Here is a 112338-nt window from a genome sequence, read left to right as displayed (position 1 = left end):
CCCAGCTAGCGCGCGCCCGCGGCCCAGCGCACGCCAGGCTCAACCGTAGCTGTCCGTTCCAATCGGACGGCCGGGTGGGACTTTTGCCTGGGTCAAAACCACCCCAACGGCCAGAAAACCCTAGCCATTTTTCTTCTTTGCCTCTGGCGGCGGCGGCGGAGGAAGGGCGGCGGCCGGAACCGCCCGCCGGCAAGCGGCTAGCGAGCCGCGCCCCCGCCGGTGACGGCGAGCCCGGTCCCTCCTCTCCCCCATGCCCTTTTCTTTCTCTTTCACCGGAGATGGCGACTGCCACCCCGGTCTCTTCTTTTGCGACAGCGGAGGGAGGGAGCTGTCCGGCCGGAGCCGCCCGCCGGCCTTCTCCTCCCCCCGGCCTCCCTCTTTCTTTCCGGTGGAAGCTTGGAGCCCCTCCGGCATTGTGGCGCCGCCCGTGGCCCCCTTGCCGGCGAGCGCGTGCACTCGACGGTGTGCGTGCCGCCGTCAAGCGGCTCACGGCGGCACCTCTTTCCCGGCGAAGACCACGGCGACGGCCATGGCCTCCGGCGGCTTCTCTTCTCCTTGCCAGGAAAAGCTAGGGTTAGGGTTTCTTTTCATTTGCTTTTCTTCCCTTTTTTTTCTTTTCTGTTTTCTTTCTCTTTTCCGACGGATCTACAAGCCTAGAGATCGGCTCTGATACCAATGTTAGAATACTTTTATCAATTAGGTGTAGATCTCATCGGTAGTAAGAGTTCTGTGAATAAACTTGGTACGGGTAAGGGGATCGAGAGAGAGAGAGAGTAGAACGCGAGGTACCTTCACTTTGGGACGACGAGGAGCTCGACGGGGCGGCCATGTCGACGGCGAGGGAGAGACGACGGCGGTGAGTGACGGCGGAGCTTCCCGTCACGGTCTGCGCAAGCCCTAGATCGGTAGAGTATTTCGGTGGGGCGGACGGCAACGCAGCGAACCTCGTAGTGCGTGCCCCGGCCCCCCACCTCTTTATATATGCGCAGCGCGACAGGGGCCCGCCAACCATATTGGGTTGGGCGCCCCCGATCAGGGCGCGTCAGATCTAGGCCCGATGGGCCGTTGGGCCCACACGATTGGGAGATCAACTCTAACAATGCTATGTTAGTAAACGTGGGAGGGAATCTCAATTATCATGAAACTAATATTGTGGAGTATTTTGGAAATCTGGCAAAACAACTCTAATGAATCATCCTGGGTGGGCTGCTTTGAGTATTTGAGATGTATGCGGCGTCAGGTGCATTTCTATGAGTCGTCTCTCCATGTCTATGGGAGCGTCTGCGTCGCAAATGTGGGATGCCACCCGAGATAACCAGAGGCTGGACTAGTTTTCCTGTTTAGTAGCTTTCAGTACAACCACATGCTAAATGGGCTCTGGCTTGATGGAGTAAGAAATATGAACCTGGATCCGAGGTGACATCGGTTTGTAGCAGTGTAGGTGGGGGCGCGTCCCTCAGGTGGTGTGGGGAATTATGTTCTGAAAATTCTTGTAATCGATGCTGTTGCTACTCTACCCTGAGGACAGCAAGGGATTAACACGTCGATTTCTTGTGGGTAAAGTGAACAACCTCTCGAGAGTGTCAAACTAAGTACTTAGCCGTGTCCCCGGTTACGGACAATAATGAGCAACTAGATTTGAGAGCTGTAAGGAAAGTCTCACTCATTCTAATTTCCTAATAAAGTGAATGGTTCAACCTTGAGTTAGGAGCATTGATGTGTCTACTCAATGTCCATAGTTTAATAGGAGCATCTGTGTGTCTACCCGGTGTCCAATAGTTTAACATTATTGTAACATTCAATTTTGGTAGGGTAAATAATGTTCTGCTTCCACGCAAAAAGCCTGAACTCCACCTTGCCATATGCTGCATGTACATTGTTAGGTCTGTTATAATTACCAGGTGAACTTGGCAATACATCAATGTATTGACCACGTAGTGGCTGCAATTAAATAATGCAGGTGGATCAGACGACAAGTGAGGTTCGTCGTTGTTTTAGGGTTACGAGTTTACATTCCAACATGCTCTCGCCGTGGTGTTGATGTGACTCTCATTCTTCTATTTGCTTTCTGCTGCCAGACTTTAAAGTTATCTGTTTTAAGCTAACCCGAGGGGTTATGCAAGTTGTAAGTACTATGAGTTCTGGATATGACGATGTAATAAATTTACTTGACCTTTGTATCTGGTATTTCATCATGAAACTGTGTGTGCTTGTGAGTCGATCCAAGAACTAGCACTGTAAGCACAGAGATCGTACCCTATAAGGGGATGGTCGCTTCAGCCAGAGGCTCCTCCCGTCCATGAAGAATGCTCAGAACAGCCGCCGTAACTTCATTACCACATAAATCCCAATGCCGCTGAAAAAAGTGCGCCGGAAATCCATCCGGACCGGGCGCCTTGGTTGGGAACATTTGAAATGAAGCGTGCTTCACCTCCTCCGTTGTATAAGTTCTATCCAGGCGCTCATTGATAGCCCCAGTCACCTTCCTCGGCACAGTGCGTAAGACCTCGTCCATGCCAGACACCTTCGGAAGTATAGAGATTTGTGTAAAAGTCCACAGCATGCGTAGTCATTACATGCAGGTCCTGAGTAACAGTACCATCAGGTAACGTGAGCTGTTCAATTCGGTTGTTCTTCCTTCGGCTGCTAGCACGCTGGTGAAAAAACTTTGTATTGCTATCCCCCTTGGCCAACCACTGGACGCGAGACCTCTGTCTCCACATAATTTCTTCCCTTTGATTCCACATTGTCAGTGTGTCAACAATTTGCAATTCCTGCTCAGTTGGGCCGATGCGCCCAGGCAACGCCCTCAAGCGTTCTAATTCGATCAAGAGTTCCTGCGTCTTCTTTCGAACTTGCCCGAAAACTTCATTGTTCCACGATACCAGATCAGCGGACAGGTTTTTCAGTTTGTCATGGAGATCTACCATCGTGAGACTAGGCGTCGACTCGGACCACTTCTGCTTCAAAAATTCCCCAAACTTCTCATGTGTCTCCCACATTCGTTCATATCGAAAGCTTCGTTCAGTTATTTCAGCACTCCCCTGCACAGGTTCCGAAATCTTGAGCAGAACTGGGCAGTGATCAGAGTGTGCAGCCGTGAGGTGAAACACCGCGGCAAAAGGAAATCTGGACCACCAGGATGTTGAAGCGAGCGCCCGATCCAGACGCACCCGCGTATATGTGCCACCCCTGACCCTTTTTTCAAAAGTCCAGATATTCCCATTAAAACCCAGATCACATAAGCCACATAGATCAATTGCTTCGCGGAAGCCCATCCTTTGACCAGTATCCCGCTCACCAACACCAAAGTGCTCGTTCTGGTGCAATACCTCATTGAAATCTCCAATACAGGTCCAGGGTAAGTTGGATTCACTTCGTAAAAAGCGCATAAGTTCCCAGGTCTTGTGTCTCTCCCGTACAGAGGCCTCACCATAAATACAAGTGAGTCGCTATGGCTCTTCATCTCCCTTCCGAACAATCATATGAATGTGATACTGCGAGTAATGAATTAAATTCATTGTATAATCATTATTCCAGTACAAAGCAAGCCCACCACTACGACCTCGACTACTAACAGTAAAACTATTATTAAAACCAAGAGTAAAAGCAAGATTGTGAGCCCTCGTACTACCGACTTGATTTTCCTGAAGACAGAGTACCGAGGGGGCGAACCGCCGCACCAGCGTGCGGAGTTCACGAACTGTCGCGTCGTTGCCAATACCATGATAGTTCCAGCTTAGGATACTCATTGCTCCTGGCGGTCCTCTGCCGAGGAGGCCGCCGATCAATATCCATGTTCAGGCTTTTGCTCACAGAGGAAGATACGTGCTTCTTGTTCTGATCACCAGGTTTAGCCGGACTCGAGGCAGTATCACGCAATTCTTCATCATTGTCTAAATTGGCTTCCTCCGAGGATCTTTTCATCGAGCTCATCCCCCTTCCTCTACCCCCTTGATTTCGGCCACCACCGCGTCTACCAGCAAAGGGCGCCCGCGGAACAAAGGTCATGCTCGTTTGGGCAGAACGCCGAGTTGCAATTATCCACTTGCCATATTGGAAGGTCGAGGGATCATGAACACCGTCTCCACATTCATCCTGAAAGTGACCCAAGATGCCACAAACCTCACAGAAAAATCCCATCTTCTCATATTTGACATCAAGCAGAAGACGCTCACCACGAACCTTCAAAGGTACAAACCGAATAAGTGGCTCGCTGACATCAATACTTGCTCTCACCCGGACATAGTCTCCTTCAAACACCTTCACAGGGTTCATCTCCACGCTCAGCACACGCCCCACCCGACGAGCCAGCTGATCCACCACAGCCTGTGTACGATAGAGCGGCGGGATCTTATGAATTTGGGCCCAAACTGCTACGCGATCCAGAGGAATAGACGCCGGGTCTGCTACTCCATCATAGTCCGCAAAGACCACCATCTTGCCACGAAACAGCCAAGGGCCCTGGAGCATAACTTTTTTCCAATCTCCCAGGCAGAAAAACTTGAACATAAACAAATTGTCAGTAATCTCACGAGGGTCAAAATCAGCACCCAGACCCTAGAAATAGCGCATGGTGTCGTAGAGCGGTGTTATGCTGAAAGGGCTGAGGTGTATTCACCCTGGCCAGAACCATCCATCTCGCCTCCTTCTCCAATTGCTCAACTGCTGCAACCTCGATTAACACATCATCCGATTCACCATCACGGAGCACCAGATTCTTCAAAGAGGATGCCAGATCACCGCCATCCTTTCCCTCCGCCATCGCCTCCGAAGTCGTCGCCATCGAAACTTGTTTGCCAAGAAAAAACTCAATCCGCCGGCTTCGTAGCATGCATGAACTAGTCACTCCCAACTATAAGAACAAATGAGTGGCTGTGAAAATATGATGTAATAACATTTTTTTTCCGAAGCACATATTTTCTCAACTAATTTAAGAAGTCTGTCTGATGGGAAAGTTTGATTCAATCTCAAGCTTTTTTTTTTTTTTGCGGCAGCTCATATCAACCAGTTGGATAACAATCAGCTCACAGGTCAAAGACTTATTATGCGCTTGATTTTTTTCTCCTTACGATCTACTTTCCTTGATAACATTACTTATACATGTACGAGGTGCAGGATGCTAGAGTAGAGCCATCTCCGGCTGGTCGACATTCAGACTTTGAGAGTGAGCCAGCTGAGCAAGGGGTATGTGTCTCAAATATTACTGCTTCCTTTACAATATTTCTTCTTCAATTATTTAACTGCAGCAAATAAGTATTTTAGCTACCGATGTGATCCCAAGTTACTAAATTAGGATATTGAAAGCAACAAACTTATGGGTAATCTGTTGATATGGACGAACTAAAAAAATATCACAACGAAATTGTATCCGAGGTGCATGATTGATGATTACAGTACCAAAAACATACTATTTGAAAGAAACTAAATGTTGAAGTGCAATAAAAAGCTCGCTGACTGTATATAATAGATCTAATTGTTCACTTGGTCATCTCCAAATCGATTCCAAATATGCTGAACTAAGTCTTTCTTCAGAAGGATATGCTTGGACCGATCATGGATAGAATCATTTATGTCTAGTAGACCGGCAAAGCCATTAAGTGGTCCATGGATTGGTACTACTTCTGGTATTGGATCGGGCCCTGATCGTAGTCACAATCATAGTCATAGCGGACACCGTATGAATCTCTCTCATCCTCGACTATAATGTTATGCAGTATAATGCAGGCATACATGAATTTACTAAGAAATGCACGCTGCAATTGTCGTACTGGACCACGTAAAATGCCGAAACGGGCTAGCAGAACTCCAAATGCTCGCTCTACATCTTGTCTTGCTGCTTCTTGTTGGCGAGCAAATAATTTATCCTTGTCATTTTGTGGAAGAGGGATAGTTTTCACAAATGCAGCCCATTCAGGATATATTCCATCCACAAGATAGTACCCCATGTTGTATTGTCTTCCCAAAACTGTAAATTGAATCGGTAGAGCTCACCGTTGCAACACATTGGTGAACAAAGAAGATTGATTCAATATGTTGATGTCGTTGTTTGATCCAGCAACACCAGAAAAGCATGCCAGACCAGCAACACCAAAAAAGCATGCCAGATCCATGGGTCTTGAGATGCCACTGCTTCCAGCATTATAGTAGATACTCCTTGATCACCACGGGTGAATTGACCCTTTCATGCAACTGGACAATTTTTCCATTCATGCAATCAAGGCTTTTCAACATGCCTAGAAAGCCACGAGCCTGACCTATTTGAAGCAGTCGCTCGATGTCTTCAGGTGTTGGACGGTGAAGATACCGTGTCCCAAATATCTTGTTGATGCCTTTAACGAAATACTCCAGGCTCTCTATTGTTGTGATTATCCCAATCCGAAGATATTCATCAACGGAATCTGCAAAGCACCCATAGACCAACAAACACGTAGCTGCTGTGCACTTCTGCAAAGGTGAGAATCCTAGTTTGTTTATGGCATCTCTTCTCTGCTGAAACAATGGTGATCATTCTCCAAGAGCTTTAACGATGCGTAGAAATAGAGGTCTGTGCATTCGGAACATGCGGCGAAACATGGCATCGGTGTATACTTGCGTTCTAGAGAAATAATCTATCATCAAAAGTGCATGCCATGCTTCACGGTTTCTCCCTATGCGTCTCTTCTTCCCGCTGTACTACTACAGAAAGGTTTATCAGTAACGATCGAAAAACAACATTAGTAACGGTCGGGGCCGTCGTTACTAACTTTGTGTTACTGATGATGGGTATCATCAGTAACGGTGTAACGGTCGCTCCGACCGTTACTGATGGACCGTTACTGATGTATATATCATCAGTGGCGGGCGGCCCGACCCGAACGTTACTGATGTACCATCATCAGTAACGGTCGCGTTGCCACATCAGTGGAGCGACCGACACTGATACATTTTCGGTAACTAAAAAATAATTAAAACCACAGAAAATACATAGAAAATACACAGAAAATTATATACATCATAGCACAGAAAAATACACAGCCACATCATTTAAAGCATACAAATGTATATAAAGCCGCATCATTTAAAGCATATAAAGAATACAAATGTATCTCACTTCACAATATTGATTACAAAGTGTCAAAATTTCATAGAAGCATATAAAAAATACAAATGTATCTCATTTCAAGTTTGAAGCTATTGTTGTGGGCGAACCCTAGACACCACTTGTTCCACGCGTTCGTAGAAGTCCCCACTAGGCTTGATGACCTCATTGTTGATGAGATGGGCGAACTCCCTTTGAATGTTATACACGACCCATTTAGGTCGGTGTCCCATTGTCATTCGGGGCCACCGGTACTCTTCCATCGCCGCGACTGACCCCTTTCACTCAGGCTTGAACATGCTGGCATTCTACAAAAAGATGTGACAGCAGTAGTAGCCACAGAACACATTGCCGGGCGGCTGTTGATGGCAAAGGAACCTGTGGTTGTGGTGAGGTTCGTCTTTATAGCCTTTACCAGCTAGTTTTTCCTTGGTCGCCACTTTCCAGGCAGTGTTAATGAGTGATTTGATGGGTTTCCAGAACCGACCTCGAACACCCTTCTTTGGAAGTTGTAAATCAAAATAGTACACCACGGACCAAGGCAAACAAATGAGTAGTGTCACCCAATGTCATAGCACGGGGCTCAGACACCAGGGATGCGTGGGCACCCCCTTTGAGGTTCGGCAGTGGGCGACGGGGATCGCCCCAGCGGTCGCGAGCGAGGCCAATGTAAATTGTAAGAGCGCAATGAACACGAGATCGTTTACCCAGGTTCGGGCCATCCTGAGGTGTAAAACTCTACGTCCTGCTTCTGAGTTTGTTATTAGCCAGTGAACTTGGGTCCTGACGAATCCTGCGCGCAGCGCGCCCGCCGAGCGGCCACGTGGTGCCGCTGTTACCCCGCTCGCTCCTGCTCTTGTAACGGACACTTGCGCCCGGGAACACCCTCCCCGGCAAGTAAACTCCCCGAGAAGCGCCCAGGCGGGATTCGTCCTGCTGCCCTGCAAGGCAACTTTCGCAGCCTTGCAAGCCCTGCCGGGCTAGTGACTGGCCGGGCAGCTGATGCGGAGCTGCCCGGGGTGTGGTCCCTCCGGGGGGCAAGCGAGGTGGCCCACGCGCCATGCAACGGTGGTACCCTGGGTGCCACTGGTGCGACAGTAGCCCCCGGACGTGGGCCGGCAACGCCTGTTCCCGGGTAGAACCTTTCCTGGTCGGTTGCCGGGCTACGCCCTTAACCGACACGTGGGTCCCGAGCCGCTTCGGGGCCCTGCTTATGCGCCGCTTCAAGGGCTCTGCCGTTACGTGCAGAGTAGTGGGCGCGAGATTTCCGCCTTAATCTCCCCATTAAACACGGGTGGTTAAGGCCACGCCCTGCGTTACCTTCTCTTAGGGCGTAATTATCCCAGCGCACCGGCAGGGTGCGGATGCGACCGTTGCTCGGCGCCGGGGCGCTATAAGGCCCCGCCGCTGCGCTAGGGACCAAACACTTAGCCCGCCAGCTTTTCTCCTTCGTCTCCAATCTTCCTCGCGCCCCTGCCTCCGGCCAGCTTTCGCCCATACCTCTCATGGCGCCCCCTACTCCCAAGAAAGGGAAAGGCTCCAAGAGGCCTGCAGCTGGCAGGAGCGAGGCGGCTTCTCAGAAGCCCGTCTCGGATAATGACCAAAAGAGGAGGGAGCTGAGGGCCTCGTACACCTTCTTCCGGCCCGGCTACAACGGCGAGGCGCTGGACAAGGTCCGGTATGCCGTCGCCTTGCGCTTCAACGAGTACGGGGAGACCCTCATTTTCCCCGCCGGCGCCGACCACCAGGAAAACGACTTCCGGGTGTTTGCGCGCTTCATCCTTGCCGGGTTGGTGCCTCCGTACTCCCTGTTCCTCCATGCGCTCATGGAGGCGTACCAGCTCCGGGTGGCGCAGCTCCACCCCACCTCCCTCTTTCTCCTTGCCGTCTTCCAGTTCCTCTGCGAGGCGTTCGTCGGAGTAATGCCGTCAGTGGCGTTATTCCGGCACTACTTTTACCCCCGCATCGAGCAAGCGGGGGCGATGTCATAGGGGGTGGTGTTTCGCACCCGCGACCGGATGAAATCAGAGTTCATCATTTGGTCATAGAAGAAGATAGAGAATGAGTGACGAGTGGACTAGTGCTGGGTCCACGTGGAGGAACCCGAAGAGTTCATCTTCACGCCCACCGAGCTGCCAGTGCCCAACGACACCTGGCGGAATCGCTACCACCGCGACGCCGAGCTCCTCCCCATAGTCGCGAAGATCAAGGCTCTGCAGCTAGCAAGGCTCACCGATCTCGACGTGGTGCGCACCTACATCAGCCGGCGTGGACCCGGAGGCCATCCAGGGGATCACCGGCGAGGATGTACCCGTCACGGAGCTGCCGCCGGGGGTTTTCTCCCTCCACGTCGGGGTTCCGGGATTGCACGATATCATCGCCGCCTACCCGCCCTGCAACGAGTGGAGGTTAATGGTCGACTCCCTTGCTCGGACCCCGCGTCCCCCTCCACCTACACCCCGCGGGAAGCGGGTGCTTGAGGAGAGCGGGGGAGAGTCGGAGGTCAGTTGGCCTGACGTCCCATCCTCCGACGAAGAGGCAGGCTAGGTCGCCGGGACCCAGGTGGTCATCCCCGTGGCAGACGAGGAGGAGGATAATGATGATGTGCCCCTGATCTTACGAAGGTCAAGGGCGCCTACGGCAGCGGCCACCTCCGCAGTGGCCGCTAGCGCCGCGGCGGCCTCCGCGACTCCCAGGGCTGCGGCAACCCCCCGGGCGCCCATGGCCCCACCCAAGCGGGAGCTCTTCCGGGGCTTCCAGTTCAAGCTCAACCCTCCGAAAGATGGCACCTCGTCGGGAGCCGGCAAGAGGGGGAGAGCCGACTCACCACCCGCCGCGCCGAGCAAGAGGACGCGCATCCGGGCCGGCGCTGCCATTGCGCCCACCGCCGACCTAATGGCATGTAGAGGAGGAGCCGGCAGCAGGTACCGAACCCCTCCTGGATCCCATGGCATATGTTAATCCCGTCCGCTTACCTGCAACTATGCCACCTTCTAAACTTACAGGCGAAATCCAGTCCGCGGCAGGTGGCCCAGCGACAGGGGCCGGAACGGGAAGGGAGGAAGCGCTTCCCGCAAGTTCGGTGGCCCAGCAAGGTATTCACTCAGAGCCCCCTTCCGTTTATCGCTGGGCAACCCATCATATTTCTGAATTCTAACTCCTTTCTTTGTCGCAGTCCGACTGTGCTCACAATGGGAGCGGGCACGGTGGTGGTTGACTTCGGCTCTGACGCCGAGGACGCAAGGACGAGGGAGGAGCCAGAAGGGGCTCCTGCCCCCAGCTCCCCCGCGGCGGACGCAACGGTGGAGGCGCCCGCCGGTGCTATCGGGGCGAAGCTTGGCAGCGCGTCCCGGGCCGTTCAGGCCGGGGACGCGGATCCCGCAGGAGGCGTCTCCTGCCGGGGAAACGGCAACTCCGCCATCCCCGCAACCCATGGGCGCGGGCGTGGAGGAGGCTCCGCAGCAAGCGGACGATGCCCTCCCCGGCCAAACAGTGGCGGCGGGGGCCTCATCGTCATCCGCTGCTACCTTCGGCCCGGATTCCGGCATACTCGCCGGGCCAACTTAGGCCTGGTAATGGTTTGAAATCCGGACCATACCCGCACCAAACCAGATAAGACAATACATAAAACCAATCTGCATCCACCCCAAACACTAGACCCTTCGATCCAGTCCAGACCAACTCGTACGCGATCTACATCCAACCCGAATCAACCAAATGGACTGGGCAAACCATTTCAGACCATTTCGGAACCACGGTACACACACTAGAAGAGCCATCGATAGTTTAGCTCACAATCCACGATGCGCATGCAGACGTGCTGGCTGTTGGATTCGGTACTTCAGCTCTTAAAGTGAAACATTAAAGGTGCAGTACAGGTTAACCCTGCTATCCAAATGAAACAAATATTATGTAATGTGAAATGACAATTGCAAAAAAAAAAAATCCTTCCAGGCAAACAATCGCAACTATCAAGTCCCATCAAATGTCTGCTTAATTAACGGTTAGTTACATAGATTGAATTATTACTTCATTAGACATGATTTCTAGGAGTAACTACACAAAGTAACTTTACTAGGGTCCATAGCTTCAGTGCATCTGGTCAGTGAGCAAAAGCCCCATCTTTTTACACCAATTTTGTCACCATCTTCATGGACTCCTTCCATTCAACACTTGTACAATGATTTGTGTGAACACTTCACCACCTGAAACATGGAGTGATCTGCTTATAGAAAGGAAATTATTTGCATAGCAGGGGAGGCCCATGTGATATCTATACAGGGATGAAACATCAGGAATTAGTGTCGACATAATTAAGCTTCAGTTCAATTAATTCTGAACTAACAGTAGCTACACACATATAACTTTTGAGATTTTACATACATAGTTATTCAGATAAGCTTCACTGATAAGCTTCAGATTTTTCATATATTCATACAAGCTTCACATAACTAGAAGATATACATGCAGAGACTATCATGCTCTGGCTGCATGATTGGCATTGCACATTCAGTAATGACAGACAACATCTCATGACATAACAAGAAACTCTAGTATCAACGGTTATGTTTTCCTAACGAAAAAAAAAACCATTTGCATCAGACCATATTAAGCAGGACAAACTTGCAGTTCTACAACACAACTAAGATACACTCACAGGGCAGATGTGGAAGGTCTCGGTGACTAGGAGGAGGCAGTGGACATGTGCTGTCAATCTGTAATAACATCTTAGCAAAGGACCAACTGCCCTATCAAAATAACCATCTCTCATGCTGTATATGTGAAATTAATATTAGTATTTAGTAGTTAATTCTCTATACATTCAAGCAATGCATTAGGGAATTCTGCATAAACATAGTGAGCAGAACAGACAATAAAAAATAAATTAGGACATGTGAATAATCACCTGTAAGCAGTACTTGAAGCCAACGGCCAAATTAAGTACATTTACTCAATCAGTACCTTCAAATAAAATAGGTATTCAATTAGTACTGCACCTACTTGAACAACAAAAACGGGAGTAAAACGAAAATTCTGGAAAGCAATCCTCGGATTCATCCAAAAACAGAATCTAACATTGCTTACCGATTTAGTGAAGGGCGGTTCGATTGAGATCGGATGGAGCAAAAGGAAGTTGTCCTGGTGGAATCTTGTGGCAGAGTAGGACCTTGGGGAACAATCGCTAGCAGGGCCAGCCAATGAGAGGATGATCTAGGCAGAGAAATCCCTGGGGGAAGGCAGCGTGAGGGACCGGATCCGCGGAATCCGGCGGCCCTAGGTACGCCGGCGGTGGAGCGCCGGATGGGGGAGACGGCGGCGGCGCAACCCTAGGCCCCCAGCAAGGATCTGGGGAAGACGGAGAAGACGCTGGACACGACGCTAGCTGCTCCTCTGCCCACGGGTCGAGCCCAGAGGGAATCCACGGGTTCAGCCCATACAAAACCAAAGCGTTTGAGTCCAAAACCAAACCACCCCAAACCATTTCTACGTTAAAACCGCACCAGACCCATCCATTCGGAAAGTCAATCCATTTCCACCCACCGAAAGACGACCCAGTTGAGAGCCCGAACCATAAAAACCATTTGAATCCAACCCATTACCAGGCCTAGCTGCACATCCCATTCACCGGTGTGGAGGGATCAATCAAGTCCGCTACTTTGGACAAGAGGTTTTGCCCCCTCGGGACACAACCAGGAAGCCAAGGATCCGTTCAGATGTCAACGTTCGACCCATTACCAATTCTCCAGATTATCCACGCTTGAGGGTGTTCACACCCGCCATAACACTTTGCCAAGTAAAGGAGGCCCCTTTTTAAGTGTGGCATTGAGGAGGTTGCCATCTGGAAGGTCCTTCGGCAGGACAGAAGCACGGAACGAGTGTGGCGAATCCACAAGTCTCCACGCCTGTTTAGCAAGCAAAGCAAGATCAAAACAGCGAATATCTCTAAAACCCATACCCCCATGTCTCCATTCCACCAAGCAAACCAGTGCGTGCATTTCTTATTTCCTTCGTCTCCCCATCAGAACTGAGACATCGCAGATGTTATCTCTTTGCAAAGACCGACAAGTTTACAATTGCCATAGAATTCCGACATAACTGCGAGAACTAATGTTAATGGCATAATTGGACACTAAATGTATTGTAAGAAAACAATGCATTGATGTTACTCTACTACGAAGCAAATGGAGACAAATACTTAAGTGCAAGCAAGAGAGAAAACATATACAACGGGACTGATAAAGTATTAGCCACTGTCTGGAATAAAAATCTAGGATTGCTGATTCAATGCAACCTTATCTGTTATCATCTAATATAACTACAGAGATGATAAAGTTTGGAACATCATGAGCCAAAAGAACTGATTTTTTTACCAATCTTTATTACTCCCATGTATTTAGACACTTTTTAAAAATAGATACATCCATTTTTAGGCAAATTTGAGACAAGAAATGTGGAACGGAGAGAGTACCAAAGAAATACATAAATAGGAAAACCTGCATGACTCTTTGTTACCACCCCACCCAAAGATCTCTACAAGAAAATCATATGAAAAGAGATCCCTTGATTTTTTTTTAGCTTGAGAAGAAACAGAAGTATCTATCTTTCAGGAGCATGCACCCCTTGTCACAGGGAACTCCACAAGCAAAGGACAAATGTATTGTTTGCCCCATGTGATCTGCACATGAAATTGGACACACATGCTAAAAGTTTTAGTCGAAGAGAATAAATGAAGAGGTTAAGAATGTTGCGAGCTGCTATGGTATAAAATGTTAGAGTAATCTTGAGTTTGAGTCCTAATAGGATTAGGAGCGCTGGCCGTGACTAGTACAAGTATGTTCAAGTCCTAATCATATTTGGTTTATGTGGCCGGCTAGTTTAAGTGTGCAGGGCCATGTATAAATAGATGTGTATACGGTGCTATCTTGTACCGAGTATTGAGAAAGAAATAGAAAAAGAAATAGAGGGCACGATACGCGCTCTTGGCAAAAATAATTGTGTGATCGTTTGTGCGTGTGTGTCTTCATGTGATTGATCTTTGGGCAAACACAACATTTGGTATCAGAGTGAGGTCCAAGATTTGAAGACGCGCTTGCCCCGGGGAGGCGATCTGCTAGCGCCTCGGGGCGGGCAATGGCAGCGCAGCGACGTCCGTGGATCAGGGTGGCGATCTGCGGTTGTGCAACGGAGTAGCGTGGCGTGGATTGGATCGAGTTGTCGTCGAGGTGGGCCGATCTTCCAGTAACGGGAGATCATAATACTGATCGCTGGAAAGTACTCGGCATCAGGGCAAACTATCGTCGGCAAGCTCGTTGAAGAGTTATGCCTGTCCAGATCAATGTCTGTGAGTCGTGGTTGTGTCCAAGTGCTCGTCAGTGTGAGGCTCTATTGCAGTGGAACCATGTCACGGTCGAAGGTTGTCTGGTATGGTGTGTCATCGGAGAAAGAGATCGACGTGCGTGCAGACAAGGCGGCATATGGTCATCTGCGTGTCTCGGCGAGAAGATCAGGCTTGGCGTGTAGTGGGACCATGACTAGTTTAGTTGAGTTCCTACGTGAGATTAACGGTGTGTCTAATCTCCACGTAGCACACGAGATGTGTCCGCGTGGGCTGGTAGTTCGGCTCATGCGTTGAGTTGAGTCGACGAGTCATGAAGCTGGAGAGAGCCAAGAGCAAGGGGCGCGGCAGACGGCATCTTCAAGATTAGGGGGAGATTCTTAGAGTAATCTTGAAATCGAGTCCTCGTAGGATTAGAAGTGCTGGCCGTGTGTTAGTTTAGGATTAGAGTTAGTAAAGTACTAGTTAGAGTTGGACCAGTACAAGTATGTTCAAGTCCTAATCATATCTGGTTTATGTGGCCGGCTAGTTTAGGTGTGCAGGACCATGTATAAATAGATGTGTATACGGTGCTATCTTGTACCGAGTATTGAGAAAGAAATAGAGAAAAAAAATAGAGGTCACGATACGTGGCCTTGGCAAAAATAATTGTGTGATCGTTTGTGTGTGTGCGTCTTCATGTGATTGATCTTTGGGCAAATCCAACATAAAATACATAGTGTACTATTTTGTCAGTTTGTTTATACACATGATTAAACATGTAGGTTGAATCGAAACATAGTTGGTTTATCCATAATACACGTGCATTCTTGTTTAGCTACAGGTTTGATTTAAGTGCTATTTCACAAGTAAATGATCGAGTTAAATGTACGGCAGGTCCCAAAAGTATTGGCGTGGTGACATCTAGATCCTAATGGTATGAAAATAAAGTTTTGGGTGTGTGTCACTGACGGTTCTAAACACGCCGGATCAGGTATGACATGTCCACGTGACCCATTGATCAGCGCTGACCGGCCACGTAGGATTAAGAAAGGATAATCAAATTTGCAATTTTTCCTATAAATCCCCCGACCCCAAATCGTGGCCCTCGCTCTTCTTTCTCGCACGGGCGCCTCCTCTTCTAGTTCCCGCGAGCTCCTCTCACACCTCTTGCTAGGCCCCAGCCTCATGATTCCCTCTCATCCGAACCGCCTAGGCCCATGCGCGCCCGAGCGCCACGCGGGCATCATCTACCCGAGCTCCGGCCAGGCGTCACCGGGCTCGGAACCGCCGCTCCCGCACCTCCACGGCCTCGTCGAACCGCCTGTGAGGACTGCCTCGACTCCCCGAGGCCGGATTCGCCCTCGCCCGGAGCCCCTGCGCACTGCATCTCCCCCGCGTCTCGTTCCTCGCTGCCGCTGTGAGCTCCCCGTCGCCGGCTGCCTCCAGCACCGCATCTTCGTCGCCGTCGACGCCTTCGCCTTCACCGTGCAGGAGCGCACCCGTACGATCTCTCGGCGCGCCCCATCGTGGCCAAAGGTGATGGATCCGCAGCCACCTTCCCCAACTCTGGCGACGACTCCACCGCCGTTGCCGGCCGCAATCCTCTGCACTGCCCCGCCCTCCCTCCTCCGCCATCGCTCTCCGGTGAACCCCCGCCGCCGTCGGCCGCATGTGGCCGCGCCCAGAGCCTGCTGCGAGCGGCATGGTCGTGCTCCGAAAGCCGCCCAGAAAGAAGAGCCAAGGCACGATTTGGGGTCGGAGGATTTCCAGGGCAAATTGCAAATTGGAGTATTCTTTCTTAATCCGACGCGGCCGGTCAGCGCTGGTCAACAGGACATATGGACAGGTCAGATCTGCTCCGGCGTGTTTAGGACCGCCGGTGATACACTTCAAGTACTTTTAGGACTCAAATCTGCAATTTCACACTATTAGGACCTAGATTACACCACGCTAATACTTTTAAGACATGTCGTGAATTTAACTCTAAATGATCCAGTAACTCTACAAACTTAAAGCCGAAGAGTTATTCGGCTCCTGGTTGCTCCACGAATGCCTTTATGATTTCGCGATTTATTTTTATTGTGGTCGGTTGATATGGGCCACCATCAGCGAGAGTGGTTGAAAAGTGCTACATGCAGGCCGACGGGTGTCCTCTGGAGAGCCTGAGGTGTCCCTATGACGTGTCGTTGGACTGTGTTCTGGAGAATTCTTCTCCTTACTATCAATTCGAGCGTTACTTCTGGCTCTTTGCTCCGCGGTGTGGCTGCTGGTCGTGGTTTTTCGTGCGCCTGCTTTTCGTTTGCTCGCTTTCGTTAAGGTGGGGTTGGTGCTGCTGTGGAGTTCTGCTTCGGGTGCTGCTGCGTGGTTTGTTCTGTTGGTTTTTGTCTCTAATTTTTTGGTCTTTCATTCCGTCGTTGTTGCGTTTATCTTTTTCTTTTTTGATTTTTATTTTGTTGTCTGCTTTTTCGCGTTTGGTTTTCGCTAATGTTTTTTCCTTTTCGTTCTGTTGTGTGTGTACCATTTTTTTTGTATTTTTTTTTATCTTTGATTCCGGATTTGCGGTCTGCCAGGTTTCGTTCTTTTGTTGTTGTTTGCTTGGTTGGACGTGCCTTCCGAGAGACATGGGGACGAGGTGGTTTCTGCTGATATTGTACGTGCTTTGTTAGAACTAAATAAGCATATTTCCGAAACATAAGTTTTACCCACATTTTTGTTTAGTTTCTTTCGTGAATTCGGTGATGAAGTCTATTCAACGCCATGGGTATAATGGGCCATAATGTCTCAAGGCAGCAAGATAGAAGGAGGGGAGTCAACTTCGAAACCCTGAAAAAAGTCCCCAATTTTGACGAACCCTAAAAATCCACAATCTTGATGAACCGTAAAGAAGGAATTTTGGTACTTACACGGCGGGTGCCGCACTTCAAACGACAAAGAGCATGGCCTCACGCCGTGCGCGCCGCCGTCGCCTGATCATGAACTCCAGCGCCGATCCCTGCCATTGCACCACCCATACAAATGGACGCGCATGAAGTCGAGGCGTCGGCCGCCACGCTCGACGAAGCAGCGCGTGGGACAGAGTCCCAGCACGCTGCTCCGGCGAGCGCAGCCCCCGCGCCACCATGGATGCTGGACAGAGATGCTCGCCCCTTCGAGCATCGCCCCCGCGCTGGCGCCGCCATGTTTTTTTGTTTAGCGCGGCGCCGCCATGTATGCTGGACAAGGGAAGGGAATGAGGGAGTTAGGGTTCGGGCTCCCTTATTTTCATTCGATCCGACGGCTTGGAGCACAGAGGGAAGCAGACGGGCCGTCGGGACGTAAACGGGCCAACTCTGGCTACGGGCTCCGGCCCAAGTTTGCTCAGTCCAAGAACTATCCATCCGTGGGCTATGGAAGAGAAAAAGGGGCCTCGCTGCCGTAAACTACCACGTGGTTAATAATTCCCTCTTGGACTATCCATCCTTCCAGGAACTTTATTTTTTTCCTGAATAATTCCATGTCGGACTATCCACCCTCAATTAATGCTTATGCTATGGATTAAACCGATGTCGTCGCACGATGCTCCGACACCGGGGGCGTGCGATCACGGCCCCCTTTTAGGTTCGGCAGGGGCGTCGGGGTTCGCCCCGGCGATCGCCGGCACGGCCGATGGGCCCTGCGGGGCCGGCGAAATGATGTGCTAGGGGTGCGCACTAATCAAAAAACACATGCACGCACGTTTTTACCCAGGTTCGGGCCACCCGGAGGTGTAAAACCCTACGTCCTGCTTGTCTGAGCTATTATTGATTCTGGATCAAGTGTTTACACCATGCCGGGGGAAGGTCCCCGGGCTCTCTCTCTTTCCTTGCGAACGCTACTTGCTGCCCTGAACTAACTTTGCCAACGTGGAACTTTGAAGCCTCTAACCGGAACTGGAGCCAACCCTATCGAAACCAGCCAGAACCCTTTGACCGCTAGCGGGGGTCCTCTTTTTATACTCAAGGGGATGCCACAGGTGCCACGGTGCATGGGCTACAAGTGTCAAGCGGGGAGACATACAACTCCCCCTCGGTGAGCTGGTGGCGCGAATGGACGCCACCTCCGCCGCTAGGGGTCTAAAACCCTAGGGTAGGATTGGACAGCCACTGTTTACTTGATTTGGACGGGTAACGCCCCTCCTGTCGGCTCACTTAATGAGCCGTGCGCCTTACTCCTTGCTCCGGTGGGGTCGCGCACCCCACGCCCGCCACGCGCCCGCATGGCAATGTTGATCTGTTTACCGGGCCCCACCCTTGAGGCGGGGGCCTGCGCCCGGGAACCCCTTATCCCGGCAAGTCGCTCCCCGGGAAGCGCCCGGGCCCAACACACCCAGGAACCTCCCCACAGGAAGCGGCTTCCCGGGAGGTGCCCAGGCAGGAATATTCCCCGAAGCTTTGCTAGCCCTTCCGGACTGGTAGCTTGCCGGGCTGCCCGTAGCCGCTGCCCGGGATGGAACCTTCCCAGGAACTCAGGGACGGGTCCACGCGTCGCGCAGCGGTGGCACCCCGGGTGCCACTGGTGCGACAACCGATTAGATTCATAAGCAAATATTCCGTGCAATCAATCACACAGCATTCTTTTTTCCCTAAAAAAATTCCAAAAAAATTATGTTGTGCGATAAATTCATCAACAAATAATTCTCGCTTCGAATGATATAGCCGAAGCGCGCGTACACATCTAGTGGATTTTCATTTGACAAAGATCAGCAACAACACCTACTTGACTTTGAGCTGAGCCACAGTAACGAGAAGCGTCAGCGCCAGCTCTAGCACCTACTAGGAAACAAGGTTTGGGCAACTAATACTACTGAGTAGCAGCAAACCATCCAATCCATGCCATTGCACAACCAAAACCAGATTTTGGGCAAGAGGAGAAGAAGCTACAAACCTTAGATACTTCCAAAGAAAACGTATTGAAGTTGGATCCACTTGCCGCGGTGAGGCTGCACTCGCCATGGACTTCCGTTCGTCCTCCAGCTACAAATGTGAGTTATAAGAAATAATTCTTGAAAGAATAATAAAGTTGGATAGTTTTAGTTCACAGCTAGATCAATGTTAGTGTGATTCATCCCTTGTGTGCATGGTCTGCACTTCCACCACACCGTGTGATGGAGCAAACATAACACTCTTTTGATGGATCTATACCAATATATTAAATTGAAGTTGGTGGTGATGATACAGTCGTGGCGGTACGTCACTTCATCAAAATTACGAATCTGCCACCGATGTCTGCACGTGTCTTTTAATCCCGGTTCCCGCAGTCCTCAAGCGCAGAAAAAACACGTACCGCCCAAAAAAAAAACCAACAGAGCCCTCCTCGCTCCTCCTCCTCTCCTGCGAATCTCACCCCCACCCCCTGCCCGATCCGGATCTCGCCCACGCCCGCCGCCGCTCTTGTCGCCTCCACCAGCTCGTGCGCGTCGGCGGCGTCCGTGTGCGGAAGGCGGCTGCGGACCCACAGCTCTGTCGCGCGCTCCGACCGCCGCTTCCACCGGCTCGTGCGCGCTGGTGGCTTCCCGCGGGACTTGGACGGCGATGGCCTCACGCAAGGCAGCAAGGACCGCGTCGGCGCGAGCCATCGGTGGCCCTCCGGACGGGCAGTGGCGCACGGCGATCAGTGGCCGAACGCGATGTGTGGGTGGCGCACAGGCGTACCTGGCCGCAAGTGGGAGCAGACGGCGCACGTGAGGGGACGGGCGGCGGGAATCTACAAGCGGGCGGCCGCGCATGGCGGCGTGATGTTCAGTGGCGGGATGAATCGGGACAGGGAGAGGAGGAGTTTGCACTCAGGGTGGATGGAGAGGATAGTCAGAGGGAGAGCGAGAAATTGGGAGAAGAGATTTGAGAAATAATGTAAGGAGAAATATATAAATAAGACATCTGAAAAAAGAAAAAGACTAGACTATAGCCCACGAAAATAAACATATCATAAACACATCAACATTTAATTTGACGTTTTGATACAATTTTCCGTTGTTCCGTAGCAACGCACGGGTTCTTTTGCTATACAGTATTAAATTGGAGTTGGTGGTGATGATACGACCGCCGTCGTACGTCATGTCATCAAAATTAAGGCCAATATGCCACCGCTCGTTATTTCTCTCGACCTGGACGCCCCTAGCGCCCAACCTGCTCGATCTCCTCCCGACACCCCACCCAACCTGCTCCATCGCCCCCGCCGCCGCAACCCCCTTCCTCTCTGGCTACCCCCTCCCCCCCCCCCACCACCACCACCCCACCCGCCTCCCTTCTCTCCCCCGACCTCCTGCTCCTTCCTTCGCCTGGACATCACTGCTTTTCTCGCTGCACTTCGCGCCCTGGCCACTCCAAGCATACCGACCCCAAGCGAGATCCACCCCACGACCGCTGTCCGCAGTCCCAATGCGTGATCCAGAAAGTGGCCGTCGTCCGCCATCCACGCATGAGATCCAGTAGGTGGCCGGCCATAGCTCAACCATCCAGCGAGTCCTTGTTGTTTTCGTTTGTTGTGGTGCTTTGCACTAATCGACGGATAATTCGATAGCTAATTGGTATGTACTCCCAACCTGATTGATAGTAGCTGCTATGGATAATAGATAGATTAGTGTTCTACCATGCACCAAATGATTACCATGCGCATGCTGTGATTGGAAATTAGCATCTACTGATAGTTCGACAGCATAATTGGAAATTAGCATCTTTTTTCTATGGGTTCCAGACTTTTGGATGTATACAAATTTGCTCTATGTTTTGAACTTTTGTATTGGTCTTTTCTTGTTAGAATGTGAAAATTTGGTATAAAACTTGAATGATGATTTATTAGTGCACGGGATCATCTTTTAAAGTGGTCGCGTGACGTGTGCGTTGGGCCGTGGCAGCGCACGCATTTCCACTAGTTACCATATAGTTTCAGTTTAATTCACTCTCTTATCTAGGTATTGGTTCTGTTCATTTCATTGGCCGAAAACTAACGCACCTGAAAGTGTGTGTTAAACTATTGGTTTTGATGGCTGCCTCGGATGTAAATTGCCTCCATGAGGACAGCTTCACCTATATATACCTAGACACAGCTTCCCTATTAATCACCTAAAGACATACTAGTGTGCATAATGCCTTAAGTGTGCAGCTTATATATTGTCCACTCAAAACAGGGTGCTACCTGGGATCCTAAAAATATTTATTTCATGGCAGGGTTAGCAAAATGCTAGGGTCCTGATTTGTGAGGCTAAGAACTATTCTCTGACTACATGTTTTGTGAGTAAGCTATCTAAATAGTTGTTACCCTTGTGGCAATTAAATTCTTATACAGGCCCCTGGCTAAGGACACTTAGATTAAATCTTGAGTATTAGCTTACATGGCTCCACCTTAACCAAAAAGCTGGCCAATCAAGTGAAAAATTGTATTGATTTATTTACTGAAGACGCTAGTTGATTTGTATTGAGCAATCTCTCTGTACTACTCTCTCCGTTCCATCAGTCTAAATTGAGCAACACAAAGAATACGGAACGGAGGGAGTACTACTTTATCTTTAATCCCCATCAATTTTCGTTCCCCTTTTTAACACTCTCTTACGTACAGGTATGAGCAGGATAGCATGTTAACTCATAAGTTCTCCCTTAAGCATATAAATTGAACACACAAGGAAAAGGAAACTCTGAAACCCAATAAAAGATTTATTTCTAAAAGTTGCAGAACTTCTTGATTTGTTCTACTAGTATCACACAGAAGAGGCCACATTCATGACGGAAAGGAGGAGAAGAATCGAGGGTTACCTTGGAGGAAGATATAGATCCGATGGAAACCAGGAAGGGAGAGAGAAAACCGGTCGTGTAGTGGCTCAGTCGCTGCAGCAAAAATAAATAAAAATTCAGAACATGAGGATCACAACTTGTGGGATCTGAAGAAACAAAAAGCAATGTTCTTTGTCTTAGATCTTAAATTAGATCTTTTGTGTTAACAGCTTGATTAAACTCTTGGCAGTTCCTCGTCCCTAGAGCGATATCTAGCGCAGCACGTTGAAATGGTTCCTTCAACATTTGTGATGTTTATATTGTAACAGTAAGGTGGAGTTGTTCCTTCACAACTTTTAAATATAATTTGAGTAATTGTTAGTCAAAGTGTGGCACAAATTTCGATAGAAGTTTTGCAAATCCAAACGGAGGGAGTACCCGTAGCCGTTCAGTAATAACTGAGATAATTCGGTCAAACAGAATAAAACCAAACAAAAGCTTTTTTCTTTTGAAAAACGGCAAAATGTTATAAAGGCAGGCCCCTCTAGCAAGGTGGTACCAACTCCTAATATTTCTCAGCTTGAGGCACACCCTGACTCCTTTTATAGGATCCAGCTCTGTGCTCTCGTTGCCCCCGGACATGTGGAACCAAGGTCCTGTTTGTTTGGACTTCTGTTTCAGCTTTTGGTGCTTTTAGCAATCTCAAAAACACTTCTCATGTTTACACATGAAACTAAAAAACACCATCAAAAGATGAAGCTGAATACCAAACAAACATGTCTAATGTTTCAACTTTCAAGCCTCCGATCAAATCGTGGCGACAGGGCAGTGAACGGGGCCAACGGCCGAACGAGGCAGCCTGTAGGTTTCGTTGTACCAGCCTGCAAGTCTTCAGGCCCATAAAAAATTATAATGGAACTTCAAGCCCATATGCATTTGGGCTTCCCTTATCGTGATCAGAATTGGGCTCTGGCTACGTGAACGCTTGATCGCTCGCTGTAGGCAAGTGTTGGTAGCTGGAGGGCACTGCCTCTGTTCTTCCGTAAACCGATCTACAAAAATCAGTGGAACGGAAACAATGCAACTCGTATTTGGTCATCGTGTTTGTGTTAGAACACATGACAAAAAAATTAAATGTTGCTCACAAATTCGCATCAACTTTGATTAATTGTTTCTAACCGAAACCAAACCGAATTGAACGTTATAACCGAACTGAGCCGTATTTTATACGAAATCATATTAACTGGTGTATAGAAACCGTATTAACCGACCTGAAAACAAAATACACACCCTGAGACACCACCGACGAGGACGCCGATGACTTCAGCTGAGCAGATTAGATTTACTTGGTTTTTTTAATTTGGCAGCTGGATGGATTAGTTTATTTAGTTTATTAATTTCATTAAAATTAGTATGTAATATTTGGTCGTTGTCTAAATAAAATTAGTATTCCATCCTATGTGAGCATATAAAAGAACAGGGATAAAAAGAACACATCCATGCGGAGGAGTGATTGGCGTGCGCGGCAAAGCGCGAGATTCTGTCTAAGGTCACCTCCAGCGGGACGACGCATTTAGGCCGGCGTGGTCCGTTTGCGGGAAACAGACCAAATGTGCGGTCTAGCGGACGACGCATTTGGGCGGGCGTCCGGTTTTTCCCCTGGATGGACCCATTTCCGTCCCAAATTTGTGGCGGGGATGCATCGCGCGCGGAAGAGGAACGGAAATCCGCTCTTCCGCCCTAGATACATCCCTTTTCCCCCTGTCTGTGACCGAATCAAATTTCATTTGCCCCCTTTCTTCCCCACTGCCTCCCGCACGCTCTCCTCAATGGCGGCAAAAAATCCCACCCTTCTCGCCGGCGCCATCGACGGGCGAGCCCCAGCCGCCCCCGCCGCCACCACAACCTCAGAGGCGGCCATAGCATCCCTAGACCTAGCTGCTCCCGACGTCCTCACTCGACCAAGGAAACCAAAGAAGGAGATGACCCCGAATGCGAGGGCCATCGAGACCCAGAAGATGGGACAATGGCGGGTGCGCAAGCTCGCAAGGGATGCGGAGCTCACCGCCGCCAAAGAGCGGGAGCTTGAGAAGGAAAGAGAGCGGTACCTCCAGGAAGCTGCCCTTGCCCAAGGACAGCAGGAGGATGCGATGCGGACCATCCTCCTCTTTGGCAAGTTAGCACAAGGTGCATTGCCACCCGACAGCTTGCAAACGACGGCGGCGAGCACAGAGTCTAGCGTGGTGAGCTGCCCACCGCCACCTCGGCCGACGACGCCGGCCTCACGGCCCTCGTCGGAATCGCCCGACATGGCGAACTGGCTCCGTCCGCAGCAGCCGGCGATGAGCTCGACCTCAATCCGTCCCCAGCCACGATGCCAAGCCTATTGATGAAGGTGGCCCGCCCTTTCCCTGCCTCTTCTTTGGATAGTGGCCGCAACCTGTTCGGTGATATGCCTGAACGGGTCGTTGATCCCGCCGACCCGAATTACTACAACGAGCCGTCCCAGTTCATGGAGGTTCTCATCGGCCAAGAGGCCCCGTCGTATGAGGAAGAAGTTGGCGAGCAATGGGGCGAGAAACACAAGAGGGGGTCGGCATTGACAACGAGCCGCTGTACACCGTGCCGGCACTGATACCGGCTCGGACACGTCCAGATGTCAAAAGAAGGGAACACGCAAGAGGACGCAGGCGTATGCCGAGTGCAAGGACAAGCTGTTGTGCGAGGCCTGGCTAGAAATTGGACAAGATCCAATTTGCGGGGCCGAGCAAAAAGTCGTCACGTATTGAAAGCATATCTATGATTTCTTCCATGAGCATCGCCTCTTGCCCCCATACAACTTCATGAGCGACCGGGGAGAGGTTTCCCTTCAAAAGAGATGGGGCCTCATCCAGTCCGAATGCAACAAGTTTGCGGGCGCGCATGATCACGTGAAGGCGAGGCCACTCAGCGGTGTCGGCGTCGGAGACATGGTGAGTTGTGTTAACATTGTCCTCTTCTCATGTGTTTTGTTTGCGCTCAACAATGTGTCGTCCTCATTGTCTGCAGGCGTATCAACCTTTGGAGTACTTCAAAGTTATGTATAAAAAACCATTTGCCTTGATCCTTGTTGGCGGATCCTCAAGGAGGCCCCAAAGTGGCAAGATGTTTATCTGGCCACCAAGAAGAGCTCCGGCAATGGGAAGAAACGTGACTGCAGCGTCATCGACCTCGAGGCCTCTGGCCACATCGAGGTAGCAACCCGGGCCTTCCGGTCTAGGGGGAGAACCAACTCCAAGTTAGGCACCAAGCGTGAGGCCTCCAACCTTGCCTTCGAGGAGACACTCAAGAAGATGTGGTCCGAGAATGAAGCCGTGAAGGAGAAGGTGCTTCAACAAAAGGAGGAGCAAATGAAGGAATTCATCAAAGTGCAAAAGAGGAAGCTCGCTATCGAGGGGCCAATGGGGCGACGACCAAACCTGCAGCCGCGACCGCTATGCTCGCTGAGGAGACAAGGATCATGACGGCGGACTTGAGCCTCATGGACCCTCCGACGCGAGCTTGGTTCCTGGCCAAGAGGAAGATGATACAAGAACGCGATGTGCCCGCATCCTTGGAGGAATGATATGTGGCCAAAACTGTTGCATTTGTATGAAACTATGCTTGCTATGTATGCCGGCGAGGCCTGAACACTAATTTGTATTTTTGTATCTTAAATTGCCATCGATTTGGCTTCAATCCTTGCCGGCGGGGAGTCTAGCCGCGAACAGGGGAGAGATTTGAATTCGGGCGCCAAAAATGGTCCGCCGCATTTGGGTCGCACCGCTAGGGTTAGGGTGGTGGGCGACCCAAACGGATGAAGGCCGAGCAGCAGAGCGTATTCAGTACGGGCCGCGATCCAAATGGACCAAAACGGACACAAAACGCGGTCCGTTAATTTGGGTCACCCCACTGCGGTTGCCCTAGTAGACCAGATGGCCCAACTATAGATCATCAGAAGGATAAGGCTCAAACTTTAACGTTAGCACAGGAACAATTCCTCCCGGTGGCTTCCACCCCAACAGAGGCGACATTCAACAACTACCCCTCTCGAGGGACGGTTCTTTCCTCGTCTCCCAGGCGACAGGAGCGCGCCGTCGGTGAAGGCTCTGGTCCCCTCTCACTCCGTTTGCCGCTCCGGCGGCAGGAGAGAGGGGGAACCTTCTTCCTCCATCTTGGACTGTAGTGTGGGCTGGTTTTGCCTGCCGTGGTGCGTCGTTGGGGTGGTGAGAGCGGCGCCCAGGTGAATAAATTTGCCTCAACTCTACTCCCACACTGGCGGCAACCTTCAGGGACGGCGCCTTAGAGTTGATGGCAACATGTGCTTGTTGGTCCTTTAGATCAACAGCTTGGTCTTCTCGTCGTTCTTCAGATCGTGTGAGATCCGTTTCTCGATGTGTCACCGGCGTTCGTCGTTATCAACGGCGTCGTTGAGGGCCGGGGCGAGGTGGTTTCTCTGGAGCGAGAATGTTGGTCCAGAGGTGGTGGATCTGTTGTTCTTCCATGACTTCGTCGATGGGATGCGGTGGATCTAGGTCCAAGGAAGCACGGGGACATCCCCTGGTCGACGTGCAACAACGACATGTGCCTCGTTGTTTGCAACGGGCCTGTTCATCAACTCACAAAGGCTCGTTGGCGATGATGCTTTTTTGGATCTGGCAATGGTGGAGGTTCGGCGTCTCTTCCAACATTCGTCTAGACGACGTTGGAGTTTGGCGGCGGCCGCTGGCTTCGGCGAGTGCAGGAATCCCAAGTGATCGTTATGTATTTTTTCTATCCATTAGGTTCTTTCTGCAAATTTTTCAGGATAACCGTTCTTCTCCTGATCAATATTTTTGTTTCCACGTTTGTTTGTTCGTGTAATGTGATTCTCTATTAATAAAAGGACCAGGCTACACAGTGCGCGCGCACTATGTACGCTTGAAAAGTGCTCCCGACCAGGTGGGTTGGGCTGCCGGATTCCGACAACAAACGCTCCCGAACACAAACGCATTAAAAGCAATGTCCTTGCTTTTGCTTTATTGCTCCCGTCGACCCAAAGCAGCACCTCCAGCATACATCAAGCAAATTGATATTGCCCACAAAATAATTATCGATAAGCTATTTCAAACGTGATCCTCGGTAAGGTGTTCCTTTTGCATCCAAAATAAAATTTCTCTAGAATTTCACCTACTATAGATCTACAAAATCCAAAAATAGAACAGTTTGCACAGGTACAAGACATGAATCTGAGAACTAGCATGTAGCTTGTGCCGCAACAAAAAAATCAACAAGTACAGCCATGCACGAACAGATCGTCAGTTCGTCACAGAAGTAATTGATCCAAACTGCTATTGTACAAGAGAGTCAATATTAGATAGAAGCTTCATGCACCTCCCCTGCTATTGTTGCCTAGCTCTGTACACCAAACTGGTGTGTCACTCTGCTGAACAACAGTCAACAGATCTTATGAATTAGTAACACATGGAAATAGAGTTTTGCACACAAAGTAACTTGAAACTTTCGTTCAAACATAACTCTATAGTACCAGGATGTAAAAATTAAAGGATCTGCTAGGAATACTGAAAATCATTTATGATGCACCTTCATATGAAAATACTTACTTTGCTTCATGTTTTTTTACACTTGAGTAAGAATTTGAATCTGCTACCTGATGGGATTCACATAGTGAACCTGAGTATACAGAGTCATGCGAACTTACATCCCACATAGTTTTAGAATGTAAACAAGGCAGTTCTGGGAGTTTGCAACTAGGTGGTGTGTCTGAAACTTACCATCACCCCCCTTCCCACCCGAAGTTACATCCCAGATTAAGATAGTGTTCCATCCTTCCATCACCCTGTATATAAGAAAATAAAGAGGCAGAACTTAATTCCTTTCATATGAAAAAAAAATTAATTCATAGTTAAGTAAGTAGTATTACATCCTTCCAACATCTGGATGTAAGAAAATAAAGAGGCAGAACTTACTTCAAGATGAAAAACAATTACATCCAAGAAAGTTATAAGTAGTATTATTACATCCTTCCATCATTCTGGATGTAAAAAAAATGGGTGTAGTAACTTGAAAACAAGATAATGTGACACGAATTGCTATTATTTGCTTGACCATTGTTCAAGGCAACCAATAAGAATAAAAATTCTATCACATCTCCTAACTAGTGCTTGGAATTTAACCATGTATTGTTTGGACTTTTCATGGAATCACACTATAGCTAGCCTCAATTTCTCTCTAAAAGCCATCATTTCTCTAGAATTGTCCTTCACTCCTCAAATCCACGTGGTAGACAAATATGATTTTTCAATCCGGAATTCAAATTCAACCAAATGAAATCCTATCAAATTGGATTTCATTTCATTTCATTTTGATCAAATGAAATGAATTCTTGGTTGCTAAAGCTGTAATATGTAACAGACTAACAGCAGAAGAAAAGAGACAGCAGGAACCTGCTCCTCTACGTTGCTCACACTAAAAAAAGATATGGCCCACATATTGCCTGAAAATGCAATACATATCATGCAACGATACAAAAAGAGCAAAATGCTCCACCAATTGGGCTGCAAAATGCTAGTATACATGTTTTGTATCTTTTGATCATGTATTCGAAGCCTTCAGAATTTGCAGGGCACCAAAAACTGCTCCAATTTGTCGGCACGGAAAACCTCGAAGACTGTAATGCACCGGCACAATTGATTTGTTTCCCTTAAAAAAACATGACTTGTCTATTTTATTTTCTAGAAACAAACAAGTCCTAACCAGCTGTGTAGATTATTGCTCTAATTAATTAACCATTTTGCTTTGAGAAGTCGTTTGATATTTAGTTAGAGAAAAATCGATGGATTTGGCTGGTGGATCTTGATCCAACGACGACACAGCACACGTTTTACGGTATTAGCTAGACTGCCCTAGGATACCTTTCGCGGCTCTCTAACCGTACGCACAGCACGCACAGTTCCACGGCCCGCGTGATGGACGGACGATATATGCATGGGGCCGATCGATCGCCTCGGAGAGCCGGTACGGATTTGATCGCGGGCGCACGCACACATACCCCGCACTTGATCAATTAATCTCGATCGTGCCGATTTGCCAATTTACTGCTGCGCGTGCGCGAGCGCGAGCGTGACGCATGCATGCATGTCTTGCGCGCGCGGTGTATAAATGGGATCGGCATGCGAGATCCGATCGCACGGCGGGGTACGTACGTACGTGATCCCCGTTGGATCCAACGAACGGGATATATACGTCTCCTGTGCGGAGAGGGATCACCTGATTTAAACTCAGTGACTTTACAGTCACTGACATGTGAATCCGGCCCCACCTGTCAGTGACCATAAAGTCACTGACTTTAAGTCAAGGGATCCAAGCCCCTCATGTGCCTTCAATTTCGAAAGGACTTGGTGCGTGGACACCGGAACATGTATTCGCTTATAATCCTGCTAGAGCATGTTTAATGCAAGGTGTTCAGAGAGATGCTTGAAAAAAAACGAGTATCTAATATCTAATTAAAATAGCAGAAATTCTACGGTCCGGATTTTGCAATAGTTATCGTAGGGTCCAAATTTATCGTAACATAATAGAAAAGGAACGTTAGAAGCAAATCAATAATCGGTATGGAAACCAATCCACAATATACATGGAAACACATTTTGTTTGCCGGTTGGTATAGCGACACAGATTCTCAAATTAGGAATTAGATCCGCACGGAGGGCCATATGTATGTGCCTTAGCAGCAAGCCAGCCATTGATGAATCTACCGAGCGGAATACAATCCAAGCGTCTTCAATTTGTGTCCGCGTCGTCCCATGCTCGAGATCAATTTGATCAAGCGACTCGATCGTCTGCCCTCGCCAAGCGGAGTTCGTGCTCCAGATCAACTTGATCGAGCGACTCGATCGTCTGCCCTCGCCAAGCGGAGTTCACGAGCCGCACTAGGGTATAGTTTAGGGACAAGGCAGCAAAAACACACACGACTGAGTAAGTCCAAACCATGAACACCTGCATGCATCTGTACGTCTTTGTAATGCACACACAACTTCCGTAGCATGTTGCCTGAGACTCAGATTTCTAATACTAATTTGATTTTTTTTTACTTTGCAATATACCAATTAAGCAATAGATCTCTCAAAAAAAAATTAAGCAATAGAAAAAAGGACAAGAAGCCATCATGTTAATCCACAAAGGTTAAAATATATCTAACCCTGATTTTAGATTTTAAAGGTTAGAATTAAATATTAAAACCTTTTGGTCTGAAATTAAACACCTCTAGTATAAAAATAAACACTGATGCTTGAGAATAAATTGGTTTAATTTTGTAGCACTACCTTAAACACCTTGCATTGAACATGCTCTAACGGATATGTCGAGGCTTCTGAGTTCTGAATGCTTGTGACCCTAAGGTACAGATGCAGCTCGTCTTCTTTTCTCTCTTTTTTTATTTCCTGGAGCTGATGCATACGATTACCATTCGATTTTAATCGTCCCACGCCCAAGGATGTAGTACATGGAAGGGGGTGAAAAAAAGCCGAGAGAGCGTTAGCCTGATCCCATAAACCAAACTTTCTGAAACAGGCGCAAAATCCATCAACTTGTTTTAATGTAAGTACATCCCTTGATCTTTTTTACCGACACAAAATACCTTAATCATGTCTTGATTGGCTTTGCTTTCTTTCTTCTTCTTTTTTTGAGCGAGTGTTTCTTCTTATTTTAGTTCCTTTTTAGGGACTGACTTTGCTTTTGGGCCGACACAATCTGCGTGGCTGGGCGTAGGTGATATGCTATCCTCTTGGGCCAGTCAGGGCTAACCAAACACGCTCCGGATCAAAAACTTCTTTCTGGGCTAACCAACCAAACACGTTGCAGGACAAAAAATTTCTGGGCCATCGACCCTGCTATCTGGACTTTGCAAGGCCCCTTCTAAGCGCACACTGCCCCGTTTCCCCCTCACCTTTCTTCCTGTTTCTGAAACAAAAAATCATTCCATATCTCCCACTTGTAGACGGAACCGTGCAACCAATTCCGTTTCGAGGATTCCGGAACCATGACCACACACAACTGACAAAAAGAAGAAGTAGCCTACGGCCGACCGGGCATTACGTAACGCCGGACGAGAAGAATCGACAGCGACGTACGTGAGCATAAATAAAAAGTGCAGCAAGGAGAAAAAACGAGATACTCGTGCCACCAAGTACGTATTATAATCCCCTTTTGCGCCGGTCCTTCTCGTGCGTTCACCTTGATGAACAAGCTGCTACAACTACGTGACACTCTCGTAGTAGTAACTTGTTCCAGACGACGGATATCTCAACCGTAGAGAGAATCCGACGGCCATCGACGTCGCCCCCTGTTCCGGGTCTGGAGATGATGATCAGATCAGATGAGATCCCATGCGGACATACGTGCTGACGTCCATCCTTCTCATTTTTTTCGCGAGTAAACAGAAAGCTTTCTGTTCCATGCATCCAGTCAAGCTTCGTGGAGTAGCAGCTACACTGTCCGTCTCATCAGTGCCGTACGTTCCCGATTTGTTAATGCAGCGAGATTATTTATCATTAGGGGCAGAACCCACCAATGCACGACGACCAACGGAAAGAAAGAAAGAAGAGAAGGAAAAGAACAAAGAAGCGAAAAGGCTCAGCAAAACAAAGACATCGCGGTCATACAGCAGTGGTAGCCCGAACCGTAGCTCGTGCTGGTGGACTCTCGGTGGCCCTTTCCCCCAATCACCGTCGCTTTCTTCTTCCAGGTTCCGATTCCAGGCGGCTTCGACTCCCACAACTCTCGCGGCCCGTAGCTACTACGAGTAGTAGCAAGCAGGCAGTGCTTGTATTTGTGTTTGCTTGCTCCCCCGGCCCAGAAGAGATCAGAGATCTTACTGAAGAGTCGCTGCTGCTCTTCCCTTCCCTTCCGCGGAGGTAAATCAGCCGCTTCTCTTCTTCTTCTTCTGTCTTGAGCGATTGTGTTCTAAAGAGAGATTCGTATGCGATTGCAGCGCCAGGAGAAGCATAAATCAAGCGAGATCTTGTTGTTGTCGCAAGAGGAAGAGGCTTCGAGGAAAGATATTATTTTTGTTTGTGTCATCGTAGCAGAGGCAGAAGCAGCACCATGGGTTCGTGCGAGGATGTTGACTATGGCGACATCTTCTCCGTCACCAACCCAGCCGCCGCCCCCAACTACATGTTCAACTTCTCCCCCCTCCAGCAGCAGCAGCAGCATCCGCACCTCCGATTCCCGGCGGCTCCCCACGGATTCCACCCCGGTTCCGTAGGGCCGTCTCCGCCCTCGGGCCCGCCGGCGCTCGGCCAAACGCCGAGCCCTTCGTCATCTATCACCACCGCCGAGCTGGACGCCCCGGAGGACGTCACCGGCGACGCCGTCCTCGCGTACATCAACCAGTTCCTCCTCGAAGACGAGGATGAGGACTCGTGCCCCGGTGCCTCCTCCGCCGCGACGGACCCGCAGCAGGACTCGGCGCTCCTCGCCGTCGAGAAGCCCTTCGTGGACATCATCGCCGACGCGGCGCCCGCGGGGGCGTGCCGTCAGAATAATAATCCCTGGATGGATCCTTGCTGCGGTTTTGCAGGAAACGACGCTGGTGTGTTCGTGGGCAGACAGACACAGACCTCTTCTTGCCAGATTGTGCCTTGCGAGGAGGAACCGGTGAAGCTGGAAGGGGATTGTGCTGTTCATAAGGGTCGGAAGAACAGACATGGCGACCGTGGCGTGGAGCTGGAGGAGGAGGAGGAGAGGAGGAGCAAGCAGTCGGCGGTGTGCGAGGAGGAGACCGTCCGGGAGATGTTCGACAAAGTGCTTCTGTGCGATGGCGTCAACTGCATTCTCCAGTCGCCGTTGCCTGCCGAAGCAGAGGTCAGCGCCGTGTACGTGAAAGGGTCGGGGAACAAGAGAGGGCGGAAGAAGGGGAAACCTGGAGCGGCGGCGGCGGAGGAGGAGTCGGTCGATCTGACAACCCTGCTGATACACTGTGCTCAGGCCACGGCGATCGATGATTACCGGAATTCTGTCGAGCTGCTCAAGCAGATCAGACAGCATTCTTCTGCTCTGGGGGATGCCGGGCAGAGGCTGGCGCATTACTTTGCCAACGGGCTCGAGGCTCGCCTTGCCGGCACAGGTAGCACCATCTATCGCTCACTTGTGGCGCAGCGGAATACTACTGCTGATATACTGAAAGCGTTCGAGCTGTATGTGACGGTATGCCCGTTCAACAAATTGTCAAAGTTCTTCTCTAATGAAGCCATCTTGAATGCTTCCAAGGATGTGACCAGGTTACACATTGTTGACTACGGCATACGGTGGGGCTTCCAGTGGCCAATCTTCATGCAGCGGATCGCAAGGAGACTTGGTGGCCCCCCGAGACTCCGAATCACCGGTATTGACTTACCACAGCCAGGGTTCCGGCCTGCGGAGCGTGTAGAGGCGACAGGGCAGCGTTTACGTGAGTATGCCCGGACGTTCAAAGTCCCCTTTGAATATCATGCCATAGCTGCCAAGTGGGATACCGTCAGAGTTGAAGATCTCAAGATCGACAAGGATGAGCTTCTTATTGTGAACTGCACTTTCCTAATGAGGCACATGATGGACGAGACAGTGACGGATGACAGCCCGAGAATGAGGGTTCTCAACACAATCAGGAAGATGAATCCACATATGTTCATTCATGGGGTTGTCAATGGCACTTACAACGCGCCCTTCTTCGTGACACGCTTCAAGGAGGCCCTGTTCTACTTCTCCTCGCTCTTCGACATGCTTGAAACTACCAGTTCACGGCTGGACGAACATAGGCTTCTGATTGAAAGGGATTTCTTCGGACGGGAAGCTCTAAACGTGGTTGCTTGCGAGGGCACAGAGAGGGTTGAGAGGCCGGAGACTTACAAGCAATGGCAAGTCAGGAACATCAGGGCAGGATTCAGGCAGCTGCCTCTGAATCAAGATACAGTGAAGAAGGCCAGATATAAGGTAACCAAGTCCTATCACAAGGATTTCCTCGTTGATGAAGATAACAAGTGGATGCTGCAAGGTTGGAAGGGCAAAGTCATCTTGGCCCAATCCACATGGAAACCTAGCTAGACCTGTAGAGACCACTAGCCTTTGCTTGATATATTTCATCACTTTTTGCTGTTTCGTTGTGATATTCTGAAGCTTATGTTGATGAGCTTTGACCCTTTTCTGAAGCAAAATTAATGTGTTTTTGCTGAACTTAGCTAGAACGGAAACTTATTGCATATGATTTTTCTAACTGAGTGGCAGGTGTCTGCGTAACATATTTCCAACTACTTGTTCCCTGAATTGGCAAAAGTGATATCTTTTACCTGCTGTATTATTTCATTGCTCAATTTGGTGTAGGGCATATCGAGGTGTGATATATTAGCTGCTGGGACAACTAAAAGGCATATATGGATTAGCGGTGTGCGCCAGAACTGAGTTGACAGTGTAAAAAGAAGAACCCTGTCCTATAAAGCTGTAGCAATGTGTTTTTGAACTGTTTGGTGACATTTTTCTAGCAAGTTTGATACAACGATTTGCACCGTCCTATAAAGCTGTGGCAATGTGTTTTTGAACTGTTTGGTGACATTTTTCTAGCAAGTTTGATACAACGATTGTGTAAGTACACCACACTGCATCATCATCATCATCATGCACAAAGCTACCCAGCTAGACATCCATATCCAAGACGAGCCTAAAAAAATGTGGAAATGCGAGTATGCTCCTTGATATGATAGATAACTCAAAACCGAGAGGTGACCTGGGAGAACAGCGCCTTGAAATCTTTCGTTGGCGTGCCCACACCTTCAGGCTTTGAGGCCAAATCAAACGCCTTGAACTTTGTCTCTTCATACTGCAGGGCCTATTTTAAGAAGAAAAACATATAAATCAGAAAGGCTATCTCAAAGCGTCTGTCCACAGAATACAGTTGCAGCATTATCACACGAGTACATGTTTTACCTGAACACAAACTTCAGCCACATCAGCCCTAGGAATTGCCTTGGTGTCAGTCTGGAGAAGCTCATCATCCTTCCCAACAATCAGCTCCCTCACGCCCCCATCTTTATCTTGCAAACCACCAGGCCTAAATTGAAGCGGAACATATTGTGTATCAGTGAAGAGGATGAGGTTAACCTGTTCTAGTGTTCTTGTACATGTTAACAAAATACACCTCTTCAAATCAAATTTATCTGCTATCTACCAAAACTGAAAGATTTAGCAGAACATTCTACACAATCCGGACAGGTGTTACTTAGATGAACAAAAACTACTAGATGCCACTGAATATTTGCTTCACCCCTTTATCTCACCAAGAAATGCAGGATTTGAAGATATTTAGTAGCATATAGGGACTTATTCCAAACTTCTATAGTAATCTTAAGTTTTATCCAAACTGATGCATATTTAGAGTAACTGCTCAACTTCAGAAATGTGAGCAACTGTTTTTCAACAGTTGTTGATCTAAAGGATGTCATTTATCCAAACTGATGCCTGCTGTTTTTTTTCTCTTATTTTGAAAATAGGGAAGATGTTCTTTTGGTATACATGTTCTTCGATGTACCTTACTATTGTATAAGGAACTCCACTGTCTGCCAGATACTGTTCAGACTTGCGCTTCCAGACCTATAACAGAGAAATGAATAATCAAGATGTCACATCTTCAATAATATGATCTTCCAAATTTGCAAATGGATTTGTCTCATTGGATTATTGGATAAACTATACCATGAGTAGCTGAGTAAGCACTGTGTATATCTAGCTTATAAGTAGGCAATCATTTTTAACAGAAGTAAAACAAAGCAAGACTTCAGACATGAACATTTCAGCCCAAAAGAGAGGTTCACTTGTAAAATATATCTACAGAGGGAATTTAGTATTCAGAAATATTCATTTGTAAAACTCTGTTTCTTGGTATGTTTTTGCTTTGTGTCATGGGCTATTTGTTAAAATCTATCAATTGAACATCTCTAGGGCAAAACATCCTTCCACGTGTCAATTGTTAGAACTCTGAAAACTGAACATTCCGTCAGAGACAGATATAGCTCATCTACTGGCAATCTATCATTTGTCGAACACTCTGTGTCTATTTTTACAGAATACTAAAATATTGCAGATAATAAGTTTCCAGAGAAAGCTAGAGAAAATCATCTGCAGTAGTACAACATAAGCAAAGATGGATAGACTCATCTCCAGTATCTTACCAATATATTGCCATTGCCAAGGCTGTTAAGTGGATGGTTAGGATTTGTTCCTCCCATAGATCCCACTAACACTATGTGCTTCACACCAGCTGCTTTGGCTGTCCAACACACAATCCACTTAGCAAACACGCATAAATTGCTGTACAAACTGCAACGCAGAATCAATGCAACACTTACCTGCATCAATCTGGTTCTTTTGTCCAATCCAATCCACCTGAAACACATTCATAGCAAAATTAATCAGCACTTAATTGTTGGGGTTTTTCAGAATATGACACTCGCCTAAGTCAAGTTTCAGGAGCGGCACTGAAGTGACATAACCGGAACTCCCTGAAATTTCCTAAATCCATCGAAGATCAGAAAAGCGGCACAGAAGACCAACCTGTTCCGGATACGCCCCATCTTCATAGTAGAACTCAGGCCTACCGCCTTTGCTGGGGTCGAATCCTGGTTTCATCTTCGGGGTGGCACTGGTGAGGATCACGAGAGCGTCGACACCTTGAACAGCGGGCACGACGCTATCTGCCTCCCTGATATCAGCAACATAAACGTCATCTGCTCCTCCTATCTTCTGCTTACTCTCCTCTGTCCTCACTAGCCCCCTCGCGACGAACTGGTCGGATCTCTCCTTGAGCTTGTTGAAGACGATTTGGCCTTAAAAATCAAGTAACCCTATGCGCGTTAGGAGTCAGGACAGGAGTCAATGCACAGTACACAAGTGTACTTCTAAGTTCTAACAGAATGGATTAGAGCTGCCAAGGGTTCTCGTCAATCCTAGCCCTAGAGAGCCTATACAACATACATGCCAGTTCGATCGAATTCCCCGGAGCGCTGTCACGGATCGGAATTCTCCCATCGAGACTGGCGAATTCGTCATGGTTCTGTTCGGAGAAACATGTCCTAGAACGCGTGCCAAGTACGAGGGCGGAAATGCAGTGAGGAGGGAGACGGGGAGGGAGGGATGCCGTACCTGTACGGCCGCCGGCGCCAGTGACGAGGACGGTGGAGCGAGGAGCGGCCGGGTCCGCCATGGCGCGGAGAGCTGGTGGTGTAGTGCAGATTGGTCGCGAATCGCCGAATTCCCTCGGTGGTGCCAAGGTTTCACGGGGGAGAAGGGAAGGATGGGAATGACGCTAGAAGGGAGTAGCAGGATGCCCCAAGAACTGTCTAGAAGAAGGAAGGCCGTGGTGATCTGACGGGGTGGAGATTGGACATGCCAAGAGGCGCCGCGGCGTAGAGATGGGCCACGTCACCCTCTCACGCTTCGTCGTCATCGTTGTCTGTTTGATGAAACATCCACGGCGATTGAGTATTTTTTTTACGGCTTGCTAGTACAGTATAAAAATTTCTATGTTCTAAATAAGACCTAACCCAGGGACAGTCATTGTTTTTTTTTTATGAGCGCATTATGGATGAACAATTTGACGGTCTCAAGTTCTTGGAACATCAAAATTCAAGCGTCCGTCACATTTTTGTTTTGAAAAAACATCGGCGTGTTAAATTGGTGCAGTTCTTCTTCTCTTTTTTTTGACCAGTCAGTTATTCTTCTCTTTTCTTGAATTTGACAACAAGCCCCAAGCTCCATTAGTCTTTTTTTTTTTCCCGAGGATAGCTCTTTGAGCGGCACTTAGGATGCGTTTGCTTGCCTGGATAGGCTTGGATGGGGATAGGAATATCCACTTTTTTTTTATGGATGCCACTTGTTTGATTGATTCGATGGGATGGTTGAGAGCATCCAGCAAAACGGAATATACCCAAATATCCCGGCTGGCCACATCCGGAAAATTTGGCCGGATGGCCTCATCCAGTAGCGCGGCCTCCGCAAAAACAACGAACCGTTTTTCTCTTTCCCCATGACGCCTGTGTTTGCCGGCGACCTTCCCCACGGAGCCCCTCCCGCAGCAGCCCTCCCCGGCGACCTACCCCCGCTGCGCCCGCGACCTCCAGTCGCGCCACTCCACCCCACGGCGCCGGCAACCTCCGAGGCGCGGCCTCTTCACGCAACGTGGTGCTGGAGTGCTTCTTGGAGGCGGCCATGGAGGATTTACACGGCACAACTCCAGACCCGATTCCCGGCGGCGGCGGCGAGAAGATGCGCCTCCACCTCCACGTCCGTGCCACATGGAGAAGAAGATGAGCCGCTGCGTTCCTGTCGCACGGCGAGAAACGAGCCTCCGCCTCCCTGCTGTGTCTGCGAGCTGCTCCAATTTTTGGCCGAGAATCCATGGGATTTCATGGGGTTGCTAGATGTTGTTGCTACTTTTGTGCCTCGCAACTTCCAGTGGATTGATTTTCATGTATTGGGTTTCTCTCATCTCAACTTCCAGTGATTGGATGGACTCGATGGATTTGCCAGCGAATCTATCGGTTTATTATTTCCAGTGAATGGACGGAGTCGATGGATTTGCTAGTGAATTTGCGATGGCTGTTGTTGTTAGTTCATCTCAAATTAATTTCGAAATTGCAATTATCAATATCATATCCACCCATCTTTTGTCCATTCTACCAAACAGAAACCCGGCTCATCCAATTTAAACAACCAAACACGAAAAATGGATATTACTATCCATGCCATTCATGGATATCCCTGTCCATCTTGGCTCGCCCGCGAAATAAACGGACCCTTAAACAGTTCTTTCAAGCCCACCGTAGCATGTAGGCCGTCCGATGACATGCTCGCAAGGTCAGCCGGCCCATGTAGTCCACGGACCGCGAAAAACGGTCTAAGAGGCTAAAACCCTAGCAAACCCCGTTCCGAGGCTGCCGTTCTCCGCTCTCCGGCCGCCGGCGCAAACGGGAACATGAGCGGCGCGACGGGCACCGCCGACTTCTTCTACCGCGAGGCGCAGCGCCTCGGCTACGTTGCTCGCTCCGCCTTCAAGGTCAGCGCCTCCACCCCACCCACCCCCTCCCTCTCGCTCCCGCGCTCCGCGTTCAACTGATTGTCTCACGCGACCCGCTTTCGCTTCGTCCTTCTTTTCTTTTTTTTGTTGTTGCAGCTGATCCAGATACAGAAGCAGCACAAGCTCATCGCCCCAGGCGCCGCCGTCCTCGACCTCGGGTGCGCCCCCGGCGCGTGGCTCCAGGTGGCCTGCCAGAACCTCGGCCCGCTCGAGAAGGGTGGCGTGGTCATCGGCCTTGATGTCAAGGTTGGTCAGCCAACCTGCCAATGATGCCCAGGTTGGCGTTGATATTTGTGATTTATGGACTGGATGTTGGTCTGATGCGGGTGCTCGGTTGTTGCAGAGCAGAAGGTGAAGGTCCCCTCGGCGCACTGCGACTCACGGGTCAGGACGGTCTGCGCCGATGTCATGGCTCTGATGAAGCAGCAAGCTAGAGCAATGTCGCCGCAGGTTCGATTGCTTGCTTTTATCTAGGAGTATCCGTTACGTTGTTGGATGTGGATTTTACTCAGATTAGTAAAATCAGGCACTGACTGAATTACACGTTATTCTGAACTTGTAATGTGGCTTGATTTGTTCACCTTTGCGACTCAACTGTAAATGCATATATATTGAAACCATTTTCAAGGCTTGCAGTTAGTTGGCTGGCGATGCTTGCGAGAATAGAACTGTTAATTAACCAACAGTCGTGCAATGAGTTTTTGAAATATAAACCGAGGGTAGGTTCACTAGTATGTGATGCGTAACAGATGTCAAGACACACAATTGCAAGGTCGGATAATATTTAGCGAGTAATGGAGGGGCAGTTACTCGTTATAAACGAAGGTAGTCTTGAAAATGAGAATGTAGCTGGATATGATACATCCTACTTTGAAATGAACCAATATGAACTAATTCAGCTATTAGCCTTGTATCAGCAGCACAATACGTAATTGATTACCAGATTTTTTCAGTCTGTTTTGTCCTATGTGCATAACGTATGTGAACCCAACCCTCACCTTGGCAAATTATGAAGCTTCATCTGTCGGAACACCAAACTTGCCGTGCCTGATTTCATGATCAATAACTGGAGACCCCAGATCAATGATTCTGACTTATATTTGTGCTGTGCTAGTGATTCTCTGTTCATTTTGTTGATAATAATTAATCGATGGCACTCTGCTGTACAGGAACGAGGATTTTCTGTAATATTATCCGACATGTGCCCAGTAGTTTCAGGGATCACAACCAAAGATGAAGCTATATCTTGTGAGCTGGGCATGCGCGCACTCTCTTTAGCAATTGGCAAGATAAAGCTTAAAGAATCAGCTGACTACAGTATCACTATGGAGAAGTTCCAGAGCTCCACGGGTCCTGATCCTGACGAGGATGGTGTTCTTAGACGGGGAGGCAACCTAGTAATCAAGTTTCTGGAGAACGAAGATGTACCAGGTTACATGAAGTTCTTACCTCTTGAGTTTGTATTCGTTATCGTTGCATATTTTATCACAGCAATGATGAATGACCAATCGTTCCATTTTGTCATTCGCCAACATTGATGAATGACCAATCGTTCCATTTGCAGGGTTTAGCAGATTTTGCAAAGAGAAGTTTAAGAAAGTATCTTTGCTGAGGCCTAAGGCGACAAGATCTAGTTCGAGGGAAATCTACTTGATCTGCGAAGGTTTGCGGTAGAGAATGGGCAGCGATTTCATCTTCTTGAGGAATAGCCTATTTTGTCATTCGCCAACGACTGTCTTCGAAATTTGAAGGCTGTTGTTAGCTTGTGTTGGCAGTAAGAAGGCTCTGTGGTGGCTGGATTGAGGAACTCTCATGTTACACAGCTGTTTGCCGAGCTTAGGGTTGAAGACATGGGAGATGAGATCCTTGTGACTTCTCGAGAAATGTAGGACTAACTAGTCGCACAAAACTCAGCAAGATCTATCCTGAAGTTTTTGTTGCAACTGCCTTTTTGTTTGCCGTTTCCTTTCTTATTCATGTATGCTTACTTTCTTTCGGGTTTGCTTCCATAAACCAGTGCTGATTACAACATCAACAACAAAGAAAAGAAACGTGGTGATAGCCTGATACCATTTCTGATCAGTTCCGCTGCTTCCTATCTTGTGTGTCTCGTATGCACAAGGCCACTGGTTGTCTTGTCGCAGCCGGTCGTCAAGTTTTCAAGCTTTTTCTGTTGTCGTTGTTCCTGTTCTATTGCAAATTGGCTTGCTTGCACTAGTATTTTTCTGTGCTTTCAGTGTCGTTGTTGTTTGTTCTATGATGCAATCACTTTTCCATGTTCGAATCCAAAATATATTTTTTTCCGTTCAAGTGAAGGAAACCTTTCGCCGCTCTCCGGTGAGCCACTGTCTCGTCGTACTTTTTATCTCACGCAAGTGCCAGTAAGAATAGAACATATCCCCATGTAAGAAATTTGTACACTGCACTAGCGCTCAACATTTTGAGCGGAAAAACATCCCACTGTCATCTTTTTTGGAACCAAAGTTTTAGCTAACTCTAGCTGAGATAAGAACATCTTTGGCTGCTCGAGTAGCCAGAAAACGAGTACCCATTTATTTACTTCTCACGGGGAGGAATAATCTCTGAAAAGAAATTGGGTAAAAGCAGCGCGCACGGCGAAGCTTCAGCAGCTTGGGAACACGACGAGCGAGAGAGAAACGGAGAGTGAGAGAGAGACCGGGTATGTATAGCAGCTGTGTCAATGGGCCGGCTCCACGTGGTAGACGGGCGGCCACTCTAGCGCGCGCTTTTACTGCCCGAGCGACAGAGGCGCCTCCACGTGGCCACGCCTTCCGCCACAAACCCCCCCTGCACCGGCGGCGAGGACCGAGGAGATATGCATGAGTCCAGGACAGGATAGGACAGGGCTTTCTCTTCTCCGGTAGGAGTACTCCGTACTACTAGTAGTACTCGTACAAAGCTAGACCTCATCAATATTCCAGGCTGTGTATGAATTGAACCGCTCGGTTAACTTGGACCCACTGCGACCAAACTAAAATGTGACCCCGGACCATTTCCGGTTTCTAATGCTGGTAATGCAGCACACAATAATTGTGTTGGGACTTCTTTGATTCAAATGAATATACTCGTCTGGTAATAACCCTCATTTACAAATGAAATAGAATCAAATTGTTAATAGGAATTTATTAGGTTGACTTTGAATTTCTGATTAATTGTGTTTGTCTGCCACATGGAGACAAGTCTAGAGAAATGATAGCTTCTAGAGAAAAATTGATGTTATTTATATTGTGATTTCATGAAATTTCAGATTCAATTCTTCTGCTCCGCGCTAGTCAAGTGAGTCGGTTTCTAGAATTCAAGATGAATTTAAGGGAGTTTAGGCCCAAACGACGAGGTGCCAAACCAGATGTTAGAATTTTCAAGAGAATTTGAATTCTTAGAGAGTTTTTCTTTGTTAGCTATTCTTTCGATTCATATTAATTGTCGAAAATATTACATGTAGTCGATTCACGAGCACCACCCCCAACTTCAACATATGAATTTGAAGAAATTGGTTCCTTGGAGATGTACGGACACTGTTGGTGTGAAGTAGTTTTCGTCTCCCTCTTTCATGACACAAGACAATCTTCCAAAAACAAACATCACTCGGACACAAATATAGTGGTGGTCTGACCGGTCGTGTCGCATGGGCGCAGAGAATCCGAGGCGGATGCTGCTCTAGACCATTCGCCCACTTTCGACCGACGCTCGGCGTTCCGGTTCCCGCGCGTTCCAGAGCCGGTGCCGCGTAGCTCTCGCAGACATCCAAATCCTTCATCCACCCGCACGCGCTCCCACCCTTCTCACGGACATCTCGGCCCCACCTCCCACAGACCCCACTAATCATACAGATGGTCAGCATTGCTCCCGACGGCGTCAAAAACCGCCACCGTCCGTCGCGCCGCGCGCTGGACTCCACTTCCCCTTCCTACTGTGCCCGTATATAATAATTCCTTCAGCTTGGCTCGTGTGGTTTCACTTCACTTTCACCTGCTCTATTCTTCTAGTATCTAGTAGTACTACTAGTAGTAGAAGTTAGCTAGCTCACCAAACTGCTAGCTAGAGCTTTTGCTTCAAAACTGATCTCTCAAGGAGGAGAAGCTAGCTAGCGGCATGGAGGTGGAGTTGCGGATGGAGAGCGACGGCGCTTGGGGGACGACGGCGGCGGAGGAGGAGGCGGGGTGGAAGACGCCGAGGAGAGACGAGTGCCGCATCCCGGCGGTGCCAGCGGCGTGCCCGCCGCCGCCGCCGAGGAAGAGGCCGGCGGAGCTCGGGAAGAAGAAGGCGGCGCCGCCCAAGGGGGGTTACTTCAACCCGCCGGACATCGAGTCCCTCTTCCGGCTCGCGCCACCGCAGGCCGCCTAGCTAGCTCCACGTAGTGCCGTGCAGTAGTTCGTCCCAGTCAGTCTTAAGTGCAAAACCAGCAGCGCCAGTACGTATAGCTCGTAGCTCGTAGCAAGCATAGCTAGGGATATGCACGTCCGTCTTGTTTTGGTGAAGAAGAAGGATGTGACGTGTGCGTTTCCTCTTTTGCTCCCTGTAGCATCTTCTAGTGTTAGTTAACGAGAGATTAGGAGTTTGGACAACGCACAAGTTCGAAGGAGTGTGTTTGATGTTGGTGTGCATGAATGTACTGCTCTCCCTGTATAAACGTAAATGTTGCTCTGCGGCCGAGTCGGTCATAATGAATGTCATCTCGATGGAAAGTTACTGCTCGTACTACCGCAACGTAGCACTACTATATGGCCAACCTTGTTGTTAACCAAACATATCCGAGCTGTTTTTTCGGCCGGCAATCAACATCTTGACCAAATACATCCCAAATTTCCGAGCTCGATCTCCTGTTACCATCCATCGTGTACATTTTTGAAGATCAGGACTGTTTGTTCAGAAAGACTACTCTGCCGTTTTTACTTTCGAGTCTTTTTAAGTAAGTCCTAGGATGAATGAATTGAAGTATTTTAAAATTAAACAGACAAAACAAACCAAAGAGAGAGAACGGAGTGCCTTCACAACTTTTAAAAGAGAGAACGGTTATATCACAGCCCAGTACTGCCCATCAAACACGGCCTGCGGATGTAAATGCGGCGGCCTTGGGATTTTGATGGCCTAACAGCAAGCCGACCCAATCCTCTAAAGAAAGAAGCAAGACGGCCCAAGACACTTCCCCTCCAGAGAAAGCGCACCGTAGGTTCGAGAACACCCCAGGCTCTTCCGCCGCCGCGGCCATCTCCCGGTCTCCCCGTCCCCACGACGCCACGACTGACCAAGGCGAAGAGAAGCGGGAGCACTACAAAAGGGAAGCAAGGAGAAGTTCCCTGCCCTGACCCATCTCGCTGCCGAGCGCCCCGACGGCCCAACCACGTAACTCCTTGTCTTCCTCCTCGAGCGAGCGCCGCCACCGCTGCCGAGCGCCCCAGCCCCCTCGCTCCGTCGCTCGTCTTCCTCCTCGTGCGAGCGCCTCCACCGCAGATATCTATCTCCCCTGCAATTCTCTCGTTCCCGACCGTTTCTCCTCCCATCACCCCACGAACAGATCCCGCCCTTTAGCTTCCCGTTGCATCTCCTCCGCCCTTGGGTAAGATGGCCAAGGAAGGAGCAGGAGGAGGGCCGGACTGGAACGGCCTGCTCAAGTGGAGCCTCGCCCACGGCGACGGCACCAACCCGCCGCGCGCCCTCAGGTCCGCCCCCCCCCCCCTTCCCCTCTGCCTACATCCGTTACGGTTAGATTTTAGGAAGAAAGCGCTGTCTCGCGATGAAAAGCGTGGGTAAAAATCTGGTGCGGTTTCTTCAGATTCAATTCCAGAACTATTATTGGCTCCAGTTACCCAGTGTGTACCGACTGGAACTTTTAGTTAACGAATGCGATCACGGACGCTGTGTGCTGTGCTTGTGTTGTTTTTAGTATACTGTATCAGCTGCCAGTTCGTATCTGTGATGAATCATGATATGCGAGCTGCATTGTTTCGTTAAATTAGCATCATACTTCGTGTTAGAATACTGTTATACTCCCAAAGTAGTTCTAATACGAAGCTGCAGTAACAGCCTTGTCAGTAAATCGTTAATTTTGTTGATCTACAAGAAGCCAATGTTCTGGTCAAGCCTTCATCGTTTCTTCACTTGTTTGGGAGCCGTCAAAATTATTCAGTTCGAAGCGGCCGAAAAACATCTTGTGTGGCCGAGCATTCCTCCTGTAATTAATAGTTCACTTGATTTCGGTTTGCAGCGAGGAGGACAGGAAATGGTTTATGGAGGCAATGCAGGCGAATACGATCGATGTTGTCAGCAGGATGAAAGAGATCACCCAGGTGATGAAGACCCCTGACGATGTGTTGCAGTCTCATGGTGTGACTCCAGAGAACATTGAAGGTACTCTTTCGAGTGTTCCTATGCAGACCAAGACATCACATATCATGCTTTCACTTCCTTGCTGCTACCTATAGCTGTTACAATAAGTTCATTTTACGTAGTTTGATATCTAACGTTGTTTACCTGCTGGCGCACATCTGAGAGCATTTTCATAACTGTAGAGTACTTTGAGTGCATTGTTACCTCTTCATGTGCTTGACAACATGCAAATATTTCTTGCTTCAGTATTGTAACTAGGATCAAGGACATGATGATACGCCTTAGTTTAATTTCATGGTATATATATGTCCGAAGGATATGATAGCTCAATAAAATATTTCAAACACCTTGAATTGTTATGCTTTACATGGTGATTATTTGGACCTTTTTACACTAGATTGTCGATTCTGATGTGTATATGCTTGTTAAATGGTGAATTTCATTGAGCTATGAGTGCCAAGTCATTTTCTAACTCTGTGCCCAGATATGTTGGATGAGTTACAAGAGCATGTGGAGTCGATTGATATGGCAAATGGTAAAGACCATGGTTGAATCTATCAATTTTTCTGCTTATAAATGGTTATTTTGTGGTTAACCATTGACAAATTGTCCATGCAGATCTCCATTCTATTGGTGGATTAGATCCTCTACTTGGTTACTTGAAAAATTCACATGCTGGCATCCGAGCAAAGGCAGCAGAAGTTGTGAGTACAATTGTGCAAAATAATCCGAAAAGTCAGCAGCTTGTCATGGAATCTAATGGACTGGAGCCACTGTTGACAAACTTCAAATCTGATCCTAGCACAACTGCCCGCACAAAAGCTCTTGGAGCAATATCTTGTAAGTCATTTCTTCTTCTTGTCGTATTAAGGCATTCTATATATGACAAAACAATCTCATGCAAGAAGTTGCATATAGTGTTTTTCAAGCTAATCATAGATATCATTTCATCATGTTGCAGCTCTGGTTCGTAATAACCAACCTGGACTTGCTGCCTTTTGCCTAGGAAATGGCTATGCTGCACTGAAAGATGCTCTTGGTTCTGATGATGCTAGACTTCAGAGGTATGTTGTTTGATATCTGGAACATCTATGACACACCATATCATAAGTGAACATCTATGCACCAGATAGATATACTAAACCTCAATTCCAGTAGATTATATCTTATAGCAATTCACTCACCGAGCAAGCAGGAAATTATATTCAGGAACAACTTGGATGATTTTTCCTTATGCAACAAACATGAGCTTTGCATATCTACTCTTGTTAGTACAAAATGAATAGCTGTGGAGGATTGTTCATCCAAATCATGCAACATCTGCTCCTCTTTCCTTCTGATTATTTGGTTGTTTTATTAGCACAATATTTGCATGCAGCGGATCTGGGGGCAACTAGCTTCTCTATTCTACACATGGGCACTTCACTGAAATTTGTATTCAGGAATCTTGGTGCTATGAATAAATATGCTAACATGTGAATCAAGTAATCAACACATCCACTCTTCTAGATGTGAAGCCACGTAGCCACATGATTTGGTCTTGCTGATGTTTTCGTGTTGAATTTTGGACTTTTCCGCTTTGATTTGGAATTTCCACTGCTATTTGAATTGTCTTCCTAAAATTTCCATAACAATGTTGTATGTATCATTCCAGGAAAGCTCTACATCTCATGCAATACCTGTTAGACAACAAGGCGGATAGGAGCGTTGCTACAGAGCTTGGTCTCCCAAATCTAATGATGCACCTCGCCTCCAGCGACGATGCTGGAGTTCGAGAGGCCGCCTTAGGCGGTCTCCTTCAGCTGGCACGGGACAAGACACCCGCTGCTGGCAACACCCTACCTGATCAAGACAAGCTGAAAGATGTCCTCAGGAGCCGGATCGAAGGCATCAGCTCAATGGACGCTGATGACCTCCATGCAGCCCGTGAGGAGCGGCAACTCGTCGACTCTCTCTGGAAGGAGTGCTACAACGAGCCATCGTCTCTCAGAGAGAAGGGCCTCGTGGTGCTCCCCGGAGAGGATGCGCCCCAACAGCCGCCACCAGATGTTGCCGGGAAGATGTTCGAGCCACCACTCCGCGCATTTGCTGCGGTCTCGTCCGAAGGTTCTGACTCCGGCAGTGGGAAGAAGGATCCACCCTTGCTGCTAGGCCCATGAACGTCATCCAGCTCCAGTTCGACCTCGTAGTGGCCAGTAGGGGTATTCTGGAAGGCTGAAGACCAGGCATGGTAGGATTTGGATGATTTTGCATGTACAACCTTATATGCTACGGTGGTTGTATGACGCTGATCAGCTCTGCGTTTTCATTTTAGCGTTTGCCTGTACGGTTCTGGCAGATGCTTGTATTATTATTGCTCTGCTTTTCTTAACCTTGCTCAGATGGTTAGATGCTTGTTCAATCTGACATATTTGCCCCAGCAACCATGGAATGCAGATGCTCTGAAACCAAAAGCAAAGTCCACTTCAAAAAGAAAAGAAAAATGAAAGCTTAATTTTTGTCAGAATGATGAGTGATGAACTTCAGCTAGTCGTCATCAGCTCTGTTAGTCATCGCTAGACGTCAGCTTAAACAAACCATGGCCGTCCGTCCCTAAAAAAAAACCCATGGCCGTCCGATCATGACCTATACGGCTCACTTCGATCTGAACAGCGGATGCTCTGCTGCCTGTGCTCCAGTCGTAGGCTCGTCGGGAGCCATTCGAAGTAGCCGGCCGCGTGTCTCCAGCAACCCCCATCCCGTGTGGCCGGTGTCTCCCCCGGTCGCGCCATGCCGCCGCCGGTCCAGGCCACCGCACCACGTCCCCAACTCCCTCTCTCACAACACCCCCGCCGCCCCGCTCCGCCGCCGCAGAATCTCCTCCGCCTCCGCCTCCGCGCCGTCGCTCCCCTCCTCTCCAGCTCCTCCTCCTCCTCCTCCTCGTTTCCGCGGACGCGACGGTCGTGCGTGCGGGTCCGCGCGGGAGCCGGCGGCGGGCGGAGGAGGGAGTCCCCGTACGAGGTGCTCGGCCTGCCGCCGTCCGCCGCGCCCGCCGACATCAAGCGCGCGTACCGGCGGCTCGCGCTCAAGTACCACCCGGACGTCAACAAGGAGGTGCGTGCCGATTAATTGCCGCTCTGGTGCTCCATACTCTTTCCGCTTCATTGTTTGCTTCCCCTCTTGGAGATTTGTTAGTCTTGCGCGTCCGTGACGAGCTCCGGCTAATTTCCAAGTGCAGGCGAACGCGCAGGAGAAGTTCCTTCGGATCAAGCACGCGTACAACACGCTGATGAACTCGGAGAGCCGGTCCAAGTACGCCAGCAGCGGCAGCGGCACGGATTCGTCATCTTGGGCATCCCGGAGCAGTAAATCAGCTGACGCTGCAGCAGAAGAAGAGCAATTCTACGGGTTTGGTACTGAAACCTCTCCTCTTCTGCTCTAGTAATAAACTACTATGTGATGGGGCTGGAGAATTTATGCCAGTATGTGAATAGATGTTTCATCCGTTGTTGATCATCGGTACTACGGTGGTGCAGTTTGATTAGTGCCGGTGCCATTTCATTGCAGTTTCCTCTTGCAGACTTCAATATTCTTTTGCAGTTTTCCTTGTTTGATTTTGCTGATAGGTCAGATAGTTATGCAGATAGAAGAATCACAAAATGTCCATTTTGTTGACACCGCTGTGATCCTGAATCTGATTTTGCAGCGGATTTCCTTAAAGATCTGCAAGAGGAATTTCAGAACTGGGAAGCTAGCCTGAATTCAGACCAGAAACCTAAAAGCTTGTGGGAAGAATTATCAGTAAGTTGATCTATACTCTACTTCTGTTGCTCGTTGTAATTCCAACCACTTAGGAAAAAAAAAAAAGAATAACCACTTGGTATTACTCCCTCCGATCCTAAATTCTTGTCTTGGTTTTAATTAGAAGAATTTAGCATCAGAGTGAGTAGAATTTAGAACACAGATAATGCCACATCTAGTAATTATGCTGGATGTTAAACCTTGTATAAACTTTCTCTTGCATTTTGCTCAATCAGGCAATTGGCGAGGAATTTGTCGAGTTTCTAGAGAACGAACTGAAGATCGAAGACTCTAGTCCCGAGGAAGACAATTCAAATGATTCATACACGCAGTTTGGAGGGAAAAGCGGTGGTTCTCGGGGCGACAATGCAACAACAAACAGCTCTGATGATGGCATGTCTGACATAGAGGCTGTCCTTGAGCAGCTAAAAAAAGAACTTGGGCTCAGCTAGACCACGGTGCCTATTAACAGCGCAGTGTTTGGAGCTGTACAGCCATTTTGCAATTGGTACTAACTCGGTGTTCATGTGCAGCAGGCCTTACCCTCGTTTCTAACGGCAATCGTACATTTCAAAACCACAGGAATATTACATGCTACTCCAGGAGGAAGCGGGTTCGCGCTGTAGGGTTGTACTACAGCGTGAACCCTCTCTAGGTGGTTTAGAGCGAGGTTAATTTGTCAATGCATGAATTTTGGTAGCCTTAGAGGGAGGTTAATTTGTTGTTGTGCATGATCTAGACAGAACCGAGGAAAAGAGAAACAATATGTTGGTACAAACAATATGTTGTTGGCTTCTTTTTTGTCCGATAAGGAGGATAAACCTCTGTTGCATTGGTCAATGCACGCATATTATTGCAAAGTGTTAGTACATTGGCAAGTAATAAGATCACAAAAATATACTGTTGGCTTTTACTTGTTCCAGTTAGCTACCAAGGCGAAAAGGATCCAAAATACTGGAAGGTAATTAAACCTGTACAGTCTAAAATAGATTTTTTTAGATTGATAGAGACGCAACAAAACCGGGAGGTTCTGTTCACGAACCGGCCCAACATTCAGCCCACCTAGCCAGGTGCATCCCCGCCAGCCGTAGAGCCCAACCGACCCGGACCAAACCAGCGCGAGAACCGGCCCGCCCCATTAGACCGAGCCGTTTCATCTCTCTCTCTGCCCCCTCCCCTGGTTTTTCCTCTCTCCCTCGGCATCTCCACCGGGTCGCGCCGGCTAGGTTTCCGCCGATTCCGTGCCCCCGATTCGCCGAAAAACCGGTGAGTTTTTTTCTCTCCTCTTCTTCTTCTCCGCTCCTGGTTTAATCCGCCCGCTTAGGTTTATTCCCCACGGCTAAATTGGTGGGATTAATTCGTTCGGGAGCAAATAATCCGGGATCTAAGCTGTCAGTGACAGCAGCTAACTGGCGATGATGGCTGACGCAGTGCGGGAGGAGGACTCGGAGGATGGAGACCCCGGAGGCGGCGGCGGGGGCGGCGGAGGTGATAGTGCCGGTGGGCGCGCAGAAGCACGACCCGGCGTGGCAGCACTGCGTGATGGTGCGGTCGGCGGGGCGGGTGCGGCTCAAGTGCGCCTACTGCGGCAAGCACTTCCTCGGCGGCGGCATCCACCGCTTCAAGGAGCACCTCGCGCGCCGCCCCGGCAACGCCTGCCTCTGCCCCAAGGTCCCCGCCGAGGTCGAGGACGTCATGGTCCGCAGCCTCGAGGAGGTCGCCGCCAAGAAGCAGCGCAAGAAGTTCCTCGCCGACGGCAGGCGGCAGCAGCAGATCGCTGGCGTGCTAGATTCTTCGCCCTCCAACGGCAGCGGCGCCGAGATGGGGGTCAGCAGCCCCGTCAACATGTTCACGCTCAACCAGGTGCCCGTCGAGGACACGCCGCCGTTGGAGACGAGGGAGAGTAATGCTAATGCTGCTGCTACTGCTACTGCTAGTAAGAAGAGGAAGAAGACGGTGGCGGTGAGGCACGCCTTGAGCGCTCCTCCTCTTGCCCAGCAGCCTCTCCAGCCTGCTACAACCCCTCCTGCTGCACAGACGCATCAGTTTGCCCAGCAGCCTCTCCAGCCTGCTACAACTCCTTCTGCTGCTCAGACGCATCAGCCTCATCATCAGACTGTCATGGCGCTTGACGCAGCCGCACTATCGTCGTCGACGCATTTCAATCCAACCGGCTCAGAGAAGGAGCAGGTTTGCATGGCAGTCGGGAGGTTCTTGTACGATGCCGGTGTGCCATTGGAGGCAGTGAATTCCGTTCATTTCCAGCCGATGGTCGACGCTATCGCGGCTGTGCGAGGGAGGCCTGAGGTGCTCTCTTACCATGACTTCCGAGGCTGCATTCTGAAGAAGTCGCTGGACGAAGTGATGGCCCAGGTTGAGTTCTACAAGCGGTCATGGGCCCGGACGGGGTGCTCGCTGTTGGCTGATGAGTGGATGACTGATAAAGGCAGGACCTTGATGAACTTGTCAGTGTATTGCCCAGAAGGCACTATGTTTCTGAAATCGGTCGATGCAACAGACATTGTTGCATCGCCAGATATGCTGTGTGAGCTACTGAAGAGCGTTGTTGAGGAGCTTGGGGAGAAAAATGTTGTCCAAGTAATCACAAAGAACTCTGAGGTTCATGCAGCGGCAGGAGAAAGGCTAGGCGAAATGTTTCCTACATTGTTCTGGTCTCCATGCACTTACCTGTGCATTGATGGTATGCTTGAAGATTTTAGCAAGGTGCCGGCAATTAGTGAGATGATAAGCAATGCGAAAGCCATCACTGGATTTATTTACAACAGTGCACTTGCATTGAGTTTGATGAATAAGCATCTGCATGGGAAGGATCTGCTAGTTCCTGCAGAGACTCGTGCTGCTATGAACTTCGTCACGCTCAAGAACATGTACAGTCTGAAGGACGCTTTGCAAGCCATGGTCAGTTCAGATGAATGGATACACTGCCTGCTGCCAAAGAAACCTGAAGGGGTCGAAGTGAGCAATATCGTTAGTAATTTGCAATTTTGGTCTTCTTGTGCTGCGGTTGTTCGCATCACCGAACCACTTATACATCTTCTTAAGCTAGTTGGCAGCAACAAGAGACCTGCAATGGGGTATGTTTATGCTGGATTATACCAAGCAAAAGTAACAATCAAGAAAGAGCTGGTGATGAAAAGCGACTACATGGCTTACTGGAATATTATTGACTGGAGATGGGACAATCACGTGCAGCGGCCACTTCATTCAGCTGGATTCTTCCTGAATCCACTATTTTTTGATGGAATTCGAGCTAATGTATCGAATGAGATTTTCTCAGGAATGCTAGATTGCATAGAAAGACTGGTGTCTGATGTCAAAATCCAAGATAAAATTCAGAAGGAGCTCAATATGTACCGGAGCGAGGCAGCAGGGGATTTTCGTAGGCAAATGGCCATCCGAGCCAGACGAACTTTACCACCTGGTTAGTACTACACAGATTGTTTTGTACTCGCTCACTCGATACCGAGTTGCTCACTATAGCATCCTTTTAAGCATGAGGTACATTTGTCGGGTTTCTGGATCAACCTTCCATGATATTATAGGTGCATTATTCTTCAATACTGATTGACATTGTTAGCATTATGCATTCTTTGACCCTAGGACGTGAAAACATTAACTTATAAGTTATGGTTTGTCTCAACATATTATTGTGTTGACTTGCAGCTGAATGGTGGTATATGTACGGAGGATCTTGCCCAAATTTAACACGTTTAGCAGTACGTATCCTCAGCCAAACCTGCAGTGCTAAAGGATGTGATCAGACACACATTCCCTTTGAACAAATCCATGACCCAAGAATGAGTATTTTTGAACGCCAACGCATGCATTACCTCACCTTTGTTCAATACAACCTACGGCTACAACACAGGTAATCAAACTTGTTGCGTAGAACCTTTCCATTGATTGTTATCGACATGTTATTCTGAAGGAAAAAAAAACCCAGCAAAGTATGGATGTAACAAGTGACTTGATTTACAACTGTTCATAGGCAACAAAGCAAGGTTAAGGCATTTGATCCTGTCTCAGTAGACAATATAGACATAGTTGATGATTGGGTTGTGGATAGACCTTCACTGTTTTCGGGACCGGAGGAGCAGCCAAACTGGATGGAGATTAGTCAACCAGTCAACGGGGTGGCACCAACAGCAACAGGACCTGGAGATGATGAATTTGAGTCCTTCATCGAAGGTACATCCTCCTTCGTTCTAGTTTATCCGTGGTGATGTTAAATCTTAAACATTAAAAAAATCTTTTGTAGGAGTTGATGATGAAATGATCCAAGGTGCTTCCCGGGGAAACCAGGGTGATGATGATGGCGATGACTGATTCCAAGGATGAAGAGAACCGCGTGTGCCGGTTAATGAGATGGTTCTACTAGGATAACATGTAAGCTAGGGTTGTATGAACAAAAGGCTAGCATTGATCACAGTTTTCTAAGTGGAAGTGATCCGTTAAGAGAAGTTCTCCAAATAGAAATGTTCTGAAAATTCCCAGTAGCAAAATGAATGTGTTTTTTGTTAGACATCTGTTTGGATATATTTCATACCAAGTATTCGAAATCTATGACTGTTGCATGAAAAACTATGGCACGCCTAAATTTAGGCATGGTAAACTTACGCTGGAGGCCAAGGAACCTTCCATGGGACTCTAAATTGATTGTTATACAATCTTGCGGTTTCTGCAACGATCAAAGAACAGATGAAATGCAACACAAAACAAGCCGATCAAATTCTGAGCAAATCCCAAATTTGTTGTCACATAAACAATTCAGTAATACTTCCAAATTATGTAGTTTACATGTTGCAATATGGAAGTTATAGTGTGCTAACATTTCTGAATAGTTGTGTAGAAGTTCGGGTGAAGCAAACTATCTATTTAGCCACCACAAAAGCCTGATGAGGAGCATGGCAGGAGAAAACACTGCAGGGCTCCTAGTGCTTTTGCTCAGAGTATGTTGTCCCTTGGGAAGCACATCATCAGCAGGATTAACTCATGAGATGAAGAAACCATCAAGCACCGATTTCTCGGTTTAAATAGTCTACAAACATCCTCTTCGCACTATCAGCATCTGTTGGTGGGGGTGGTCCACTTAAGCTGTACTGCCCTGCCAGCTTGATGAAAGTGCGCCGGAGGCTTCGTAGCTCAGGTAGGCCAACTGATCTTTGAAGATTAATGTAACAGACAGTTAAGGATCCCACAACTCAACAATAACATCCAAGGGTGGCAGCAATTGTGTGTCTTGATTACATATTATACGTATTAAAGGCAAAATGCACACCCTTAAGCTTTGATATTCACCTTATGTCCAAAAATTGTGAATCAAATCTGAAATCGAGACCATGTCGACAGAAAATTAGCACCCACGGAGTTTAGGCCTGATTGATGCTTGGAGCCATTTGCAGGTTCGAAAAGAAGAAGTGGTATGCACATACAAACCTCTATATGTGACATCTGTGTACAGAGCACAAGGTGTGTATGATATCAGAAGGTTATTTTGAATCAGGAAGTTGCTATGATTCCTAGATCGCCATAGTAAATGTAATATATTGTCATGTGCAAGTTTGGGAAAAGAATCAGTATGCATACGCACATTTTCAACATAACTACGGATGCCCAATAGGAGTTTTTTATTTATAACTCTAGCAGTGATATAATTACTAAAATATTGTCTTGTCTCAAACAGTCGAGGATATAGTTGGCAAGTTAGGCCCAAGAGAAAGCTTATTCACCGCAAGGCCAAGACCACAAGATTGCGCCTCAACGATTGCACTGACCACCTCCTGCAAAGTACAGCTCGTATCAGTCTTGCAGGTTTTCTAGAAGTAGACACATTTCAGAAGACAATATGAAGTATGAATCAAGTCAACTGCCATTTGTCATTACCTGAGTTGCTTTGTCCATCTCATAGAGTGAATTAGCCTCAGTTGTCCGTACCTGAAATAGCAAGTCAGATCTACAAGAAGTACTATGGATGGAAGAGTTGCACTGACGACACTATCCAGGTTGGAAGTAAACAGTATTTGCGTATTACTAGAAGAATGTTAACTATTTTTGCATTCACACCATCAGTTTTTACATAATTTGTTTGACACAGTGTAACATCAAAACAAGCATATGAACCAAACACAATTAATTGATATTTTCTTTTACATAATTTGTTTGACACAGTGTAACATCAAAACAAGCATATGAACCAAACACAATTAATTGATATGTTCTTTTTATCAGTCTGCAATATATTTTAGTAACAGACTAAATTTACACAGGCATTAAGAGAGCACCAAATAACCCTGGAACATATTGTGCATGGGGATTAGAAAATCATGCAGTTGCAGACTTGCAGTCAATCAATGATGTACTAAGAACTCCTTTGTTAGAAAAAGTATATTTTACTTACAGACTGAGTGGCTATTGTTGGTTGGAGAACTTTTACATCTCTTGTTTTTGAATCCAATTTCTTAGTCAAATATGATACAGCCTCAGCAATAACAGGAGACAATTCCACTACTCCATCTATTGAAAACAGTAAACAAAACAGATTGTGAGATTGAATGATTGATCAAGTGGCATGATGAGTCACGGAAGTAAAGGAAGAAGAGGATGAGCATTTATGAAAGTAGACATTAGGTAAATATAAGTTCCCTTTTCTTGGTGGTACTGAACTACCAAGTCCTAATAGGTTACCCCATGCAAGTGCAACCAATCCGGAACTGGAGAAGAAGGATTGTGCCTAGAAACCAGCAAGTTTCCATGTTTTAAATAACACATTTAAAACTAACCCATCCAACTAAAGTGACTAACCACCTGCACAGCTGTTCTACGAGGGCTAGACAATAACGAGCAATAATTTCGAGGTTCAGCCAGTAGAGTTTGGAATAAGTGCAAAGAAGATACGAGCAGAACATTTACTATGCTGGGAGTGCATAAGGGACTGGATATATATGATAGAACATGAACAATTATGTACTGGTTCAAGAACGCATACCGTGAAAATGAAACTAATTAGACAAACATCAACAATTTGATTACCTCTAAATGGAACTAACTCATAAAGGGGGGAGTCCCAGCGGCTGCGCCTATCTGGCCTCTCGAATCTCCTTACCAGATCTTCAAATCTGACGCAATAGAAGAGGTCACAAATGGAGAATAAGTGATCAACTATTTCCCCATAACCCAATACAAGAGGAAATTGCACAAACCACCCATCATTGGGAGGGTTGTTGCAAAACACCTACTATTCGTATTTTTTGCGAAAAACACCTACTATTCGTCTAATCCGTTGCACATAAGTCCTAACCCCAATTTCAGCACGCTAATGACGTTTCTGACCGGTGCGGCCCACCCATCAGTGCCAACATGACAGTCTGTGCTTGCCAGCGTAGATCGGGGTGATGCCAATGGCCTTGCCCAGCTTCGGTATGCCGATGGCTTGCCCAGCCCGCCCGCGTGCCCACCGTGCTTTGAAGCCTTCGTCGCCATGGCCCTCGGGACCAGCCGCCGTTCCCGCCCTCGCACAGGCGCTGTCGTCGCCTTGGCACGTGCACGCCGCTGACGCTCTCACCCGCGTGGCCAGCCGCCACGCGCTCTGCCCCGCGTGAGCCGCCGCCGAAGCTCTAGGCAAGGCGATCGGCATCGACTCGCTACATGCAGGCAAGCCCAGGCTGGCATGTTGGCACTGACGGGTGGGTCCCACAGTCAGAAACGTCGTTAACATGCTGAAACTTGGGTTAGGACTTATGTGCAACGGATTAGATGAATAGTAAGTGTTTTGCGCAAAAAAGACGAATAGTAGGTGTTTTGCGCAACAACCCTCCCAATGATGGGTGGTTTGTGCAATTCCCTCCCCAATACAATAACAAAGGCTTCCATAGGCTATCAAATATTTTCAGTGATTTGAAACAAGAATGGCAACTATATGTAACATATCTGTAATTTGAAATCAAATAAAAAGTAACGTGCAGCCCCTACCTCATACATTAATTCATCAGAGGTAGTATTATATTGTGCAAACAACATGTCAACAAGAGCCACAGCATCTTACTTACATATTACTATCATATGAGGGTTCTCCTTTCTCCTGACGCTTGCCGTTCCATTCCCTACAATGGTCCACTTCTGTATCACAAAAGAACTGAAACATAAAAGATGAAATATGAAGGAAATTACTTTCTATTAATATCATTTACAATATGAAATGGTGCAAAAGCTTGTTTCTGCAAGTGCCCTTCTGCAAGACGATCCTTCATGTAGGATGTAATCATGGTTTGCAAATCATGATTTTTATGTAATAAAGAAAACTCTAGTAACATCACTTTGCTAATGCTATCTTATTTTTTAAGGCCAGTTCGAAAAGGAGTTTCGCTTGCCTGTAGAATATCTGCCTACATGTGGTAACCAGATCTGTGGACAAAACTGAACAGCTACCCTGCTCTTCTACTCAAGTCTGTGCCAAAAGTCAAATCAGGTAAACTCAGATGTCTATTCCCTTCCCTCCAATTTCTCATATAAAATTATCTATTGTACTATACTTCATTTCTCAAATTGACATTCTAATGTCTGTGGGTCTTCACAGTTCAAGAATCACATCCAGTTACTCATCTTAGCTCTCATCTTATGCTGCATTGATATTCATCTGATTGTCTCCACTCGCCAGATTGTTTTTATACCTGACTTCAGTACTAACAAAAGGTAGTACTTTCAGAACACATGCATCATGTTTATTTTAATTATGCTATGCTAATACAAGTGTACAAATATTTTGATGAAATGGAATTAACTTTAAATAAAAAAGACATCAAGTGAATACCACACAATATCTTATTCCCGAAGCACGTGCAAGACACCACAGCTCATACCGGTACCCCTGCATATTATAGATGAAATCGTCACACATGTAAAGGAACACATCACAAATAGCAGAATCCACTTCATGGTTCGTATTACACTTGACATTAGAGTCGATGTGGCCTATAAGCTCAGAGGACCATTTATGTGGAGCCTCAGACTGTTTCGCAGATACCAGACAGTAACCACGGTAACCGCTCAAACAACACCAGAAAAACCAAACTTAAAATTTTCATTTGGAACACGGTGAATTTTTATTGTAAATTGTTGAATTTGAGCAGCTTGGGAAATTGTTGCACAGGGAGGAGGCCAACACGATTTCACAAAACTGGTAGTTAGTGGTTAGCAGCCAGTCTTTCCCTGATCACACTGTACCAAGTACAACAATAGAATAGATAAAGATTATGACCATACAGCACTAGTTTTATCTTCTGTCAGTAATTGAGAATGGACTAGTCATTGCAAGTTGCAACAACAGAACGAAGGAATAAGCACTGCCCTCACCTTAATATTGTTCAGAGAATCCACTATGATTATGCTGTCCCGTGACACGGACCTATCAACTTCTGATCTAAGAACTCCTCTTAAGTTTTTCTCCACAACCATATCTAAGCAATGAAAAGAAAATTGGTAAAAAGAAATTAGTACATGGTAAAATAAAATTAAAACGAATAGCAGCATAGACAAAACATGCAGAATAGAAACCGACGATACCTTTGTAGCTATCATTGCGTCCAAGATGGAGCGATGATTCGTCAATGACACGGACAGTGACATCAGCGGCGGAAGAGCGGAGAGATGCAGCGAGACAAGCCGCAGCCTCTGACTTGCCGCTGCATGGCTGCCCACACATCACCACGAGTGCCATGGTAAATGCCCGGCGGCCGGCGAAGCTCGTCGGCGGCGAGTTGCTTCGCTCGCGCAGATGAGGACAAGGGCGGAGGACCCGGTAGGGCAAGGTAGATTTTTGCCTCAGTTACGAATTGGGGAAGATTAAGGAGATGCAACGGGAAGCTAAAGGGCGGGATCTGTTCGTGGGGTGATGGGAGGAGAAACGGTCGGGGACGAGAGAATTGCAGGGGAGATAGATATCTGCGGTGGAGGCGCTCGCACGAGGAGGAAGACGAGCGACGGAGCAAGGGGACTCGGGCGCTCGGCAGGCGGTGGCGGCGCTCGCTCGAGTAGGAAGGCAAGGAGCTACGTGGTTGGGCCGTCGGGGCGCTCGGCGGCGAGATGGGCCAGGGCAGGGAAGGTTGCCAAGCAAAGCAAAGAAAAGGAAAAAATACAGTGTCCTCTTTTCCTCAGCGTGAAACCCTAGCCGTCCGAGAAAAAAATATCTCGTTTGCGACCAAAAAATATCTCGTTTGCGACCAGGAGCTGAGAGGAACTACGGATCAAACATCTGGTATCATTTTAGTACCTTCTTTGTAAGGTTTTGTGTGTTTTTGATGGCAGCACCTAACGGTGGATGCAACGACGCTTGGATTAATGGTCTTTCGGCTTCATCCCCGTTCCGGCATGGCTATCATGATCTACTCCATAGAGTTTGTGGATCCCATGGCTCGTAATTTCATGATTTTGATCATCTTTCTTATCGGTTCGGCTATGATTCAATGGTTCGACAACCTGTCTTGCGAGGGGTGTGCCCAGGCCAACCGCGCGTTCAACGATCTTAAGTTCTCATCCGCTGGGTTGGGCGGCTCAGTAAAACATACAAGGTTAGTACAACTTATGCAGGTTTGGTCTTCTACTGTTTTGTCACCAGAGATTTGGAGAAATATCAAAATGCGATCGGCGCGGCTAGAAAACTTGGCTTTAAAGATTTTTGTTATAATTTTCGGTTTATCCAAAATCTTTGTTGTTGTCTTAATTTTTCGATCAGTTTTATTTTGTTCCTTGAATAAACAAAGTCAGATCGTTGTTCTAAAAAACAAAAACAAAAAAAAACGTGAGAGATAAATGAGCCGAGAGCTCCCACCTAGGCCTGACTGAGAAAAGGTAGTTTAATAATTCATGTGATGTAAAAAGTTTGTGGCCAGTTGATACGGGCCCCCAAAACCGTGGTTTCTTGAAATTTACCCTGTTTATTTTGCCAAATATCTATGGGTGTGTCCATATCTCAGGTGCCTGATTTTTTAAGTAAAAGATTTAATTCTTGGTCGATAGTATCAAAGTCACTCATTTGCCTTTCGCTGCGAATTTTAAAACACAATCTAGATCCAACGGCTGAACAATCAACTTATCTCTAACTAAAAATCATGCAACTTGGGTATAACAAACCCGAATATCTATTTTGTTAAGTATATAAGTATGTAGATGTTTCTGGAGAAAAATATAACTATATATTTACTCTTGTAAAGACCTAACTTCATAATTCATCTCCATGTATTTATGCTTACTTGAAACATTGGATTATTAGAAAAAAATACGCATTAAGATTATTACACACTTGATAGTTTATACCTGTATACGATGCGACATTTTTTTTGCATGAAATCTATTGAAATATTGAATATTAAAAACAAAATGTTATAAGAATTAATAAAAATACAAACAACGAACATTAAAATACAATTTGCAATTATAAAATATAAATATTAAATGTTATATGTATGTTCTACGAATCGCCCTACCTAAACAATTTTTTGTCCTTCGCCCATGGATGAGGAGGAGGCTTGAGTTGGTCGCTGGCGGGCCTCTGCTTCGCTGGTCGCTGAGGGCGGGCCCTGCGACACCGGGTTTTAGGGCCGGGGCGGTGCTGGAGAGGTTGCGGAGACCGGTGGCACCGGCGTTCTGGACGGGAGGCGGCGGCTCGAACCCTAATCGGGTCGGGGACATGGAGCGGCGAGAAAGAACGAGCGCGGGGGATCTCAGGTCGGGGCTGCTGAATTGTGCAGAAGAGTTTGTTTGATTGCATCGTTGCAAAAATTCCAAAATTCATAAAGTTACTTGAAGGATCAGGTAAGCCCTATTTGTCACCGAAACAAAACAAAACAAATCCCATTAGGTTGGACCTTTATGAAATGAACTCTTTTCGAATTGTATACAATACAAAATAGTCTGTAGAAAGACAAACTTATGGTTTCAAATCTCGTAAATTAAACAAGCTATATAGGAAATTTTCCTTAAGATTAGGATTGTCCCATATTCGTATGGATCAAAGAGGCTATGAAATTGGCTGAGCCATAAAAAAATGTTTTAAAAATAAGCTTTTACTCCCTTCGTTGGAACGGAAGGAATATTTGTTAAGTATCTTTTTTGCTAGTGGTTTTCCGGAACCTAGAAACTAATTCAGAAACTAGAAAAACAAGAAGGGCGAGGCGGTTAATTCATCGTAGACATTTAGTTGTAGAATCAGCCTCTTACTCTTAATTTGAAAAATTGTTCAACTCCTAGCAATATGTTCCTCCCAACAGTTTTGCCCAATGTGCCGTCCACATGTATGCCGCATCACCACTGTATGTATGGTCATCAACTTTGTCTCCTTAGAACATGTCACAGGTTTCCTTTACAATATTTAACAAAATCTATTTTAAAAAGCGTATAAGTTGAAATGACTGAAGGAAAAATCCCAAGAAATGGGAAAATAAACAAGTTATTTTAAAAATAACTTTGGTGCCTTTTGATTTATTTATTTTAATTCTTGGATGCTTAGTTTTTGCATTCTAGAATTCCCTTCCATTGTTTAGTCGCACTTAGAGTTAGAGAGGACTGCACACTCGAGCATTAGTTTACCACTAGTACAGGACAAAAGAAAAACATTTCACCTTACCGACTTATAAGCAATTTTTTCCGAACAATTTAAACAAGTTATACTACTCCGATAAATAATCTACCCGGACACTATATACTCGCCTTGTGCAGGATTACGCGGCTGCGTTTTCTTTGACAAGGACTGATTTTTCTCGGGGAAATTGGTTACAAGGCACCGTTATTCTGCGGCCTTTGCCGAAACACACTGTCGGATTCCGTCTTTGCCAAGTACCATTACAATTCCGTGGTCATTTGCCACAACACACTGCTTGCTTCGAAACAAATTTTTTGACTTTCTCTATACTCCATCTGAGTTAAAGAAATTCAAAAGAAGTATGTAGCCAGTATATACTACGTGCTATATACTACTTTTCAGGCTTGCAACTTCTTGACATATTATATTGGGACCCCTATATCTTTTAACGGGCAACAAATGCTTCTATTAGAAGCAGTATATACTACTTTGGTTGGTGATACACACTTCTTCGTGGATATACTTCTTTGATTGATTGAAAAGTATATACTGTTTGTGTCCCAAAACAATATGTCAAGTTGCACGGCTGAAAAGTAGTATATGGTACTTGGTATATACTGGTTACATATTTCTCTTCTTGTATATTTTTTTCTGAAGTTGTATACACCACTTTTCTCATATAGAGTATATAATACACCAAAACATAGTATAATTAATTCCAAGGAGGAGTACAGACTTTCGTGTGTATGAATATCATGTCGTGTTAGTAGAGTAAGATAGTAATTTCATTTGAAAAAAATCAAATTTTTCGTTTTGAAACAGACAATGTGTTGTGACAAATGATCACAGAATTATAATGGCAATGGACAAATATGCAATCCGGTGTTTTTCTGCAAACGTCGGAACAGAACGGAACGGTGTCCTGTGACCAATTTCCTTTTATTTTTCTTGTGCTTACGGACTGAACTTGCTTGCTTGCTCGTGATTCCAATCCAGATTCCCCCCTCTCAGCTGAGCTCCGATGCTCCCGGCGGTGGGCCCGGCGGCGGCAGTCGGACCCATCGAAGAATCCAACCGAACTGCTCTCCTCCGCCCGCCTCCCCCACCAATCATCTGTGGCGACGACCTCTCTCGGCTCTCGCTCTCCATCCCCCCTCTTCCGCCTGCTCCCCCAAGTCCGGCGCAGCCACCCGCCCGCCGGATCCTCTCCCCGCCTCTGGTCCCGCGTGGACGGCCCCCCTGGCGAGTGAGAGATGAAGCTGGTGCCGAGGGAAGCGGAGAAGCTGGCGCTGCACGGCGCCGGCTTCCTCGCGCAGAAGCGCCTCGCCCGCGGGCTCCGCCTCAACTACACCGAGGCCGTCGCGCTCATCGCCTCGCAGGTGAGGATGCATCGATGCATACCAGTCGTCACCATCACGCATAACCAACGTAATGAGTAGTTCCTCTGCCATATTGTCATAACGGGAACGTATTTGGGGAGTGCGATGCAAATGCTGCGGAAAACGTTATTTGCTTCGAATGGAATCGTATCACTGGCCGTCGCGGAGATATATAGAGAGAGTCCTTCTGTCCTTGTAAGACTGGTGCATGAATTGTGTGGTGCACCGTAATTTTTCTGATGGAAGTACCATGGAGTTAGGGAGTTGTCCTGGAATGCAATGCAGAGGTCTTCATTTATCGACTGCGTGACAGTCCAGGTTCCTGGTAGCACTGTTTTGTTTGTTCAACATGGCTAGGACTCTGGTGATTCCTTTTGGCTTTAATCTGCACTAAATATTTTGGACAGAGGGAGGTTTGATTTGAATCTGTCTCTGGCCTCTGGGAGATCATATCCTAGGGACTGCTACCCAATTTAGTTGAAATTCAAGTGTCCGAAGGACTAGAACCCAAATTCCCATACCAAAAAAGGTCCAAAATAGTGGCCAAACTTTTTTTTGGGACTGTAGACCATGTTGTTGCATAACGTGCATTTTTATCCACCATTTTGAGTTACCATGGTCGAATTAAGCCTTTCTGTGCTTCTTCACGCAGATTCTTGAGTTTGTTCGTGATGGAGACAAAAGTGTAACAGACTTGATGGACTTGGGAAAACAGATGTTGGGCAGGTTCGTTTTTATGCCGAGTGTAGTAACTGATCTTTTGAACTCCTGTACAAAAACTTCAAGTTGCAACATAGTCATTTTTAACTGCCTCCAAATAAAAGATAAACATGATGTTTGCTTTCTTGATTTAACTCGTGATCTCTCTTAGTTAAAGTTACTTCTCTGGCCGAAATAATTTAATGTAAGCTGACGTTACTGGAGATGTGCTAGTTTATAATAAACGCAGCAGAATGTTAGCAAGCTTTTTCAACATTGAATAATAGATAGAAGAAGATTATAATTGTTTTCATTTAAAATGCATGTGCTATGCAAAAGCTGACGCCACTTGTTCAGTTCCTTCGTTACTTAGTAGTTGCTCACATCTTGTTTGTAACATGGAAGGTCTATGACAGATCTGTTCATCAAGTACATCCATTGTCTAAGACTATTGATTTGCAGAAACCATTGTCTAAGACTTCCTTTTCACAAGTGGATGAATACGAGTCATTGTGCTGATCTTCTGTGGAAAAAATAAATTAGAATGCTGTACTGCAAATACTTGTGACCAGTTACTGCCTTCACCTGGTGATGTCCTTTCTGTGCCATAAGCATATAACCTAAGCTCTGATAGTTTTACTTTTTTCTTGCTTATCAGGAGACAAGTTCTTCCAGCTGTTCCACACCTTTTAGACACTGTACAGGTTGATACTTTTCTCATGCTATATGATATTGCTTAATTTTCCAATCATTGAACCTTGGTTTGTAGTGATTTGGGAAATAATTGCGTGAGTTCATAAGCAGGTTCTGGGAAACCTGCCCAATTCGGAAAACAATCAGATAACTAATTAATTTCAAATGCTAAAGTATGGTTATTTACCTGAATACTAGCAATGTCGATTGCAGACTTCATGCCACATTGTCCAACACTAAGTTACCTGATGTGTGATACGGATGTGCCTTACATTTGGAATGCCATACCGGTACTGAGTACCCACAACAACTTCTCAACTGGATCTACCAAATATATAAATAGCCTTAGTCCAAAAAAGGATATAGATAGTTCTTCCGATGAGATGCATAACCAATCAAAATATGCTTTATGAGTCCAACTTGCCATACAATGCCGTAACTTGAACTCTTACTGACCCGAGATAAGTTCTGTTGGAAACTTCATACCAAGTATCCTGGATGGCATTGAGGGGATTATTTGTGTCTCTCTCTGGACCTGCCACCCTTATTTATTTTGCTTAGATTACAACTAGACCATAATACTGCTCTTATTAGACCTTGGGTGCTACCCTCCAACATTTTGCTTGACAATCAATTCTTGATAGCATAATGTCCCAATTATACCATTTCTTCTAGGTTGAAGGAACATTTATGGATGGAACAAAACTAATTACTGTACATGACCCTATTTCTTCTGATGATGGAAACCTGGAGCTCGCTCTACATGGTTCTTATCTCCCAGGTTGTCAATGCTGATCAATACACTTGGTTTACTAATAAGAGTTTACATTTTAAATGTATGCTTGTACAATTATTAAAATACTGTATTTGCGGCAATCTTCCTCTAAAAAGTTTATTTTACACAAAATATTAAACGGTTGCAGTACCTTCACATGAAATATTTTCTGGGAGTGATGCTGACGACTCTCCTGGTGAAGTACATTTCTGCTCTGGGCGCATTATCCTCAACCTTCATCGCAGGGCTTTAACTCTGAAGGTTGTTAACAAGGCAGACAGACCTATTCAGGTAAGCACTTGTAATGTTTTTTGCTTGGGGTCTGATAGCAAACTTATCACAGTTCTTATTCTCTAAAGTTTCATTAGATGGATCTTGGCCCCAACTTATTTTCACAACTGGATCCAAGATTTAATGCCACTGATCATGGTGCAATTGTGTGAGTGTTATTCTTTTAATGAAGATCACTCCTGGATAATGTCATAACACTTGATCGTCCTGTATCATGACACGGTACATAACCTGCTGCTATGTAATACCACATTATGTCGAACGTGTATATGTGTTAAGAGCTAATATGATAGGTCATGGAGTTAGCCAAATGGCTCTAAACTACGGAGGCAACTGGGCACTTGATTTATTTACTTTTGAGAATACTGGGCACTTGATTGGTGTGTCATCTGTACACATGCCTTTACATTGAGCAAGCAAAGGGGGTTGGCCTGGTCCAAACTTGCATCCCTAGCTCTAACACTATGACTAATGTTATGCTCCTAAAATCCTTTTTCTCAAAATAAATTTCAGGAAAGATTATTCTTTATTTCTTTTGCAAAAATTCATTCTTCAATATAGACATCTTGATTGGGTGCAAGCTGTTCGCCTGTTCCTCTTTTTGGAACTGTCTAATGTTGTGGGCTTGTGGCCCACTTTCTTGAGTTTGTGTAAACATTTTGCTGGCCTTTTGCAGGTTAAAATTGCATTTTATTTCATTTTGCTTTGGAAATAGCTTTCTCGTTTTTGTGATGATTCAATTGCCCCTTTTGACGCAATGTAAATGCATGTCTAATACTCTCTCTTTTCCCATTTATAAGACGTTTTGGCAAGTCAATTTGGCTTGCCAAAACGCCTTATAAATAGAAACAAAGGGAGTAGTATCCAGAACCTTTACATAATAAGTTCAATTTGCATTGAGTTCTATGATCCCACACTTTTGATGGGAGATGTACCACCCTTTAGAATCTGGTGCTATTGGAAGTAATTATGAGAGTCCAAATCGTGTTTCACTTTGCAGATTGGGAGTCATTACCACTTCATAGAGGCCAATCCGTACCTGATTTTTGATAGAAAAAGAGCTTATGGCATGAGACTGAATATACCTGCTGGAACAGCGGTTCGGTTTGAGGTTCTTACATATGATCCATCCTTTGGCATTTTGTTCTGTATATAAACTAGCAATACATTTCAAGTACTTGGGATCCTACTTATTCACACAAATATTCGCGCATGTTACTTCTAAAATCCTCTAGAATCTGACACCTTATTTATGTTCCAGCCTGGGGATTCAAAAAGGGTTACACTTGTAAGCATTGGTGGTCAAAAAGTAATTAGAGGTGGAAATGGCATTGCTGATGGTGCTGTCAACAGTTCTCAGCTTAATGAGGTAATTAAAAAGGTTACTGAGAATGGTTTTGGACATGAAGATTATCCGGATGCAAGGTTGTTTCCTTCACATTTAATTCCAGTGAACAAATTCAGCCTGCTGTGTTTAATTTGGCTGACATGTTTACCTTTGAACTTCCGATGCAGCGAAGGTCTTATTGGTGATGGTACATTAGACTGCAGTATTGATCATGAGAAATATTGTAGCATGTACGGACCTACAACTGGTGATAAGATTAGGCTTGGTGATACTGATCTCTTTGCTGAGATTGAAAAGGACTTTGCTGTTTATGGTGACGAGTGCTTATTTGGAGGGGGGAAAGTTCTTCGCGATGGAATGGGACAATCTGCAGGGTATCCAGCATCTGCCTGCCTAGATACAGTTATAACAAATGCTGTCGTGATTGACTATACAGGAATATACAAGGCTGATATTGGTATAAAAGATGGACTTATTATTGCCATTGGGAAAGCTGGAAACCCCGATGTCATGGATGGTGTGCATAGCAACATGATTGTGGGGGTAACGGCATACCTGCATTTTTTATTGTTTTACTAAAGAAAAAGGGTATGGAGTACATTTAAAAGAAATTGCATGCTTAAATCATTTACAGGTGAATACGGAAGTTATTGCTGCTCAAGGTATGATTGTAACTGCTGGTGGTATAGATTGTCATGTCCACTTCATATGCCCTCAGCTGGCAGAAGAGGCAATTGCAAGTGGTAAGGTTCCTTACATCTGTTAGCAAGGAAAATATTCTGAATACTAAGAGAAAAAAGCCCAGTCACATCCAAGAAAAACGAGTTTTGAAGGCCACAATGTCATGTGTTTCTTTGTCTATCATACATGATCATCATTTCTATTTGAATGTTGTACCTGAAGTCAAAGGAGGTCAAATGTTTTGGCCGAGTTGGGCTTTTCTTGGGATAATAATGGAGAGAATCCCCAAAAGTGTATTCGCTGCTAGTGACTACAGACCAGAGACAGGGAGTCACATTTGTTGGGAGCTTGGAGTATTGATACTTTCATTGCATTTCTCAAATATATGGGTGCTAACACTGACAAAACACTCTTGGCAGAGCTCGTGCTTTCAATACATGTTTCAAAGATCAGTTTTCTGTTTAAGATTTCCAATTTGTGCTTTCAATGACTTATTTGATATGTGTACCATGTGATAAGGATTAATCAGTGATAATCATGAGATCTTTAAATTATTGTAGGCATAACAACATTGGTGGGAGGTGGAACAGGACCAGCACATGGAACTTGTGCCACAACTTGCACCCCTGCACCATCTCAAATGAAACTAATGTTGCAGTCCACTGATGAAATTCCGATCAATATGGGATTCACAGGAAAGGTACATTTCAAAGTTCAGTACAAAGACTAATAATCTTTAGCTTTATATCAAAACTTCTTTTAGTTGTATAAGCTTTCTTTGGGAATAGAGCTACAAAAGACATATATCAAGATTTTAACTTTAGCATTCCAGAGCTTTGTAGTTAGCATTTCCCTTCATTTTATTTTATGGTATATAGAAAAAATACTGGAGACGATAATCCAACTGTCCTGAACTAAAAAAGAGAAAAAAAATGGGAGCTCAAACTCATTAAAAAAACTGTGCGCTCTCAAATTCAGTAATTTGAGTATCCAAAAACAGGCCCAAATCTGGGAAGTGGAGTACATCAAAGTTATTTCCTATCATTGTTCAAATCGTGAATACTCTTCCCCTCGAGAAACTCTGCAGGGAAATACTGCGAAACCGGATGGATTACCTGAGATCATTAAGGCAGGAGCAATGGGTCTTAAGCTGCACGAAGATTGGGGAAGCACCCCAGCTGCCATAAATAACTGTTTATGTGTTGCAGAAGCGTTTGATATCCAGGTAGGCTGTCTTATTATCACCTTATCATGCTGGTATACCTGCATATTTTTTGTTACGGTGATGTTCATCTATATTGGACAGGTCAATATCCACACAGATACATTGAATGAATCAGGCTGCGTGGAGCATACAATTGCAGCTTTTAAAGATAGGACTATACATACATACCACAGGTATGCAGTATACTGTAAACAGTGACGCATTCTATCTACTGTTATTTGTCTATGGATCGATTGCGGAGAAAGGCTCAATTTTCTGCGATTGTGCAAAGTACCCTTAACGTTATTTATCGAATTTATAAGTTTATCGGAAATGTGAATCATTGGGATCATTGTCTTATAAATAGCGAAGGTGCAGGTGGTGGTCATGCCCCAGACATCATAAAAGTATGTGGGGTGAAAAATGTGTTGCCTTCTTCGACAAATCCAACCCGACCGTTTACTTCGAACACCGTTGATGAGCACCTTGATATGCTGGTAAAAAATTATCTTGTGCCAATGCCATGGGTATGTCTTGAGAATTTGGTCATCATCTATTGTGGTTCTCCTGTAGATGGTTTGCCACCACCTTGATAAAAACATCCCGGAAGATGTAGCATTTGCTGAGTCACGAATTCGAGCAGAAACAATTGCGGCCGAGGACATCTTGCATGACATGGGAGCAATCAGTATCATATCATCTGATTCACAGGCTATGGGTCGCATTGGAGAGGTCTGTTACATATGCTTATCCTGCATTCATGCTCATCAAAACCAATGTTAAACAATGAATTACAGACTATGGTTGCATTCCTATAGGGTGCTGTTCGTTGATTGATTGTCTTCACAACATGAATATATAGTTCCATCAGTTAACATTCATGTATGTGGTAATCTGTCAGATTAATACAATGAACAACCAAGTCAATGTGCAAGAGTCGGTGAACATGGGATGAATTAGATAGACCCATTTTACCAAAGTATTTTTTTTTCTGTTGTAGATGAAAGTCAATGGTGTTGACATGCACTGATGAGTGATAAGCAAACATCACTCTTTTAACGAAGCACTTTCTTCTGGTTGTGTACACGGATCCACTAGACTGATCAGACATGGATGGAGCTCAGCTTGGTTTCCAGTCACCTGCATCCTGCTACTGCTTTAATGAAATATAGCTTTTCTTGGATAAGCCATGACGGGAAAAAAATGTTTGGGAGGGCTCGAACAAGTTTAGTTCTACTTGTACATTTAGCTTGACGAGTAAGCTCTAGTAACCAGTAACCGATTTCAAACTTGATTTACTTATATGCATTTGTTGAAACCATTGCTTTTTAGGTGATTATCCGAACATGGCAAACTGCAAACAAGATGAAAGTACAGAGAGGTAGGTTACCTGGGTCTGGTGACTCCGATCCTTCCAAGGATAATGACAACTTCCGTATAAGAAGATACATAGCAAAATACACCATAAATCCTGCTATAGTAAACGGCTTTTCAGACTTTGTTGGCTCAGTCGAGGTATGTATCTCTTGCCTACTGTCAAAATTTCTTCTATTAATTGCATCATATTCAGTACAGAGTAGACAACATAAGTTAGACAAGGTCTTCCACGCACCATGAAACAATACATCTAAAGGAAAACAAAATCTGCTTTGTTTCTTATGCTTGGTATAAGTTGAGGATAATAAAATATAAAGTGTAATTGTGTCTAATTTGTTAATATGCCTGGTACTTTTTTTTTCCCCAAACTCTTGATTCCAGGCTTCCAGCAACATGTGTAATATCACTGTAGCTCCTAAAAAAATTCCCTGTATCAAGGCAGCGCAAGATATTTTCGTTTTGGAATTTGTTATAATCTGTTTAATAGAGGGTGCTTTCGTTAATTATCATCCCTTCATATGTATCATTAATGTCACACCCAGTAACATTCTGGCTAAGCATTTCCCGTGAATCTCTTAATTCAGCCGCTAACTGATCTTTTTTTTCTTCTCATTTTTAATGTTCATTCCCGCATACTTTTGTCAGGTGGGGAAGCTAGCTGATCTAGTTTTGTGGAAATCTTCTTTCTTTGGTGCAAAACCAGAATTGATTATAAAAGGCGGTGCAATTGCTTGGGCTAACATGGGTGATCCAAATGCTAGCATTCCAACACCTGAGCCTGTATGGACTTCTTTCTCTGATATCCTTTGAATAAGATAGTCTTGTTCCAATTCATCCATAATGTTCTCTTTTAGCCTACATGTACTCCCTCCGTCCAGTGTTAAGTCTCAACTTTGTGTAAATACGCATGTACCTACACACTAAAATGCGTCTAGATACATGTGTATCTAGACAAAGTTGTGACACTTAATACCGGGCAGAGGAAGTAAATAACTAGCTTGAAGCTTACTATTTATGACCAAGCTGACCATGGCATCCAATTTTGGTCAGAGCCTCACTGATGTTAGTGCAAGAAAAACCTTTCTCCCTGTGCAGTTAAAATTGATTAAAAAAACAACATGCTATTTTTTTACCTAACTCTTATATTGTAGTTTCTGTTGAATATAGTTGGCCCATGCTGGCCCAAGGCCCATTAAGTAGCCTGAACGAAGGGTTTTTCTTCCTGCTCTCTCTCCCGTCCTCCCCAAGAACTGCAGCCGCCACACCAGACCACGAAATCCATAAGCCCTCTGCCCTAGGTGAGGCCTTGTTCCACATGGTATCAGAGCCACCGGCGGCAGCGGATCCGGCGGCGGCGGTTCCTGAGGCGACCCCCACGATTTCCTGTGCGTGAGTCTGGTGCGGCCAGTATGGGTCTTGGCGGCATGTGCAGGCTGCAGCGGCGGCGCTGGGAGGCACAGGACGAGGTGCGGGCGCGTGTGCAGGCTGCAGCAGCGGTGGCTTGCAAGAGGCTTTGGCGATGCGCAGGAGGCGCGGGGGCGGCGCCAGGCAGCGAGGAAGCATGGCGCAGTGGTGAGGTGATGTACGGCGGCACAGCAAGGGTGACCGTCGCTAGCAGCGTGGAGGAGGAGATGGTGCAGTGCACGCCCCTTTATTCTGCCAAGGACTCTCTCGAGGCAGCGAGGGCAAGGACAGTGCAGGAGATGGAATGCAGGGGGAAGGTCCAGACATGGCATGATGAGGCTGTCGGGAAGAAACAGCAGGGCGTGGTTGAGCTGCTTCAGGTCAAGGAAGTGGAGGCAGTGGCTGCAACTGGGAAGGAGGAGAAGATTGAAGGGAATTTGATGGAAGTTCAGAGATCGAATTCAATGGGATTGAATGTCAACACGAAGAATCTACAAGTGTTGTCGTTAGTTGTCGTTAGTTGCAGAGATATTGGAGGTTGTGGCACGCAGTGTCTGTGAAGAAAAGAAATGTAGGCAGCTGTTGGAGCAGCTCCAGATGATGGTAATGAAGATGGACAAAACATCGTTCTTGCAGGATGAGATCAAGCAAGTCAGTCAGGAGGACAAACAAGTTTGTTTGTACGCAAGTGAAGTTGTTGCTGAAAGGGCATCCGTAGCTGTTCATGGCACCAATTCAGAGTGGGTGTTAGACTCTGGGGCATCTAAACACGTAACTGGAAATTCAAAGGAGTTTGAACTATATAGTTCATATTCTCCCACACACGAGGAAACGATACAAACTGCTGATGGCACTGCTCGGCCTATCCAAGGGATGGGATCAGTGAAATGTACACCAAAAATCAGATTGTCTTCAGTCTTGTATGTCCCTGCGTTTCCCGTGAACCTTGTGTCATTGAGTGCTCTTATAGACCAGCAGGACTGCGAGATACTTCTGAATAGAGCTAGATGTGTGATCCGAGATCGTGTGACGGGCCAGAAGATTGGGACTGGAACCAGACATAGAGGATTTTGGTACATGGATCGTGAGGGACTCGGCCAGATGGACAACTCGATGTTAGTAGCAATGTTTGGAGAAAAGGAAACTATGGCAATGACACAACATTGTAGAATGGGGCATATATCATTTGATAAGATGTACAAGGTGTTTCCTGATATGATGAAAGGAGTGGATAAGAATAAGTTAAAGTGTGATGCCTGTGAGTGGGCAAAGCACACCAGGGTGTCTTATGTTAGTAAAGGATTGAGGAGCATCACACCTTTCATGCTTGTTCATTCAGATGCGTGGACATGTCCTGTTGTGTCTATTAGCAACATGAAGTACTTTGTGACCTTTATTGACTGTTACTCACGCATGACTTGGATTTATCTAATGAAGCACAAGGATGAAGTCTTTCAATGTTTCAAAAATTTCTATGCCTATGTGAAGAATCAGTTCAAGGTGCAGGTGCAAGTGATACGGACCGATAACGGTACTGAATATGTGAACCAAGTCTTTGGGACCTTCTTGTCAGAGCATGGGATTCTACACCAGACATCATGTCCAGACACTCCGCCTCAGAATGGCGTAGCAGAGAGAAAAAATAGGCACATACTAGAGGTAGCTCGATCATTGATGTTCACCATGAATGTTCCAAAATTCCTTTGGAGTGAAGCTATGATGACCGCTACATATTTGATCAACCGCACACCATCAAGAGTATTGGGTATGAAGTCTCCTTGTGAAACGCTATTGGGGGAGAACAAATTTGTAGTACCCCCGAAACTATTTGGATGCGTTTGTTTTGTCAGGGATCACAGGCCATCAGTGGGAAAGTTGGATCCGAGGGCTGTAAAATGCATCTTCATTGGGTATCCATCTGGCCAGCAGGGTTACCGATGTTGGTGTCCGTCAGAGAGACGCACATTTGTAAGTATGGATGTCACGTTTAGAGAATCCGAGCCATTTTATGGAGAGAAGACTGATCTAAGTGTTCTGTTTGAGGGACTTGACCAGCTGCAACCTATACAGCATGGTCAAGAGGGCGAGCAAGTTGAGGAGCAGTCTGTTCAACAGAATGCTCATGATGCAACCCGGACCAGATTTTTTGTTGGCTCTATTCCTATCTCTGTGGCACCAGATTCTATCTCTACGGCGGCAGCTGAGGCGCAGAGAAGGTGGCCTAGGCCACACGAGGAACAAAATCTTCGAGTGTATACAAGAAGGAAAGTTCAGGGGGAGCAGCAGATCCAGGGGGAGCAGCAGATCCAGGGGGAGCAACAGATCCAGGGGGAGCAACAAGCAGAGGTTCAGAATGAGACACGAGGCAATGATGGTATTTCTGGAGAGTCCAGAACTGATTCAGAGACGACAGAGGACTTGCCCATTGCCTTGAGGAAGGGGACACATGCTGTGGTAAACAAACCTATACAACGGTATGGCTTTGAAAATGATATAAGCAATTATGTGTCATAAGAGTCCTTGTCACCCTCTTATTGAGCATTTGTAGCCTCTCTCCAATTAGTGTCCATTCCCACTGATTGGAGAGTAGCACGGCAGGATCCTAAGTGGTGCGCAGCAATGAGGGAAGAGCTAGAGGCTTTAAGGAAGAATAGGACCTGCGAGTTGACAAATCTTCCAGATGGAAAGAAGGCAGTGGGCTGTAAATGGATTTACACGGTAAAGCAGAATTCTGATGGTAAAATTGAAAGATACAAGGCAAGACTTGTGGCAAGAGGGTATAGCCAGACGTATGGTATCGATTATGATGAGACCTTTGCACCTGTAGCGAAGATGAACACAGTGAGAATTCTAGTATCTTGTGCAACCAACTTTGGGTGGTCATTGCATCAACTTGATGTCAAAAATGCATTCTTGCATGGGGACTTGCAGGAGGAAGTCTATATGGAGGTACCGCCTGGTCTCATAGAGTTTGGAACTGCCGGCAAAGTATGCAGATTGAAAAAGTCTCTTTATGGTTTGAAGCAATCGCCTAGAGCCTGGTTTGATAGATTCAGGCGGGCCGTGTGTGACATGGGATATGGTCAGTGCAATGGGGACCACACTGTGTTCTACAGACATTCCGAGCAGAAGATCACAATTCTAGCTGTCTATGTCGATGATATAATCATTACGGGAGACGATGAAGCTGAGATAACAAGACTGAAGAGGAGCTTGAGTAAGACTTTCGAGGTCAAGGACCTTGGACGGCTTAAATATTTCCTTGGCATAGAAGTGGCTAGATCGTCAAAGGGAATAGCTCTATCACAAAGGAAGTATACGCTAGAACTTCGCAGTGATATGGGCATGTTGGGATGTAGAGCTGCATCAACTCCGATTGATCAAAATCATAAGGTGACAGCTCAATCTGGAGAACTAGTGGACAAGGAGTCATATCAGAAGTTGGTTGGAAGGTTATTGTACCTCTGTCATACACGGCCAGATATAGCTTATGCGGTAAGTGTCGTGAGTCGATATATGCATGAACCAAGGAGTGGACATATGGAGGCTGTTCATAGAATCTTAAGATATTTGAAGGGAACACCAGGAAAGGGGTTGTGGTTCAGAAGCAATGGGCACTTGAATATAGATGGCTATAGCGATGCAGATTGGGCAAGTTGTTTAGATGACAGAAGATCTACCTCAGGCTATTGTGTCTTTGTTGGAGGAAATTTAGTGTCATGGAGGAGCAAGAAACAGCCAGTGGTATCCAAGTCAACGGCAGAGGCTGAATATCGAGCTATGTCACAAGGGTTGAGTGAAATGCTATGGGTCAGACATCTATTGAGTGAGCTAAAGATTTTGAAGAATGGATGTTTAAATGTGTGGTGTGATAACAAATCAGCAATAAGTATTGCAAATAATCCTGTTCAGCATGACAGAACAAAGCATATCGAAATTGACAGATTCTTTATAAAGGAGAAGCTTGATGCTAGAATTATCAAGATAGAACATGTCTGTTCAGGACAGCAACTTGCAGATTGCCTAACAAAAGGATTGGGAACTAAGGATTGCAATCTTGCATGTGACAAGATGGGAATGATAGATATATATCACCCATCTTAAGGGGGAGTGTTGAATATAGTTGGCCCATGCTGGCCCAAGGCCCATTAAGTAGCCTGAATGAAGGGTTTTTCTTCCTGCTCTCTCTCCCGTCCTCCCCAAGAACTGCAGCCGCCACACCACAGACCACGAAATCCATAAGCCCTCTGCCCTAGGTGAGGCCTTGTTCCACAGTTTCACACTTTAGTTTTTTCAAGAATAGCTCAGAAGATTTGCACATCTTTCTATCAGTAGAAAGTAGAAGAGTTACAAAACAAGGGGGTGGACTTGGTGAACCAAAATACCAAGGAACACACAGCCTACTGTTGCCTGTGAGCCATTACAGATTTGACTCTAGGACTCACGCTCTGAACAATTTAAACACCCATTGGACCTAGGTCGGCAGCTATGCAGATGCATCTTATCCAAAAGCTATGCAGATGCATCTTATCCAAAAGCTATGCAGATGCAAACAGATCCTGTCAGGCGTCAGTACGTTTCCTCCTTGATCGTGGAAATGGTCGTGGCGGTATCTTGTCTGTCATTGTTAAAATGTTCAAGTATAAGTGTATATGCAGAAACCGAAATGTGCGGATGACCATTTTTCTTCTGTTTTTTTATGTCTCTACACAAGCTCCTTGTAGAAAAACTTACAGCGCAGCATGGTGCATTCTTGATGCAGGTTATGATGCGTCCTATGTTTGGTGCATTTGGAAAGGCCGGAAGTTCTAACTCGATTGCATTTGTGAGCAAGGTCAGGCTAGTTTTTAACTCTTTTAACAAGTTTGGAGAAGTTTACAATGATTATTGATTAGTAATATAATATCCCATTGAAGGAAAACAAGTTTGGAGAAGTTTTACTTTTTTTCAGAGCCAGCATGATACGACTTCCACCATTAAATTCCGTTATTATATTACTAAACCTTACAAAGTACAGTGAAAAAGTTATTACTCCACAAACCATGAAAAGTTTCTTAACAACCTTAACCCAGATATTACAGTGATATCTTTGTTTAAATAAATATTCTGATCGAATTATATGTTCTTGGCAAATGAACAATGGCTGGTGCTTAATTTCTGAAATGATCACCAGGCAGCGAAAGAAGCTGGTGTTGCATCAGAGTACAAACTATCAAAGAGGGTGGAAGCTGTTGGCGGTGTTCGCGGTTTAACAAAGCTGGACATGAAGCTCAATGACGCGCTTCCCAAAATCGAAGTCGACCCAGAAACCTACACGGTTTCTGCTGATGGAGAGGTCCTGACATGCCAGCCAGCAACCACAGTGCCATTATCTCGGAATTACTTTCTTTTTTAAGAGCGCCATTGATTGTGCATTGTTCTCTTGATGGCCGAAGCTCACGCAACTAGTTTTGATTCCCATAGTTTTTTTTTTACCATTTAAGGTGATGGGCAATTAAGTCAGTTCCGATACTCTGCAATTTTATCATTCATGGAATCATGGTGCTCATGTGCCGTTTGGTACGTGCATCTCCCTTGTAACATAAAATAAATACACTCGGTTCGTGCTGTAATAGGAAACCTTTTGGAGTACTTCCATCGAAGTACATGTGAACCAGGAAAGCTATTTGCTATTAGCACAAAAATTGGAATTTATATTGAGCGAACGTTCGTTCTTTAGTCTCTCGGAGCGAACGATCTGCTGACGAGAGCTTTGTATGGTTTTCGCAATGAAAAAGACTTCGTCGCCCACCTCAGAATAGTAATCTCACCGCTAGGAGAATCGTACGTTGGTAAGAAAATTCTATCGTTGGCTCGGTTTGCGATTGCTAGACCATGTTGCGCTAAAACTTTAGCTGTAAAAAATACAGAGAAAAAAGTATTCTGAAAAAAAAAATCCACCTCGAGGTCGATCAAGCTCAACCGAAAACCTGCTATCTGACAGTTAAACAGCACAGGTGCAGAAATTGCCAAAAGTTGGTTAGCTCCAAGACAAACGAGAATGAATCGCCACTAATTAATCAGCAGTAATGAGCTGCTGTTTCTCCTCGGGGGAACGCGACGAGGACGGCCGCGTGATCGTGGCGGTGGTGCCCTCGGACGACGCCGTGAACCCGGTGTCGACGAACTCGTCGAACGCCTCGCCGCCGTACCCGAACAAGCCCGCGCCGAGGTCCTCGGGCATCGTCTCCGGCGCCGGCGCGGCCCCTTCGAGCACTTGCACCACCCGCCTCATGCCCGGCCGCCGCCGCGGGTCCGGGTGCGAGCAGAGCACCCCGAGCTTGAGCACCGTCTCCACCTCACCCTCCTCTTGCTCCCCGGCCACCGCCATCCTCGGGTCCCTCGCCGCCTTGATCTCCCCGGCCTTCCACCTCCCCGCCACCAGGTCCACCAGCCCCGGCGGGTAGTTGTCGTCGTCGTCGTTGTCTCCGGCTCCGGCTCCCGGTGCGTTGGGCGGGCGGCCGCAGGCCACCTCGAGCAGGAAGGCCCCGAAGGCGAAGACGTCGGTGGCCGCGGTGGCTCTCCCCGTCTTGCTCATCTCCGGCGCGATGTAGCCCGGCGTGCCCACTATGCTCGTCGTCCGCTGCTCGCCGCTGCCGCCGCCGCGGTCGTAAAGCCGCGCGAGCCCGAAGTCGCTGAGCTTGGCGTTCATGGCGCCATCGAGCAGCACGTTGCTGGACTTCACGTCCCGGTGCACCACCACCTGCTCCCACCCTTCGTGGAGGTACAGCAATCCCGCAGCGACGCCATGGATGATCTTCGCTCGCTGCTCCCAGCTCAGCGGGTGGCGCTTGGAGTTGCCGGAGCTGGGGACGAAGAGGTGCCGGTCCAGGCTGCCGTTGGGCATGTAGTCGTAGACAAGGAGCAGCTCGCCATCGCCGCCGCGCCGGCGGCAGTAGCCGAGGAGCCGGACCAGGTTCCGGTGCCGGAGCCGGCTCATGCTCGCGATCTCCGATATGAACTCCCGGAGCCCCTGCTGCGACGAACCGTGGCCTTGAGGGTACACTTTCTTCACCGCGATCTCTGTCGAGCCTGAGCCCGCCGGGAGCACGCCGCGGTACACTTGGCCGAAGCCGCCGGCGCCGATGACGTGGCGGAAGCCGTCCGTGGCGGCGTGGAGATCCCTGTAGCTGATCCTGTGCGGCCCGTACTCGCTCTCCCACTCTTCTTCCTCCGCGTCGGCGAACCGCCTCCTCCGCCGCCGCACCAAGACCGTCGCCGCGACGGCCAGGACAAGGGCCACCACCACGGCGAGCACGACGAGCAGAGCCACGGTGAGCGGCGGCGGGGCCTTGGACGGCCTCGGCTGCTTCGGGAGCTTCGGCAGCGCGGACAGATCGAGCTCCGGCGCGGGCCCGCCGCCGATGCGGAAGCTCCATCCCAGCACGTAGTGCGTGCTCGAGGCGGCGCCGTTCGCGGCGGAGAACCCGACGTACGTACCGCCGTCGTGGGCCACCAAGGAAGACGAGACGTCGAGGCTGTACGACACGAGCGCGACAGCCGGCCGGGGCTCCCCCGCCGGCGCCACGGTCACCTCGAGCAACGCGGTGGCGGCGTCGTACTCGATCCATACCTGCCTCGCCGCGCCGTTATCCAGGCTGAAATTAACAAACCTCCCGCCATCGCCATCGCTCCGCCAGTACGCGGCGGGGGAGGCGTTGACGGAGCGGAGAGCGTCGAGGTCGATCCCGACATGGTTATCATCAACGTCGCCGAACTCGGGGTCCCTGGCGGTGTCGAGCTCGACGGCGACGATCCCGCTGTCGACCGCCCCCAAACTGTTCGACGTGTTGTACAGCCCGAGGTATTTCCCCGTGACGGCGCCGGGGATGGCCGGGGAAGGGGCGAAGGCCAAGGCGAGGCCGTGGCCGAGCGCGTCGGGGTACCGCGGGAAGATGGCGAAGACGAAGGTGGTGGAGAAGGAGACCAGGAGGCCCGTGGCGGCGTCCCTGAAGCGGATCGGGGTGCCGTGGAAGCCATGCCCGAACTCCTCCTTGGTGAAGTTGGTCAGCTGCAGCAGGCCAGACGCGGTCACCACGGCGCCGCCGGTAGTCGTCACGTTCTCCCCGGCACCGAGGAAGCCCGGATACACGAATTCCTCGACGACGGCCGCAGCCTGAACGGCGACGAGGAGAAGGAGGAGGAGGGAGATCGCGGCGGCGGTGGTGGATAGGTCGTCGATCGGCCGCCGGCGCCGGAGAAGAAGAAGCATGGCGTGAGGGGAGTGTTGGGCGTTGGAAGTGGACGGCGGCGGCATTGGAATTAAAGGGGATCGATCGGGTCCTCGATCGAGCTAGCTAGCACCGGCGAGCCCAGGGCTGCTGGCTGCTTTTGTTCGCTGTATAAGCTGTGATGACTGACAGGGATGGAAGGATGGATATATACCGGGGAGAATGACGTGTTGGGGACACAGGAAATTTACGACGGATTTTACGCGTGTGTGTCAAATGCGAGCGTAGGCTGTAGTAGCTTTTTGGCCTTCGAAGCTTCGTCTGATCGAAAAGGTTTTGGCGTTTTTGGATCCAACGTAACGACAATTTAAAGCTTTGGTGTCGCGCTTCACTCCTTGTTGTTCTTTTGCTCACAGTACTATTTAGTTTTCAGCCTAGGTTTGGTCTACCGAAAAATTGGCTGCCCAGTACTTTGATCGGCATTGGCAAGAAAAATGAATTAGAGTGCCGAAAATAAGAAAGCATTGGATAGCAAAACATTAGTAACCGTCTAAACAAAGATCAACTCTTTGGTCACGGTGGAATGTTAGTGAGCAACAATTTGGCCACAATCTAAATAGACCGTATGCTCTTATAGCTTAGACCTCGGAGTTTGTGGATCTCGATGTTTCGTGATTTTGTTCTAGATTGTATTCGGGAAGGACTAGTATTTTGTACTGATCATGATGGTTAAATAAGTTGTCAAAACTGTCTTAAAAGAGTTACAATTCACTAAATATAGGGCTTTACATATTTATAGACGAATCCGCAATGGGTTGAAAACTATATAGAGCGGCCGTTTGGAGAGAAGTTTTATCACGCGGCACGCCCTCCCGGTGGTGGACGGAATGAAGAGGACATGTAGCAAGAGCTAAATGGTTCGTGCAGACCTAATAACCTTCCGAGCTTATTGTACGAGTTGGATACACTAATTTAGGATATGATTCTGAATACCAAATTACCTTTTGACCATCTAAGAGTACTTTCTGGTAATGATTTGTATATTTTAATATGGCAAATAGTTAATACCAAGACGAAGATATGCCAAACAATTAGAAAGCGATATGCACAAAACGTGGGGCGCCATAATAAATGCTTTGCGACCTAAATCTTTTTTAAATGGACAAAATTAATGGTGTTGTGCTCCATATGGGTAGTAAATGAGGGCACCGTATCTTTTTAGATAATAACTGCATTAAATAACAACTAACTATTTGCGAATATCATAAGAAGGTGTACATTTAATTGTTTTGTGATAATTTATGCTATTTATTACTGTCCAAACTATCATAAGTAGATATATACTCTACAACAACGTATTGTATTGAAAATGTGGAATTTGAAAGCATACGACAATTTCTTAAAATCTCAAAGTATTTTGTGTGGGCGGAAAAAAGAGTATTGTATTGTCCATCCTTGCACTGATTCAACTTCAAGCATATATAATACCGGCGGTCCGTAGAAAACACTATGAGCATATATCAAAATTTAGCTTTGTTGTTTAGTTCACGACCTACATTGGATTTGGAACCACGAGTTCTTGCGGATGTATGAAGAACTCTTCCTTAATTTGTATTTTGTAGTAGTGTATATTTATCTTAAGAATTTTTGTGAACTGGCTCATGTGCCATTTAAGCGGTAATTTTACAATTTTGTAAAGAAGACGTCCATCTGATAAGGATCAACGTGATCCAAAGGGTTTTAGGCCCAATCTTTCACGGCGATCGACGAACAAGCTGATCCGCAACCGAGCGAAATCAATCTGAAGTAATCCAGATCAAATCCCTCCAATTCCTCACGTTGGAACTGATTAGAATCAACTCCACCGCAGGGCATAACATCAGATTTTCAAGATCAGCAAGCAAACACGACGATATGCGCCCCCAAACATTGGGACTTTCTGGTCTACTCTTAATTTCGAAAATTCAACTCCCCCTTACAACGACGGCTACCAAAAACCCTTTATAGGGCGACTCTAACCCTAATCGGGTGGGACAGGCCCCACACCACAATTACGGCCCAAAAGGCTAACTCAAAGTGGTTTTGGACAGGCCCAAAAAAACCATCAAACGAAAAACAAAGGAAAACAAACTCTAAACCGGAGCACACTTCAAAACCGGTGGTGTTCTGAAATTGGGCTTCACCTCCTCCTTAGCGGAAACTTCAACGAAAAAAGATCCAAATCTCAAAATATATGGAGTTGGTGAAATAGCAGGGGTAGTCGATATCCTCCCCTCATCACCACCTTTACTGGATATACTCTCTCAATTCCTTAAAAATTGACATATTAACTTTCATTAAGACAAGGTTTTGACCACAAATTATTATGTTAAAGTATGGTTTATATGATATGAAACCACAAGTATCGTGAAGTACTTTTGATAACGAATCTAGCGATACTAATTTCATGTCATATAAATTATACCTTGACATAGTAATTTGTGGTCAAAGTTTTATCTTAATGAAAACTAATATGTCAATTTTTAAGGAACGGAGGAAGTATCACCTCTGCTCCAAGATTTAGCTTGTTGGAAGCTCCTGCATGGGTGTGAAATCATATGTGATGTGTAACATTGGCAAGTGTTTTAGATGAAACATTGATGTGGATATTTTGGATAATATGGATATTTAAGTGATGACATGTATCTTGTTTGGACTTAGTGCTTTGCTAGTGGTGTGCTGATCCATTAGTTTCTTATGTGAAAACATGGCGTGAGTTGTGTGAAACTTACCCTGAGTCAAGTCGTGGACTTGTGCTCGTACTGGTTATTTGTGTGTTCGCTTTCAGGTGTTGCCGGAGCTAGAAGAACGTGGTCGATGACGGGATCGAGAGACGAAGCTTGAGAAGCTGAGGTCGAGGATCAAGGTCATGCGGGACGTTCGTGCGAAGGAACAATGGAAGTGAAAGTTACGATAATCCGGGAGGGCACCGGTTTGTCGTATGTTGTTTATACCGGAGATGTACGGTATTGGAGATATTCGATACGTGATGGTCGAGTTTTGAAGACATCACAAGAAGAGTTGATGGCATGAAGTGACATCGAGGTGAAGATATGTAGGTCCAGCCGTGGCTGGATGAGAGCTGTTTAAAGATTAAACAGTGGCGTCATTAAGATGGCGTCGGATGGAAAAGTGATCCACATGAAAGTTGTGCGCGTCGTCGAGACGAACAACTTTTCTTTTGGAGTCATCTCAATCCGAGGTCGTATGCGGGCCCCACGGACAAAATACTGACCGGGACAGAGGAGTCCGTGTTGGATTCGGATTCGGTTTAGGGTTGCGAATTTTCCCTTATAAATAGAGGGCACCCTAGCTAGGGTTTTAGCAAGGACGTGAGGGAACTCAAAGCTTTGGATCTAGATCAATTCTTGGAGAGTTCTTGGATGCATGGTTGCATCTTTTGTAATCGATCGACATCGTTGCAATAAAGAGATTCGTTGACGGTGTCATTTCTGTTCTTCTCGGATCTTCGTGAAATCTTCGTGCTAGATCTTTCTAATACTTTGGTGCAGGTTCATCACAAGTTCATAATACTTTGCTGCAGGTTTATCACGAGATCAAGAGAAGATTGCAATTAATTCATCTTTCTTGTTATTCCTTGAAATTGGTTTTAGATTAATCCTCGTAACTTTCTGTCAGCTGTTACTATTTTGATCATATCTTTTGATTGGTAAGTCCGATTGAGCTGATTCTTGTTGGGTTGGTTAGATAATTTTAATATCTTTCTTTTCCATACTCATACGTATTTTTTGGTTCATCCAATCAAAAGTTACGGCTGTTTTACTATCACGGACAGAAAGGTGATTTAGGGTTTGAACTTTCGGGAAAAATTTTAATTTGCTTCCGCGCAATCATTCACCCCCCTCTGATTGCCTATTTCGATCTCACAATGGGGGTTAATTCGTCCATCCTAGGCCGGTGGTGCCCAACGGACATTGAAACACTAGGAAAACTTCCAGCTTAAAGTTGTGCCCGTGGGCTCGACCCGTGCCGCCGTGCTTTGCCCGCTTGTATGCAAATGCAATAGGAAAAAAAAAACTCAAAACGAAATTCCTAAATCGAAGAGACCGGGTTGTTTAGAACACGTTCTCGCGAACACTTTGAAAAACGGGCCATATTCATCGTTTCAACTGAGCAGTGTACCATCTCCATCCATCCAGTCTAGTGCCCATCGATCGGGAGCTGCTTTCCTTTTCTTTCCTTTCCAAACAGGGCACGTACGCGGTGTACGAACTTCCTTAACTTCCTCTCGTTTCCGGAACAGATCAAAGCAAACCGTACTGGTTATTTTGTTCACGGTGTGGAACACACAATGCCACATATGAACATCGTTTGCCCGCTTATATACTTGCTTGGTTACGAATTAACAACGGTCCCCATTGATCGTACTGGACTACACGTCGATCTGCCATGACCGGAGAACTGACCGTAGTACTTCTGGGGTACAGTGTTTTGATGGATGTTTAGATACGCACATGAACGAACGCGTTGCTGTAGAGGGGTTACTCATACTGACCATAGTACTATACGCTGCAGGCAGGCTCCCAGCTCGCCGGTGTTGTTGTTACAGATTTAATTAGTGATGTTTGCTTGTAATTTGTCCCAAATTTGGCGACAAAACAACAACACCTCGTCTTTTGCAATAGATTTAAACCATTTGTATCTGAAAAATGTGAGTCTTTTTAAGATGTGGACACGAAGTGACAAATTAATCTACTCTTTTATAGGAGCCAAGGTACTTATCGCATGACATGAAACTCAAAATCACATGAAGTCGACGTTAATTAAGGAGACCTGATAGCCAGGAAACTAGACAGTACATGCGTACATACGGTATGCATGAGATTCTGATAGGAGGGCTGCTAGCTAACACGATCATGCATACCTCAATCGATCCGGTCAAGTCAACTCGAGTGACCACATATGGTAGCAGTAGCTAATTCGTACGCTCCTTATTATGGCCTGTTTAATGGCTCTGGACAACAACGTCTACGTTTTCGTTCTTGTCCTCACCTAGCTTGTTGAACGAGACCACTCTAACAATTGACAAGGAAAATGCAAGGACGACGCGGGAGAAAGACATGTCTCTTTCTGAAGAAACCTTCGTACGCTGGGCCAAATTTTGCCCAACATTTCCTATTTACAGTATATCCCTAGCTAGGTATAAGATTCTTCTCATATACTGTATAGTGTATACCCCAGGTGGACGGAATATGGGCCAGATTCATCGGGTGGATGGATCATCTTGACAGGAACGGGTGCAAACGTCAGAAGGACGTCCTGCTTAGTTTGAATGTTAAAATATCTCCGGTAACTGTGGTGTCTATTTCTGTCCCATTTTCACTCTGATGAATCCGTTGGCAGTGATATTTTTACATTTTACATGTTTGATTATTCTCCAGGTCGTCTTAAACAAGTATAGGGAATTTGCGTCGTAGTTAATAGCGACGCTCATGGCTCTTGGTTTTGATTGTCAGGTTACTACATCAGCAAAATAAGGAAAACATGACCTCAGATAGAAACAGTTCGGCCATCAATTATAATTAACTGCTGCCAGAAAAAAATGTTCTACGGAGTCTAGAAAGACTTTACCAGCTCACACATCCATGATTTTTTCGATTTTGAAAATGACTAGTGTTTTTTTAATGCGATGCGGTAGCAACTACTCCCTGCGTCCCATATTAAGTGTCAAAATATTGCATGTATCTAGACGTGTCATGTTTAGAAAAATTTGGTACAGTTGATATGGGACTCTCCCGTGTATAACATGCATACACTATTTAACAGTAACATCAGAATTACAGGTATCAACACAACATGACAGCTGCTTGAGAAAGAGCAGGCCAAGACAACTGAGGCGTGGTCATGAGTGGTAGAGCTACAGATGCATTTACAACTACATCAATTGCACATTTACACAAAGAGAACCATCAGAAATGACTTCACGCCGAGAGAAATCAAGCGTAAAGTGATGAAAACCGAGGTGCGCTTTGATCCTGCGAACAGCCAGGGAAGAGGCTAGAGAATGTCAGCTATCATTTTCACTTCAGGATCTTGGATTCAATATCCTCCAAGCTCAGGCCTTTGGTCTCTGGAACGTTCAGGATAACAAACACGAGGGCGAGCAGCGATATCGCTCCAAAAAGAAGGAAGATGTTGGCTGGCCCAAGGTATCCCTGCAGGCACAAAAAGAGCAATATATTTTGTTGGTACGGGAGTTCTCTTTGCTTTTGTAGGTTTTGCTATTACTGGGTCAAGATTAGCACAGGGACATGATATAATACATTTACATAAGTTATCGAGATGAATAAGCTAAAACTTCATATAAATATAAGCAAGGAGATAACAGTTCGAGTAGACTTGCCTGCAAGGGTGAAAAGGCAAATGTCACTAATGCATTTGAACCAAAATTTGTAAGTACTGCAAGGCTGATTCCACGTCCCCTTGTTCGGAGCGGAAAGATCTCAGAGACCATTAGCCAACTTATTGGACCAAACGACACCTGAAACACAAGGATATCTCAATTTCTTGCACCACTCAGTACTCACAGACTCTACAGAAGTAAGGCAACGTATCCTATGCATCCGGAGGTTTTCTGCATCCGTGCATCCGGTCATTCCCAACCATACGATCCAAATCACACGAACGATATCGTCTCTTCCATGGGAGCCGGCGGCGGCAACTGGACACAGCGATGCAAAGCGGCAGGTGGTGGCAAACAGCCGGCGATCACCAATGGATTCAGAAAGACTAGTAATTACATGCGGCATCACTGCCCATATTCACCTGCTACTAGTTCATCCGGTACCTAGAACTAATTAATTCATCCGGCACACAAATGCATGCGATTGATCTGGCCATCGTGCGGCCGTCCGAAGCGTCGGCACCAAGTCCCGTAGGCCTGCTTCGTGCCCAGATGTGGGATACCACCGCGGCCCGCGTCGCAGTCTCGCAAAGGGCCCGCCACCGCAGCCCCACGCTGCCTCGCCAACGCAGCCTCCGCGCCGCCAACCGACGGGCTTTGCCCGGCGCCGACCGCCTACGGTGGCGAGGGGAGTAGCAAGGGAAGGGGAAGGCTGCCGGCGACATGGATGCTAGTTCAAGGCATCATCGGGAATTCAGGATGGTCTGATCTCTTTTTTATTCGATCAACCATGCCCCAATCATAGGGGGTTATTAAAAATAGACACTAACTTAACCTCAAGCGGGCGTTTATGTGCAAATTAGTCAGGGTGGCGACGTTGTCCCTGCGATTAGGATCGGACGATTGAAGACCGACCGGATGCATGGATACAGAAATCATCCGGATGCACAGGATACGTTGCCCAGAAGTAATACACCAACCTGGTAAGAGCCAACATATAGAAGTAAAGCACCAACAGCAACAAATGGGAAGCCGCTCAGAATCTTGTAGTAAGCTGCTAGTAGGAACAGTGCAACGGTCTGCATTCCAGGTTGAAGAATAAAATGTAAGGATTACTCATTCAGCACCTAATGATATCATGTACAATAGTTTAGATGTCTGATGATTGATGAAACTTAACCAAGTCACAAAGGTTTTTAAGTATATACTCATAATTACAGACCTTTCTTTATAATACTATAGGAATACATCGTTTAGTATCTAAACAAGGTGGGACTATTAATTCAAACAGGTGGATGGGTGGTGAGGACCACACCTGTGCAATCCATATTGCTCAAAAAAGTCATAGGAAAGCAAAATTACTCACAATTCCACTGACACCTCCAATCAATAATGGCCGTCTTCCAAGATCGTCGACTTTAAATACCGCAACACCTGTCATCACAAACTGCAAAGGATAGGACTATTACACGCTGTTCCAGGAAGTACAGTAATGATCTAGCTCCTTAGCATTACCTTGAACAGCCCAATCAAAATTGACACTTTTGCAGCATCAGATGCAGCTGAAAACCCAGCAGTCTACAGAAGACACATATAAACAAATTGTATTGTATGCACCAATATGAAAAGCTACAATGTCCCTACTTAAAGGAACCAATTGAACAACTCCAAGCAAAACTGAAGTACCTGAAGAATGGAGGTTGCATAGTACAAAACGCTTGGCTGGCCTGTTATCTGGCAAGGAAGATTTACGAATTTCAGCATACTTGATAACATAGATGAATAGAGTCCATAAATAAAAAGGGGAAGTAAGATTCATCAATATTGCAAATTTAAATAAGGCCGAAAATTATTATTTTTCGGACACACACATAAATGTGGCATGAAATGAACAAAAGTAATCTAGATATTCTCCCATTAGGGATTTAACTTATCAAGAGCTAAATAGACTTCGTCTAGAGTATGAAGCATGTGCAAAGGACCTTCCATTTTCATTTAAAGGGCCAGATAATTTCAAATCTAAAATGATAATGGAAGGTTGTCAGATTTTAAATTAACTTAAGCTGTGTATTAGTGCGGCTGAAGAGACCAAGACCTGCTGGAACAGAACCAATCCTCCTCCAATAATGAAGGCCTTCAAGCTTGCTCCCTCAAATATCTCTAAAATGTTTCCTCCAGATCCTTGTTCTGCATAGGCAGCCTTAATCGAGACGAGGTTATTCTCAATCTCCTCTTTCAAAACCATGTCACTTGGTGAGACACCTTTCAGTCTTCTTAGGGCAAGGAATGCCTTCTTTTTGTTAGTTTCCAGAGGACTTTTTCCTTGCACTGCCCTCAGAAGTAACCATCTAGGTGAAGGTGGTAAACTCCACATACCAACAGCCATTATAGCTGCCAACGGAGCACTCAAACCAAACATGTATCGCCATCCTCCTACAACATCAATTTCAAAGCTCCCTACGAGGTATCCAAACTGTAAAATGTCATATTATAAATGGTCAGCCAGCACCAAAACATATATTGAGGTGCAAGTATATAACATCTGTAGGAGAAGATAGTTACCAGTATTCCTAATACAATAAACAGCTCCTTCAAAGATATCAATGTTCCACGTATTTTTGGGGGACAAGTCTCTGCAATATAAAGAGGAGCACCATGCATTGCCTGGCACAGAGGACCATAATGGTTCAGTGGCATAATTCCAAAGTTAGGGAACAGAATTGCTCTATTATCTCTTTTAGCCACAAGTTGATAATAAATATGCTCCTTTGCAATCTGGTTCCTCTCCACCTTTCGGAGGTTTGAAGATGGTACAAATGGGTATTGAATATCTAACTACTGGTCCTCACAAATTCATCTCCACGTATTCATTGGAAAGAAATAATTATGGTTGCAGTTACTCACCAAACCAATACCTACGCCATAAAGCAGACGGCCTATGATCAGAACTACAAAATTAGGGGCAAATCCAGTGACCAAAGCACCAGAAATATATAGTGCAGCTGCCGTAACCAATTCTATCCTTCTTCCTGCACCAATATGATGGCAACAGTTATTTTTGTTTGTCTTTGAAGAATAAGCAGTAATGAAAGCTTTATCACACTGTTGTTTCAAATCACCTAAAAAATCTGCAATGCGGTATGCAAGAATAGATCCACCAAGAGCACCATAAAGTGAACCGCTTGCCTAAATAGCATCATAAAGCTCATTAAGCACAAGAATGTTCTTGATTACAAAGGTGAAACGAAAGCTTATAAAGCACTGGAATCTCCTGAAAGGATTACCACAAGCCCTAGCTGCACGGATGAGAGGTTGAACCAAGTGGTGCCACTGAGATCAGCAGACTGAAAATGAGGAAGCACCCGTGTGAGAGTGATTGTCAGCTAGAAGAAATGACAGACCAACCACATTGGGACTAACATGCACGGATATGGTCGCTCCAGAAGTTGCGCCAATGTCATAACCGAAAAGGAGACCACCCAATGCGGGGAACACGAACCTAGGTTCCAAACATTAGTCCATCAGTATCGTTTAAAATACTTTCACATTGCCACTTTATATATCTATCTTCCAATCCATAAACCAAGCAGGATCACTATGACAAGCAACACTGGATTAAACCCAAATGCAGCATGTCTGTGACCAAAATGCTATTCAAATCTAACATATCCTAAACTAAACTATATGATGCATTTTTTATGACTCCCTTAAGCACTAGGATCACGGTTCAACATGGACAAAATCATACTAGCCTGATATAGTGATATAGTGATAGCCTGCTATAGTGAAGACAATGTTAAGTTATCTGGTCTATTTCTTACAATATGCGCAAAATCATGCCAATTCCAATGCTGCAGCCCAAATTCCACACGGTTATGGTCCTCAACACGGCGGAAAGGCAACATTACAGAACGAGTATCCATGATGCACTGAAGTAGGTTCAATTTCCCAAAATGATTGATTCGCACGATCTGGAATGTCGAATCGGAGCTAGAAATCCATTATCCCCAAATGCCACTAACTGAGTTAGATGTGGGCCAGATTTAGCTTACGGGAGGATGATGGATGCCAGCGAGTAACCCGCCTCCGCGGCCGCTCCATCTCCGGCTTCCGTCGAGGGCAACTCCTCGGCGCCCTGCGCGTGCGTCCGCACCTGCACATCACCCTCCATCTCGTCAGAAAACCACGGCAGCCAAAATTCGCCCCCAGAATAGAAGCTACATCAATTGTCTATATTTGGGCGGTGAGGACTAGGGGGCTGTGCGCCGTACGCGGAGCCGGCGGTGAGCGGCGGCGGCGTGGAGAAGCGGCTCGGCGGCCTGGGTCGACGATACGTGGAAGGCGTCCATCGCCGCGGGGGAACGGCCGAGAGGGTAGAGACGGCGCTGGCTGCGCGGAAGGCAGCGGCGGCGGGGGCGCGAAGTGGTGACGAGAGATGTGATGCCGCGAACGGCGGTGGCGCTGGTGGCGAATGACGAGGGGAGGTAGACACTGGTCGCCATGGCCGTGCTTTTCGTGTTTAGCTTGGCTGCACGTCCAGTTGACTCCGCATTATTATTATACAGTTTATTTATATATTCTTTCTGCTTATTACAGAAAACCTGTATTATTTACTCCGGAGTACATTTGATAAAACAAAGATAAATAGATTTATGGTTTTACGAGGCTTACTAGATGTTTCAAACAAAATTTCAGTTCACATAAGGAACAAGAACTTATTCATCATCCGTCAAGGACCAAAATTTAATTTTGAAGATTTGGCAGGGCCGCGCGAACGCGTTTCCCCTCTGCCACAAATTATGACGTCCACTCTCTCACCTGGGGAGATGGTAAGCTAGCGCACCCACCAAGTGCAATATGAGCCACTGACCTAGGCCACGGGGCTTCTTGATCCCTCGTCGACCCCGTCCAGGTAAGTATGGAGCAAGGTTGCCCATGGCTCTGATTCCTCGGGGCAACCCTCTTCGATTGTCGATGTGGTACTAAACAGGAGGAGGAAGAAGGAACTCTGCGCCCCTGCAGAGCCACGCGAATCCGGATGGGCGGAATAAATCGACGAACGTGGGCTTCTAGGTACAGCTCGACAAGCTCGTATTGGGCCCACGGAGAGTTTTTGGCAAGAGGCCGCTGTTGGCCCAACTCCCCACAGCCGAGCGAGCTCAAGGCGCCGGTTCTCAAAAAGAAGAAAACGAAGTTTCTTAAAAGAAAAACTCAAGCTAGGCGCCGTATCTTCCGCGAGCACGACCATGCATGGCGGACCCCGGGCCCTATTTTGCCTCAACGACTCAAGCGGAATCCCCGGCCGATTTTTCCTTTAAAGAAAAACCAAACAAATAACGAACGTACAAATTGCCTAGTATAGTTGCCTTATATATCCATCTTCCTGGTCACCCTCCTCGATCGATCACTCTTTATCCCCCAGCCAATGTCGATCTCCAGCGCCGGCGCCGATGTCTCCGGCGGCTCGCACCTGCTCCAAGTCCACGGCTACTCGATCGCCAGATACTGCGCGCCCGACGGCATGAGCATCAAGTCGAACCCCTTCACGGTAGGCCGCCGCCGCTGGGAGCTCAGCGTCTTCCCCAACGGCGACCTGTCAGCGGAGAGCGACGGCTTCATATCCGTCTCCCTCACCTTCCTCGGCGACGCCGCCGCTACTGATCCCGACGCCGAGGCCTCGCCCGTGAAGCTGCGGGCCGAATTCAGCTTCGCGGAGACGAGCAAGCAGGGCCAGGAGCACGTCTGGACGAGGCAGACCGTGGGGCTCCCAGGCACCGGCTTCGGCGTGGGGTACCCGAGGTTCGTCCAGCGGGAGGCCTTGGAGGCGTCGAACCACCTCGACAAGGACGGCGACTGCTTCACTGTCCGGTGCGATCTGCTCGTCATCGACGAGATCGAGCCCGAGGAGATGATCGACGACGAAAACGGCACCCGGTACCGGCAGCCCAACGTCCTCAGATGCGTGGCGTGCAAGTCCCGGCCAGCGACGATCGTACCGAAGCCGGAGGGGTTACACATTTGTGCTTGCCGACATTGTCGCCAGCACGCCAATCAACTTGGAAGTGGCCCCCCCAGCTTGGCCACGCAGTGCGCCGGATGCCATGACTACTACTTGCCGGGGGCTGACGGACTTGCCTCGTATCGTCCGTACCTTTACCCTGTGCTTTTTCGTCCACCGCCGACGACTGCTCAGGGGGGAATTACACGTCCACCTGCAGCCAGTTCAATTAATTAGACGGTTTCAGGAATAAATGCAAAAATTTTTATCGGTTTTGCTAATGAAAAACCATCCGGATGTTTTTTAGTTACAGATAAGTCGGTGTGGTGGTTCCGTTAGATATCAGCATGTGGGAGAGGTGTGACTGATGATGGCATCCGGACTTTAATCCGACGACTATTATGTGTTGACTCACATTTTTAAGTCTTTTACTTAAAAATTAGCCACCTAAGATACATCTACGCTATTTTTTTCTTCTAATTTGTGTCTCTCCCATTTCCCAAATCAATAGTGTCTGAGGTGTCAGTCTCGGCTAAGCAGCTTCGGCGAAGACACCGAGCCTATAATCGAACGGAGTTACTGTACGGTATTTCCTGATCTTAATTTTACAATTAATTGTTCAATTAGGGGCAGTCTCAAAATGAATTCCAAGTCTCCAAGATAATATAAAATAAGTATTTCTTAATTGGGATATGCTCGTCATACTTCCCAGGCATAGCAAGTATGCATGTATATACCTATTTTCAGGTATCATATTACAAACTTACATACATACATGCATGCATAAGATACAACAGATTTAATTATGTATTACAACAATGATTTGATACACTAACGACATTGTACAAACCTTAAATACAAGTAAGACTTGCAGCGGAAATGAATAGAGTACATTGGAAAAGAATACAGGTTGCATAAGATGGCACAAGATAAACAATGGTGTCCATCTATAATAGGGCTATAGAAGTAAGCAGAATCTTACTAGTACTCTTCCAACTTAGAATGGCCTGTAGGGTATCCACTCTGAACTACGATAAAAGGAAAAAGGGAGAAGAAAGGGCGAGTACCTAATGTATCCGCAAGACTTACTTTTCATTTGTATTGGTTGAAGTAGTTAATTAACATCACTAGTCAATACACGGGATATCGAGCAAAAATGGTTGTGGGGAAGTGCTGGTAGGTTTTCATCCATTCTATGTACATCTACTATAAAGTATAGCTACGGTGGTACAATGGTCATTTTTTCCAGGCAAGTTCCACTCATAACTAGATTCTCTGTAACAAATAAATAGACTAGCTCTAAACATGGCAATGTTTCTAAGTTTTCAACCTATAACATGGTAAGACCAACAATATCTATCTACTAGCCAACTCCAGGTATGATCAACTTCGGGCATCAAATACCGAATTCCATCAACTTCAATCATCCTAATTCATTGAACTCGACCATTCCTTCGGTTCATCATCTTCCTGAACTCCTTTCCAGCAAGGCATATTTATTTTAGAAATTCTGAAAAAATATATTAATTGACAACAAGGAACGTAATTTTTCTATGCGTTGTTGCTATTTGTGTAGGCGAAAAAGAGATTAATTGAAACCCCTAGAGACGGATACAATGGGGCTGGATTATCGACCGATCAGCTGACATGGTCGAGATGGTCCAGTTATGAACGCCCTGGTGCTAGTTAGTACAAAGTGATATGCACATAACAACTCTTCTTGAACTGCAGGTACAACATTTCAAACTTGCGGCCCATTTTATGAAATGGGATACAATGGGATGGAGCTAGTTTTAACATTTCGTGAGTTTCTATGGCTCTGTAATCGCAAAGAAAAGAAAAAAGAAAGCAATACGTGGCACTGATAAATGCCCAAATTAGATGGCAATTTTTATTGTGCTCCACACATATGGACCTCTCTCATCTCCAATTTGATATCTAATTAATTTGTGGTGGCATTTCTCGGCTCTCCTAAGGATATTCCTTCCGTGGAGTCTAGATACATACGAATATAAACAAATCCGAGACACTTATTTCCGGACGGAATGAAAACACCAAATTTGCATGCGGTGTAGCACCCCACTATATATTTTTCTTCAGCAACAAGAGAAGGCGCTTACTTATTTATTTCGCTCCGTAGCATGAACCAGACATGAAAAAGATGATGAAGCTTTGCAGTTCATAAGATGCCAAAGATAGGATGCGCAATGTTGATTAAACTTTAGAAATAACAACTTGCCGAGATCACCCATTATAAGGTATAAACTACAAACGATCTCAACACGTGTGCGAGTCATTAGCCATCCCTGAAAAGGTGCACTGAATTGCATTCTCAAGTCAAAGCTAGCACATTCCGAATTTGCAGGAGGATTTAAACCGTAAGAGGATTTAAACCTTAAGACTATCAATTTGTACATGAAAGAGTGGATTAACAAATGGAAACAGTAACAGCATATTCTTAAATCAAACCTCGCATTGTTCATTTGTGCATATCCTACATGTATAGATCAGTCCGCTTCGCCTCACCTACAAAGCTTCATCATAGCGAGCGTAAATAGCCAAAATGACCTAAGTGCACTTGGGACCAAAATTTAATTTCAAAGAATTGGCAGGGGCCGCGCGAACGCGTACCCCCTCTAGCACAAATTATGACGTCCACTCTCCCTCTTGGGGAGATGGTAAGCTAGCGCACCCACCAAGTGCAATGTGGGCCACTGACCTAGGCCACGGGGCTTCTTGATCCCCCGTAGACCCCGTCCAGGTAAGTATGGAACAACGTCGCACGTACCCCTCTATATATTGCTGGCTCTCTCACGCGATGCTCCTCAGCTAGCCGAGGTGGGACTAAAACTAGGGAGGGCGCTCCCCAGCGCGCTGGAAGCGGGAGACGGGCGCTCGTGGGCCGGTGGGCGGGTGGAAGCCCAGACCAGGGTTGGGTTTCTAGTTTCCCTTCGAGCGCATCACGCGTTCTGAAAATGGGACGTACTTTCAGTTGCCACGCTCGCCTGCACTACAGGGAGGACTGTTAATGTTATGTGGATTAGAAAAAAAAACCGGAAGTCTTTACGTGGGCCTGGAAATTGTGTCAGCTCGGTTGCCAATATATTAGCCCAATAAGAATGCCCCACTTGCTAAATTAGAAGACTGTTATTTGCGGGCAACTGAGATTATTTTTCCTCCTGGTGCTCTCTCACGCTACTCCTGACAGCGAACGCCCGTTTCCCTTTTCTTTCCTCCCCTGTTTTGAAACGATTATTTTCCTATTTGTGGAAGATTTTTTTTTCTCCCTTTTGACACACAGAAGATTTTATTTGTACACTTGTGTGGTAGTTTTGGTGCGCGCAAGTGCTTTTCATCCTAGCTTATCTGAAAGTGAAAGTGAACTTATTTATTGCAGAACGTGCATATATCCTTGGACACATGGCATATTCTCCTCCCCCCAGCGTTATGACAGACATCGTTGTGTCAAACAGGTTGACGTGTAAAACCATAGGCGACGCATATCCTCTCGAAATGCGGATCGCAAGCTCACCACTGCCCAGACTTGCTCAGTTGCTCGTGCGCAGTCAATCCACTGGCCTCTAGATCGACTAGTAGCTAATTGAGCCCCTTTGGCGTCCACGTTCACTCCGGGGAGACTTGTGTTAAATTGACGGCGCAAATATTCTTTCACTCCAGGGAGACTTGTGTTAAATTGACGGCGCAAATCTTCTCAGTGAACCGAGAGCTAGTACTCCAGTTGGGTTGGTAATTGGAATCCTCTTTAGCAGTAAATTCTAAACTGAATTTAAAGCCAGGAGACGAGAGCTTGAGATGAACGAACAGACCAACTCCAGTTGGGTTGGTAATTGGAATCCTCTTTAGCTTCTTTGCACGGGGAATCAAACAAAAACAGAAACAAAAAAGAAAGAAAGGGGGAAGACCATACAAGGTTGCAGAGTCAAGACAACAGAGACAAAAGCCGCGGCTAATTAAAAACCGGCAGGCGTATATACTACTCGTAGTGCAGAGTTGGTTAAAGGATTCTTCTTCTTCGTCGCCGGTGGCGGCAGGTGGGTTGCAGGTCAGTTGGTGGTGGGGCGGCCGGTAGGTTGAGCCGAGAGGCGGTCGGTCAGTGGGCAGTGGCGGCGGCGGGGCTGCATCGGCGCTGGCAGAAGTTGGCGATGCGGTCCATGCAGTGGTAGACCGGCGGGTGGACGCTGAGGCTGGACTTGACGCAGCTCTCGCACGCCGGGTGGCAGCCGCCGGGCGCCGCGTCCATGCACTGGCACCGTGGCGGGATCGACTTGGTGCACCCGCCGCAGCTGTCGCAGCACGGCCACGCCTTCGCCTTCGCCTTCGCCATGCCTCCTCCTTCTTCTCCTTCCCCTCCTTCTCCGTACCCTGCAAACCAAAGATTTCATCCCCAAATTAGCCATGGCGACAAGATTTTTGCGAGAATCAAGGGAGAGTCTCGTTTCCCGTACCTCTGATTTGGACGCGAGAGTGGTGGCCGTGGGCGTGGTGGTGCCTGCTGCTGGATTCAGCGAGGTGGGGAAGAGCTGCGAGGAGGACGGCGAAGGTCACCGCCAACAACGGAGCCGGGCTTCTTCTTCTCCCCATCTCTCTCTGTAGTCTGTACTCTGTAGCTTCGATCTTGGTTTTCTTTTCGCTTGCAAGACTCTGGCTCTCGGTAGCTCTCTATCTCTATCTGTACGCGGCTAATAGAAGTCTGCACTTCACTTCTTATAGAAAGGGGAGAGTGCCGGGTCCCGTCCAAGGACAGGGAGAAACAGAGCAAAACTGCGTGCGGTTGCCCACTGAGACGCCGGCACAGACAAAAGATTGGATGATAAAACTTTGATTAATTCCACGGAGCCAAAAGTACGCGTGATAGAATTGCAGGGTTATCACGTGTCTCTCGCCCTTTTGCAGGAAGATCCGTCGTTTCCCCTGTAATCGCCGAACAAAAAGAAGAGACTCACAACTATGCTACTCATCGTTATTCTACCGGGAAATTGCACATTCCACCTGCCAGCAAAAAGCCCGTGCGTTGCTACGGTAGAAAAAAAATTAAAAAACATGCATACTTAAGTTTTTAAAAGTGGTGTCTTTTGCACGTAGCTACGTGTTGAGAGCAACTCTAGCAGTAACCGAAATTTCTGATCGAAAAAACGTTAATTCAGTCTACCGAAAACGCTTTTTCCGATATAATTTCATATTTTATAATTTTTAGCCCATATGAAAATTATGTTAGCCCCGACGAGATGCTGCTCTCCCTTCGCTCCATCACGCACCTATGCGATGCCATGCCACATATATTGGGCCTGTTTCAACCATCATCGATTAGTCATATGATCAAGTCCAATCGGATCAAAAAATAGATCCGGAAAAATGATAAACTAAAAGGAAATTCTATTTTATTCCACGGAGCTATTCACGACATATCATACATTTTCCCTTTTTTTTTATAATCTTTCCTTTTCTTAGCATAATTTTGCTGCTCTTTTGAAGTATCTCGCGGCATGTTTAAGCATGAAAGGTTCGCTGGTTTTTTCCTTTTTACTATATACCTTTTTTACTATATTTTACTATATACTTTTTTATTATATATAGTCTATTCTTAATATTAATTTTTTTCTCCCTCCATAGATTCTTGGTCAAGAATTGTCTTCGATTTTTTTTATTTTGACTTGATTGAAATTAAGTGGATGCAATGAAAAAAGAAATTGAATTAGACTACTATTTCAATCCACTAATCTATTCTATATAGATTCAAAACTAATAATCATATACGGAGGGGAATTAAATCAGTGAAATTTTCAGAGCAGATCCATGTCCTAATTATATTTAGAAAGCATGGTTTGCATGTACCATCAATTAGGCCAAGATTTCAGTAAAAATAGAGAAAAAATAGAGAAAAGCGTCGGTAGTAGCAGCGCCAGAACGCCCGCTCAGGAGCAGCTACTGCTGCGGCGTCACTGGAGGAAGGTGCCCGCGCTACCGCCATGCCTATCTCCGCCACCGCGCATCGGATCCGCAGCCGCGGCGCGCCGACGACCAGCTAAGGAGGCGCCCGACCGACCCGCCGAGGAGCGGGCATCGCGGAGGATCTTGACGACGCAAGCCGGACGAAGGAGCGGCACTATTGTCTTCCCCACGCGGATCTCGTCACTGGGATCTGGCCGTCAACGGGACCCAGGCGCTTCGCAACTGGCAGCGTGTCGTCCTACGCCTCCTCCTAGTCGTCGAACGCCACCCGGCCTCTCCCGATCTTCTGCAGGACTGTCGTCGCGCCTCCGTCTTCAGACTGCAGCGCGCTGCCGAGCTCCACCTACCTCGCTCGCGGCTCGCCCCGCCTCTGCCAGAACACACCGTCGATCTCCTCCACAGACTACAGCCACCCGTCCAGATAGATGAAGAGGGAAGGGGGCAGGGGCTCGGTGTCCTTGGTCCAGATCGGGAGCACCGGAGGAGCGAAGAGGGCAGGGGGCGCTGGGCCGCCAGATGCCCAGATCGAGTCTCCTCAGGACTCGGGAGGAGGAGGCGGGGCAGGGTATGAGGAGACGGGAGTGGTCGCGCGGGCCAGATCGGTAGTAGAGAGACCGGAGAAGGACTGGAGAGAGGGCGGCACGGCGGGGGAGAGCAGTGGCGGCGGAGGCATGGAGAACGAGCGAGGATGGCTATGAAGGGAGGAGTCGGACTTCGTGGAGGAGGCGGATCGAGCGATGTGAGGAAGAAGAGTTCGGGGGGATGAATCGAGGGGATAGGTGCGAGAGGGAAGGGGACAGGGGTCGGGCCGCGTGCCCGCGTGAGAGGGTCGTGCGGAAAGTATCAAGGACGTACGTCGGTGGTTAGAATCAATCGGATAAAAAAACGCACCGGGATTAAAAGTGGTGACAGCGGTGGCAAACTCGTAATTTTGGTCTAGCAGGTGTGCCCGCGCGTTGCTACGGGTCAACAAAATCACAAAGTATTTATTTTTATTTTCCATGTAGGCAGCTCATGGCGCCGTCGAGGTCGGCATGCGGGTGTGGTGGCGTCGGTTGTAAGACGGAGTAGGAGAAATCGTGAAAAAAACTGGAAGAAAAGAAAATAACAGGCAATGGCATATTGGTTGTAATTTGAACGAAGTTAACCTACGGTGACGACGACCGTACTATCAGCACCAACTCTAATTTAATAGATAGTAATAGATGATTGGGAGGGTCGTTGCGGAAAACAACCACTCGACAACATTTTTGCGGAAAATAACCACTCGACGTCTAATCCGTTGCGCAAAGGTCCTAATCCTCGTTTGGGCTTTTTAACTAGCTTTTTGACCGGTATTAGCGCGCGCCACTAACCAGGACCTGCTCAGGTGCTCTCGTTGGATGTGGCGAGTCATGGCTAAGGCCTTCCGGCATTTATTCAGAGGTTTATGTTGTGAGCGGCGGGAAAATTGGCAATGCTGATACGGATGTTGTGGTGGTGATGAAACTACAAGTGTTGGGTCTTTTTTGGTTTTCTGTTATATTGAACCCATGTGTGAAGCAGTGTGTTCAGACGTTTGAATGTGCTGGCCTCTAGGGCTGGTGCTTCGAAGCTTACGAGTGTTTTATCCTAAATTATGTAAAAGACATTATGGTTTCTTTAATGAAACCGGGGCAGCCCCTTTTGATAAAAAAAACTAACCAGGACCTGTATTTGATTTCGCAATAAACCACAAAGGCATTATTCATGTGACTAGGAGGTCTCGAAACAGGATAAGATAAGTGCAAAAATCATAATCCGCCCCGAAGAGATAACCCATGCGTCGCTGGACTGGACTGGACATGGACCCTGTCGCCGGCCATTCCCACGGCGAAGTGAGTCACCACCATCCTCCAGATAAGATCGAGAAGCCCACTACAGTCGTGGCCACGTGGATCGCTGCAATGGAGGAGGATCCTCTGTAACGCGCGGCCGCGGCCAACACCGAGCCACGACCAAACGGCCAGTACCAGAACGGCGGCACAGAAGATCGTGCCGCACCGGATCCGGATAGCGACGAGGACAGCCCATGGGACCGCGGCGACTAGGGGACGTTCGGCGGAGATGAGATGAGAAGGACGCGGCCGTATTTCATTCGATGCGTTCCCGTTTCTCTTCGTGTCGCTTATCTCCTCCTCTCGCTTTGCCTTTCCCCCTATATAAACTAAATTAAATTGACTTGACCTGCCAGCCCGCCAAGGTATAAATAAATAAATAAAAATTAAAAATGGGCTGCTGGGAGGATATTCGTGGCACGATTCCACGGTACTATCGTGCGGCGACGATAGACATACACGTGGGTGCCTAGCTGTACACACTGTACCAAGAGACACGACAACGTTCGTGACCACGTGTGGCTGGTGGTTGCCCTTTGTTTGTTTAATTACTCCTTAATTTCTTCCCGTTCGATGTGACCAGGGTCATTAGGCTAGCCACACTAAGAGTAATTGGCATGGCCTGGTATTAAATGAATAAAGAGACTGAGATGGTAACTAGATATGTTATCATAACACCACACAAACCAAGTCAAGATGAGTCTACAACCTAATAAATGACACCACATATATTTTACTATTCATTATGAAAATAGTAACTTAAACTAGTAACATATACATGTTACTATTCTAAATTACTCCCCGCTGTGACCAGCCTTGGCCACTGAGGCCAATATGAATGTAGTACTTTGGGCCTCTTGTTTTTGTTCTCTGGGGATCGAGATCGATGATGGAATGAAGCGCATTTTAGCTTTCCAGTCGCCAGGAGAAGGGAGAGACCCGGTCCAAGAGCGACGGGAGTTTGGGCCAGAAATGCGAGAGGATTTTCTTTCCTGGGAGGAAAAACGAAGTTAACGGTCCGGCTTGTTTGAGGCTTTTCTTGGCCCAACAGGAACTTAACGGCAGTACCAACAAGGGCAGATCATCCTGTATGGCCTGGTACGTAGATTGCGAAAAAAAAAGAGAGGCCTGGCACTTAGCTTGGCTGGAACTCCGTCCCAGGTACATGGAATTCTAATCACTCGCTGTCATCGTGGTTCCAAGGCCCGAGGGCGACTGAAGCATAATGGAGAAGTAGACAGCACCTGTATGACACTATTCACATCATATTTGAATTTGTGTAATTCAAAGTTGGACTCAATTTTTTTTTGGTTTTATAAGCAGTGGATCAGATTATTTATTTATTAATTAATTGTTGCCTATGCAAAGCAACGGGCCCTAGCTTAAAAGTAGACAATGGTACAATGTCCTTTTTTGGGTAGTTTGTGGTGCATCATCCGTTGTGCAGGCCATGCCCAAAGGTGTCGATGCCGAGATTGGCCTAGATAGAAAATAACTATCCATGACCATGAGACCGAGACAATGATATCTTCACTAAGGGAACGACGGTTGTGAACTAATTGTCCCTTAGTTGGATCGCGAGCATCGATTCATCATTTGATTTCTTAAGGGACTGTTGTTGATTTTGTAAATTTGTAACTGACTGGCCTTCTTCTCCGATGTCGGCGAGATTCGTGTGCGTGAAGTGATCGATTTCAGCTAGCGGCTGAGCTACTTCGGGACCGCGACGAGCCTGGTGTTGTACCTGACCAAGGTGCTGCAGCAGGACACGAAGGTGGCCGCGGAGAACACCAACTACTAGATGAGCGTCACCACGCTGATACCTCTCGTCGATGCATAACTCCTCCGCTTCTCCACCCTCTTCTGCCTCATAGGCCTGGCCATCTCGGTGGAAAACGAAGTTAATGGCCCAACTTGCGGAATTGCTTTTAAATGGAAATGGTATATGCAACAAGAGGAAAAAACGGTGTCGCTATATCTAAGTTCCCTAATTTTTCAGGAGGCTCTTAAATCTAAGTTGGCGAATAAAATTCACTAGCATTTATAACTCTAGATTAAAACATCTTATATTTAACGGGTAACGGTCAGTCAAACTGTCGTTTTTTTGCCAAATTAAACCGAAAGGGTGTGAGAAGCTCGCAAAATGATTAATTGGCATGGGACCATGCAACACATTTGTATAATACACTTTGTATAGAACACGGAATCGATCAATCGATTCCACAAACAAAACATATATGTAGAACGATCCTAATTATACAATCCTTACAGTTTAAGATATAACTCGATCACAACGAAGAACGATGCCATGACTAGCCACTACTGATATCGATTACAATTGCCATAAATATGCACCTGTTCGATACGATCGGCTGCCCCTAATCAAGCAGTGTCGCCGGCAACGTTGGCGCATTCGATGTCGTGGCCGACCCTGGCGCTGGACGCGGTAGCGGCCTTGGCGACGGTTTGCTTGTACGAGTACCTTGTGGCGACCAGCACGTAGAAGCCCAGATTGATTGCTCCAATGACGGCGAGCAGCCAGTAGAAGAGGTCGAGCCTGCTATGGGCGAGGTCCTTGCCGAACCACCCTTCACTCCCACCGCCGGAGGTCGCTCGGTCCGCCGCGGCGATGATCACCCCGCTGAGGAAACTCCCGGCGCCGATGACGCTGAGGTAGAGCCCGATGCCGAGGCTGCGCATGTTGTCTGGCACCTGCTCGTAGAAATACTCCTGCAGCCCCACGAGTGCGAACCCGTCGCCGACGCCCATCAGCACGAACTGCGGGACCAGCCAGAACACCGACATGGACGCCGGCGATGGCGATCGGAGCCGGCGCCGCTCGACGGCGGCCGCCACGGCCATGGCGAGTATGCCGAAGCCCATGCCGACGCCGATCCGCTGCAGGATGCTGATCCCGCGCTCCGCGGCGGCGCCCTTGGCGCGCCGCACGTAGGGCTCCAGGAGCTTGTCGTAGGCGGCCACGGCGAGGATCATGCCGACCGCGGCGAGCGCGAAGACGGACGCCGGCGGGATCTCGAAGCTCGGCCCCAGGCGGCGGTCCATGACGCTGCCTTGCTTGATGAAGAAGGTGGATACCTGCGCCGCCGTGACGCCGAAGGCCAGCGTGGTCAGCCAGATGGGCACCATGGCCAGCACCAGCTTCGTCTCCTCCACCTCCGTCACCGTCGCCAGCCACTTCCCCCCGTCCACTACCGCCGCCTTGTCGAGGAACCGGAACTGCTCGGTGTGGCAGAGCATCCTCTTCTTCTTCTTCTTGCTGCCGCCTTCCTGCGGCGGCAGCGCACCGAGGTCCTCGTGGTGCAATTCAGCGGCGTCGTTGGGGAGTCGGAGCCGGCGCTTGAGGAACGCGGCGACGGCGACCCGGAGGAGCGGCGAGAGCGGGCTGCCGTCGGGCACCCGGAAGCGGTAGGTCCGGTAACCCGCGAGGTAGACGACGAGGGAACCCGCCATGACGGCGGCCAGCAGCAGGTCGGCGGCGCCCCAGCCGAGGCGCTCCTGGACGTAGACGACGGCGGTGACGCCGAGCAGCACCCCGGAGCAGAGCGCGCAGTTCCACCAGTTGAAGTAGGACATCTTCTGCCGCCGCTCCCCGGGGTGGCCGCCGTCGAACTGGTCGGCGCCGAAGCTCTCGAGCGCCGGCTTGTGGCCGCCGGTCCCCACGGACACCAGGTAGATCCCCACGAAGAAGAGCGTCTCGTGCCGCCGCAGAGACACCGTGGGCTTGAGGGCCGGCGCCAGCTGCGAGACCGCGAGGATGGCCAGGCCCATGAGGTAGATGAGGGTGGAGAAGAGGACCGTGGAGAAGCGGCCCAGGTAGGCGTCGGCGAGGAAGCCGCCGAGGAGCGGCATCAGCGTGGTGACGCTCATCCAGTAGTTGGCGTTCTCGGCCGCCGTCTTCATGTCCTGCTGCAGCACCTTGGTCAGGTACAGCATCAGGCTCGTCGCGATCCCGAAGTAGCTCAGCCGCTCGCTGAACTCGATCACTTCACGAACGCACAAATCAACACGCCGGCGTCGGAGAAGAAGGCCAGTCAGTTACGGAGTACAATTTTACAAAATCAACATCAACAGTTCTTAATTAAGAAATCAAACGATGGATCGATGCTTACGGATGATGAAAAAGGCCGCCTTCCAGGAGCCGGTGGCGGAGCGGAGCGGAGGCCGGCCACGGTGGTCGACGGAGGAGTCGTCCACCCATTTCTCCTGCTCCTCCGCCGCCGCCTGGACGCCGCTTAAACCCTGCTTAAAACTCATCACGTTTCTTTCCTCCTTCGTTTCTCTCAAGTGAGATTCCCCCCGGCAGCTAGCAAGGCTGGATTGTTCTAGTAGCTTTCTGGAGTCTACGTGCCTTAATTGATGATTGATGATGATGTGTGGCTGTTCTTGGTGCAGGTCTGACCGAAGGCTGGGAAGAAAAGGGGGCTCCCGGGGTTTAATTTATAGCCCCGCGGCGCTCGCTGGTGCTCGTTCGTGGGGTAGGTAGTTAGTGCGACTGACATGGACTGCAGGGCAAGGCAGGGAGAAAGGAAGGGCGAGGAGACGTCGCTGTTTGAGGAGATCGTTCATATATGGATGGGAAATGGCACGAAGGGAATCGAATCCAGAGAAAGGAAGGAGGCCTCTGGCTGTATTTCATTTCCAATTCTCGCACGAATCAAGCTGTTCAGATGCAGAGTATAGTTTTATCTAAAACGTCTATTATCACAAAGGACAGTAAATTTGCAATAGAATACGAGTAATTAAGATGGGATCACTCTGGATGCATTGTTCGGTTTCCTAAATTGTCGATGATGCATCGCCCGGGGGTCTGCGCCCCCCACCCCCACCCCCACCACACACACACACACACACACACGCCAACAGTCTATAGCAGGCAAGTATTAATCCTAGTTAATATCCGGCCATTAAAATGTGTGTAATTGCATAAGGCAAGAGACTGATTTAAAACGTGGTTTATTTTCGATTTTGTTATGTATCAAGAATCTGTCCAAAAGAAAAAAGAGGAAGACACCACAAATAAGCAAGTACCATTCCTAAAGAAAGTAAGGGGATCCATAATAAATGTCGGAAATTTAGTGCAAAGTTTCATAATAAATGTCAAAGATTTAGTACAAAATTAGAACTTTCCCGAGACTTATGGATCAGGGGAAGTATATTGAAAAGGAAATAGCTACCAAACTCAATGTGGAGGGCAAAAATCTACGTCAAACCTAGTAGAAATATAGATTTTCTTTTGAATTGCACAACATATAGATTTCTTTTGTATGCTATAGATTCTCAAGCTAATTGACCAAGTGGGAGTGCGTCTTCAGCTTTCAAACCTCCATTCTTTCGATTTGGTACCTCCATTGTCAAGAATGGTCTACGGCTTCGGTTTCAGGAGGACAACTACTCGTAGATGAGAAATGACCACGCCCAAGGACCAACACCCCTTTTTATCTTTCAAAAAGAGAAGGAAGGCAAGAAAGGACGAACAACCGAGCCTTTTTTTAACATGCATGATACCCTTGTAGAGGTTACATTTGAAGATGTCTGAACCCTTTTTTTTTCACGGTCTGTTGTACTACTGATCCCTCCGACCCATATTATTTATCTCAAATTTGTCCAAATATGAATGTATCTATGTTTAAAAAACGTCTAAATACATGTAATATTTCGACAAGTAATATGGATCGGAGAGAGTATTACCATCGCAGTACAACGTAATCTATGCCTTCTATGAACATGATTAGTAACGTCTCGCAATACCATTAAATCAGCTAACCAACTTTTATCCAGATGGTCTCCGGCCTCTGTGTCGATCGATGCACACAACAATTCACTAACCAGTTTGCACATACTCTTTTGTTGTATTCGCTCTTCCTCAGCAAAAAAAACAAAAAAAACATGGCGTTGACCTTTTGGATCACTTAATCTATTTCTTTAATGAAAGTCTACGATAGAGACCCATTATTTCAAGAACGTTTTCCACGCCCGCTCTGCCTGCTCATAGTCTGCAGTGCTGCAGTCCCCCTCGCGCACGTCCACAGGTCTGAGAAACTGCTCATCTCCGTCTGTCCACGGAAGATCCAACGGCTGTTCTCTCGTCGCTCGCGGGTCTCCGGATGCCATCAGCTATGGCCACCGGTGATGCGTGGATCGACGGTGGGTGTACGTCAGCATTTTGCATGCAGATGAACGGACGCTGGATCCACTTTTGGCCGTGATGCACGACGAAATGACGCGACGTGAATGAATTTATGTGATAGCTTAGCTGTGATGCAACGCAATTCAGATAGATATATGGTGTTTCCGGATATGATGATCTCTTTGTTTGGCGGATCGAGCACCGACTAATTCACGCGTGCGTTTTGGGCTCTAGCTTAGAACTCACGCTAGAAGCCGGCCACACATGACATGCATCCTAGCTAGGTCAACGGGATCAGACAAACCGGCGGCCGAATTCAAGAAAGTCCGGTTAGTGAAGGCTAGCTTTTCCTAGGCCGAATTCATTCACAAGCTGCATGCATGCATTCTATATGCACAATTTGGTTGACATTTGGTTCTCTGAGATGGAGGTGATCTCGAAACTTTGGAAACCGTTGTCTGGATCCTTCAAGTATACTTAGTGACTCATCCAAACACAAATTGGCCTGATTATATATTCGGACCTGTATGAGTCATGAAGTGTACTTCATGGGGCATAGATGACGTTGCTAAAAAGTTCTGAGACCTATGTAAGACACACAAAATAGTTCGAGGACCTTCGGTGACGGCTGCACTTTATTACTGTATTTTCCTTTTACCAAAGACAATGTCATTTTTTTTATACTCCCTCCGTCCAACAAAAGATGTCTCAAATTTGTCAAAATTTAAATGTATCTAGACATGACTTAGTGTATACATGCATTCAAATTTAATCAAAATTGAGACATCCTTTGTTAGACGGAGAGAGTACTATATATATCTCCAATTCGGTATACAAATTAAGCTCTAACCACCGCACGTAATAAAGTGTTAGACCAACCATACTCCTAAAAAAAAGCCTCTCTCGGACCCCCTAAAATTGACACATGCCTGATTATTACGATGAAATATACAAGATCATATACACGGGATGGTCGATCTAATTAAACTTACTTAGAGCACTATATATAATATGAAGGGTCAACCATCAACCATGATGAGCGGTAGTGCTTAATTAGTTAATTAATTTCACCCAAAGCATCAGCATCATACTATCATTACCCGAAGAAACTGCCAAAAGAAGGTCAAAAAATCATCACCAGCAGGAGCAGCCGGCCGGTAGTCTCACGTACGAGTAGATCTCGCAGGCTGCCCACATCCGGGGGGAAATAATTGTTGGTTTTACTTTTACTGTTTTACGACAAGTGCTGCCATCTGAATACCATTTTGTGGATGGCATTGGTCTGCCCAAGAGGTAATCGGATTCTGCAGTGGGGGTGATCATCCGCGTAAAAAAAGCAATTGTGTCGATCTTGTCCCATCGATCATTTTGCTGTCAAGAACAGTGGAATCACTGTGATGCAAATTCGGTTTTAACTTACGATTTCTTCAATAAATTAAGAGCGAGTATTTTACTCCTTTAATTTTTTTCTAAAATATTTAATTTTATTTAAAAATCTTTTTTTACCTCACTGAAGAAATATTGACATGATTTTATCTCTTTTAAAATTTTCGGCTATCCGAACAAAGTGGCTCCACGTATCTAGCCTATGTACGCAGTGCTAAGTCGGAGGCATATCTCCTAAATAGGCTTCCGACAAGGATATAAGATTTCTAAAATTTAGGTCACTAAAATTTGGAAAATTCGAAAAACAATTTCAGTGGGTTTAAAATTTCTGTAATTTCAAAGGGTAGGATACACCTCCTACCTGGAGCCGCCGTGTACGGCTAACATGTGGGGCTACCCTATTAGGGTGGCTAAAATCTTCAAAGGAATAAAACAATGTCAAATAATTCCTAAATGGGTAAAACAAAGGAAATTGTACCAAGTGGGGGAAAATGTGCCACAAATTTTTTTTAGATGAGATAAAAAAATAGCAAAAAAAGAGGAAGCCGATCATCTGAATAAGCCGATGGGCATCAATTCAAAATGACACGCATCTAGTACTCCCTTCATTCCAAAATACATCTCATATAGATTTGTGCACTTAGACCAAGACAGCTCTCGTTTCTACTGCTTAATCATTCATATTGGATTAATAATAAATGGATGTGAGTAGTTATTGTCCGGGTGCGATTACCAAAAAAAATTTTTATGTGTATTGTGTAACAAATTGTCACGGCCTGAGGCCATTGGAGCGCCTCAGAGTTTAGTCCCACATCGCTTACGGGAGGAGGCTGCGACCAGCTTATAAGAGAAAGCCTTACCCTCCCACCAGTTCGGGCTTTTGGAATGTGGAGAGCAATGGTGATCTTTTATGGGCTTGGCCGTATGCACCCAAACGTCGGTCTTCGGCCATGGCGTGCCTGAGAAACGTAACACAAATGAAAAAACCTATACGTGTTGTATCGTGGAATGGAAAGAGTACTGTGCTTCTCGAAAAATGAAAAGAAAAAGAATGACACACATATAGAGGTGCGATTGTGAGACAGTGTACGTGTTCCTCATTGAACTTACTACTACTCATTACACTAGCAATCGACGATTGGTCAGTGATGACAGTGGGAGATACTGTGTCCCCTTAACAAAATGTTGGTACATATACATGCATTTCATGCGGATCCGACAGCACCAAGTTGGATACACAAATCCGGTGATGGATGGATGGATCGATGTATGGAGACCACAACTTTGGAGTGTCTCTGCTTTACTCATCAGTAGTAGTGCCTCCAACTAACCAAATTTGGCACATGGATTTAGAAGGAAAATTTGGCATGATGAAACTGACACGACTAGATATACAGCTCGTACTGAGCTAGCATTAGCACTACGTTTAGTGGACAACCGATTATCGCATAACGCAAAATTCCGGCCGCCGGAATTAATTTCTGTAAAAAAACCCGGGAGTGGTTTGGCCACAAACTATATACTTCCTCGTGGAATTAATCGATAAAAATTTAAAAATATATATCGCTGGCACGTGGACCCAGTTTGAATTACAGCCGTAAAACTTAGTCGATCTGTTCAGAAGAGGAAGCTTTTTAACGAGATTGACACCAAGCTAGGCTTGGAGACATACCGATCGTAAGTATGTGGGTGTTGCAATCTAGCCAAAGATTTGGGTGCACTACTCACATCATGACATCATGGCACGAGCATTATCCAAACGCGCTTGAACTACCGTCACTATGGCATGGATACGCCCTTTGACCTTGGGATTGGCAATGGATGGATGTTGGCGATCGTGAGGGCTCGTCACTAATTAGTCTCTTTGTGGCTTAAGATAAGAAGGGCATGCATGTCCACGTCTCGACTGTTGGTGCTGGCTCGCTAGGCCGTGTTAGTTAAGAAAATTTGGACGCATGATTCCGATATCTCGGTGTGTGTTCATGATGTCGAGTCGAAAATTGAAAAATCGTTGTTGCTAAATGACAACATATACAGTATTTGTCCTACGTTGTAAAAATATATATATATTCCTCCGTTCAACAAATGATGTCTCAACTTTTATTAAATTTAGATGTATCTATACACTCAGTCATGTCTAGATATATCTAAATTTTGACAAACTTGAAACGTCTTTTGTTGGAGGAAGGGAGTATATAAAAAATATACACGTGCAGTATGTGCTCCTCCATCATCTCGGAGAAGAAAGGTTGACATTACTTAACATATTTCCATGCTTATCTGCGAGCTAATTCCGTGGTAGGTCTCACGTCATGTCATATGGTACACCTCAGGTAGGTCTAGATCCCCTAGGTCAAATGTATCATACTGTTGTTGGATTTGGATTGGCAGTTTGGCATATTCTATGTGCTGAAGATGTATTGATGTACTGTGTGACGGACGGGGAATGCAATGCCACTCAAAATGCAGAAGAGATGCTGTCCATACCGAATTCCACTCACTCGATCAAAATCACGTTTTCTTCTTTGGATGGAAAATGTGGGTTTTAGAGCATCCACAATGCTCGTACTTTCATCTATTGTTTAAGAAATGCTAATGTGCGGAAGAGAGAATAAAAGTGACTTTTTGCAACGAGTGAAACTCTTAGCCATGCATCAGGTAAGAGTCGATCTCGTTACCATTGTGCATCATCAAATTTAGTGCTAACAAATTAATTGTGTACATCCAGTTTAAACACTAACCTATTGCATGAGTTAGTTTATTTGCGCTCTTACCAGTCAATCAGGTGCTAGAGAACATGTCCGGTGACGCCAGCAGGTAGTTTATGTGTTTTGTACTCCCTCCATTCCATTATTCTTGTCAAAATATTACATGTATCTAGACATTTTTTAAGAATATATACATGCATTTTTGGTCAAATTTGAGACAAGAATTATGAAACGGAGAAAGTACAACAGATTTTCTTTCTGTCGTCTAACGAAAAATAAAAATTAGAAGACTACTTTAGTGCAGCTTTGGGTAGCAGAGTATGCTAGAAATAGAAGATTAATGGTAGTTGCACGTGAGTAAGTAAAAAAGAATCAATTCCTCTTTGTGTTTTGAGTTGTGTGACATGTGGTTGTGTGTAACATCGAATTTCCAGCCACAACTCCACGAGGGGACATATAATGATTAGTTCCAAGTTTAGTGGGTAATCTTGCGTCGGTCTACATCAATTTTTTTAACCTGCGTCTAGGGAGGAATTTGAGCAATAGCTAATATTAGCATTTTTGCACTAGCTAGTAGTAGTACTTAATTGCCCTAATTGGTGCTATAGCTTGCATATACTTGGGCTTGGCCACAAGTTTTTTATTAGCCAGGTGTGCGTTCAACTTTGATCAGGACAAGCATATAGATAGTGTGGGATGAGCCTTCTTTTCCATGACAGGTAAGGTGCTGCCTATGTACATACATATACATTAACAATGGGAATATTTAACATTCAACAACATCAGCGGAGGAGCTTGAGTAAGACCTGAGAAGGGGCCAAATGACTCCAGAATATATCTGAGAGGGCCAATGGAGGTATTGGCCATTTGTAGCTTACACTAGTGTCACATATGCAATCTTTGTGTTGGCCATAACTAAGCTCTGCCATTCCAACTAATACTAATTTACTTATGCCAGTTGGACTAGCAAATTAGCAATCTAGTATGGTAGGAGAAGAAAAATCAATGCATATTGCTTTGGGTATCTCACACCTAGTTGGTTCTCCAAAGTGCGCATGTCATCATGAAAGGTAAACTTTAGCTTTGATTAATAGGTGTACTTATCTTGTTGATTAATAGGAGTACCTACTAATTTACTGCAGCGCAGAAGAGAATAAACTCTTCTTGTTCTTCTTTTCTTTTTCTGTACTTGCATAAACCCCTTTTGACTCTGGAATTGAACCGAGCTAAGAATCAACTAATGTACTTGCTTAGCCACAGAATGCAAAATCCTGAGCATCAACATAAAGGACTAGAAGATAATAAAACATTATTAAAAAAATACGAGTTGCTCTGCGCATCGCAAAGGTCTTTCAGGGTGGAAAATAATCAATTGATGTGTAACTGACATGTGGCCCCCAGCGCCCATTTGTCAGGTTCGCATCTGATGTTCTTTTCGTTTTTCAATGTGTACATCTTGACCTCGTTTTGTTTTTGCTATTTATTTATGATCGTACCGAGCTAATTTTCTCCCCCCAAAAAAAGATAGTGCCGAGCTAATTTTCTCGAATTTAAAACATATAATCAATAATCATATGCAAGGAAGATTATCTGGGACATGGAGAGATGCACAGGATTTGGGTAGCAGAACAGAGTTTGCCTGCAAAAGAAGGAAATAAAGAAATAAAAGCAGGTTGCAGTTAGCGACCAGCAGATTCTTTGAAGCGAACAGAACAGGATTCCCCAAAACGCTGTGTCGACTGAAGAGGGAATCCAACAGATTCGGAAGGGAGACTCTACTGTTGGCAAAGTTATTTGCAGGCATATGATCTAACCACCATCCCCGCTGAAAGGATTTAGCTGA

At 46.7% G+C, this 112338-nt stretch overlaps 14 protein-coding genes and 3 non-coding genes across 18 annotated transcripts; 8 read left to right on the top strand and 9 right to left on the bottom strand.

Annotated features, from left to right (window-relative positions):
• The first annotated feature begins 31781 nt into the window (after positions 1–31781).
• On the top strand, positions 31782–34478 carry LOC104581531 (scarecrow-like protein 9). Its single transcript, XM_010229281.3, has 2 exons — positions 31782–32055; positions 32133–34478. The coding sequence occupies exon 2, from the start codon at positions 32246–32248 to the stop codon at positions 34223–34225; it is 1980 nt and encodes a 659-aa protein (XP_010227583.1). The 5' UTR covers positions 31782–32055; positions 32133–32245; the 3' UTR covers positions 34226–34478.
• A 149-nt stretch (positions 34479–34627) lies between these two features.
• LOC100832019 (uncharacterized protein At5g02240) lies at positions 34628–37540 on the bottom strand. Its single transcript, XM_003563502.4, has 7 exons — positions 37313–37540; positions 36725–36996; positions 36520–36556; positions 36343–36440; positions 35703–35764; positions 35102–35225; positions 34628–35003 (listed from the first exon to the last, which is right to left on the bottom strand). The coding sequence occupies exons 1-7, from the start codon at positions 37371–37373 to the stop codon at positions 34884–34886; spliced, it is 774 nt and encodes a 257-aa protein (XP_003563550.1). The 5' UTR covers positions 37374–37540; the 3' UTR covers positions 34628–34883.
• Positions 37541–39062: 1522 nt separating this feature from the next.
• Positions 39063–41327, top strand: LOC100834173 (ribosomal RNA large subunit methyltransferase E). Its single transcript, XM_003563508.4, has 5 exons — positions 39063–39224; positions 39342–39491; positions 39594–39695; positions 40415–40676; positions 40810–41327. The coding sequence occupies exons 1-5, from the start codon at positions 39144–39146 to the stop codon at positions 40917–40919; spliced, it is 705 nt and encodes a 234-aa protein (XP_003563556.1). The 5' UTR covers positions 39063–39143; the 3' UTR covers positions 40920–41327.
• A 1884-nt stretch (positions 41328–43211) lies between these two features.
• Positions 43212–43967, top strand: LOC112269745 (cyclin-dependent protein kinase inhibitor SMR5-like). The gene has a single exon (XM_024456776.1). The coding sequence runs from the start codon at positions 43359–43361 to the stop codon at positions 43608–43610; it is 252 nt and encodes an 83-aa protein (XP_024312544.1). The 5' UTR covers positions 43212–43358; the 3' UTR covers positions 43611–43967.
• A 454-nt stretch (positions 43968–44421) lies between these two features.
• On the top strand, positions 44422–48012 carry LOC100829272 (hsp70 nucleotide exchange factor fes1). Its single transcript, XM_010229259.3, has 6 exons — positions 44422–44926; positions 45472–45614; positions 46078–46128; positions 46212–46433; positions 46555–46657; positions 47248–48012. Exons 1-6 carry the CDS (start codon positions 44829–44831, stop codon positions 47750–47752), a joined length of 1122 nt encoding a protein of 373 aa, XP_010227561.1. The 5' UTR covers positions 44422–44828; the 3' UTR covers positions 47753–48012.
• Positions 48013–48246: 234 nt separating this feature from the next.
• On the top strand, positions 48247–50213 carry LOC104581526 (dnaJ homolog subfamily B member 8). Its single transcript, XM_010229256.3, has 4 exons — positions 48247–48686; positions 48811–48985; positions 49279–49373; positions 49610–50213. The coding sequence occupies exons 1-4, from the start codon at positions 48363–48365 to the stop codon at positions 49823–49825; spliced, it is 810 nt and encodes a 269-aa protein (XP_010227558.1). The 5' UTR covers positions 48247–48362; the 3' UTR covers positions 49826–50213.
• A 218-nt stretch (positions 50214–50431) lies between these two features.
• Positions 50432–53975, top strand: LOC104581525. Of its 2 annotated transcripts, XM_010229251.3 has the most exons (5): positions 50499–50639; positions 50805–52815; positions 53058–53262; positions 53383–53582; positions 53653–53975. In XM_010229251.3, exons 2-5 carry the CDS (start codon positions 50826–50828, stop codon positions 53718–53720), a joined length of 2463 nt encoding a protein of 820 aa, XP_010227553.1. In that variant the 5' UTR covers positions 50499–50639; positions 50805–50825; the 3' UTR covers positions 53721–53975. The 2 variants fall into 2 exon arrangements, 1 of the variants encoding a protein (XP_010227553.1); XR_002961687.1 differs by lacking the exons at positions 53383–53582; positions 53653–53975 and having other exon boundaries at positions 50432–50639; positions 50805–52892; positions 53058–53190.
• Positions 53976–54098: 123 nt separating this feature from the next.
• LOC104581522 (protein KTI12 homolog) lies at positions 54099–59544 on the bottom strand. The gene is made up of 9 exons (XM_010229247.3): positions 58953–59544; positions 58743–58846; positions 58201–58257; positions 57440–57525; positions 56424–56509; positions 55792–55907; positions 55278–55328; positions 55088–55174; positions 54099–54568 (listed from the first exon to the last, which is right to left on the bottom strand). Exons 1-9 carry the CDS (start codon positions 59104–59106, stop codon positions 54404–54406), a joined length of 906 nt encoding a protein of 301 aa, XP_010227549.1. The 5' UTR covers positions 59107–59544; the 3' UTR covers positions 54099–54403.
• MIR7769 (microRNA MIR7769) lies at positions 56723–57090 on the bottom strand. Its single transcript, NR_127060.2, has one exon. It is a non-coding gene; the product is annotated as a microRNA MIR7769 (primary transcript).
• A 3438-nt stretch (positions 59545–62982) lies between the features above and the next one.
• Positions 62983–77469, top strand: LOC100825698 (urease). The gene is made up of 18 exons (XM_003563482.4): positions 62983–63344; positions 63997–64070; positions 64702–64747; positions 65412–65517; positions 65660–65802; positions 66803–66913; positions 67064–67227; positions 67318–67693; positions 67785–67893; positions 68392–68531; positions 68919–69056; positions 69138–69229; positions 69403–69532; positions 69609–69767; positions 70368–70550; positions 71058–71192; positions 76579–76650; positions 76990–77469. Exons 1-18 carry the CDS (start codon positions 63219–63221, stop codon positions 77209–77211), a joined length of 2526 nt encoding a protein of 841 aa, XP_003563530.1. The 5' UTR covers positions 62983–63218; the 3' UTR covers positions 77212–77469.
• LOC100835887 (L-type lectin-domain containing receptor kinase IV.1) lies at positions 77280–80277 on the bottom strand. Its single transcript, XM_003559183.4, has one exon. The coding sequence runs from the start codon at positions 80110–80112 to the stop codon at positions 77872–77874; it is 2241 nt and encodes a 746-aa protein (XP_003559231.3). The 5' UTR covers positions 80113–80277; the 3' UTR covers positions 77280–77871.
• A 5469-nt stretch (positions 80278–85746) lies between these two features.
• LOC100823038 (D-xylose-proton symporter-like 3, chloroplastic) lies at positions 85747–90979 on the bottom strand. The gene is made up of 14 exons (XM_003563474.4): positions 90701–90979; positions 90482–90582; positions 89850–89928; positions 89714–89773; positions 89549–89615; positions 89334–89458; positions 88992–89093; positions 88525–88902; positions 88116–88163; positions 87945–88007; positions 87796–87876; positions 87410–87508; positions 86430–86567; positions 85747–86241 (listed from the first exon to the last, which is right to left on the bottom strand). The coding sequence occupies exons 1-14, from the start codon at positions 90929–90931 to the stop codon at positions 86107–86109; spliced, it is 1707 nt and encodes a 568-aa protein (XP_003563522.2). The 5' UTR covers positions 90932–90979; the 3' UTR covers positions 85747–86106.
• A 209-nt stretch (positions 90980–91188) lies between these two features.
• On the bottom strand, positions 91189–91349 carry LOC112270252. Its single transcript, XR_002962652.1, has one exon. It is a non-coding gene; the product is annotated as a U1 spliceosomal RNA (small nuclear RNA).
• A 505-nt stretch (positions 91350–91854) lies between these two features.
• Positions 91855–93096, top strand: LOC104581940. Its single transcript, XM_010231129.1, has 2 exons — positions 91855–92421; positions 93055–93096. Exons 1-2 carry the CDS (start codon positions 91855–91857, stop codon positions 93094–93096), a joined length of 609 nt encoding a protein of 202 aa, XP_010229431.1.
• A 1939-nt stretch (positions 93097–95035) lies between these two features.
• Positions 95036–95196, bottom strand: LOC112270229. Its single transcript, XR_002962630.1, has one exon. It is a non-coding gene; the product is annotated as a U1 spliceosomal RNA (small nuclear RNA).
• A 1039-nt stretch (positions 95197–96235) lies between these two features.
• On the bottom strand, positions 96236–97181 carry LOC100821479 (Bowman-Birk type trypsin inhibitor). The gene is made up of 2 exons (XM_003563469.4): positions 96894–97181; positions 96236–96810 (listed from the first exon to the last, which is right to left on the bottom strand). Exons 1-2 carry the CDS (start codon positions 97027–97029, stop codon positions 96539–96541), a joined length of 408 nt encoding a protein of 135 aa, XP_003563517.1. The 5' UTR covers positions 97030–97181; the 3' UTR covers positions 96236–96538.
• Positions 97182–102379: 5198 nt separating this feature from the next.
• On the bottom strand, positions 102380–104701 carry LOC100845467 (protein NRT1/ PTR FAMILY 5.6). Its single transcript, XM_003563463.4, has 2 exons — positions 104384–104701; positions 102380–104257 (listed from the first exon to the last, which is right to left on the bottom strand). The coding sequence occupies exons 1-2, from the start codon at positions 104526–104528 to the stop codon at positions 102636–102638; spliced, it is 1767 nt and encodes a 588-aa protein (XP_003563511.1). The 5' UTR covers positions 104529–104701; the 3' UTR covers positions 102380–102635.
• Between the last annotated feature and the right edge of the window lie 7637 nt (positions 104702–112338).

This window comes from Brachypodium distachyon, chromosome 1, assembly GCF_000005505.3.
Source record: "Brachypodium distachyon strain Bd21 chromosome 1, Brachypodium_distachyon_v3.0, whole genome shotgun sequence".
Taxonomy (NCBI): Eukaryota; Viridiplantae; Streptophyta; class Magnoliopsida; order Poales; family Poaceae; genus Brachypodium; species Brachypodium distachyon.
The sequence above is the reverse complement of the archived record's forward strand: the minus strand, read 5'-3'. Positions and strand labels throughout refer to the sequence as shown.

Coding starts and splice junctions, on each gene's coding strand:
- LOC104581531 (XM_010229281.3), top strand. CDS start 32,246: ATGGGTTCGTGCGAGGATGTTGACTATGGCGACATCTTCTCCGTCACC.
- LOC100832019 (XM_003563502.4), bottom strand. CDS start 37,373: ATGGCGGACCCGGCCGCTCCTCGCTCCACCGTCCTCGTCACTGGCGCC. Junction 35,765..36,342: donor TTGGCAATGGCAATATATTG/GTAAGATACTGG, acceptor TCTCTGTTATAG/GTCTGGAAGCGCAAGTCTGA. Junction 35,226..35,702: donor GTTCCTTATACAATAGTAAG/GTACATCGAAGA, acceptor GCTTCAATTTAG/GCCTGGTGGTTTGCAAGATA.
- LOC100834173 (XM_003563508.4), top strand. CDS start 39,144: ATGAGCGGCGCGACGGGCACCGCCGACTTCTTCTACCGCGAGGCGCAG. Junction 39,225..39,341: donor TTGCTCGCTCCGCCTTCAAG/GTCAGCGCCTCC, acceptor TTGTTGTTGCAG/CTGATCCAGATACAGAAGCA. Junction 40,677..40,809: donor GGAGAACGAAGATGTACCAG/GTTACATGAAGT, acceptor TTCCATTTGCAG/GGTTTAGCAGATTTTGCAAA.
- LOC112269745 (XM_024456776.1), top strand. CDS start 43,359: ATGGAGGTGGAGTTGCGGATGGAGAGCGACGGCGCTTGGGGGACGACG.
- LOC100829272 (XM_010229259.3), top strand. CDS start 44,829: ATGGCCAAGGAAGGAGCAGGAGGAGGGCCGGACTGGAACGGCCTGCTC. Junction 45,615..46,077: donor GACTCCAGAGAACATTGAAG/GTACTCTTTCGA, acceptor CTCTGTGCCCAG/ATATGTTGGATGAGTTACAA. Junction 46,129..46,211: donor GTCGATTGATATGGCAAATG/GTAAAGACCATG, acceptor TTGTCCATGCAG/ATCTCCATTCTATTGGTGGA.
- LOC104581526 (XM_010229256.3), top strand. CDS start 48,363: ATGCCGCCGCCGGTCCAGGCCACCGCACCACGTCCCCAACTCCCTCTC. Junction 48,687..48,810: donor ACCCGGACGTCAACAAGGAG/GTGCGTGCCGAT, acceptor TTCCAAGTGCAG/GCGAACGCGCAGGAGAAGTT. Junction 48,986..49,278: donor AGAGCAATTCTACGGGTTTG/GTACTGAAACCT, acceptor CTGATTTTGCAG/CGGATTTCCTTAAAGATCTG.
- LOC104581525 (XM_010229251.3), top strand. CDS start 50,826: ATGGAGACCCCGGAGGCGGCGGCGGGGGCGGCGGAGGTGATAGTGCCG. Junction 52,816..53,057: donor CAGACGAACTTTACCACCTG/GTTAGTACTACA, acceptor GTTGACTTGCAG/CTGAATGGTGGTATATGTAC. Junction 53,583..53,652: donor ATTTGAGTCCTTCATCGAAG/GTACATCCTCCT, acceptor AATCTTTTGTAG/GAGTTGATGATGAAATGATC.
- LOC104581522 (XM_010229247.3), bottom strand. CDS start 59,106: ATGGCACTCGTGGTGATGTGTGGGCAGCCATGCAGCGGCAAGTCAGAG. Junction 57,526..58,200: donor CGGGAATAAGATATTGTGTG/GTATTCACTTGA, acceptor TTTATGTTTCAG/TTCTTTTGTGATACAGAAGT. Junction 56,510..57,439: donor CCCTCATATGATAGTAATAT/GTAAGTAAGATG, acceptor CTATTGCGTCAG/ATTTGAAGATCTGGTAAGGA.
- LOC100825698 (XM_003563482.4), top strand. CDS start 63,219: ATGAAGCTGGTGCCGAGGGAAGCGGAGAAGCTGGCGCTGCACGGCGCC. Junction 63,345..63,996: donor TCGCGCTCATCGCCTCGCAG/GTGAGGATGCAT, acceptor TTCTTCACGCAG/ATTCTTGAGTTTGTTCGTGA. Junction 64,071..64,701: donor GGAAAACAGATGTTGGGCAG/GTTCGTTTTTAT, acceptor CTTGCTTATCAG/GAGACAAGTTCTTCCAGCTG.
- LOC100835887 (XM_003559183.4), bottom strand. CDS start 80,112: ATGCCGCCGCCGTCCACTTCCAACGCCCAACACTCCCCTCACGCCATG.
- LOC100823038 (XM_003563474.4), bottom strand. CDS start 90,931: ATGGCGACCAGTGTCTACCTCCCCTCGTCATTCGCCACCAGCGCCACC. Junction 89,616..89,713: donor CCGTGCAGCTAGGGCTTGTG/GTAATCCTTTCA, acceptor GATGCTATTTAG/GCAAGCGGTTCACTTTATGG. Junction 89,094..89,333: donor ATGGCGTAGGTATTGGTTTG/GTGAGTAACTGC, acceptor CCTCTGTGCCAG/GCAATGCATGGTGCTCCTCT.
- LOC104581940 (XM_010231129.1), top strand. CDS start 91,855: ATGTCGATCTCCAGCGCCGGCGCCGATGTCTCCGGCGGCTCGCACCTG. Junction 92,422..93,054: donor AGTCCCGGCCAGCGACGATC/GTACCGAAGCCG, acceptor TTGTTCAATTAG/GGGCAGTCTCAAAATGAATT.
- LOC100821479 (XM_003563469.4), bottom strand. CDS start 97,029: ATGGGGAGAAGAAGAAGCCCGGCTCCGTTGTTGGCGGTGACCTTCGCC. Junction 96,811..96,893: donor CTCTCGCGTCCAAATCAGAG/GTACGGGAAACG, acceptor TTTGGTTTGCAG/GGTACGGAGAAGGAGGGGAA.
- LOC100845467 (XM_003563463.4), bottom strand. CDS start 104,528: ATGAGTTTTAAGCAGGGTTTAAGCGGCGTCCAGGCGGCGGCGGAGGAG. Junction 104,258..104,383: donor GGCGGCCTTTTTCATCATCC/GTAAGCATCGAT, acceptor GCGTTCGTGAAG/TGATCGAGTTCAGCGAGCGG.